The 144179-nt window shown below is 40.9% G+C and overlaps 1 protein-coding gene across 1 annotated transcript; it reads right to left on the bottom strand.

Moving 5' to 3' along the window:
* Window positions 1-62233: 62233 nt before the first annotated feature.
* On the bottom strand, window positions 62234-142319 carry LOC115461623 (H/ACA ribonucleoprotein complex non-core subunit NAF1-like). Its single transcript, XM_030191588.1, has 9 exons — window positions 142218-142319; window positions 134367-134915; window positions 122377-122518; window positions 101902-101995; window positions 96174-96256; window positions 94010-94170; window positions 88109-88160; window positions 74889-74991; window positions 62234-63888 (listed from the first exon to the last, which is right to left on the bottom strand). The coding sequence occupies exons 2-9, from the start codon at window positions 134666-134668 to the stop codon at window positions 63434-63436; spliced, it is 1392 nt and encodes a 463-aa protein (XP_030047448.1). The 5' UTR covers window positions 134669-134915; window positions 142218-142319; the 3' UTR covers window positions 62234-63433.
* Window positions 142320-144179: the final 1860 nt, after the last annotated feature.

Raw genomic sequence — 144179 nt, 5'->3', positions numbered from 1 at the left:
ATACCTCAGCCGAATGTCTCAGCGAGGTCCCACAAGCTCAGGTGATGCACTTGTCTTGATCAGCCACAGATGATACAGACTCAGTATAGATCCTGTAGACAGCTGTAACCTGGGGAAAAGCTTTGCCAGGTATTATCAGTAAGTCTCTCAGGTAAATCAGGTGCTTGCAGAAATGCAAGTGTTCTCCTCTTCTGTTCTTCTGTTCTTCTCTTCGGTTCTTCAGCAACCAACTTTCTTCTGTTCCCGCTTCTCAGACCAATCAGTTTTCTGGGAGCCAATCAGAAATAATCCCACCATGTACTCCCAGCATCTGTATGAAGCTTCCTTTGTCCGTCTTATCTCGTAAGCTCTCTCTCACTCTCTCTCCCTCAGGGACATGCATTCTCCCCCGATACAGAGTGACCTTGGAGGTGGTGCAGGCTTCAGTAAGTCTATTACAAGCTGAAATGCTGACTTCTGCACAGTTGGTAGTCAGACATATAGGTGAAAGGTTGCAGCGTCCATTTTGGCTGTAAAGGTGCTCTCATGTGCACACCGGGTGGGTGAGATCACAGCAAATACTCCTACAGATCACAACAGGGGTCAAAGGGGATCACAACAAAAACAATTCAGTAGATAAACTGGTGAATTGCTATGTATCTCTGAGGGAGGGGGGGGGGGGGATATGTTTTATCCCCCATGTCCTGCTGAGTACCTTCACACGGTGACCCTGTTGTATAACATCTATACCTAATCTCAGTAAGGCAACACTGCTCTGTATGGTAGGAAGTAAAAATAATACATAGTGGCCGCATATCACCCAGGATAAAAAGATGCCCACCTCTGACATATGCACTAGGACTCATGATGGTGGTAGTGATAATAAAAAACCATCAGGAGAAGAAAACATCCCTGATGCAGTCGTAGGTCATGTTGAACTTGTTTGTGGACCCACTGATGTTTGAATTCCTGGGAGCTTTTGGCTAATAAATAAAGACTGTGTTTCTTATAAGGTCTGCCTCTTGGTTTTATCTTCAGTGTTGGATTTGGAAAACTGCCTGCCTTATTGTTCCAGTGGAGGAGTAGCCTAGTGGTTAGTGCAGTGGATTTTGATCCTGGGGAAGTGAGTTCAATTCCCACTGCAGCTCCTTGTGACTCTGGGCAAGTCACTTAACCCTCTGTTGTCCCTAGTACTAAATAAGTACCTGAATATATGTAAACTGCTTTGAATGTAGTTGCAAAAACCTCAGAAAGGTAGTATATCAAGTCCCATTTCCCTTTCCCTTTATGAGGAAAGGGAGGTTAAATCGAAGCTGTGAGTTGTGGCAGGTAGGGAGCCTCAGACCTGTCGAATAAGAGTGGCTGAAAAAATGTGAATGGCACAGCACGGGGGAGCTGGCCTAGCCTGCCAAAGGAGTGGAGGAGTGGCCTAGTGGTTAGGGTGGTGGACTTTGGTCCTGAGGAACTGAGTTTGATTCCCACTTCAGGCACAGGCAGCTACTTGTGACTCTGGGCAAGTCACTTAACCCTCCATTGCCGCATTGAGCCTGTCATGAGTGGGAAAGCGCGGGGTACAAATGTAACATAAATAAATAAAAACAGTGAGCAGGCTGGGCCAAATAAGAGGTGCAGGAGCTGTGAGCAGGGCTATGGGAGGGGGACCCAAGGCAATCTTACCTCCCTCCTAAACTCCCACTGCCCAATATTTAAAACCATTTAACCGTCCAAGAATGGCTCCTGGCTGGTTAAATGGCACTTAACTGCATATCCTGCAATATTCAGCGGGAGATCACCGGTCATCTCCCGCTGAATACTGCTGGTTCACACTTAGTAGATAATCGGTTATATCATGGGATATAACCAACCAGCTATCTGCTAATATTCAGTTCAGGTCACTGAAATAACAGGTGTATCTTTGACCGGTTTAAACTTAACCAGCCAGCACTGAATATCGGTTTGGCTGGTTGTGGTTAAACTAGCCAAAATAAACCAGATTATTTGGGTCAGTTTAACCACATATTCCAGTGACTGGCACTGAATAACCAGATATTCAATGCCAGTCACTGGAAACAGCCCAGCCTTGAATATCTGGGCTCAGCACCAACCACAGGAGAAAGCCCGGCTAACTCCCGCGGTCTGGATAGTGGGCAGTGGCGTACCAAGGGGAGGGGGCAGTGGGGGTGGTCCGCCCTGGGTGCACACCTGTCGGCTCCGCTCATTCCGTGCTCCCTCTGCCCCGGAACAGGTTACTTCCTGTTCCGGGGCAGAGGGAGCATGGAACGAGCGAAGCCGAGAGGCGCCCGGCACCCCCCCCCCCCCAGCAGGTAAAAATGCATCCGGGAGGGGTGTCCTTTCGCCGGGGGGGAGGTGTGTCCTTTCACCGGGGAGGGGGGGGGTCACGCTGCACCCAGGGGGGGGGGGCGCATCGGCGATCCACCCCGGGTGTCAGCCACCCTAGGAACGCCACTGATAGTGGGCCCCCTGTCTGTAAATTATCTGACAAAAATATTTCCAAAGCAATCATCCTTCTCTTCCACTGCCTATTCCTGTATTCAGTAGCAAAAATATTAAACCCAATGTGAAAAGGAAAGAAAAGAGGAAGCAAAAAGTGCAAACAGTACACACAGTCCAATCTACTGTTGAGACATCTCACCAAGTAATTGATCTTAGTTATGGAAACTATTATGATCTGGAAAAGCTATTGTAAACCAAAGAGACCTCAGACGCAGAGGCAATAATCGCCATTCAGTGCAAAAAAATAATGGAAGTGCCAAATGATTTAGGCAGTTCATCCATTTCTTGTTTTTGCCATCACAGGTCTTGCAGCTTGTGTGTTAAGCATTTAAAACTCGTATAAGCGAAATCCATATGCTATCCAAAGTTAGGTGCTGAGATGATACACACTAAGATTCTATATATGGCGCCTAAAAAATCTACGCGGTAAACATTTCTGACTAAGAGTATTCTATAAGCAATGCCTTCATTTAAGCGCGGTATATAGAATACGCTTAGTTGATATTCCAGCACCTAAAAGTATGTGCATCCATTTACATCAATGAAAATGTGGTGTAAATCCCTGCATGTAAAGGTATGTGCACTGGGCCATATTCTATAACTATGCATGCCAATTTTGGAACGTCCACAAAATGCCCAATACCCCATCCTTTGAACTGCAAGCATTGGAATTTAGGCACAGTACGTTACAGAATACGTAAATTTTAATTATTGCCAATTAGTGCTCATTATCGTTTAAGTGCTGTGAACAATGCTGATAAGCGTGTTAAGCCAATTAAGTTACGCGTGTAGTTATAGAATATGCTTGGATTTTGGCACAGAACTCTAGGCACACTATAAAGAATCCGGTAGCAAGTGCAAATCCTATAAAGGTGCCATGGGCCTGGGGAATTTTGCCCCCCCCCCCCCCCCTTTTGGCAGCCCTGTTTATATCCCCCTAAATGGCTCGTGCCTAACTACTGTCAAGCACAGAAATGAAAGTATTCTATAACTCTATGCCTAAATCCTGGGAACTACCATGACCTCAGTGGCATACCAAGGGGGGGGGGGGCGGTTGGGGCGGTCCGCCCCGGGTGCACGCCACTGGGGGGGTGCCGCGCGCCTGTCGGCTCTTCGTTTTCATGCTCCCTCTGCCCCGGAACAGGTTACTTCCTGTTCCGGGGCAGAGGGAGCATGGAAACGAAGAGCTGACAGGCGCGCGGCACCCCCCACCAGCGGCGTGCACCTGGGGGGGTTCTTTCGCTGGGGGGGGTCGTGTTGCACCCTGGGGTTATTTCACCGGGGGGGGGGCGCGCTGTTCCAGGGGGGGCGCTGCACCCGGGGGGCGGGGCACATCGGCAATCCTCCCCGGGTGTCAGTGCCCCTAGGAACGCCACTGCATGACCTACCCAACCCCATCCCTTGGTCACACCTCCTGTGGAGTGAGCCTTGCCCAAAATTGTGCACTTTACCTGGCCGGCCTATACAGAGTTTGGGGGTAATGCACTCCACACAACTGTAATAGTAATTCCATGTCAGTATATGCTGCTATGGCCCAAAAGACCAAATTCCAATCTAACATGAAACAAAAAATAACTATGTTATTACACCATATATAAGGCTCCAAGACTGACAATTTAACTGTTCAACAAGGCACCTTGATTTGGAACTCTTCTTCAGGAATAGTCGTTGGTGAAGCAAAGCTTGGGTCCTCAGCTTGCTCACACACCTGAATGATATGGTGAATTTCCCTTCCTCCTTAGAGTTGTCTTTCATTTTTAACCACAGAGAATTAGAGGATAGTTGCTGAAATAATTGTTTACATTTTTGTAACACTAGGGCGATCAGGAGGGAAGTGAAGACTTCCTGGATATATAGATATATATATTCAGTTGAGATAGAGAAAGTTACCCTTCTGCGGCAGAGAACAGAGTGTGCTGGCAGGGACCAAACAAATGACCTTGGCAGATTAGAAGTGAAGGAAGGGGAGGAGAAGGAAAAATAAGAAGAAAGAAAGCAAGGACAAGAAGAAACAGAAAGGTTGTATGAGAGAGATGAAGGAGATGGTAGGAAAAGAGAGAGGAGGGGAGAAGGAAAGAAGGAGAATATGTGGCAACTGGCGAGGGCTGATTCACAGCCCCTACCCCTTTACATGCACACAAGTTCCCCTACTCACAATCAACTCTTCTCCCTACTCCTGTGCTACCTCACCAATCATCCATTAGCAGCTCATTCACTTACAACCCATCCAGTCACCTACTCATTGACACACCCACCTTCTTACTCATATTCACTATGCCTTTGTGCAACACAAAGAGAATGCACTTTTTAACTTGTTTATTGCAGCAAGGCATTACTGTAAATGGAGTTTCCTTAGGGGTAAATTCTATAAGTTGCGCCAAAAATGAAACACATTTAGCACGATTCTATAAAAAGTATGCATCCTTTATAGAATCATGCTTAGCACTAAGCTGCGCCTAATTGTACGCGGCTGCAATGAGGCCTGTTATAAGCAGGCTTAAATACTGGCGCCTAAGTTAGGTTTACTTAGGCATGATTCTGTATCAACACGCATAAAATCTTGGAATGCCCTGGGGTGGGGGGTATTGTTTTGCAAGAATGGCCCATGCACTTCTGTACTTTAATTGAATTTTGTCCGTTTAATTTTACTTTTATTATGTACATATTCATTTTCTGTTTCTGCTGTCTTATGTAATTGTGTGCTGCCATTTGCTTTTGGGAATCAGCAGCTTGTAAATAGAATTGGATTTGGATTTGCATAAGTGATTTTCTGTTTCCAGCAGCTTCTAGATAATTAATTACTGCAAGATCCTGCAGGGGTTCCTTAAAAAGGCTGGTTAGTGAAATCAAACAGCGTTTGGTTACAGTGTCTAATTATTCTGTGCTCATTTGCATCTTGTATTCCAAAGAAGAGCTACAGTTCCATTTTTGGCTGGCTGTGTATTTTATAATATTTTTGAATATATTAAACTATTTGGAATTTAGTATAGTTTATTTTACCATCCACATCACTAGCAAATATATACACACACACTCCTTATGAAGAAGGGCAAGCTTTCCTGCTGTGTTTCTCATTTATATAAAAGTGATTCTTGTATTCATTTGTGTAGTTTGAGAAGATCACAGGGTATTGCTCCCCCAAACTCTGCAGGACAGAGTGCTTCCCTCTCCTTCCCCATCCCCACATGGTCTAGCATCTCCCCCTCTCTCTCTCTTCTCTTTCCCCATGGCCACCCACTCTCCTCATCACAAGGCTCTTTCCTGTTGCCACAACTCGCAATACTAAAAAGAAACAAAAAAGCAACATGGAGCCTTCTGCTCAGTACTCTGCAATACTGCGGGTCCAAAACCTCATGGCAACAGGAACTATGTATCATGGAGGGGAGAGGGAGCAGGATCCAGAGATCCTCGCAGAATGCTTGAGCACAAAGCTCTATGCCAGTTGCTTTTTAAATTTCTTTTTAGTGCTGAGAGTTGTGGCAACAGAAGGAAGCTGTGGGCTAAGGGGAGGTGTGAGGGGAGAGGGTGTACAATGAGGGCAAGAGAGGGAGAGGCTGGACAGGAGGAAGGGGAGAGAGGGGGGTGATGCTAAGGAGAAAAGATGCTTGCTCATTTGGGGGTAGAGAGGGGAAATGCTGGGCACTGGGGAGGAGAAAATAAGGAGAAACAGGGAAGATGCTAGGTTTGGTGGGGAACAACCAAACAAATTAATTCTCCCGAACAATGAACAAAACAGTGAAAACCACTCAGACCAGAGTAATACGCCAAGTAAAACTACCCTTTATAAAGTATGTCTATTTGAGGTGATCGGTAGAGATATCTTTCATAGGGTCCTTTCATAAATACAAAAATAAACATAAAAGTGCTTCTATACCCTCATAATTTGTGCCCAAACTCGTGTATGAAAAGTTTGTAAATAATGTTGCTTTAAAAAAAGTAACAAGAATAATGCCAATTATCCCTCAAGTTGTGTGAGTGCCAGTGTCTGTCTGTAGAATTTAATTGATGTCAACACATGTATTTAAATTGCTGCAAAAAAAACCAGTCACTCCTGAAATTGAAAAATGCCTAATAGTGTGAGTTTCGTCATCAAAACTGCATCTAGGGACTCAGATGGTGATTTAAATGTTCATGACCTTCCACTTCAGAGTTTCATTTATATGAGCACGCTAGGCTCATGGCTGTCAAATGTTAAATTTCTTAGTTTTTCATATGCAGATGATATTTTTATATTGATCCCTACTGTAGAAGCTACTCACATTCTATGCCTACTAATAGGGATTTTATAGAGCTTGTAGAGAAATGGTCTGTGCCCTGAAGAGCACAGGTACAAATCAAAGTAGGGTATACACAAAAAGTAGCAGATATGAGTTGTCTTGTTGGGCAGACTGGATGGACTGTGCAGGTCTTTTTCTGCCGTCATCTACTATGTTACTATCCAGCTTATAATCGAAACTTTTCGCCGGTGATCTTCCGACACAAATCAGGAGATTGCCGGCGATTTCACAAAAGCGGCTAAAAGCGTATAATTGAAAGGTGGCTTTTTAACAGCATCGCCGCTTTCCCGTCACCTCGCCAGCAAAAGTTCAAGGGAGCATGTCGCTGGCGAAGCGAAGGCGGGGCATGGGCGTGGCTACCAGATGGCCGGCTTTTGACGATAATGGAAAAAAAAAGCGGCGGTAAGCGGTATTTGGCCGGGTTTACTTGGTCCTTTTATTTTCACGACTAAGTCTCAAAAAGGTGCCCCAACTGACCAGATGACCACCGGACGGAATGGGGGATGATCTCCCCTTACTCCCCCAGTGGTCACCAACCCCCTCCCATACTAAAAAAGTTAAAATGAGAACCTTTTTGCCAGCCTGTATGCCAGCCTCAAATGCCGTACCCACCTCCATGACAGCAGAATGTGTTGTATCGTCTGACAGCCTTTCCGTGGTTGCGATGTGGCTCTCGGGTGAGTGTGACACCTTTTCTGTTAAGTGCCCTGCAGAGTCACATCAGCAATGCATTGTGGTGGGTGTAGGGTACTGGGCTCTACTCCCATGGTGCTTTCCCCCTCTGCTAACTGGGTCAGAGTGTGCCCTGTTTTGTTTCCGGTAGTCCATGAGGTAGTGGCCATTTTTGTAAGCCAGTTTTAGAGCCCTTTCATGTGTTACCCACATTAGAAAACGTTATTACCTTGAATGTTGCTGAAAGAGGGCATTGTACAGCTCGGACCTACTGCTAATCTCAGTATCAGGGAGACTCTTTGCCAGTGGGGCACAACCTCTGATCTGCAGTTAACTGAGTAACCATGGTTATTTCAAGAAAGGACTTTTTCAAAGACATTAGTCTTCAGGTGTCAACTGCTGTGCCAAGGTTATACAGCAGCAACAAGTCCTAGAGGCCTGAGTGTGTGCAGGTCCCTGGAGCACTTTTAGTGGGTGCACATTTGTGGGTAGGGGGTTTGGGGGGAGGGCTCAGCACCCACAGAAAGGGAGCTATGCATGTGGGAGCTGTTTCTGAAGTCCACCACACTTACCCCTAGGGTGCCCAGTTGGTGTCCTGGCATGTAAGTGCACTATAAATGCTGGCTTCTCCCACAACCAAATGCCTTGGATGTCACCGGGTTGGAGATGGCCGACATTTTTTTCCATTATCGCTGAAAAACAAAACCGGCCATCTCAAACCCAGTGACATCCAAGGCATTTGGCCGGTCTAAACCGTATTATCGAAAAAAAAAAAAGATATCCGGCCATCTCTTTGATAATACGGTTCCGGCCAGCTGTTGCGCCACCGCCAAAATAGATCACCGGCGACCTATTTGGCCGGCGACGTTCGATTATGCCCCTCTATGTTACTATGTTATTGAAACTCAATAAACTTAAAATCAAAGTGTAGGAGTAGCCTAATGGTTAGTGCAACAGACTTTGAACCTAGGGACTTGGGTCTGATTCCCACTGCAGCTACTTTGACCTTGAGCAAGTCACTTAACCCTCTATTGCCCCAGGTACAAAAACAGAGATTGTGAGCCCTCTAGGGACAGAGAAAGTACCTGCATATAAAGTGTACAGTGCTGCACACATCAAGTAGTAGTATATTTTAGCAACTCAATACTGCCAGTTTCACCATCTATCACTTTGAATTCAGGAGATACTCTTAAGAAGGAAAGTTCTTCAAGAGCACTAGGTTTGGTATTAGATTCCAGCTTGATTTTGGAACCTCAAATAAATCATTTAAGCAGAAAAATGTTCTTGAAATTAAGACAACATTGCTCATTATGTTTGGTTTTTTTATTCAGATAATTTTTGTCTAGTTGTTAATATTGTCTCAATTTGACTACAGTATTGAGGAATTTCTTCTAAATTGTCTTCAAGGCTACAATTATTACAAAATACTACAAAAGTTTGATAGGGTTACAACGCTGTTGATCCTATTGCACTGGCTACCTATAAATGTTCAAATTGAATTCAAAACTGCCTGAATGGTGTTTAAAATTTTAAATAGATTTATGTTCTCTGCCCCTTACATATTTTATAACTATCCAGCTGTTAGATAATCTTTGCATTTTCATTCTTTCCTGACTCTAAATTATCCTTCTACTAAACACATTCGATTTAAGCACCTGTTGGATGGCACTTTTATCTTTAAAATCTAGTAAAATCTGGGATGATATTCCCATTCTGATCAAATCACAATCAACCTATCTACTTTTTTGTAACAATTTAATGACTCATCTATTTCACAAGTATTTTGAAATATGATATTTTAATTAATGAAGAAAATGTAAATTCTTAACAATGTTAGGGCCCTTTTTACTAAAGCCGCATTAATGTCTTTAATGCGCATTAATCATATACGTGCGTTAACCATGTATGTGCTTACAATATCCCTATAGGCGCCTACACGGTTATCACACGTGCTAATTGTAGGCAGGTTAAAAATACTAACACACCTTCATAAACAGGGCCCTTAATGTTTTTCTGTAACCCACTTTGAATCCAGTGGGATATATGTGGGATATAAATGCTGGAATACAATAGAATAGAATACTGGGGGGGGGGGGGGGGGGGATAGAAAGAATAGGAGGGCAGACAATGTGGCAGAGGTGAAACAACGGCATATATAATCACATTACATTACATTATTACATTCTATTAATTCTTGCATTCCACAACTAGTTCAGTGTTGATCACAACAAAGAGGAATAGGCATATCCTGTGAGCAAGCAATACAAAATCTGATACAGCAGATACAAGTATTAAGCTAAAATTTTCTTTACATGGAATGTTTAAAAATTTTTCCTAAAAACAGCATAATTAGCTATCTTTCTAATATTTAATGGAATAGAATTCCAGACAGCAAGCACCTGTTATAAAAGACTAGCTGAAAAACTGGTCTTGTATTTAATCCTGTTTGGAGTAGGATAGTAAAGTTGGAGAGTATCTCGTAGGCCCTTAGTTTTAGTAGCAGTTTGACTTTGAACCCAAAGAGACAAATAAGCTGGAGCTATCTGTCAGGTTCTCAGGTTCAGAGCCCGCGGGGCTGGGCTCTGGAGCAAACGTGAGCCCTTGGGCTGCTGACGAGGAGCGACAGCAGCAGGCAAAACCCACCAACCAACGCTGGGCAAGCACAACGACACCGGCAGGGACTGCAGGCACCGCCCAGCGAACCAGAACACATGGACTGGAATCCCCCCGGACTGGAGGACACAGGACTGCAACACACACCGGACCGGAACACACTGGACTGGAGCGCACCAGACTGGAACACACTGGACTGGAGCACACTGGACTGCTTCGTACAGCTTCACCTGCACTTAGCTACTAAGCCCCCCAGAAGTTGAGCTCCTGGGTTCGAGTAGCCGGCAGGACTTACTGGATACCGGATGACACAGGGACCAGGACTGGAAACAGAAGTACTCCTAAACCTAAACTGATCTACGTGCTCCCAAGTCCTAAACCAGCATGAGTGTTCCTAACAGTAAACTGACAAAAGGACTTCCTAAGCCCTATACTAAACAGGAGCTCCTAATCCCTGCTCAAGAAAGAGACTTCCTAAGCCCTAAACTAACAGAGCAGGGAACTAAACACAAAGCTAACACAGGTGCTACTAAGCACCAAGCTACAAGCAGAGCTCTACACTAATAAGCTAAACACAAAACTAACAAGCTACCTAAGCACTGCTCTAGCAAGCTAGATACAACTAACAAGGTGCTTCCCAAGCACTACTCTGGCAAGCAACCAAAAGAGCTCCTAGCACTAAAAGGGAAGACAGGGGAGGCACAAGGAAAAAGAAGGGAAGCAACACATAAGCCAAAAGTGCTTCTAAAGCACCAAACACCAACAGCAAAGACTGCAATGCTCCCAATAGCACAAACACCAGAAGTACTTCTAACAGCAAACTCTGCAGTGTTCCTAACAACACCAAACCCTGAAGTACTTCTATCAGCAACAGAGCTTCCAAAGCCCTACACATAGCAATGCTTCCAAAACCAAGAGGGAAAAGCAGGGGAACCATAAGGGAAAAGCAGGAAAGCTAAACACACAGTCACCAGTGCACACTGCACTAACACTAACCTGGCCCTTAGCAAAAGCAAGCAGGGAAACTAGACACAAAGTCAGAAGTGCACACTGCACCACCCTACCTAAAGCAAACACCACCGTTGCAAAGGCCCTGAAGGAAACAAGACCACTTCCTTATCAAGGCCCTCCCTGATGATGTAAATCAAAAAATGGAGGAGATCTATATGAAATATCAACAGCTCAGTTTACTGACCAAAAAATTACTTCATTTGGTTAATTGAGAGATGTTGCCTCAAGAAGCCCCCGGCTCTAATTTTTACGGAGCTCAAGGGGGCTGGATTGCTTCATCATCGGCAACAACACTTTGTAAAAAGCAGTCACTACCCAACGTATATTAATTAAATAGTATTCTTCTTTTTTTCTTTTTTTCTATTTTTATATATCGTGATGGGCAGTACATAAAATTAATATATCGGCTACTTAGCTTTCACATGGTCCAGTCCTTCTTATAATCAGTTGTATCCATAACACGACCCAGACCGACAATGGCCAGCGTTTCGTTGCCTGCGTCAGGGTCAAAGGGTCTGCGTACAACTGAAGAAGAAAAAACAGATTGTTACAATATGCCAGGACCAACACCTAACACTGCATTATTCGTGCCTCTCAATTTTTAATTAACCACCTCCGTCGAAGGATCTCTCATCTACAACGGACCAGCACATAGTAAAGATGGCTTCACTCATTTAAAGATTTTATTACGTCAGACGCTGATGATCAAACGGACCAATCAGCTTACATCTACTCATCGGTCTTCTATTAGTACGGAACACAGTTTATTTACAGCTGTTAACCAATTGTCCTGAGCATTCTCCCTGAAAAATTATGCTAGATCAAATCTACCATTAAAAGAAATTCTTAATAATTTAAATGTTTACAGTTATTGTGAGCAAGTAGTGTCTACAGCTATAGAGAATTTCTTGTACGTCTCAGAAAAAACTTTTTATGTCAGAAAGAAAGGGAAATCTGCATGTTTAGAAAAAATGTCCCCACTCTATTCTTGCGTTCAAACCCATCGGAGTCAATGAGTTTAGACGATGTATCCACTTTTGTTCACAACGGAAAAGAATCCTTTTTCTATCCACTCCAATGCGGACACGGGATGCCTCTATTTTTTGTAAAACAAAGCATCTCAGTTCGGCAAAGGAGTGTCGTACTGTATTACAATGGAGCACCAGAGGGGTCAGCATTCTTTGTGTATTTAGCACACTCCGGTGCTCTATTAATCTAATATACAGCGCCCTCGAGGTCTGTCCCACATATAGTAAACCACATGGACAAACCAAGCAGTAAACTACAAAGTCCGATCTACAATTAGTGTTCACTTTCAAATTAAATTTTCGAAGAGATTTTGGATGAGTAAAAGTCTCTATTTCCCACATTATCTCGCACATACAACATGAACTACACTTCTTATGTCCCTCATAAATAGGGGGCAGATCTTCATTCAATGGTAATACTGATGGACATAGTATTTCTTTCAAATTTCTTGATCTACTATAAGCAAAACGGATCTTCTTGTTTATAAATGCAGGGAGGGTCTGTAATATTCCCCAATGGCTATTGAGGATCTTCCTGACCCTATGTACATCTTTATCGAAACGTAGAATGCATGTAATAAAGTCTGTTTCCTCACTAGATGTTTTATTATTATCATTTGGGCACAGTAATGTATCACGATGATTATATTTGGCTCTTCGATATGCTTGTCTCACAGTGTTCTTAGGATAGCCCCTGCAATATAGACGCTTACTCAATGTTTTTGCTTGTGCTTTAAAGTCTGCAGTTTCTGAACATAGACGACGATATCTCAACATCTGAGAAAAGGGAAGACTGTCTTTTAGACTTTTAGGATGACAGCTTGTATATTGTAACAAGCTGTTAACATCAGTCTCCTTTCGATAAATTGTAGTAGCAAACAACGTTCCAACCTTCTGGATCTGTACATCTAGGTAGCTGATAGTATGTCTATCGTGATGTCCTGTAAACTTTATCCTGGGATGGCATTGATTCAAAAATTCAATGAACAGTTCCAAAGTATGTATATCGGCCTCCCAAATAAAAAATACATCATCAATGAATCTGCACCACATCTTAATGTGGGACCAGAAGGTGGACGTATATACAAATTTCTCTTCAAAAACTGACATAAACAGATTAGCCACTGAAGGTGCTAGAGTAGCACCCATCGCTACCCCCGAAATCTGTTGAAAAATCTTTTGATCAAATTGAAAATAGTTCCTCTTCAGAGCTAGTGTGGCTAGTTTCAGTATAAAAGACGTGAGTGCCATTCCATGTTTCTCCAAAAGTGACAATTCAATTACTTCTATAGCCTCGTCTTGAGGAATAGATGTATAGAGTGCAACCACATCTAAGGTTACTAACATTGTATTTTCAAGATCTTCATTCCACATATTCAATTTCTGCATAAAATGCGTCGAGTCTTTAATATAAGATTTTATAGCAGGAACTAGTGGACGTAAGAAAGTGTCTATGTAAATGGAAAGAGGTTCTAGCAACGAGCCCTTCCCTGAGACGATCGGGCGTCCTGGTGGATTACACAGAGTTTTATGTACTTTAGGCAATGTATAAAAGACAGGTATATGTGGAACAGTAATGTTAAGAAACTGAAATTCTTTCTGGGTGATTAAACTATTTGCATAAGCATCACCTGTCAGTTGAAAAATGACGGACTTCAACATCTCAGTGGGGTCAATGTCAAGAGGTATGTAATCATTAGTATTACTTAATTGCCTATATATTTCTTCTTCATAGGCAGAACGATCTTGTAACACCACCGCACCTCCCTTATCAGCACGTCGTATAACTAATTGCGTGTTGTTCTTTAGGTGGTTTAAAGCTTCAAATTCTTCTTTAGATAGATTAAAGTTCCGGCGGCTAATAGTTTCCTCTACGCCTTCCAGATCTTGCAAAACAACTCGACGAAAAATAGAGAGGGCAGGGTCCGGTGGAGTTGGAGGACACCAAGTCGATTTTAATTTGACTCGTGATAAATCCACTGTGTTACTATTTGGCTCGGTCAATTGTGAAAAATAAGCTCTCAAATGTAGTTTGCGTAGAAATTTTTCTACATCTACTTTGCATTGAAAAGAGTCATGACGTTGAGTAGGAACAAAGGAGAGGCCTTTTGACAGTAATGATAATTCACTAGTAGAAAGGGGATATTTCGACAAATTGATCACTATAGATCCTATTTCATCAGTTAATTCACTTGCTGATATTGGTCTCCTCTCCGTATTCCTCTCCGACCTCGCCGACTCCTGCTTCCGCGTCCTCTTCCCCTTCTCCCTCTGGAGTCTCCTAAAAAAGGCTGTCCATCGGAGCCAGAAGAGCTCCTATCCGAAAGCTCACTATCTTCGCCATCAAAGGGAGGGGGAGCCTCTTGTCTATCTTTTTGTTGTAACCAAGGGTATACCCGATTTTTACCATAGTCCTCCTCATCTCTACGTAATTTTTTAATCTTAGATTCTTGAAGAGACCTCCGAAAAGAGTCAATCTTCATTTTCAGTTCTTCATGTTGTTTAGAGAAAACATCTATTGTACATTGAGTTTTCAGTGTCTCAAGGGCCGTTCCAATCTCTTCCTTAATGGAAGCCGCTGTCGATGTAGTCTTATTGATAATCAACACCAAAAGGTCCAGCGAGCATTTATTAAGTATTCCTGCCCACTGAGTGAGAAAATCGATGTCATTATTAAACATTTTAGGAGGTTTCATCACGCGTAAACCTCGTGGTATAATCTCTTTTTTGCAGTATTCTATCAAAGTTGCCCCATATAATTCAGCTCTTGTTAATCTTTTAAATAAATCTAACATCGCTGTCCATGTTATTGACATCGACAGCGCAGGATCCAATTCCAGAAGAGAGACACCTCTAAGGGTGTCTGTGATATGCTCAGAGGAAAAAGTGTGTCCGGTCTTCCAGGATTGGTCAGTCATTGTAAAATCCTTCTCAATAATAATCGACAAATTATAAACAATTCAAAAGGATATCTCCTTCTTAGTTTGTAGCTCAATAGTAAATCAAAAAATGGAGGAGATCTATATGAAATATCAACAGCATCATCCCTGATGATGTCACACTCCCTAGACCTAGGCAAAAGCACACTGACCCAGAGAGGCCCAACCCACACCAATGCAACACTGTGAAGCACTTGAAGCCAGTACACCCAAAGAGAGGTAGAGCAACTCAGGCAACACACACACAGGTGCAGTATAGTGAAACAATTAGAGCCATGCTGCTGGAAGCTGTCAGCACAGAGAGACAGAGCCAGCTCAGAAAGGACAGAGAAAAGAAACAGAAACCAGCTAAGAAGCTGACCCCCAGGAAAGAGGTAAGTTTGAGAGGGGTTCAGACCCCAATCATAACACTAACCCATGGAAAATCTTAAATACCAACATGCACACCTTGAATTGAATACGTGCCTCCACTGGCAACCAGTAGAGCTCCATCAAGAGAGGTGTTACTGTGTTGCTTTGGTGAGCAGAAAACCTCAAACTTGCTGTAGTGTTCTGAATTGTTTGGATATTTCTCATCAGGTTTTTTTGATATCCTGTGTATAAACTATTACTGTTATCCAAGGTTGAGTAATAATGCTTCTGTAACACTAAATGTCTATTTCCTAATATATTTCCACCATTCATGATGTATTGTAAGCCACATTGAGCCTGCAAAAAGGTGGGGAAATGTGGGATACAAATGCAATAAATAAATAAATAAATAAATAAATAAACTTTGAACCACAAGTCTGAATGTATAGGTGTCAAATATATTGTAGACTTTTCTAAGTTTTTTAGCAGAAGAAAAAGCTTCTTAAAAGAACTTGTAATTCTAGTGGAAGAGAACCAGCTAAAGTTACTCCTAAAATCTCAATATTGTCCTCGAAAACAAAATCCTGACCACTTGGTTTGAGCAAACTATCATTCCATAGTTCATCATGTTGGCCTAGGAGCAGAAACATAGTTTTGTCCTTATTTAGCTTCAAAGAATGGAAATTAATCCATAATTCAAGAAGGGAGATGCAGTCTTTTATCCCAGCTGCAGCTTTTACCACACTCTGAGCTACAAGTAACAGAATTGTAATGTCCCCTTAAATTTAACATTATAAGTTCCTGATGTAAGGAAACCTTCAACACCAAAATTATCTAGGATGTTCAACAGCAATTGATGTCTCACCAAGTCAAATACACTTGATAAGTCAAATTGTAGAACTATAGCCCTATGACTGCTCCCAATGAGCATTCTGTCTTCTGTTAACAATGCACTAAGGGCCCTGTTTACTAAGACGTGCTAGTGTTTTTAGCGTGTACCTAAAATTAGCATGTGCTAAATGCTGGAGAAACCTATATATTCCTATGGGTGTCTTTAGCATTTAGCATGCGCTAAAAACGCTAGTGCACCCTTTGCACTTCTTAGTAAACAGGGTGTGACAGAACAGTGTGTTTTAAGCCTGTGATAATTGTATTGATATTTTCCTGCAATGTATTTCTCAAGTTTGGCCAGCAGGTGGTGCATGTTTATGCTTAAAGCTGTTATAGAGAACTGACCTCCCTTCTTTAGGGGGTCTTTTACTAAAGATTAACTTGAGTTTTCTGCAGCAGGGCCCATTTATTCCTATGGGCCCTGCTGTGGATAACTCGAGCTAAGCGCCATCCAACACATCAGTACACATGCATCTTTTTTTTGTTTGTTTTTTTATACCATTCATTTTCTAATTAGAGATCCTCTATGTTCATCCCACATCTTTTTGAATTCTATCACTGTTTTTGTCTACCACTTCCCTCGGGAAGCCATTCCAGGCATTAACCACCCTCCCCGTGAAAAACAATTTCCTAACATTATTCCTAAGTCTACCACCTCGCAACCTCAATTCGTGTTCTCTAGGTATGTACCATTTCCTTATCTTTCATTTCTAGGTAAGATAATTTTCCATAAATTTTGCTCCGTTTTTCAATTGGATCTCTAATGGATGTTGCAGGCTTCAGCCTTGTAAAAGATTGAATAGTGTAATTAGATTTCTTTAGGATTTTCTGCTCTGAAAGCAATGCCTTTTTCTATCTCTTTTACAAGGTTTTTCTGTACAAATGTTTTTGCTTGTTTAATTTTTGTTAAATTCATAAATTAAAAAAAGTTCTTATTTGACAAACATTTCTCCAATGTGGAAGACTATTAACAGAAACCTTGCAAATATTGTACTTATTAATAAGTCAAACATAATAGTGCTAGGTTAAGCAGATGAATTTAATTTAATTCTGGTGTTTATTAATCTGCTTAACCATCAAGTTCAAGGTGGAGGACAATCACATATTATAAACAGGTACTTTCTCTGTCCCTGGAGTTCTCACAATCTCATTTTTTGTACCTGAGGTAATGAAGGGTTAAGGGGTCCTTTTACTAAGGTGTGCTGAAAAATGGCCTGCGCTGGTGTAGATGCATGTATTGGACGCATGCAGGTCCATTTTTCAGGAAGCCTGCAAGAAAGACCTGTTTTTTTTGGAGGGGGGGGGGGGGGCAAAAATGGCCATGCGGCAAAATAAAAATAGGCTCCCATCCATTTTGGGCATGAGACCTTACCGCCACCCATTGACTTAGCAGTAAAGTCTCACACGTTAACCAGATGGTAATTGTCAGTGCGTGTACACTGCAGATTACTGCCCAGTTAGTGCCGCATGCCAGAAACTTTCCAGCACGCGTAGTGGATGCGTGTAAAAAAATGAAATTATTGCCTGGGCCACACGGTAGTTCCAAATTGGCACATGTTGGGTGCACGTAGGTGCCTACATGGCTTAGTAAAAGGGCCCCTAAGTGATTTGGCCAGGGTCACAAGGAGCTACAGTGGAAATTGAACCTAGGATACTGGTTTCAAAGCCCACTGCACTAACCATTAGACCTCTCCTCCACTCCAAGAGTACCAAATGTTCTTCAGTTACACAGATACCTAGATCAGCACTGCCAATACAATAATCCAAAAAAATGTGGAATAAAATTTCACAGAATCTACAATCACAACATTCTGAAACTACTGCACCCATGCTATAAAACTTTTTATTGGCACAGGTGCAGGGTTTTTGGGGTTTTTTTTGAACATTGTACTTGTAGATAAGCATTGCATGAAAGAAGCATCTGGTTCAGGGTCTGGAATAATTGAAGCCAGATAAAAGAAAATAGTAAGGAGGAATGTGAAAACCAAGTGATCTTCCAATTCCTTAATGGCCATAAGACAAAGAAAGTTGCACAGAGATAAGCATAACACCATTTTCTCCGAGGACAAGCAGGCTGCTTGATCTCACATGTGGGTCAGCGTTCACAGCGGCCCAGGAAACGGCAAAGCTTTTCAGAGCAAAAATAAAAAAGTTTTGCCAGTGTCACGATTGTTACTATATTCCATGCCTACACTCACCTTGCCTCCGGGTAACAGGGGTCCTGTGATTGCTGTGGACCGTTTTTTCCTGTTTCCCAGACGTCTTCCAGGTTCCATTCTGGTCCTGATGTTCCAGCTTTCCAGATTTGTGCTGGTGTTTCTGCTGCCAAGCCTCATCTGTGACATCATCTGTAATTGCCTTTATTAAGCACCTGGGAACTTTCAGGCTTTGCCTTTGCAACAGAGGTCTTCAGATGTGCTTTCATCTGGGAGTGCTTGTTGCTGTTCTAGCTCTGATGTTCTTGTTCTGTGTATCTTTAAGCTTCAGTTCCTTACTGTTTGTATCTAGCTGCTCTGTGTGTCTTTAAGCTTCAGTTCCTTACTTTTTGTATCTAGCTGCGCTGTGTGTCTTTAAGAGCACCTGGCAGCTTCCCAAACGTACAAACATTCTATACATGTTATTCCCAAAATTGTGGATTTTTCCAAGTCCATTTAGTAGCAGTCTATGAACGTGTCCTATAGGAAACCGTCCAAACACTAATGCACCTTAGTAAACAGGGCCCTTAGTATTTTATAAAGGAAAGTAAGTGCCTATTTCCCTTTAGGCTCCAATAGACACCTTCTTGGCAGCTAAATATAGGCACTCCTTTATAGAATTGTCCTCATAAAGAGTAATTTTTAAGGGGCCCCATAGTTTTAGGTACTAGGAACATGCATAAATGAAAGGTTTCTTTAGCCACTTACATGCATAAACGATCTCTTACATAATATCAGCTTGAGTCAGGCATAATACGAATATTTATTTTCAAGCAAGAAAAATAAAAGCACAGGTAAGTTTTTCTGCATATATTTTCATTGTGGGCATGCAAAAGGGAGATGTGTGGGTGGCGTCTACACTTACAGATGTAGATTATATAATTCCTCTTTTTATGCATGTAGTTGCATAACATACAAGCTAACATTTACACCAGCTGTCAAGTATGTGTACAGGCAATCTTTCTTACCTATTCTAGAATTTTATAAAGTCAAGTAGGCAGGGCTTTTTTTAAGGGGGTACTTAGGGGTACTGAGAACCGGCACCTTTTTCATTGTCTGCTAAAATTGACTCATGGTCCCCAAGTTAAAATGAAAGCGCTCAGGCTCTACACACCAATTCTGCCTTCTCATAGATTCTGTGACTGGTTGCAGAGGGCCTGGCTATTGTGGGATGGGTCCCTCAGTGATCACCCCACCCCTGAAGAGTGGCCTGACATTTGAGTACCGGCACACTTTTTGCTAGAAAACACACACTGCAAGTAGGTATGTTAGGGGTCCTCTTACTAAGGTGCGCTGAAAAATGGCTCATGGTAGTGTAGGCACGGGTTTGGGGCGCGCGCCAATCCATTTTTCAGCGCGTCTGTTAAAAAGGCCTTTTCTTTTTGACGAAAATGGACGTGCAGTAAAATCAAAATTGCCAAGCGTCCATTTTGGGTCTGAGACCTTACCGCCAGCCATTGACCTAGCGGTAAAGTCTCACATGGTAACCAGGCGGAAATGACCTACATGCACCAAATGCGACTTGGTGCACGTCCGATACACGTGGCAGAAAATAAAAATTGTTTTTTGGCCACTTGTATCGGATGCATACCAAAAATGAAATTACTGCAAGAGCCATGCGGTAACTCCATTTTGGCGCGATGGGCATGCATAGATGCTTATGCGGCTTAGTAAAAGGGCCCCTAAGTGACTTTGTACAGTAGGTATGTATATGTCTTGGTATAGTAGGCACATGAAAGCACACATTAACTAACTACTTTATAAAATTACCCAACAAGGGCTGGATTCTATAAATGGCGCTCAAATTTTGATAGTGGGAAAAAACTAGGTCTAAGCCATATTCTATAAAGGGTATGTGCCCTTTATAGAATAGTGCTTAGTGCTGATTTTCATGCCTAACTCTAGGTGCCAGCCTTACGCCTGCTGAAAATTGATGTAAATCCTGGCGCCCAAGTTGGACACACTGACCCATTATTCTATAGCACTGCTTCTATATTTTCGAAACACTCCATATCCAGCCATGGCCCTCTCATGACCATACTCCCTTTTCAGATACATGCCATGGGATTTAGGCGCCTTGCAATATAGAAAAATGCACAGCCAGATGCGTGCGCAAATCCTAATCGGTGCCAATTAACATCAATATTTGGTGTTAGCACCCAGTTATTGATGGCTAAGAGCTCGTTGGCCAATTAAGTTACATGAGCATCTTAAGAGCATGCCCACATCTGGGCACCATATATTGAATCTGGGGGTAAGTGCCCTACTTGAAAATACTGGAAGAAGTAGACCTGCCTGTCCAGATTAGTAATTACATCTTCCTCTATCATAAATTTGCATAACGTTTATCTCAGTGGTGTAGCCAAGGGTGGGCCCAGATGGGCTCAGGCCCACCCATTTTGGGCTCAGGCCCACCCAGTAGCAGCACACCTATGATGTGACTGGCAGGGATCCCCAAGCCCCAGCAGCCAAAAACTCCCAACAACTGTCCCTCCTGCATACCTTGTAAATAGCAGATCTTTGCCTGCAGCGAGTAGCAACTGATACATACTGCTCGCACCGGCCCCACAGCCTTCCCTCTGATGTATTGCTGCCTATGCAGAAACAGGAAGTTGTATCATGGGACCAACATGAACAATGTGTATTAGTTGCTGCTTGCTGCCAGTGAAAATCTGCTTTTTCAAAGGTATGCGGGGGAGGGGGACGTTTGAGAGACCATATGGCATGCAGGTGAGAGAGGGTGAGATTATATCACTTGTGGGACAAGGCGGAGTTCTGCCCACCCAAATTGGGCCCAGGCCCACCCAAAACTGGGTGTCTGGCTACACCCCTGGTTTATCTGTATTTTCAGAGCTTTCTGCATCGCGTGTGAAGTTTGTGCTTTCACGCCTTTTTGAGGGTGTTTCTTTTGATGACCTAAGAATAGGTATTTTTCCTTGAATGGTTGCTTGATTTGAGCCAGTTCAACACAGTAAGACCCCTGATTTTGCTGAAACACAGACCACATCGGGTCTCATCAATAAATTACTGAGTTGACGCCCTAATCCTGAAGGCACTTTGTACTTTTGTGTTTGTTGCTTGTTATAAATTCATTGTTGCCAATAAACTAAGAAAATGTAAGCAATCACAGATTTGTTCTTGAAGAATGCCAAATGGCCTTCCGCATATCACTAAAAAGAATCTCTGCATCAAGAGAGGAGTGAATGGAGAATACCAATGGAATGTGTTCATTGCCTTATACATATTTTCCCAAATTTTTACCACATTAAAATGGTGATTTCTATAAACCATGCATTTTCCTATGATTGATATTTTAGTCTCATCTTTATCATTCAAGTGTGAGATCAATTTTCTGCCCTGTTTTGTGATTTTATTTATGATTATTATTATTATTTATATACAGTAACAGGAATGTGAAACGTGAGAGTCCTGTGCAAGTAATGGATGGAAGTACTGAAGTGAAACCAGGATCATTTTATCTCTGTATGAACTTATGTGCTCTTTCTGAATTATTCATCATGAAATTCTAGTCTTAACATTTTGGAACCTTGATTAGGTTAGAGGAAAGTGAAAGGAATGTATCAAAGCAGACCTTCATGTGTTGGATATTGTCTGTAAACTTTTCTATATCTGTGCATCTGTTATTAGGCTTTGTTGCTGATATCACATTACCCAATAAGCATTCCACTCGTGTGTCTTTTTTTAGTGCATAGTATTTTTGACAAAATATTCCAGACTGTTATTTAACATTCTTTACGCATCTTTCTTTCTCAAGCTATCATAAACACTTAGGGCTCCTTTTAAAAAGCTGCGCTACCAATTAGCGGCGCTCTAAACACGAAGAAGCCCATTCTATTCCCATGGGCTTCTTCACATTCAGCACACCATTAATGGTAGCACAGCTTTGTAAAAGGAGCCCTGAGTTTCAGAAAATGTGTCATGTTACTGTAATTGGATGGACTCATAATCTCTAAATAGGATCTGTGGGCTCAGATTTATGGAACAGAACTAGTGGCATATCTTCCTAAATTATTCATTACAGATGAGCAATGTAAGGGAAGGCAAAGCTTTGTATTCTATCTAGCAGATTCTTTTCTGCTATATATTTGTCTTTTTTTTTTTTTTTGCTTGAAAACAAATATTCCTATTATGCCTGAAGCTTCCCTTTTTAAAGGGTTTCTTTCATGTATCTGTAATTACAACCTACTAAAATGAAATGGGTCCTCTTGTATAGATTTCAAACCCAATGTTCTTGAATCACTACACAGCTCTGTAACCTGATCTGCCTTAGTAATAAGAAGTGGTTTGCATTCATTCTGAAAAGGAAAAAGCCAATTGTTCACGCCAGTATTTCACTTTATGTCATTATAAAATATGAATATGCACATCCTAAGCTCTTGATCCAAGCAAGGGCTAAATGTTCCATATCATTAAACAATTTACTCTTGAATTCAGTAGAAATTGAGGGGCCCTTTAATAAAGGCGTGTTAGGTGCTACGTGCGTACAGCGCACACCAAAACGAGACTACTGGCAAGCTACCATGCCCCCTGGTGATAATTTCAGATTTGGCGTACATCCGTACTGCCTAGATGATTTATTTATTTATTTCCTCCCACATGCATCGTTTCCAGCAGCAATCGGCACTTGGTGCACTAACCAGTCACCGTGCGTGTAGCGCTTGAGTCATTACTGCTAGATCAATGGGTGGAATTAAGGGCTCAGGCCAGTTTTGGGCACGCGCTGGTTTCAGTTTTACCATAGGCCTTTTTCTCGTCCCATTAAAAAAAGCCCTTTTTTTGCAAATGCGGTAAAAACTGGCCCAGCATGCGTCCAATACACGCGCCTACACTACTGCAGGCCACTTTTTACCATGACTTAGTAAAAAGGCCACTTAATGAAACTAATTGCATGCACCATTAAAGATCACTTCACATGTGCAAAGTCTCTGTCTCAAATAGTTTATCATCTAAATTTGAGGATACCAAGTTTAAATGATGTGTTAAAGATTATGCAGTGGCGTTCCAAGATGGTGATTCGCAGCTGATTGAGGCTGAGCAAGCTCGAGTTAGGCAGTCAACTTCTTTTTGCTTCTATTACAGTTATGCCTCATACAAAGCGGAAAGAGATGATCAAGGCAGATATTTCTACCGCCAAGACCTCTTCCCCACACCAACTGTCTATTGAGCGGTTCGCCACGAGAACGCCTGTTCAGCAAACCGGGAGGAGCCCTGCTGTTTCTTCAGAAGGAGGAGATCTTGGAGACTTGGGGCTGGATGTTACTCTTTCTCCCCCAGTTCTCAATCCACCGCCTCTCCCCGAAGGACGCCTATTTCTGTCGGGGTCACCCGAATCAGAAAGCAATGAGGGATGGCACCCGAATTGTGGTACAGAGAAGGCAGGGCCGGATGGAGGTTCGAAGCCTTTAGGCCTCGTAACTGAGTGGGTAGCTCTGACATGGAGACAGTGACTCTGGAGAGCATATGGGAAGCTCTCCAGAGATTGGATATAACTGTGGACAAATCAACAAGAGAAATCTCAGCGTTAGTAAGTACTGTGGATACTCTTTCTAACTCTTTAACTTCGATTAAAGTAGAATTTAATGATCAAATGCATGCTGTTCAAGAAGATGTGCCAAAATTACAAGAACTTACTGCAGCAACGATAAAAGATAAAAATTATACTCGGCGTAAAATTGAACAATGGAAAATTATAATCACAGGTTAAATCTCAGATTATTAAATTTTCCTAGAACTTTGGGAGTAACTCCGATAGAAGCGTTTAAAAAGTATTTGAGAGGAATTTTGAATTACTCCCTGGAAACTATGCCTCCAATAAATCAGATTTATTATATACCAAACAAAAGAAAAATGGAAGGATCTTTGGATATGAAATATTGAATTTCACGGAGATATTGGAAGCATCTATATCAGAGGACTGTGAACGAATGACTTTATTGGTGCAGTTTGTATTTGAACAAGACTTAGAAGCAGTAAAAATAATATGATGATCATTTGGAAGTCAATCATTTGGAAGTCAATTGGATTGATTAATTCATATCCTCAAAAACAGAGGAAATTATTTGATCCTTTGCTTGTGGTTGCTCTTAAAATCATATATGGATAATGGTGCATTATTGATGGAATTTGATATGTTTATGTTGAAAATATGAGGGAGCTGTACTGGAGAAGCATCTACTGCAGTGAGAGAGGGTAAATTTCTGGGAGGCGCTTGAGTCATATGTAATGAATATGTAAATGCTATGCTTTGGTCAATTCCAACAGAAGGTAACCTCTCCACTGAAGATCAATGCCAAGTGAAAAAGGTGGAGAAAAAACAATCTCTCTCAGATGGTGTTCTGAGTAATCTCTTTATTCAAAAACAGTAAACACAAAAGCGGCCTGACATGAGTCGTGTTTCGGCCCTACCAGCCTGCGTCAGGGGTCTAAGACTCTTGTAAAGCAGTATATTTTCCTAGAGCAGTTAAATTGCAGCCAAACTACTATGTCGTGTATATATCACACACTGGGTCAAAAAGGTTTATTGGAACAATACCCTTAGGTTAAAAAGGTTAATTGGAACAATACCCGACGTGGCCACATTTCGCCCTCAGGCTGCGTCAGGGGTAAAACTAAGAAAATAAAACAAAAATAGAAAACCATATATAACCATACATATAAATATACAGCATACTACTACAATGATATAAACATGTACAAATCACATAAACCTAAGGGTATTGTTACAATAAACCTTTTTGATCCAATTCTGCTTTTTTGTTTGTTTATGCTCTTCTGCAAGCAGTTTTGTGCCTTTTGCTTTTGTTTATATCACACATTGTTCTCGCTGAAAAACAAACCTCCTCCGTAAAATGCTGTAATGGCCTATCCACTGAGCATTATCCATTACAGCATTTTACAGAGGAGGTTTCGGTAGGGCTGAAACACGACTCGTGTCAGGCCGCTTTTGTGTTTACTGTTTTTGAATAAAGAGATTACTGAGAACACCATCTGAGAGAGGTTGTTTTTTCTCCACCTTTTTTACTTGACAATGCTATGCTTTGAACTGTTTTGAGTTTGGACCATTGCTGGCTATTTTTTGGCTTTTGATTATTGTTGTTTTTTTGAAAATTAATAAAAAGTATTTGAACATGAAGTATATTGTACTAACTTGTTAACACTTCCACGCCCACTCTCTGTCCATGACATGCCCCTTCCTAAAAGCAATTTTAAAACATCAGTAATGTGCGGGTTAGTGCACGCAAACAAGCATAATACTGCAAAATGCCTTAATGCATTTCAATAGTAGCCTGTTTGCACATGCTAACTGCGCATTAAAAGCTCAACACCCTGTAGTAAAAGGGATCCCTAAATGTGTTTACTGTAACATAGATTCCTAATATTATTTATTTATTTTATTTTACTTTCCAATTTTACCCTCCTGTTTATTAAGCCGCGCTAGCTGTTAATATCACGGTTGAATTTGTTTACCTTTACTGCAATACAAGGGATTGTATATAATTATTGAATATATTACCCCTTTTGTCTATCCAAGTTGAAGTTAACTCTTCACAGTTTGAAGCAACCTGTGTTGATTAATTTATTGACTGGGAGAAGTGTAGAGAGTGAGTGAATTCTGTGCCAGCTGGCATTCTAGCTCTGTTAATACCAGCTCCTCCCTCAACCAGTTCAACAAAAAAATACATTTGTATAACCCCATCTGATGCTCGTACTTTAACAAGGGATATTTATATTTGGGTGAAATCATGTTTGTGGATTAAGTCTAGGACATTAAGGGGTCCTTTTATCAAGCTGTGGGAAAAAGGGCCCTGCACTAGCGGCAGGGGCTGTTCTTCCCGCACGCCAGGGCTGTTTTTTCACAGCCGGTAAAAGCCCCTCAGAAAATGATGACGCAGTGAAATAACTTACCGCATAGCCATGCGGCAGGGAGCTCTTAGCGCCACCCATTGAGGTCACAATAAGAGCTACCGCGCTAACCCAGGGGTAACCAGGCAGCGTGCAGTGATGCCTGATTACTGCCGGGTTATCGCCATGCAAGCCATTCCTGGGGGCTTTCTTTTTCCCCCAGAAATGGCACAAGCTCAGGGCAGGACTACCAGCGGCAGCTGCATTGGGCCAGCGGTAGTCCCGGAAGAGTGAGCGGTAAGCCAGCATTTGGCTTACCGCTGCTCTGTAAAAGGGCCCCTATTTGACTATTTAAGTATCTATAGTGACTGCAATATAGTTTTTCAGATTCTAATTCCTTTTTTTTTGGGGGGGGGGGGGGGGGGCAACTATGTTCAGATATTTGAAAAATCTCTCCTGAGAATTTATACTCAGTAAAACCAGAATAGTTCATACTCTCTGCCCTCCAGAGGTCAAAATTTGATTACATTGGACACATAAATTGTATAGCAACATATTTCAAATTCATCTGTTCTGTTATGTGCTTCAATTACTTGAATGATTCTTGTCACTATGATTCCATGAATGAATGAATACAAGAAGATACCTGTAAATTATGTTCTGAATCATCATTTAATTACATTTGTAGGACACTAAATTGCTATTTAAAATGAAATAGCTTTCCTTGTAATTACTAAATTAACAGAATTAAGATGCAGAAATATGTTTTGGCAAAATGAGCTCTGAAGACTTAATATGTACTATAAATATTCAAAGAATCATTCTTAGATTGCAGTTAAAAGAGTGAGAATCCATTATCATAATATTTCTTGATTAATATTGCCAGTTTGACATGTGACAGAGTTCTGCTAATCAGGGGCTGTGTCACATCTGGGCACTTTGTAAAACCATTAAGCAATTTAGTAGAATTGTTTTTTTCCAGAAATATAACCCCATTGATCTCTCTAGAAAACAAAATTATCAACTTGTATAGAAATATGGAACATACTGTAATTTCATATAAATTCTTCTTTCATATGGTTAGGGCAAACAACAGCAGAAAAAGTGCTGATCATTTAAAGTAGTGGGTAAATGGCTTTAATACCTCAATTACATACGAGCTCAGTGCAGGAGCTTCCAGTGCGGATCACTGAGAACACCTCTCCACATACAAAGTTTGATGAGTCCTTGATGCCCCATATTTTCTACATGTTAACCCCCCACACCCATTTGTAGTACAGCTAGGCAGATGCCTAGAGTAAGCCTGGAATGATGGGAACAGGGGTATATACTCATTTCTTTGTAGAGGGACCAGAACCAGGACTAGGATTTACCCCAGGAGGCTGGAGTAAGTGGCATCAGATTTTAAATCCATACTCTATCCACACAAGTCTCTTTTTTCTGAATCAGAGCTTTTACTGTTCCTTTAAGGAGAAACATATTTGCAAAACATGCCAACTATGTACAGTCTTATCACTTCTCATATAACAGAATAAAGATGCATATTGTTACTCCGTGTTCATCTTAGATATTCAGAGCAGCTCACTGGGTGAGTGATGGTCCTGTAAAAATACAGCTCCTTACACATGCTGTTCTCAGAAATCAGATGTTCAAAGTTATCAGTGCTTAGTACAGATGATAAACACAGGCTAGCAGGTATCCACATGACAGACACTGTGGGGCCCTTTTACCGCAGCGGGTAAAAAGACCCTAGGCACACATGGCCATGCGGTAAGAGAACTCTTACCGCATGGCCATGCGACAGGGAGTCCTTACCACCACCCACTGAAGTGGCAATAAGGGCTCCCACGTTAACCCAGCAGTAACCAGGCAGAGTGCAACGATGCCCGATTACTTCCGGGTTACCGCTGCACAAGCCATTTCCAGGAGTTTTCTTTTTCCCCCAGAAATAGCATACGCTCGAGGCGGAACTACTGCCAGTGGGCACTTTGGGTCGGCAGTAGTCCCAAAAAAGCGAGTGGTAAGCCCGTGTTGGGCTTACCACCGCTCTGTAAAAGGGCCCCTGAGGCTCTGCAGTGATGGTGTTATAAATCCTTGTAAGATGTTATACCCTTCTGACCTGGGTGGAACCTTGCCCCTTGAAGATTTGGAACAGGGCACCTGGTTGATATAGCAGGTACCTTGAATGGACCCCTTCTTCTCTCTCTGGAGGTTTTAGGGGTGTAGAGGTTCCGCACTGCACAAGCCAACAACTTCTTATAGCATGGTATTTGTCCTTGGTCCTTGAATCCTTGCTCTAAAGCAAGTGCCTCTGAAGTGCTAACCCATGAGGATATAGCTGGCTGATTCTTCATTTAAGTGGCTGCTGCAGGCATTGCAAGAAAGGATTTCCCTGTGGACTATGGGTCCCTAGGTTTACCATATGGCTCCAGAAAAAGAAGGACAGATTGAGACAGGGTCAGAGGCGAGAGATGTTACCAAAGACAATTTGGGGAGCCTTAAGTGGTCTTATATAATCGGGTGGGGGGGGGGGGGGCTAATGCTGCAACCAGATCATTCCCCCTGCTTATCATATGCCACTCCTATCCTTCCATCAGTTTTCAGTGACTTCCTATCTGTTCAATACAATTCTACTCCTTTCCGGAAACTTCTAGTGCCATACAGGTGCATGAAACATAAATGTTCAATGAGAATTCACAGATACAATGGACCTTGGGGCTGCTTATCTGCTGCTGAACAAAGCAGACAGCTTCTTACTATTGGCTAGCTCACACTAAAAAGAGCCAGCAGTGGAAACATTGACGCAGAAGTGAATTAGGGAACAGCACTGAGAATTCAGGCAGCCTTAAACTGCTGAATTTCTCATGATGTTACATACAAATAGGCAATTCTCCATATCCCATTACTACAGTATCTAGTAAAAATCTTCAAAGTACCCCTGTACATTTTTCACATTCTCCTGCCTAAAAAATACAATTCAAAATACATTGAAGTAGGAGTTTGTGAGAGACAATAGTGAGCTGTCAACCAAAATGAGTGTTTGAGATCTTCAACCGCCTCTAACTATCCCCACTAAAGAGATAGTTATTAAGGTCCTAACGCATGTTTTTTTGACCCTTAATGTGTTAAAGGGCAATAACATGCATAATTTTACTGTAATGCTCAATAAAATGAGGAAGTGTGGGTTACATAGTAATGAGATGCAAAGTATGCAAATGCATGCATTTTTATGTAAATTTTAAAAATGCCCTTATATGGTAGTTTGACTTCCTAGTGGTAGGACCTCAAGACTATTGCTAGGGGTCACTAGTGTCATTTTGAATCTGGTGCCAGAAGAGGCAGAAATGAATTGTGATTATTCTTCCCCCAGTGAACTAGATACCAGGAAGTTGGCAGGTAGGGCCGGGGGGGAGGGGGTCTATAAGAGGTTGAAGCGTGTTGTTGGGGATGGGAGGTGTCTTCAGGTTGGGAAGAATGTCATGGGGGAGTCTTCAGGGAGGGGGAATGTCATTTAGGGAGGAAGGGAAGGGAAGCAGCTCTTGATTACAAGCACCGGCCCCTTTAAGAAAGGCCCAGATATATCGGGCCACATCTTTGTGGCCTGATGCTTCTGGAACAATAAAATAATGCCACTTGCAAGGCTGATCACAAACAGGGTTATTCTTGTAACATGGAAATGACTGACCTGTGCTACTGAACTACAATAGGTTAGTCACTCCCATGGTAAATTAAGGTGCAGTAAAAGCTTCACTGAACAGGAGCAAATTCTTCAGAAAAGTCTGGTAAAGGGTTAATAGTCAGGATCCAGGGCTGTCCCAACCATTATGCAGTCGCCTAGGGCAGCAGCTTCTTGGGGACAGCCAAAAGCAGCAGCTGTCAAATCAAAACAATAGCCACACAAATTCAAAGAGCCATCTGCACACATACTTTAACCTGCATTTTTATAGGATTTGTGCGTGTTGAACATGATTGTTGAGTTTAATTATCAAAATGTTTCGGGGGGGGGGGGGGTCTGAAAATTAATTTGGAGAGGGGCTAAAACTGAAGGCTGCCTAGGGCACTCACTTCCCTTGCACTGGCTCTGTCAGTATCTCTGCTTATGGATTGATTGGGATCAGGCTTACAATTTACATTTTGGTGCAGTTACAATAGTGTTGTGCAAGGTGGAGAGGGCATCTATAGTTCACAGAGTTTTAGATTTGAGGAGAAGGTGGCAGTGGTAGCTTTGTGTTCAGTTGTAGAGTTTTGGTGATGTTTATTCATAGAACTTTTGAAGGGTAAATTTGAAAGGAAGGCGACGATATCTTTGTAATTAGCTATAGAATTTTTTGAAGAGGTAGGTTTTTATTTCTTTTCTGAACTGGAGGAGATTCATGATGTTTTTTATGGTTTTTGGTATTGAGTTCCACTCGTGGTCTGTGCTTTGTAAGATTAATCCCTTAAATTAGGCCTACAACCAAACACTATACATCAGGGAAAAAGAAAAATTCCAAAAACCTGATAGGATATATACTGACTTAGCTGATCGTAACAGTTGGCAAAGAAGTACGTTGAGCTACACCCACAGAATAAATTTGAACTTGTTCGGGGTCCCGGTAGACCCCCGGCGCCACCGAAATTTTCGGCGTGGTAGGCTGCGGAAGCCTGCTGGGGAACCTCAAAAATCGAGGCCCCGGCTTCATTTTGCGGGCTACCGGAGCTCCTGGGCCTAATCTGCGCATGTGCCAGATCCGCCGGATCTAGCACGCAAGCACAGACCAGGCCCAGAACCGGCCACTTTCCTTAATGCCCTGCTCCTAGGCAGTCGTGGTGGTGCGCCACTCGCACCTGCCGCGTTTTAGCTGCTGTAGCCTCTCTCTGGCCCCAGGACTTGCTCCGGTCACAAAACGGGACCCAAAAACAACGGAGCAAGTCCGGGCCAGCTGGAAAACACTGGCCACCAATGAAAGAGCCAGCTAAATGGGCTAAAAACTGCCCAAAAACTATGCAGACCCAAAAAGGGTCCCCAAAAACAATGGGGCACATCCAAAAAGAGCACCAGAGAGCCAATGGACCCGGAGCAGCCCCAGAATGGCCAAAAGAACACCAGGACCGCCCCGGAGCCCAGGTAAGTGCCTGAAAGGGGCCACATTTAACTTTTAATTTTTTAAACCCTTTAAACATCTCCGCCACAACACAAAATGTCGTCCTGACATTTGTCTTCACTTGTAATAACAAATTATACAATACAACTTTCTTATAAGGTCCAGGTTTTTAGTTCAGCACACGTAAACTTCTTATTATACTTTTCATTCCCGTTTCCTTTTATTCATTCATATTGACACTACCAGCACCTTAAATTTCCCTTTTAGTTTTCAATTTTCACCTGTCTCACAACTTTCCCCACGTTGCCATCCCTAGTCAACATCAAATCCAATCCAAAATCAGAGCCTTCCCAGACTGACTCTTATATTCTGGCATTTCTTCAACTTATTTTCTCTTTGCCTTGTTTCTTTCAATTCTTCAGAAATTTTTTATTCAACCAAAGCCAATTTTTAATTTTCCTATATTTTTCTGCCCATGTCCTTGCTGGCAGAAATAATTAGATTTCTTTTTCTCTCAATCAAGTCTTTTCCTCTTCTTGTAATCATAATTTATTCTTTGACTAGAATCCTGCAAAGCTTGATTTCCTCCAACTCTCTCTGATTTTCCAAAGTTTTTCATCTTCAACTTTTCTTTCTTCTTCTTCTTCCTCTCTCCACTTCCGTAGAATTCATAACAAAGGAAATGTATTGGATGTCTTCCTCGGAACATTTCTATAAGAAGAATGCACTCAAGCAAATAAACATTATCAGCCGTTGAAGGATTCTGAACACATGTGAGTGTTTGTTCTTAGTCCCAACTCTTCTACTAAACTAGATGGGCTTAAACGGCCTTCTCACTGGAACACTCCACAGTTCAATTACTGAGCTTTGGCTATTGACAAATTCCTTTTATTTTATAGCCATTTCTTTCTTTGTTTCTTTAATCACAAAATTTTCTTGTGGTTTACTCTGGTTCGTTCTTTCTTTCTTTCTTTCTTTCTTTCTTTCTTTCTTTCTTTCTTTCTTTCTTTTCTCTTTAACAGTCAGTGGAAATCTTATTTTTGTTATAGTCTCCATATTTTGTTTTTCTTCAACCTTGAATGCACTTGGTTCTTCATATACTTTATTTGTCTCTTCAGGAAAACATTTCATTATTTCCTCCTCATCTTCAGCGGCAATGTTTTCCACTTCAGGGCTGACCAGGGCCAAAGGAGTGTCTTCTTGTACTCGTGGAATCTCTTTTGGCAGTTGCACACTTCCCTCTGGTATTGTGAGTTCACCAGAAAGGTCATCAACAATTTGTTCAACTACCAGAGATACTTCTTTTTCAGAATCCATCTCAGAGAACTCTAATGCACACTGCTCTTCTGCAGTTTCCTCATCAATAAGGTCCTCTTCCACTTTTTCAGAGCTGGAGTCCTCTACAACTGAAGAGCCTTGTACCCTATCTTCTTCATTTCGCTCTTCAGTTGTTCTTGTTTCCCTTTCTTCCATCTTCTTCTCTAAACTCAATAGTTGTTCTTTCAAGTCAGCTAACTGTTGCTGCCTCTCTTCCAACACTTGCTCTTGTTCTTTGTACTGTTCTTTACTTTCTACTAGGTTTTGTACTGGATACAAAACGTAATAATACCCTCCAGAACTCGGGCTTCTTTCTCTCTCTTTTTCTGGGCTTAAGCTTCTTTGACTGAGCCTTGCAGGACTCAAGGACCTCTCAGTATTTTCAAAACTTAAGTCTTCCTGCATTTCCAGCTCGGTTTCACAATATCGGCTAATATGCCCATACTGTCCACAATGGTCACAAACAGAAATTCTCTTTCTCTGCTGAGGTCTCCAATAAGTTCTCATCTGGTTATTTTCATACTTTTCATAAAATCTTTCTCTCTTTCTGTACTGATTCCAAGACGGTTCTCTGTATTTTCCGTTCTACGACTTCCATGTTCTCTTATTTGCATCCCAGCTTCTATTCCAACTTCTATCCTCAGCATTCCAAGATTTCTTTTGTTGGATTCTCAGTGCTTCCTCCTCTTGTGTTTACATCATTCGGTTAATTCTATTTAAACAGGATTCCAAAGTTATATCTTGTTCTTCCATCTTGAATCTGGAACCACCTCGGACTTCAGAAAAAGACTGGATATCACCCAGGGATGACAGATGTAGGGAAAGCTCTATTCTGTACAGCAAACTCATTGCAGGTAGGTTTATCACTAGGGGTGGTGAACTAGGTGAGAAATCCTGTCCGTGACACCATTTCTGTGTAGTGCCCCCAGTGGCGGTAAGATGTAATTACTATGAAAATGATTTTTCAAGTCACGGTTGGTTCCCTGTTTATCTAACCACTGAGGGGTGACAGAAATGACAAGAAGAAGATATATTACCCTTTGTCCTAAAATTTGATGCAGAAACTGTCAGAATTAGTAAGACCATAAAGTGACATTTTGAGCTACTCAAGACGCATCCTGTGTTCGCACAATCTAACATTTTGTTTTCATACCAAAGAGGATGCAATTTAGGAGATCTGCTAAGCTTAAACGATGTATGATCACCTATCAAATCAATTACAGAAGCAGGCAGCCACAAAAAATGTGGCCGCTGTTCGGTATGCCATATAATGGCTGGAGTGAATTTATTCAGCCGAGGACAGGGCGCATATGCGCCTTAAAATCAAAGACTACTTGTGAATCCACTGATGTGATATAAGTTATTCAATGCCCCTGTGGATTACTATATATTGGGCAAACCACGAGAAGTTTGAAGGTGAGGTTAATGGAACATCGATCGTGTATGAAACTGATAAAGCATGAAGAACCAATGGCAAGCTTGCCTGACCAACTCATTTCAATTCTTTGAAGGAGTAACGAAATGCAACAGCATACATTTGAGGAGCTATCATGTATGGTATTAGAACAAATTAAACCATCACAAAGACGGGGAGATCTGGGAAAAATCCTCCGTCAGAAAGAACAAAAATGGATAATGATAAAAGAAATCAGAGACGCAAACAAAATGGGCAATGTGATAATAATGGGTGACTTCAATTATCCAAATATAGACTGGGTAAATGTAACATTGGGACATGCTAGAGAGGTACAATTCCTTGATGAAATCAAGGACAGCTTTATGGAGCAGCTGGTGCAGGAGCCGATGAGAGAAAGAAAAATTCTAGACTTGGTCCTTAGTAGAGCGCATGATCTGGTGAGGGACGTTATGGTACTGGGGCCGCTTGATAACAGTGATCATAATATGATCCATTTTGATATCAACCTTGAAGTAACTATTCACAGGAAGTCAAATACATTAGCATTTAACTTTAAAAAAGGAGACTGTGATAAAATGAGAAGAACGGTTAAAAAAAAACTGAGAGGGTAAAAACTGTACAACAGGCATGGACGCTGTTCAAAAATATCATCCTGGAGGCCCAGGCCAAACATATTCCGTAAATTAGAAAAGAAAGATGGAAGTCCAAAAAACAGCCGGCATGGTTGAAAAGTGAGGTGAAGGAAGCTATTAGGGCTAAAAGAAACGCCTTCAGAAAATGGAAGAAGGAACCGTCTGAAAATAACAAGAAGCAGCATAAGGAGTGTCAAAGCAAATGCAAGGCACAGATAAAGGAGGTCAAGAGGGATTACGAAAAAAAGATAGCATTAGAGGCAAAAAAAACATAGCAAAAATTTTTTCCGGTATATTAAAAGCAGGAAGCCGGCAAAAGAATCGGTTGGGCCGCTGGATGACCGAGGGGTAAAAGGGGCGATCAAGGAAGATAAAGACGTAGCGGAGAGATTGAATGAATTCTTTGCTTTCGGTCTTCAGTGAGGAAGATTTGAGTGGGATACCGGTGTCGGAAATGGTATTTCAAGTGGACGAATCGGAGAAACTTACTGACTTCATGGTAAACCTGGAGGGTAGTAATGGGGCAGTTTAGCAAACTGAAGAGTAGCAAATCTCCTGGACCGGATGGTATTCATTCTAGAGTACTGATAGAACTGAAAAATGAGCTTGTGGAGCTACTGTTAGTGATATGCAATTTATCCTTAAAATCGAGTGTGGTACCGGAAGATTGGAGGGTGGCCAATGTAATGCTGATTTTTAAAAAAGGTTCCAGGGGAGATCCGGGAAATTATAGACTGGTGAGTCTGACGTCGGTGCTGGGGAAAATGGTAGAGGCTATTATCAAAAACAAAATTACAGAGCACATCCAAGGACATGGATTACTGAGACCAAGTCAGCACGGCTTTTGTGTGTGGAAATCTTGCCTGACCAATTTACTTCAATTCTTTGAAGGAGTAAACAAACATGTGGACAAAGGGGAGCCGGTTGATATTGTGTATCTGGATTTTCAAAAGGCTTTTGACAAGGTACCTTATGAAAGGCTACAGAGGAAATTGGAGGGTCATGGGATAGGAGGAAATGTCCTATTGTGGATTAAAAACTGATTGAAGGATAGGAAACAGTGAGTGGGGTTAAATGGGCAGTATTCACAATGGATAAGGGTAGTTAGTGGGTTCCTCAGGGGTCTGTGCTAGGACCACTGCTTTTTAATATATTTATAAATGATTTAGAGATGGGAGTAACTAGTGAGGTAATTAAATTTGCTGATGACACAAAGTTAATCAAAGTCGTTAACTCGCGACAGGATTGTGAAAAATTACAGAAGGACCTTACGAGACTGGGAGACTGGGCGGCTAAATGGCAGAAGACGTTTAATGTGAGCAAGTGCAAGGTAATGCATGTGGGAAAAAAGAACCCGAATTATAGCTACGTCATGCAAGGTTCCACGTTAGGAGTTACGGACCAAGAAAGGGATCTGGGTGTGGTCGTCGATAATACACTGAAACCTTCTGCTCAGTGTGCTGCTGCGGCTAGGAAAGTGAATAGAATGTTGGGTATTATTAGGAAAGGTATGGAAAACAAGTGTGAGGATGTTATAATGCAGTTGTATCGCTCCATGGTGCAACCGCACCTTGAGCATTGTGTTCAATTCTGGTTGCCGCATCTCAAGAAAGATATAGTAGAATTGGAAAAGGTGCAGCGAAGGGCGACTAAAATGATAGCGGTGATGGGACGACTTCCCTATGAAGAAAGACTAAGGAGGCTAGGGCTTTTCAGCTTGGAGAAGAGATGGCTGAGGGGAGACATGATAGAGGTATATAAAATAATGAGTGGATTGGAACAGGTGGATGTGAAGTGTCTGTTCACGCTTTCCAAAAATACTAGGACTAGGGGGCATGCGATGAAACTACAGTGTAGTAAATTTAAAACTAATTGCAGAAACTTTTTCTTCACCAATGCATAATTAAACTCTGGAATTTGTTGCCGGAGAACGTGGTGAAGGCGGTTAGCTTAGCAGAGTTTAAAAAGGGGTTAGACGGTTTCCTAAAGGACAAGTCCATAAACCACTACTAAATGGACTTGGGGAAAAATCCACAATTCCAGGAATAATATGTATAGAATGTTTGTATGTTTGGGAAGCTTGCCAGGTGCCCTTGGCCTGGATTGGCCGCTGTCGTGGACAGGATGCTGGGCTCGATGGACCCTTGGTCTTTTCCCAGTGTGACATTACTTATCTACTTCTTTTTTAACACCGTGGAACTTGAAGGGCTAAACGTCAGAGTTGAATGGTCGGCATTTTTTTGAACATATATAGCCGTACCATGCGACATCTATTAACTATACAATCCTGGTGCGAAGAGGCTAGACGCAGCTGGAGGAAGAGACGTAATCCAGGTTAGATCAAGGATTGGGAGGGGTTTTCGCCACCCTTTAAAATGGCACTTGTAATGAACGGCTTCTCACCTACCTGCAGTAAGTTTGGGCAGAAGACGGAGTTTGAGTAATTGTGGATGCAATTTCATATGTAAAACGATTTGGACCGGGCGATCCAAGATGGCGGCGTAACAAGTTGTGTGAAGAGACGCTCTGATTCCTGGTTTGGAATACAAATCTTTCTGTGAAAAAATGCCGCATTCTAAAAGAAAGGGGGTGACGTGGATAGTTCCCCCACCTACCTCGACTCCCTCAACGATCCAAACAGGTCTCGAACGCTTCTTCGCACCAATCTCCCAATCATTTGGAGGTATGGATCCCATAGCGGGGATTTCTGGGGAAGCAGGGACCCTGCTGGGAGAGGAAATATCTCTCTCTCCACCGACAACTACGAAACCTCCGTGTCCAGCGTCAGTAGCGAAGCCCGATGAGGAGCGTAGCCCTACCGGAAGTGTTGTGGGCAGAGCTCCCAGTGAGGGTCGGGAGACGCTAGAGCAGACGCCGGGAATAAAGGCAGGAGCCCTAGGACGAACGAAGGAGGTAAATCTAGATATGATATGGACAATGTTGAATAAAATGGATGTGACGTTACAACAGACCTCAGGAGAAGTCAGCACTTTTGATAAAAAATTTCAAGATTTGAATTCAAAGATAGACCTGATTAAAGGGGAAATAGCAGAAAAAGTAACTGCTCTTCAGCAGAAAGTAGACTCTATTCAAGAATTTAAAAGTGGAGTGATAAAAGATAATCTTGAGATGCGAAGAAAAGTGGAACAAATTGAAAATTTTAATAGGAGACTTAATTTGCGATTATTGAATTTTCCCCAACTCCCTGGGATTAACCCACATGACTTGTTCAAAAAATACCTCAGTGAAGTTTTGAAAATACCTCTGGATGCAATACCCCCGGTTAACAAATTATATTATATTTCAGCTTCTAAGGGAGAATTGGGAAAAAAACAAGAAGTACCACACACTTTAGATCTTGATGATATATCAGCTATTTTGGAACAAACTGTAGATGAGACTACGCAAAGGTCAACTTTGATTGTTTCCTTAATTTTTGAACAGGATTTGAATAATATCATGAAAATGTACTTTAGGAATCTACAAACCTGTTTTGGAGGAGTAAAGGTGCAGATTTTTCCTGATGTTACAAAATCGACCCAACAGAGAAGGAAAGCCTTCTTGGCATTTAAAAAAAGAATGCTTGAGATAGGAGGGACGTTTTTTCTTGCCTATCCTTGTAAATGCCTTGTTAGGTTGGGCCAGGTTAAATACACCTTTTATTCACCAGATAGTCTAAAATCATTTCTTGATTCTAAACAACTGTAATAGTTAGAAATATTATGGGAGAATATATGCCGCCTTAATTTCTTTGATTTAAAGATTTGTAATAATTCTTCCCTAACTCTGATCGCCCCCTTTAATAATGGGGTCTAAGAAAGCTTAAAGAATCATGATTAAAAGAAAAAGTTTTATGTTTGGGGAAACATATTATTATTTTCTTTGAAGATTTAATTTAGAACATTGTTATGGTTTCTCAAATAATGTGTTATGGCTGTATTTCAAAGCAAGTGTATTCTTGTTTAAATGTAAAAATTAATAAACAAATTAAAGAGAGTAAAATGATTTGGAAACAACCCCTGACGCAGCACCAGCGAAACGGGGACTCCCTGTCACGAAGTTTGAGTAATTGTGGATGCAATTTCATGTGTAAAACGATTTGGAAATAACCCCTGACGCAGCACCAGCGAAACGGGGGCTCCCTGTCGGGTTAAGAAGTGGAAAGTACCGCCTTGAGAGGAACACTAGAGTGACATTATTAATCTAAGTGTTTTCTGGCAAATATCTTCTTGATATATTTGCATTCTACAGAAAAATGGAAGAATTAGCACTGCTAATAGTAGTATACAGAATATTGATTTAGAATATTGTGGACACACACAAAGTAGGCAGTAGTGCATATAGAGCACTTTGAGATTAGAAATTTAGAAATAAACATTAAGTAGTGGAGGTTTTTTTGAAGCTACATGATGGCATGCCGAGCTCATGCCTTATAGCCTGCGAAGTCGGTCTGGCTGGGTGGCAACTCTGAAGCTTTTTTTCTCCACTTTAAACACACATGATCAAGCTGATAATTGAGTGGGTGCTCTACATTAGAGTTACACAGCTAGTGTGAGTCTGTGTGAGGAATTTCATCTACTAAACAGAGCTTGAGTGAATTATTAGTTAAAATTTAATGCCAAGAAGTGCAGAGTGATGCACTTGGGGTGCAGAAATCCAAAAGAGAGATACCAAATAGGAGGGGAGAGATTAGTAAGCTTGACTCAGGAGAGAGACCTTGGGGTGTTGGTGTCTGAGGATCTGAAGGTTAAGAAACAATGTGACAAGGTGGCAGCCATGACCAGAAGGATGCTAGGCTGCATAGAGAGGGGTATAATCAGCAGAAGAAAAGAGGTGTTGATGCCCCTCTACAAGTTGTTGGTGAGGCACCACTTGGAGTAATGTGTTTAGTTTTTGAGGCCGTATCTTGCTAAAGATGTAAAAAGACTGGAAGTGGTGCAAAGAAAAGCTATAAAAATTGTATGGGATTTCCATTGCAAACTGTATGAGGAGAGCAGAAGGACTGTATGGTGAGGTTTGTCTTTTTGGGGATGATACCAAGCTCTGTAATAGGGTGGACACCCCTGAGGGGGTAGATGACATGAGAAAGGATCTAGCAAAGCATAAAAAATGGTCAGAAAATTGGCAACTGAGATTTAAAGCTAAGAAGTGCAAGGTCATGCACTTGAGTTACAAGAATCCAAGGGAATGGTACAGTATAAGAGGTAAAGTGCTTCTGTGTACGAATGAAGAGCGGGACTTAGGGGTGATTGTGTCTGATGACCTTAAGGTGGCCAAACAGGTAGAAAGGGTGATGGTCAAAGCCAGAGGAATGGTTGGGTACATAAGGAGAGGGATGGCAAGCAGAAAAAAAAGAGGTGATAGTGCCCTTGTATCAGTCTCTGATGAGACCACATTTGGAGTACTGCGTGCAATTCAGGAGACCTCACCTATGGAAAGATAAAAAAGAGGATGGAACCGGTCCAGTAGGCGGCTATAAAATTAGTAAGAGATCTCTGCCATAAAACGTATAAGGACAGGCTTATAAATCTCAACATGTATACACTGGAAGAGAGGTAGGAGAGAGAGGAGAAATGATACAGACATTTAAATACCTCAGTGGCGTTAATGTACAGAAGGTGAGCCTTTTTCAAATGAAGGAAAATTTTGGAATGAGAGGGCATAGGATGAAGATAAGAGGAAACAGGCTTAGGAGGATAAGGAATACTCTTTCACAGAAAGGGTGGTGAAGCATGGAATGGCCTTCCGGTGGAGGTCGTGGAAACGAGGACTGTGTCAGAATTTAAGAAAGTGTGGGACAGGCACGTGGGATCCCTTAGAAATTAGTGGTTGCTGAGGAAGGGCAGACTAGATGGGCTTTTTGGCCCTTATCTCAGATAAGGTTATCTGCCATCATGTTTCTATGATTCATCGCCATTCTGTTGTGAATTTCTATCAGACTCAGAGTCACTGATATCAGGATCAACATTGTCTTTTTCAGCTTCATCTGATTCATCGCTGTCTGAATTAGCAATGAGTGATCTACCTTGTTCCATGGTTTGCTTTTTCATTATAGCTATTTCAAAGTATGTGATCTGCTTTGACTATATTTTCAATTACAATTAACATTACTTTGTCAGGCTTGATATCTCACTCTATCACACTTTCATCTAGGCATTCTTCTATTGAATCTCCAGTCTGTGGATGAGGTTAAGGTTTGCATGTATAAGTTTAAAGGTTCCTGGGTCAAAGAAGCAAGCTGATATACAAAGAAATTAACAAGAGAGGCCTTTTTTGTCCATCCATCTAGGCATATTGTGACCTTTCTACTCCTTGCGATCATTTCTTTCAGTTTCTTTGTTAAGGATGCTCTGGTTTGTTGCATCATTTTCAAGGCTTTGGCTCTGCCTCAAGGTCTGAATTTGGGATCCAAGGTTTTAAGCATGTTTCTAAATTCCAGTGAATAAATAGTCATCATTGGACTTCTAGTAGCAATAACCATATCCAAAACTGATTTCATGCGTACACTATACTGGTTAGATTGCTGGCTATGGGGCCATTTTACAAAGGTGTGATAGGGCCCTACCGCCAGGGTAGCACGGGAGCCCGGCGGCAGTTCTGAAGTTGGTGTGCACAGTTTCCCTCGGTAGAAAATAAATTTCTATTTTCTACTGTGGGGGGGCGTTCCAGCAGTAATTAGCAGCGTGACCATATTGCCGCATGCTGCCCAATGATCATAGGGTTAGCACATGAGGCCTTACTGCCTTCTAAATATGTGGCAATAAGGACTCAGGCAGTAAATAGCCACTTTCTAATTTTAATATTAACACACAGCCATTTAATGACCCATTTTTAAAAAGGTCTTTTTCCCATCACGGTAAAATATGGCCCAGTGTGCGCCAATTTCATGCACCAAAACTAGTGCAGGCCACTTTTTATTGTGGATTAGTAAAATGACCCCTATATGAGACAGAATATGCTTTGAAACTCATGAATTCGGAAATGGTAGGATTCAGGCTTACCAGATTATTTTGGTTGGTGGTCATTGAATCATCCTGCTTAATATTTTTCCTCATTGACTCCTGTGATTGTAAGATTTCTGCTTCTGTTTAATGGAAATGATCCATGTGTTTTCTAAGATTGGTTGGGTTTTTCCCTGCAATGAGCTCATAGGAGTAGAGAATCCACAAATGTGGAGAACTCAAAGAAGTCCCACGGATAATCACAAAACAACAAAGAAGTGGGTAAAAAAACAGGAGTCCCAGACACTGGATCACAGTGAAGATGAACCAAATTTTATTAAACAGTATATTGACTCGACACAGCGTTGTGTTTCAGGAGTCTACAAATAAAAACAATATAAAAACAATATATATAAAAATGATAACATAAGAAAAATAATACATATATAATTTGAATACTGTACAAATGTAATGTGATATGAAATGAAAAAATAAATGAATATTTAAAAACACTGAATAATATGAAGAACAAATAGCAAAACCATTATAATAGTTTATGAATCTCTAAAACATGTATATGACAATTTTAATAAATCTCTAAAACATGTATATGACAGTTTTAATAAAAAGACAATAATATAATATTTTGAATAAACACTGGCATTTTCTGAAAAAATGAGCATGCACAAATCAAAATTATCCAGAGAAAAGGTTAAAAAATGGGGCAAAACTAAATACTTGAGTAGAGAACAATGACGATGATCCAGAGTTAGCAATGCTGGAAAATGCAGTCTGTATTGTAATGGTCTGTAAAAATGGTAGAATATAAATGCTATAATAACACTGTGCCTCAAAAGAAAGGAAAACAAAAGGAAGATACCACTAAAATGTGGGGCACAACCTAATTCATAACGGAGTGCTTGATATGACTATTGAAAACGAGAACTATTTTAACCAAGGAACAGAGAATAAGTCTTTGTGCGGCTCATAGCATTCACACTCGCTGTCACCTCTAAACCTAACCAGGCACCTGCTTTTCTTCATATATTCAAAAATTCCCACACACCATTTTCCCTCTTACTTTTAGCAAATATCTTGGACTGACTCATTTTATTCTCCCAACAGCACAGAAAACACTGCTCTTCAGCTGGGCATTTTAAAACCATGCACAACAACTAACCCACAGACAGACTTTAATGGCCAGAAAATGTTATTATTGCTGACAATGTGAGGCACATGAAGGATTGACAGACTGAATGATTTTTGTAAAAATAGGAACAGTACATGCACAACAACTAACCCACACACTTTAGTGACAAGAACATGTGGTTGTTATAGTAGCTGAAAATGTGAGGCTGACTGAATGCTCTTTGTGAAAATAGAACTGTGTTGACTTAGCATTCATTGTTCGACTAACACTACGAGACAGAAAACAGGTCATTCGCTTTTGCCTTGTGATCTAGCACTGAAACAATGCTGCTCTTCTACAGCTCGGCAGACAGCAGATTTGGTGGGCCCAGGTGGGCCAGCAATCACACAGTTGGAACTTGAGCTCAGGTGGGCCAACAGGAACAGGCATGCAGACAGAAAATTGGGTAGGCCTGGATGGACTACCAGGCATGCAGACGGCAGATTGGTTGAACCTGGGTGGACAAGCTGAAGGAGACATGCAGACAGCAGATTGGGTGGACCAGCAGGAGCAGGCACGCAGTCGGCACTTGGGCCCGGGTAAACCAACAGGCACACAGACAACAGATTGATAGACCCAGGTAGGCCAGCACTGTAGATACGCAGATGGCAGATTGGTCATGCGCTGGTGGACCAGCAGGCATGCAGAGAGCACACTGGGTGTCAAGCCCCGGAGTAAAATAGTGAGTCCCTGTGTCAGACAAAGTGTAACAGCCTAACAACCCTGACCTTACCTTGTGGAATGGAGATGAAGAGCCAAGGTACCACGGCACAGTCCAGGTCCGGGCAAAAGGCAAGTGGCAAACAAAAGCACAGTCCAGGTTCTGGAAAAGGTTCCAAAGCAGGAGAAGTAAAGGCACAGTCCAGGTCCAAGCAAAGGTTCCACAGCAGGTGGCAAGCAAGACACAGTCCAGGTCCGGGCAATGGTTCAAAGGCAGGCGGCAAGCAAAACACAGTCCAGGTCCAGGCAAAAGTTCCAAGGCAGGCAGCAAGCAAAACACAGTCCAGGTCCAGGCAAAGGTTCCAAAGCAGGCAGCAAGCAAAACACAGTCCAGGTCCAGGCAAAGGTTCCAAGGCAGGCGGCAAGCAAAACACAGTCCAGGTCCAGGCAAAGGGTCCAAGGTAGGCAGCAAGCAAAACACAGTCCAGGTCCAGGCAAAGGTTCCAAGGCAGGCGGCAAGCAAAACACAGTCCAGGTCCAGGCAAAGGTTCCAAAAGGACAAGCAGCAAAGACAAGAGAAACAAACGCCCAGGAGTCTACATAAGTAGAAGCCGAAGCAACGAGTGAGACGAGAGGCTGCTCTTAAATAGCTCCCCCCCCCCCCCCCCCCATCAAGAGGACAGGGAACAGCTGACAGGAGGCAGAGAACTAGTCGGCCATCAACGAACCCCGGATTGGGGCCTCTGCGCCCGGAAGAGTATCCTTGCTTCGGGAACGCCAGCGCTGCCAACATGGCCGGCGATTGCCCGCTGCAACAGAAGAGAAACGGAGAGCCGGTGCAGCCCAGATGGCGATGACCAGGGTCGGACCGACCTCTCTGGTTAGCGCCCTCCTCAGCAGAGCTGGCGAGCGACGTGGCGGAAGAGAGAACATCACAGGTGAGGGACGCAACACTGGGTGAGCAAGAACTGCACACAGATGGCAGATTGTGTGGGCATGGGGGTCCAGGCCGAGCACTGCATACAGATGGTAGATTGTTTGGGCCCAGGTGGGACAGCAGGCAAGCAGTCCACAGATTGTAGCTCTGCAGTTTGCTGCATCTCCCTGACCTCTGCTGACACCGTTAACCGAGCATGTGTGCGGTTGCCAGCATTGGAGGTCTCAGAGAGATGCAGTAGACTGCAGAGAAAAAGAGCAGCGTTTTTTCAGGATCAGCAGCAGGCACACAGCTCTGGCTCAAGTAGGACTCGTAGGAGGGGACAGCATTGTGTACAGCACTACAAACTGATAATTTTCATTCTACTGTATGGAATTTAAGTTAAGGGGAATTAATAAGTGTAGTTCTTATTCTATTCTGGTCTTTACATTTTTTATTCTTATCTACTTCTTATTCTTATACAAAATGATAATTTTCATTCTAGTTCTCTAGAACTAATGATCTAAAATGTTTGTTCGTAATCTTATTCATGTTAACAAATATATCCCTTCCTAAAAAAATGAACATTAAAATCCCATATTACAAAACTTGTTTGACAATAAGCATGATGTTGAGCTATGAACTCCAATAACCAATTCAATGCCTTCCTTGTGATCCCTGAAAGATTATACACTAAAAAAAAACACCCCACTTCCCCCCAATCCCTATCCCTAGCAATACCTAAAAATAAACATGTAATGCCATAATAAGTATAGGACCCTAATACTGTAACTGATAACCATACTTTGTAAAGAACTTCCCCCTTCCCTCTTTTTGTAATCCCTGGAGCAAAAAATGATTTTGTAGCATAATTGACATAGGGCGTTCAACCTAGGTTCCTCTAATTGGAAGAACCAGGTTTCTGTAATAAATACCAGACCATACTTGGAATGCCCCACAAGATCCCTAATCACTTCTAATTTATTACAATCCAATCTAGCATTAAAAACAACACAAGAAATTGGAGTGATGTTAGCAACTTTAGAAAAACAGCTCTACTCACTGGTACTAAGGTCATACCTATAAAACCTGTATATCGCCATCTACTGGGATGAGCATTATATTTCCCCTTAACCACAATTGCAGAAATCTCATTAGTACAACTAGCCACAAAATCTATCAAATTCTCCAGGCATCTAGAATATGTAGAACACAATTTAGGCTGCCATTGCCTTACAAAATGTGGTATTGTAATAGAAATTGGCATTGGCAAACAACTAATAATAGCCCCATAAATCAGTAAGCCCACTAAGAAGCCCCTAATAAATAACTGCAGCATACAGCTAAAATGGCATAACTACCATGAAGGAACTTCTAACTTAAGAATATCCAAACAACCCAAAAGTGCCAGAATCCTCCCTGTAATACTCTTGCCAACCAAGGTGCCCATAAAGGGGCATACTAAGGGATGCAACACACTCCTTAAGTGTGCCCATAGGCGGTCGGTGGCCCAACTGTTTGGGGAGGCTAAAGGGGGCGGGTTAGGGGGTTGAGCCGGGGCGGAGCTTATATCCACAGAAAAAATAAATAAATAAAATTAAAATAATCACAATTAATACCTTTAATTAAATTTAGATATTAGATATGTATCATATATCAAAGAATAAAGTGGTTGCTCAAAGCATATACTAACCACAATCGCTCAACTGCAACACACTATGCACAACTTTGTGCAAAAACACACTCAGAACCTTACTGTACCATAAATATTACACTGGGCAGAACCTAATACACCAATATACCACCCATATGGAAAATGCAGACCGTCAACAATATGAAACAAGGGATCATAATATCATGATACATGTAGAGCCACAAAACACCCTAATTCATGTTTAATGTGGGATAAAATGCCATAAATAAGTAAATAAATATAAACTTTTAATGTTGAGCACCTGATTCTCAAAGTGGACATATTCCAAACACTATAATGAAAATAAAATGATCTTTTCTACCTTTGTTTGGTGACTTTTTCTGATCATGCTGGCCCAGTATGATTCTGCTGCTATCTGTCCCTGTGCAGGTCAGGAAGTCATCCTCGTTAAATATCTCCCTGGCAACCCAGGACACCTCCAGCCAACCCCCCTCCCCCGCTCTCCGAGCAGTAAGGTAAACAAACCATAAACCAATTTCTACAACTGGACAAGGCTAGAGGGCTTTCACTGCAGCTCCTGCTGTGAGGATGGAGGTAAATCAACAATTTAAACCCCTCAGAGCACAGCAGGGGAGGCTTAGCCTGTCCAAGCCTCTTATACCAGGCGCCTATGAGTGTGCCCCTTCAGCGGTGCACCACAGAATTGGCTCACTTAAATAAAGGGCAGTCTCAACTTTCAATGATGACGTCACAGATGGCTGTGGCTAATGCTACACCACCGATGGTTCCAACAAGCAGTCAAAGAAACACTAATTGAAGAGCAAAATACTCATTCCCAAATGAGATCTGCAAAGGTACCAGCAGCCAGAGAAGCACTAGTTGAGGGGCTTGAGGACTGGCCCTGAGCATTTGACACCTTCAAAATTTGGCAGATGCCTATCCTAAATCGGGGCCTGATTAAATGTGCCATGACTTTGTGCTTGAAGAACCCATTTATTCTCTATGCATTGGTATGATTCCCCTATACAAAGTGAGATAGATTTTACAACATATGGGGGGGGGGGGGGGGGAGGTAGGGGGACAGATTTTGAATTTAGCTCACATTTTTATTGGTAGTAGCTCAAGGTGAATTACATTAAGTAGAATTTCACTTTTCTGACCTTCCTTATCTGACATCCTAGATTACCCAACACACCTCAGTAGCATCACAGCATTATCATGGAGATGCGCACAGGTTTTTCCTTTCTTATTCCTGGTATCAAGTTTAGTTAAAAGGCAAAAGTGCTAGGTAAGATTCCTGGGCAACTTAAATTTTAAACTCCTTTTTACTGCTTCTTCTTTTGAAACATGCATTTAATATTCTTCTAACTTATTCCTCATCCACTTATTCTATATTATCCAACTTTTCAATTATCCAAAAACTTGTTGGTCCTTTTAACATTGCCATTTGCACAGACCACTTCACCACAGAGATTTAATAAACAATAATATAACAAATTCACACAACTTCATTTAGTGGAATAAATGTTTTGGCCACAGCTTTATTTCTTAACAGAATATAATTAATTTTTACCAATCAAATTCAAATACAAATACAGGTTGTAAACCCAAATGCATTTTTTAAAATGTATATAGAGCTATTCAGTAGCAAAACTAGATCACTATAAAACTGGCATTTAATGTAACACACATTGGCATGACCCACGGTGTCATAGAGTAAAGCCTCAACTCATGACAGTACCACCCATGAGTGTTCATTATATTTCAAATCATCTTCACCAGGTTCAAATCTCATTGATATGCATTTGGGCCTAAATAGCTCAGTTCCACCAATCTCCTATAAAAGGTGTGACCTCTTAACACCCTTACCCATACCCACTATAATTCCTTAAAACCAAAGACTCACTCACAACACACCATAAACAATACACATATCTCATCACAACATGAAGGGTGGCAGGGAAGGGCAAAATTCTTCTCACAAAAACCTAAACCCACTGCACAATCCTACTCTCCTCCCTCCCAACTCCCGAATACTGATATCCCACCAAAATTAACATTCTATTCTTCAAAACTCACTTCCCCCCCTCTTGTTTTTTTTTACATTTTTTAATAACCACATTTCCTTTTTTTCTCCAGACCACCAGCTAACTGCCCAACAAACTTAGGCAATCAAAATCACTCCTTGCCCTTACAGAATTACTTCAACCCCACTTCACGTTACCTTACCCAAATTAACCCTTTATTACATATTCTCCGTGTCCTGTCTCAATGTTAACACCCTCTCAGCTACATCTGAAAGGGGTTCCCTTACGTTGAATAATCAAGACTCTACTGTATGCATTTTCTTGTTTCTCAAAAGCATACAATCTAAGCTTGTATCTGAAACAATAGAGAGTTATGTGACTTGCCTAAAATTATGAGTGGTCAGTGGCGTAGCCACAGGTGGGCCTGGTGGGCCAGGGCCCACCCATTTAGGGCTCAGGCCCACCCAACGGTAGCACATGTTTAGTGGTAGGTGGTGCGGATACCAAGCTCGGCCAGCTGAAGACTTCCCCCCTGATGGTAATGAAAACGCTACTCTCCATGATACTGGCACCTGAGCATGCTCATTTTTCAGCGCATACCTGCTGTAGACTGCCAAGGTGGAAAGAAGCGTTTTCCCGCCAGCTGAGATATTTTTTTGGTGGTGGTTGGGGGGGGGGGGGGGGGGGGGGAGAACACTTGGTGCCCATCCACCTCTGCCTAGGCCCACCCAAAATCTATTGTCTGGCTACACCCCTGTCTCAGAGTGGCAGTGACATTTGACCTCTGGCTTCTCTGGGTCTCAGCCCACTGCTTTAATCATTAGGCTACACTTCTACTCCAGCATATGGTTTCCATTAGCTCTGTAAGTGGAAGAAGAAAGTTCACAGTTAAACTTTCAAAGTAATTTAAACTGTCAGGGCAACCTAACACATGAAGAGTGGTGGGATGGATAGAGAGATACTCATCTGCATCATATTATAGAGGTAGCTAGTGTCAAAAAAATCTGTGCTAGTGCAATGAAAAATCCTGATTGCTCTTGGAAATCCAGATTTTCATTGTCTTTTCTTTACTGTTGAGTACACAAATAATGAGTGTACTCAAGAACGTAGGCACCTGTTCAATAAAATAAGAAGTTGGCACATTATGAAAAAAGAGGACCATCAACAATTATCACACCTATCATGATATCTGCAAGAAACCAACAGACTGTTAGAGGAGTCACCATTTTCACCTATACAGATCAACAATGAGTGTAGTGTAAAGAGAGAGATATAAGCAGATGCAAAGATACATATATCTATAATTTCACTAATTATATATTTTGTAGCCAAGGGAACATAGCATTTCAGTACTAAATAGCTGTCAATTAATGCATTATTTCCAAATGTTTGATAGATTATTTTGTATTTCTTACTAGAACCAAAAAAAGAAACCTAAGACAATAAGCCGTTCATCATTATCAGAACAACACCACTGATATTTTCGAAAGGGTTCTAGCTATGTTATACAATTATATTCTTTCTATTCATTTTCTTTCCTATTAGATACATTTTACTATACAAAATATTGTAATTAAAAACAATAAATAGAAGAGACAATATTAGCTTAAGAAAAAAAATATCCAGTTTATGTACCAAGCAGATGTAAGAAGCAGATGCCAGATATTGCATAGTTTGGCAAATAGCTTGTTCCAGATGAAGCATATTTAAAAAACTGTTTCTTAACATCCTCATTATATAGAATAATTTTATAACAAATGGGGGATCTTAAAACAGGCTTTCCAAAAGATATACAATAGCTAATTTTAGTCTCATTGAAGCATGGACATGCAATTCATTTCCAAACTATGTCAAACAATTGGGCAACCAGGATGAGAAAGCAAAATGAATTAATCTGTGAGAGTTGACCTCATGGTGTTTTTTTAGTGTGTATATCTTCTCTGTGTTTGGTCCTGTTCTGCCAGTTCAGAAAAACACCACACATTTTCAACTAAAGTCTTCTCAAACCGATCTTATTTTTCAGAAGTTAGCAACCCTAGTTAAGGTTAAAATAACAAACATTATACATGGGGAAGAATATTTTAGGGGTCCTTTTACTAAACCATGCCCAAAAGTGACCTGCGCTGGTGTAGGCGAGTGTTTTGGATGCACTCAGCGCCTGGAAAAGGGATTTTTTTAATGTGCCGGAAAATGGACGTGTGGCATGCCCATTTTTGGCCTGAGACCTTAACGCCACCCATTGACTTAGTGGTAACATCTCACGTGCTAACTGGGAAGCAAGCGTGCAGCACACGCCAACTGCTGATTACTGCCTGGTAAATGCCCTGTGGTAGAAAATATTTTCTACTGTGTGTTTTGAGCATGTGCCAAAAATGGAATTGCTGCCTGGGGCATGCGGTAGCCAGGCGGTAGTAACATAGTAGATGATGGCAGATAAAGACTTGTACGGTCCATCCAATCTGCCCAACAAGATAAACTCATTGTATGAGCTACTTTATATGTATACCTGACCTTGATCTGTCCTTGCCATTTTCAGGGCACCGACTGTACAAGTCTGCCCAGCACTAGTTTTGCTTCCCAATTACCAGTGTTGCACCCAATCTCCGCTAAGCTTCTGTGGATCCATTCCTTCTGAACATGATTCCTTTGTATTTATCTCACACATTTTTGGATTCTGTTACCGTTTTCATCTCTACCATCTCCTATGGGAGGGCATACCAAGTATCCACCACCCTCTCCATGAAAAAAAATACTTCCTGACATTTTTCCCGAGTCTGCTCCCCTTCAACCTCAATTCATGTCCTCTAGTTCTACCGCATTCCTATCTCCTGAAAAGATTTGTTTGCAGATTAATACCTTTCAAACATTTGAACATCTGTATCATATCACCCCTGTTTTTCCTTTCCTCCAGGGTATACATATTCAGGTCAGTAAGTCTCTCCTCGTACATCTTGTAACACAAATCCCATACCATTTTTGTAGGTTTTCTTTGCACCACTTCAAGTCTTTTTACATCCTTAGCAAGATACGGCCTCCAAAACTGAACACAATACTCCAGGTGGGGCCTCACCAGTGACCTGTAGAGGGGCATAAACACCTCCTTTCTTCTGCTGGTTACACCTCTCTCTATACAGCCTAGCATCCTTCTGGCTATGGCCACTGCCTTGTAACACTGTTTTGTTGCCATCAGATCCTCAGATACTATCACCCCAAGATCCCTCTCCCTGTCTGTACATTTTGACATTGTGATGTCCCTGTCTGTGCCAATTGGATGCATGTTGGGCATGCGTAGGCACCTACGTGCCTTTGTAAAAGGGCCCTTGAAAGCATTTCCTATGTGCAGATCAGCTGTCTGAATTCTTCCCTCCTACAATGCAACTAAAGGTTCATGCAGGGTTTCACAATGATCATACTTTTAGCCATACTGAGAGAAGGCAAGGTGTGTTTAAGTAGGGAGCACACAAATATGTTTCCTTGAAAATGTATGTGAAAAATATAAGCAGCCTTTGTTGCCATATGGACAACCTGAAAATTTCTCCATACCGAGTCCGCAAAAGGTGACAGTAGCCCCTAGATTTCCCAAAGTTCTATGGCAACAGCTATCAAATTTGGCTTTGGAGCAGAGTCACTCAGTACTTTGTAACCCCTCCTTTGGCAAAAATATAAGCTTCTAAACACTCTCTGTGGCCTGCTCAGAGTATAGTCTCATATTTTTCCCACTCTTGCAGAGTTCCTTTAGATCTGAAATATTCTTAGATCTCTTTGCATGCATTGTAGATCTGAGATTTCCCCACAAATGTTCAATAATATTCAGGTTTGGAACTGTGGAGGCTATTTCAAAACCTTCATTTTTTTTTCCATTTATGGTTGATTCTGAGATATATATATATATATATATATATATATATATATATATATATATATATATATATATATATAATATATATATATATATATATATATATACAGTGGGGGAAATAAGTATTTGATCCCTTGCTGATTTTGTAAGTTTGCCCACTGACAAAGACATGAGCAGCCCATAATTGAAGGGTAGGTTATTGGTAACAGTGAGAGATAGCACATCACAAATTAAATCCGGAAAATCACATTGTGGAAAGTATATGAATTTATTTGCATTCTGCAGAGGGAAATAAGTATTTGATCCCCCACCAACCAGTAAGAGATCTGGCCCCTACAGACCAGGTAGATGCTCCAAATCAACTCGTTACCTGCATGACAGACAGCTGTCGGCAATGGTCACCTGTATGAAAGACACCTGTCCACAGACTCAGTGAATCAGTCAGACTCTAACCTCTACAAAATGGCCAAGAGCAAGGAGCTGTCTAAGGATGTCAGGGACAAGATCATACACCTGCACAAGGCTGGAATGGGCTACAAAACCATCAGTAAGACGCTGGGCGAGAAGGAGACAACTGTTGGTGCCATAGTAAGAAAATGGAAGAAGTACAAAATGACTGTCAATCGACAAAGATCTGGGGCTCCACGCAAAATCTCACCTCGTGGGGTATCCTTGATCATGAGGAAGGTTAGAAATCAGCCTACAACTACAAGGGGGGAACTTGTCAATGATCTCAAGGCAGCTGGGACCACTGTCACCACGAAAACCATTGGTAACACATTACGACATAACGGATTGCAATCCTGCAGTGCCCGCAAGGTCCCCCTGCTCCGGAAGGCACATGTGACGGCCCGTCTGAAGTTTGCCAGTGAACACCTGGATGATGCCGAGAGTGATTGGGAGAAGGTGCTGTGGTCAGATGAGACAAAAATTGAGCTCTTTGGCATGAACTCAACTCGCCGTGTTTGGAGGAAGAGAAATGCTGCCTATGACCCAAAGAACACCGTCCCCACTGTCAAGCATGGAGGTGGAAATGTTATGTTTTGGGGGTGTTTCTCTGCTAAGGGCACAGGACTACTTCACCGCATCAATGGGAGAATGGATGGGGCCATGTACCGTACAATTCTGAGTGACAACCTCCTTCCCTCCGCCAGGACCTTAAAAATGGGTCGTGGCTGGGTCTTCCAGCACGACAATGACCCAAAACATACAGCCAAGGCAACAAAGGAGTGGCTCAGGAAGAAGCACATTAGGGTCATGGAGTGGCCTAGCCAGTCACCAGACCTTAATCCCATTGAAAACTTATGGAGGGAGCTGAAGATGCGAGTTGCCAAGCGACAGCCCAGAACTCTTAATGATTTAGAGATGATCTGCAAAGAGGAGTGGACCAAAATTCCTCCTGACATGTGTGCAAACCTCATCATCAACTACAGAAGACGTCTGACCGCTGTGCTTGCCAACAAGGGTTTTGCCACCAAGTATTAGGTCTTGTTTGCCAGAGGGATTAAATACTTATTTCCCTCTGCAGAATGCAAATAAATTCATATACTTTCCACAATGTGATTTTCCGGATTTAATTTGTGATGTGCTATCTCTCACTGTTACCAATAACCTACCCTTCAATTATGGGCTGCTCATGTCTTTGTCAGTGGGCAAACTTACAAAATCAGCAAGGGATCAAATACTTATTTCCCCCACTGTATATATCACATGATTGCCTTGTTGAAATATCCAGCCTCCTTCCAGTTTCAATTTCTGGGACATTAGCTTCTAGGATACAATGATATTTAGTTAAATCCATTCTTCCTTCCACTTATAGTAACATAGTAGATGACGGCAGAAAAAGACCTGCACGGTCCATCCAGTCTGCCCAACAAGACAACATATGTGTAAACCTTACCTTGATTTGTACCTTGATTTGTACCTGCCTTATTCAGGGCACAGACCGTACAAGTCTGCGCAGCAGTACTTCCCGCCTCCCAACCATCAGTCCCACCTCCCATCACCGGCTTTGGCACAGACCGTATAAGTCTGCTCTCCACTATCCTCGCCTCCCAACCACCAACCCCTCTTCCCCCCACCTGCTCCGCCACCCAATTTCGGCTAAGCTTCTGAGGATCCATTCAATATTCTTACGTCCCTGCCTGCCTCACAATTCCAAAGCGTAATAGATCCACTCAAATGCTTAACAGTTGACAAAGTTTTTCTCAAATGAATGCTCCACCCTTTTTTCTCCAAATGTATATTGTGTAGTTGTGAAGGAACAGTTCAATTCTTTTTCATCAGTTTGGTGCATTTTGTTCTATAAAAGTAAAATCAAACTCAAACATATCATCACCTTGGAAAGCAGACTGCGGAGTACCACAAGGATCACTGCTATCACCGATCCTCTTCAATCTAATGATGACCCCACTAGCCAAGTCCTTATCCATCCAAGGCCTTAACCCTTTCATCTATGCAGACGATGTCACAATATCCATTCCTTACAAATCTAAACTGACAGAAATCACCAACGAAATCAAGATCAGCTTGAACATCATGGACTCTTGGGCAAATGCATTTCAACTAAAACTAAAGTAGAGGAGTGTGGTAGCCGTGTTAGTCCACTCTTAAGGTTATCAATAGAAATCAAACAAAATAAAACATGGAAAAGAAAACAAGATGATACCTTTTTTATTGGACATAACTTAATACATTTCTTGATTAGCTTTCGAAGGTTGCCCTTCTTCCTCAGATCGGAAATAAGCAAATGTGCTAGCTGACAGTGTATATAAGTGAAAACATTCAAGCATTACTATGACAGTCTGACAGAGTGGGAGGAGGGGGGTGGGTAGGAAGTATGCATGGGGACATCAAAGCATATCATTGATATTCTAGCAGAATGGGTGTAGATAGGTGAGGGGTGGGGTGATCAACAGAGACATACAGCTTTATGGTTTATAATGGGCTAGGAACCCCAGATCCTTGTTAAGTCCTTTCTGTTGGGTGTTAAAATATTCAATCATTCTGACTTCAAAGGTCTTACGTTCTTGTATGGTTTTAAAGTTACCTTTGAGGATTCTCACTGTGAATCTTTTAGCAGCTGTAACATCCTAAAGGATAAAAGATGTTTCGGCTGATCGCCACCCTGAGATTCTGTCCCACTATATTTTGCAAAATAGTGATTAAGGGATCCTTTCAATTAGGCGCACTAATGGATTTAGTGCACACTATTAATTAGTGTGCGCTAAATGCCATGTAGCCTGTAGGAACATAATGGGCTGCAATACATTAACCCTCGGATTCTATATAAGGCGACTAAAGGTGTGTGCAGTGGTGTTCCTAGGGGGGGCGGTGGGTGCGGTCCACCCCGGGTGCACGCCGCTGGGGGGCGTGCCACATGCCTGTCGGCGCCGCTCGTTCCGTGCTTTCTCTGCCCCGGAACAGGTTACTTCCTGTTCTGGGGCAGAGGGAGCATGGAACAAGCGAAGCCGGCAGGCGGGCGTCACCCCCCCCCCCCAGCAGGTAAAAATGCGCCGGGGGGGGGGGGGGCGGTGCACCCGGGGGGGGGGGGCACTTCGGCGATCCGCCCCGGGTGTCAGCCGCCCTAGGAACGCCACTGGATGTGTGAGTAAATTGCCCATGTGGCGCATGTTTAACAAGTCAATCAGCACTGATAGTTGTCCACTAACAAGCAATTATCTGCACTAATTGGCATTAATTAGAATTTATGTGCTCAACTCCTAAATGTATTCTGTAAACTGGTGCACTACATTCAAATGCACAGATGTCAAAAGGGGGGCTTGGCAATGGGAGGGGCATAGGCATGTTATGGGCATTCCTAGAAATTACATGCACTGTTATAAAATGCATGATCTGTGCCTAAGTTAGGCACAAGCATTTAAACCAGGTTTTAGTTGACATAAATTTGTCATGGGGACAAGTGCTACGCATATTCTATAAACCATGCTTAACTTTAGGCGAGGTTTATAGATTAGCACCAAGTGCATATTTTTTCGGTGCCAGTTTTTTACGGCGCCATATATTGAATCTGTTCCTTAGTGCACACTAAGCATTAGCGCATGCTAAATCCATTAGTGCATCTTAGTAAAAGGACCTCTAAGTGATAAAGCTGTTTGTTATTTGCCCTTTGTTCTGTACATTGGACCCTCTCTGTGTTGGCTTGTTATTTGCCCTTAACACATGATTTTTTAGTGCAAAACAAGTACTGAGTTGATGAGATGCAAATGCATGCAAAACAGTTCATTATTATGTAAAATGAATAACGCAGCTCATGCTTGATATAGCAAATGCTCCCTTAATTGGCAGCTTGACCCCTATTGGTAGTACAAACAGACTACTACTGGGTTTTCTGGCCACCATTTTGAACCCAGGCACCAAAGGTGCAGAAGAAACCAGAGATAATTTCTGCACCCCCTATTAGCCACCAGGTAAACCCTCAGTACCAGGTGATCAGGTGCAGTGTTAGGTTTTAGATTGTGAATCAGAAGTAGAAGGGAGGTGGGTTATTTAATTCCAGAGCTGGCCCCTTAAGAATTGACAGGTCCGATTTGGTGCCTGCTATCTTTGCAATGCTGTAGCCAGGAATAAGTAATGTTCTCAGCTGCAACCATGCAAAGTTAAAGTCATTGCACGACTTAGTAACCTGAGTTACAAGTCACATAAGAAGAACCATATCAGTGGTCTTACTGGAATCCAAGTACACCATATCTAAGACTCACACAGATGGTGTACAATACAATTGGTGAGTTCACAGACCTTTTTGCCCACTTCCCAGAGCGCTATCACGGTGCATACATTCTCCAATACTCAGGCATCTATGAGAGGTTTAAAAGTGGACAGATGGCCAGCAGTTGGCTCTTGAGTGAGGACTACAGCGACCCTCAGACTCCACTCCACCTCACCCCCACCTCTGCTCACTCACTACATGACCATTATGTGGCAGACCTACATCGAGCATAATTTTGTTTTTTAACAGGCAGATCTTATAGAGTCAAAATGCAAATGGTTTCTGATGCATAGAAAGTAGCCTGTGGTTTTCTCAAGAGTCTCCTTTATCTCCAATATTATTTAATGTCTTTCTGAGTTCTTTTGGGAATGCTTTTGCCCAGAAAGTGAATCTGTGACCAAAATTGGCGCTAAAATCATTTTGACTCTGTCTCAATAAACCATGTTTATTTATGTGTTCTGTAATTTTATTCTTTATAATAGTTTCCACTATTTACCCTACATTGATGTCAGGCTTACCGGTCTGTAATTTCCCAGATCACCCTTGAAACCCTTTTTAAAAATTAGCATCACATTGGCCACTCTCCAGTCTTCAGGTACTACAGATAACTTTAACGACAGGTTACAGATTACTATTAAGATCAGTAATTTCATGTTTGAGTTCTTTCAATACCCTTGGATGCATGCAATCCAGTCCAGGTGATTTACTACTCTTTAATTTGTCGATTTGGCTCTGTACGTCTTCCAGATTCACAGAGATTTCTTTCAGTTCCTCCACATCATCCCACTTAAAAACCATTTCTGGTATAGGTAGATCTCTTACATCTTCTTCTGTAAAGACCAAAGTGAAGAATTCATTCAGTTTCTCTGCTATGGCCTTGTCCTCCCTGAGTGCCCCTTTTGCTCCTTCATGATCTAACGGTCCCACGGATTCCCTCTGGCATATTTCCAGATATTTTATGCACCTTGTATTTCTCTAGCATAAGGATATAAGGAAAATGTTACTCAAACACTGGCACATTTACAGTGGTGGAAATAAGTATTTGATCCCTTGCTGATTTTGTAAGTTTGCCCACTGACAAAGACATGAGCAGCCCATAATTGAAGGGTAGGTTATTGGTAACAGTGAGAGATAGCACATCACAAATTAAATCCGGAAAATCACATTGTGGAAAGTATATGAATTTATTTGCATTCTGCAGAGGGAAATAAGTATTTGATCCCCCACCAACCAGTAAGAGATCTGGCCCCTACAGACCAGGTAGATGCTCCAAATCAACTCGTTACCTGCATGACAGACAGCTGTCGGCAATGGTCACCTGTATGAAAGACACCTGTCCACAGACTCAGTGAATCAGTCAGACTCTAACCTCTACAAAATGGCCAAGAGCAAGGAACTGTCTAAGGATGTCAGGGACAAGATCATACACCTGCACAAGGCTGGAATGGGCTACAAAACCATCAGTAAGACGCTGGGCGAGAAGGAGACAACTGTTGGTGCCATAGTAAGAAATGGAAGAAGTACAAAATGACTGTCAATCGACAAAGATCTGGGGCTCCACGCAAAATCTCACCTCGTGGGGTATCCTTGATCATGAGGAAGGTTAGAAATCAGCCTACAACTACAAGGGGGGAACTTGTCAATGATCTCAAGGCAGCTGGGACCACTGTCACCACGAAAACCATTGGTAACACATTACAACATAACAGATTGCAATCCTGCAGTGCCCGCAAGGTCCCCCTGCTCCGGAAGGCACATGTGACGGCCCGTCTGAAGTTTGCCAGTGAACACCTGGATGATGCCGAGAGTGATTGGGAGAAGGTGCTGTGGTCAGATGAGACAAAAATTGAGCTCTTTGGCATGAACTCAACTCGCCGTGTTTGGAGGAAGAGAAATGCTGCCTATGACCCAAAGAACACCGTCCCCACTGTCAAGCATGGAGGTGGAAATGTTATGTTTTGGGGGTGTTTCTCTGCTAAGGGCACAGGACTACTTCACCGCATCAATGGGAGAATGGATGGGGCCATGTACCGTACAATTCTGAGTGACAACCTCCTTCCCTCCGCCAGGGCCTTAAAAATGGGTCGTGGCTGGGTCTTCCAGCACGACAATGACCCAAAACATACAGCCAAGGCAACAAAGGAGTGGCTCAGGAAGAAGCACATTAGGGTCATGGAGTGGCCTAGCCAGTCACCAGACCTTAATCCCATTGAAAACTTATGGAGGGAGCTGAAGATGCGAGTTGCCAAGCGACAGCCCAGAACTCTTAATGATTTAGAGATGATCTGCAAAGAGGAGTGGACCAAAATTCCTCCTGACATGTGTGCAAACCTCATCATCAACTACAGAAGACGTCTGACCGCTGTGCTTGCCAACAAGGGTTTTGCCACCAAGTATTAGGTCTTGTTTGCCAGAGGGATTAAATACTTATTTCCCTCTGCAGAATGCAAATAAATTCATATACTTTCCACAATGTGATTTTCCGGATTTAATTTGTGATGTGCTATCTCTCACTGTTACCAATAACCTACCCTTCAATTATGGGCTGCTCATGTCTTTGTCAGTGGGCAAACTTACAAAATCAGCAAGGGATCAAATACTTATTTCCACCACTGTATAAGGACATGGATGTTTCCAGAATAAAATCCTTACTGTTGTTTACACCAGAAACAAAAACATTTTAAAATTCTTTGTTTAATGTTTAAATCAATACTTGGTTTGAGTTCTGGGGGCTTGAGTGACCTGTTGGTATTTCCATTTGTGGTTAGAAACTTGGGGCCCTGTTTACTAAGCCAAGCTAGAGGCACATTAACATTTTTGACACACGCTAACCATTAGCGCGTGCTGACTGTTCCTATGGGTGCCTACACAAAGCACGCTAATTTTGTGCACACGCTAAAAATGCTAGCACACCTTAGTAAACAGGGCCTTTGATTTTCTGAGAACTTTGAATTTAAGTTTTCCTTCTGCAAAAAATATTTGTTTTACGTTTCTTTTTGAAGCTTCTTTTCCTTTTTGGGGGGCTAGAGTATGGAATTCACTTCCTCTGAAATTGAGGGTTGCATCTCCTTATCTTTCTTTTAGGAAATTGTTAGACATACCCTATTTGAGCGATGATTTTGTTTTGTTTCATTTTATGGGTTCTGATTTTTAAAGTCTTTTTATTTATTATTTGTTGTGTAATTAGTTTTGGTAATGTGTGATTTTGAACTGTAAATTCCTCCTTATTATTAGAGTTTTCTTTTATTTATTGTAAACTGCTTTAAATCCTTTTTGGAACGATAGCAGTATATAAAACTCTGATAGTACAGTATAGTATCAAAGATATTGTGGCTCCCTCTGCACTGAATCTGGTCCTGTCTACAATCAATGCAAGGAAGGGCACTATAAATGTGGCAAATGTTCAGTTTGTCCAAATTCTTTTAACACTGATATTTTCATTCATCTTGTTACAGGCAAGACATATCAAATTGATCATTTGTCAGACTGCAACTCATGCAATGTTATTTACATTATCATCTGTTCATGCAAATTGATCAATGTCAGCAAAACGTCTAGGAAGCTTCGTATTAGAATGCTGGAACATAACAGCAAATTGAAAAGACAAATAGTTACTGCACCCTTAGTGAGTCATTGTCTTGCTTTCAATCATAATTTTATAGAAAAGATTTCTGGCATTTAAGATGCTGTTTCCTGGAGAGGCGGTGATTTAGATAACAAATTGCTACAGGAAGAACATGCCATTTTCAAACTAAGGGCCCTGTTTACTAAGGTGCACTAGTATTTTTAGCATGCGCTAAATGCTAGAATCTTTTGTTATGTGACTATTATTCAAATAGTACTTAGCTGTAGTGTGTGCAAGGGCAAAATATACTAGTCCAAGCCCGACTTCTTAAGGAGCTGGACGGCATAACCCTTCTTCGCACCTTCACAAACCCTCAGCTTACAACAGTGCTGTTGTAAGCTGAGGGTTTGTGAAGGTGCGAAGAAGGGTTATGCCGTCCAGCTCCTTAAGAAGCCGGGCTTGGACTAGTATATTTTGCCCTTGCACACACTACAGCTAAGTACTATTTGAATAATAGTCACATAACAAAAGAAAGTGTTTAAGTAGAGGTTTTTATGACTGATGAGGATTCTCGCTAGCGTGTATGAAAAGTTTAACACGCAGAGCAGAGCGGTCAGCTAGTTGAATATTGAATTATATGGTAACAGCTGAAACCGAGATTCTGAAGTCTTTTCCTCTATTAGCATTAACAGTTGCCATTTCGGAGATTTATACTTGCTATCAATTATACACACAGTAAATTCAGTTTTCCTTCTATCAACTACATACTAACATACATTACTAGTGAATATACCTCATGGCTGATAATAGGAGTCACAGTATGCAATGCACAGTATGTAATTTATTTATACTGTGCACTGTAGATTAGTTAAGAGACCCCTGAAAGTCTTAACTGACTTAGCTCAGCAGAACAAAATAGAGTCTGTAATTAGGAGTCCTTCTCAACTCAATCCCAGCTGCAGTTCAGCTTAGTCTTCAGTTTCCACGGATGTTGTCTCACTAAATATCTCTCCCCAATCCTTCTGGCATTGCCTTTTACTTTATAACCTCTTGCGTGAAGTTGGAGCTTCCACCAATCCATCTCTCAGTGCCATACCTTGACAGCCCCAGTGGTCTAATCCTTCCCCCCCCCCCCAAATCCCTGGATAGTAGAAATCTCACTTTTCTTCCTGTCCTGAAGGTTCTATGCTCCCACAACCTTATACCCCAGTCTTGATACCAGATCCTTCCCCTCATCCAAGGGCCTATAGAAATGTATATTATTACAACTGGTAAAACAGACCAAGCTTTCAGAATAAGATGGACTAATATTTGCTAAACCATATACCAGATCTACTGAGAGTGATTAATATTCTCTTGCTTTTCAAGGCTCAAAGATATGGAATAGTTTGCCAATGTCAATTCGTTTAATATCATCTTATAGTCTTTTTCGAAAGGCTTTAAAAAACATATTTGTTCTCTGTGTAATTTTTGTTTTTAAGAGACTAAATTATATATTCTATCTGATTGGGGTATGTTCATCTTTTTGTGATTTGCTTTGAACTGCAAGTTAAAAGCTGAATAGAAATTACAGAAAAGGACAGTGAAGCTTACCAGAGTATTATTTTGTTCTCTTTGCTTAATATACTTTTTTTTTTACCAGATTACTATAACTTGCGTAAAGAAATTCAAGTAAACTGCAAGATCAACACAACTCGTTGGATTTAACAATTATGCATTTTATTAAAAAAACAAAACCCCCAAACAATTCGAAGTACCAATATTTGTGGCCCTTATAAAGCACAAACAAAAATCACATGCCAGCTGGTTTACAAAATATTTTAGTTTGTTTTTTTGGTGGTGGTGGGGGAATTATTACTATTCAGTAGGCATAATTGTATCCCAAATACTTCACTAGGTATTTTTTTACATTCAGAATCATTGTGTTTTACTAGAAATGGTGGTACATAACCATTGTAAGAAACTGACCATTTTGAAGCTATAAAATGTCAGCTAAGATACCTATACCATGAACTGTACAATTCCATTAAGATATTGACTATTAAGTCACATGGCAGAAGACTCCACCTGTAAATTCTGCTACGATGTATTCACTGTCTCTAAAACAATAGAATTAAATTTATATCTCATCTTTTTCACACCAGGGATTCCCAAACTATGGCTTGTGGACTTGCCCCTGGCTTGTTTGGTGCTTTAGATGTCATACAGGCCCTGTTGCTGAATCCCTCTGGCCCGCTGCAGTGGCAACAATTCTTTCTTACACACCTGTGATCTGGAATATCCTGCCTCCCACCTCAATCAGAGAGGGTGGGAAGCAGAACACAGAAAGGTTCAGAGTTGTGTGAGGTGGGATTTCATTAAAACCTGGCATGTGATGGCTGCAGTGGGAGAGTTAGGGAAAGGGCTCTGATGTTGGTAGGAAGAAGAAGAGCAAAACAGCAGTAGTGGTAGAAGGGAGAAAAGCAAGGAAGCAGAGGCAGCATGAAAGTGAGATGCTAGACCACGGGGAGGACAGCGACAACAACAATATTGTGGGAAGAGGGGAACAGCAAAATGCTGGACAACATGGAGGGAGGAAGGAGAATAATAATGTGGTAATGTTACCCTCTATGCCAAGGTCCCCCCAAAATATGGTGCTGTCTGAGCAGCACTTTGAGCGTTCTCAAGCTTAACTGAACTAATCTGAGTGTTGGCTCCTAGCCACAACCCATCATTTTTGTGAGACTACAAATTTTGCTTACACAGATACTGACTCTTGAAACAGGCATATTATTGCCGAAACACAGACCGTGCCGAGTTCATTTTATCTGGTCTCCTAATAAATAATTTTTACAACCATCTGGACTTTAGCCTGGTTTGGTGGCCCTACATCCCTTCCCTAGTTTTTTGGACATTCTAAAGCTTCAACCACATGTGCTGCATCGAGCCCAAAAAGTTTGGGACCCTGGCTTTATGGAAAATTCTAAAGAGGTGTATTCTGAAAAAAAAAAAAAAAAAAATAGAAATCAGAGAAATGCAAATACAATTACATAATGATAAGTCTTACTTATTCAGTGATTTACATATTGCTAGCAAGGAAAAATAAGTAATAACCTGAACTAGATAGTATTTTAACCTGTTGGAGGAGGAGGAGGAGGAGGAAAAGAAAGAGGAGATGCTGAAGGTTGCTGTAATAATGTGAATGAATCACCTTGTAAATATGGAGGTTGTATATTATGTGCTGGCCAACCCATATTAAGATGTGGAGGTAGATAATCCTGTATCTCATAATAACTTGGTTTGTATTCTGAAGGAGAAGCAGAATAATATTGCACCATAGGAGTTATCTTCCTCTGAGTTTGAGGAAACCCTTGGGATTTCTGAGGTAAAGCGGCACTCGGGGGATATGACGGTGAAGGCAACAGTGGTGGCTTTGAACGCCATTGAGGTCTAACAGGAACCACAGGATCTTGAAATGCATTTTTTAATGGATGAAAAAATCTCTTATTTGGGAAATTGGGATTAGATGCTGTGCTTGGATTGTTTCTTGATTGAGCTGAAGACTGCTGATCCCCTCCAGAATTTCCTATGTAAAATAAAATCATAAAATATTATATTAAGAAATATGTCTGGAATAATCACATTTCAAAAATACTTAAGAGTTCACAGTAAGTAATTTCTTTATCACTTAAGGAAAAATGTAGGAGTGTATGCATACTGTAATAGCTACAGCTAGAGGCAAAGAAAGGCAGTTAAATTAACACATGTTTGAAAATGAAAAGCAGTAATGTTGACTTCAAGATTCAACTCATGCTGTTTTCTGTCTGTGCCACTCACAAACAGTAGAGCAGGGGTTCCCAAACCTGTCCTGGGGGAGCCCCTCACCAGTCAAGTTTTCAGGACATCCACAATGAATATTCATGAAAGAGATTTGCATGCATCTTCTCCACTGCAAGCAAATCTCTCTCATGAATATTCATTGCAGATATCCTGAAAACCTGATTGGTTATCACTGTCATACAGTCTCCATACCTAGTTTAGCAGCACCAATATTACAGCAGTGAAAGCTGGACTACGTTTGAGGTAAGGTTCTTTATTGTAAGGTGGAAAATGTATTATGGATAAGAGCAACAGAAAGGAGAAGCTGAAACAGAGGACAGTTTTTGACATCTGGGCATAAATAATTAAGAGGTCTGGACTATCAGGATGGTATTTTTGAATAGCATCCAAGACTGATGTAAATTTTTGACCTTTGCTGTTGCTCCTCTAAGTGTATAGGTGTGTATGTGTATCTATATATCTATATACAGTGCACTCCATTTAAGTGCACGTCGGATAAGTGCATGCTCTGTTTAACTGCATGCCATACTTCAGTCCCGTTTTTGGCATCATCAATTTCTATGGGGACAAACTTCGGTTTAGCGCACAACTGATAAGTGCAAGATTCGCTTATATGCATGGTTTAAGACCGCTCCTCTGTAGGAACGACTCCGCATAAGCGCGTGGACGGAATATGGAAGCCGATTGGTGCTTGACAACCAACGACATTTCAAATTTACCGTCACTTTAACTGCCACAGGCAGAATAAGCAAAAAAATGTTGTTAGAGTGTACATTGGGGTCATCATTGTCGCGGCAGCAGAACTGTAAGACTTTAACACTGACTGAACGAATAGAAGTTCTTAAAAAATTAGAAAACAAAGTCAAGCATCTATTGCTAAAGAATATGGTGTCAATCCCAGTCAAATTTCACTTGTCTTGAAGCAGAAAGACCAGCTTCTGGAAGACTGGCAAAACAATACAAATCCACAACGGAAACGAAAACGGGCGGGAAAAGCTGAGGAGGTAGAAGATGCTCTTCTTCGGTGGTTTTCTCGAGTCAGGAGCAGACAGTTTCCTGTCAGTGGTCCACTGCTTATGGAGAAAGCTAACCAGCTAGCTGAAAGTCTTGGACTAACTGAATTCAAAGCCACTGCTGGATGGTTGGAAAGATGGAAGGAGAGGAACAACATAAAATTCAAGAAAAAGCATGGTGAGAAACAAGATGCTGATGACTTTGGTGCTGAAAATTGAGTTGTTTCAGTTCTTCCTACCATCTTGAATGAGTTTGTACCTCGTGACATTTTCAATGCTGTTGAAAACGGTCTCTACTGGCGAGCGATTCCTGATGGAACACTTGCATTCAAACATGCCGAAACTACTGGAGGTAAAACATCGAAGGACCGACTGATGATCCTCCTTTGCTGCAATATGGATGGGAGTGAGAAGTTGGAACCCCTAGTCATTGGAAAGAGCAAACAGCCCTTTTGCTTCAAGAAAGTTAAGCGAGGCTAACACAAATTCATGGATGACTGGGGAAATCTGGAAGGAGTGGCTAGAGAAGTTACACACTAGAATGCGGGCACAAAAGCGTCAGATTTTGTTGCTTTGTGATAATTGTGCTGCACACAGGGATGATGCCAGGCTGTCTAACATCAAGGTGGTCTTCCTGCCACCAAACACTACCTCTCTGATCCAACCTATGGATCAGGGCATAATAGCCAATTTCAAACAACATTATTGGGCTCTTGTGCTACGTCGTCTGATGAGCATTATGGATGACCAGACTGGCAAGGATAAACGTGCTGTTGAACTGGCTCGTAATCTATCACTGTTGGATTCCCTACATATGCAGAAAGAAGCCTGGAATCATGTTACACAGGCAACCATTGTGAACTGCTACAAGTAGGCAAGCTTTGTTAAGGATGTGGAGGGGGATGCAGCTGTTGCAAACGTGTCAGATGAACAGGTTATTGACATCCCAGCCGGTGTTACTGAAGAGGAGTTTTAGCTACGTGATTACGATCTACAAATAACTGGCGACAGCACTGACGTGGAGATATGCGCCTACACGCATGCAACAACGGCTGATGATGAAACAGAGGATGAAATGAGCGGCGAGGCACATGCTGACAAAATTCAACAACCTCCACCTGCCACTTTTGCAAGAGTGCTGGAGAGTCTCAACACCGTGCAGGCCTATCTGGAGGTTACTGGATGTCAGTGCTATGAAAGTTTTTACCGTCTGGAAGATGTAGTCTATTGAACTCACAGACCCATTAGTGTACAGAGGACTATAACTGATTACTTCAAGTAAGCCTAATGTCAGTTAACGGAGACTGTATACTGTACGTAGATATGTTTATCAGATGTCAAGCTTCTTTGGGTCACAACGGTTAAGTGCACGCTCCGGTTAACTGCATGCATTTCTTTGGTCCTAGTCCCTTGCACTTAAGCGGATTGCACTGTATTTATTAGGATTTATTTACCACCTTTTTGAAGAAATTCACTCAAGGCGGTGTACAGTAAGAATAGATCAAACAAGAGCAATAGGCAATTACAGCAGTAAAAATATTTAAAAAAATACAAAGTATGGCATGGTATACTACTTAAAATGTCAACACAATACTTAATAGAGCATTATAATTGATAGTGAAGGGTAAAGCAAAGAAGTAACATATAAGTAGGTAAGAAAGTAGGAACAGTTAGAAAGTAAGGTGATTGATTTAAAGAAAGTTGATCATGAGGTCAGAGAGATGGCTAAATGTTATCTCAGCTAGAGTAGGAGTGGATAAACATGTCCTGCCGTAGTATGTGCAGCCTGAGTCAGTCCTTGTGTGTGCGTGCTAATGTATTGGATTTCCTGTGTGTACTTACTTCAGAGCTTATATCAAATCTGTTATGTTATGATCACTGTTATCAAGTGGCCCCAGGATCAGATCATGTGCTCCACTAAAGACGGTCTGGAATTGCTCCTCCTCTTGTTAGTTCCTGAAGCAGCTGCTCCATAAAGCAGTCCTTGATTTCATTAAGGAATTTAACCTCCCTAGCATGCCCTAATGTTACATTTACTGTTATTATTGGAGTAACTGAAATCAGACATTATTATATTGTTACCCAGTTTGTTAGCCTCCCCAATTTCTGATTACATTTCTACATCTGTCTGTTCATGCTCGCCAGGTGGACAGCAGTACACTCCTATCACTATTCTTTTCCCCTTTACATGTATGGAATTTCTGTCCATAGGGATTCCAAGATGTGTTTTGTGTGCTGCAGAATTTCAATCTATTCGATGCAAAGCCTTCCTTAACATATAATGCTACCCCTCCACATATTCGATCTACCGTATCACTGCAATATAATTTGTACCCTGGTATGAGTGTATCCCATTGGTTATTTTCCTTCCACCAGGTCACTGGTTTAACGGCTCATTAACTAGTTTGTGTGTGGAACTGGGATCCATGCCGAAATTTGGGAAACCTTTATAGTAACCAGAGGAAAAAGCTTAGTGCTCTTCAACTTAAAACAGGCAACAGAGGGACAGATGTTTTTAAAATCGTGAGTGGTGCAAAACAAGCTAATATGGAATAGTTATTTACCCTGTGAACACACTATGATACTAACTGGCGCAGTTTTAAAACTAACAGGACAATGTATGCACACAGGCAAAAATGGGGTTCAACATAAGTCTGAAATGTTGATGACTAGCACTAGTAGTATATCAGTCAAAGCAATATTAATTTGTAACATTTATTGCTGGAAAATGCAGAAACAGAAAATGACAGCAGATAAAGATCATAAGGCCTATACAGTCTGCCCATTCATACCATTTACTACCTTTTCCTTTCCCTTAGAGATGCTTTGTACATGTTCAAGTTAATAGTAAAGCAAAGCTTAAGGAAAATTCAATTAACTATTATAAGCCAAATAAACATTGGAATCACCATATCTAATTTCTGAGAAAACGCAGGGATCTCCCCACTGTTATCTGTAAGGTATTTCCAAATGATTCTGGGACCCACACAGAAGACTTATCAGTGGTTAATGTAGGCATAACATTGTTTTACCACAAGATAGCAAAGCAGAAAGGGTTTCAGCACAGGTGTTAAATTGCTTGGAAACACTTACCGCAGAACAAATTAAAATAAATATTAATATGGTCGTTAGCTATCCTGTGGCCATGGCTACAATTCATGAGTTTTTTTTTCCATTTAACCTGATTTAGAGTTCATGATTTGTAATTTCCAAGATGACTGGACTTCTTCCTCAAATTTAATTGGGTTGATACTTATATATTGTCCTCCTGGACCATGGACCTCAATCTGGTCCAATTTATTTGAAGCCATCAGTTATTTCTCATGTCAATTTTCTAGATTTTTAGTTGTAGGTGATTTGAACCTTCATTTGCAAGATCGTACTGACTCTAAAGTATCTGACTTTCTATCTTTGTTAACAGTCTGCAACTTGAAGATGTCTTCTGCCATTCATACTCATGAGAAAGGTCAAGAATTGGACATAGCTGCTTCATGCCCTTTCAATTTTGTGCTCTTGGCAGACTGGTCCCTTTGTTCCTTGGTCTGATCATTTTTGACTCATTTTTCTATGAATATTGTTAAGTCTCATCCCATATCTACAGATGGTGTTCCAACAAAACAAGGGGAAAAACTGATCAGTCAATTTCTGGATACAAGTACTTAATTCCTTAAAGCCCAATCCAAGAAGAACCGGAGTTTAATAATTTAAATTTGGATAATATTTAGATACTATTGCTTCATTAAAAACTAAAGTTTTGAAAATGTGTACCAGCTCCTCTTGGCTTAATGATCAGCTTAAACAATTAAAATACAATTGCCATGAGCTTGAGAGAAGATGGAGGAAGTATTGCTATCCTAGTGACAATCTGCTGTGGAAAAACGCCTTAAGTCTATACAAATTTCATCTTGCTGAAGCAAGAAAATCATAATATGCTAAAGCAATTGGCACTATTACTCAAAATACTAAGGATTTATTTCAGTTAGTCCAATAATTAACTAGGCCTTCAGATCCTGTTGAACCAGATGGCCAACATTTTCCTTTTTTTTTTTTTTTTATGTTTCAATTTGTTTATTAATTTTTTCATTTAAACAAGAATACACTTGCTTTGAAATACAGCCATAACACATTATTTAAGAAACCATAACAATATTCAAAATTAAATCTTCAAAGAAAATAATAATATGTTTCCCCAAACATAAAACTCTTTCTTTTAATCATGATTCTTTAAGCTTTCTTAGACCCCATTATTAAGGGGGGCGATCAGAGTTAGGGAAGAATTATTACAAATCTTTAATCAAAGAAATTAAGGCGGCATATATTCTCCCATAATATTTCTAACTATTACAGTTGTTTAGAATCAAGAAATGATTTTTGACTATCTGGTGAATAAAAGGTGTATTTAACCTGGCCCAACCTAACAAGGCATTTACATGGATAGGCAAGAAAAAACGTCCCTCCTATCTCAAGCGTTCTTTTTTTAAATGCCAAGAAGGCTTTCCTTCTCTGTTGGGTCGATTTTGTAACATCAGGAAAAATCTGCACCTTTACTCCTCCAAAACAGGTTTGTAGATTCCTAAAGTACATTTTCATGATATTATTCAAATCCTGTTCAAAAATTAAGGAAACAATCAAAGTTGACCTTTGCGTAGTCTCATCTACAGTTTGTTCCAAAATAGCTGATATATCATCAAGATCTAAAGTGTGTGGTACTTCTTGTTTTTTTCCCAATTCTCCCTTAGAAGCTGAAATATAATATAATTTGTTAACCGGGGGTATTGCATCCAGAGGTATTTTCAAAACTTCACTGAGGTATTTTTTGAACAAGTCATGTGGGTTAATCCCAGGGAGTTGGGGAAAATTCAATAATCGCAAATTAAGTCTCCTATTAAATTTTCAATTTGTTCCACTTTTCTTCGCATCTCAAGATTATCTTTTATCACTCCACTTTTAAATTCTTGAATGGAGTCTACTTTCTGCTGAAGAGCAGTTACTTTTTCTGCTATTTCCCCTTTAATCAGGTCTATCTTTGAATTCAAATCTTGAAATTTTTTATCAAAAGTGCTGACTTCTCCTGAGGTCTGTTGTAACGTCACATCCATTTTATTCAACATTGTCCATATCATATCTAGATTTACCTCCTTCGTTCGTCCTAGGGCTCCTGCCTTTATTCCCAGCGTCTGCTCTAGCGTCTCCCGACCCTCACTGGGAGCTCTGCTCACAACACTTCCGGTAGGGCTACGCTCCTCATCGGGCTTCGCTACTGACGCTGGGCACGGAGGTTTCATAGTTGTCGGTGGAGAGAGAGATATTTCCTCTCCCAGCAGGGTCCCTGCTTCCCCAGAGATCCCCGCTATGGGATCCATACCTCCAAATGATTGGGAGACTGGCGCGAAGAAGCGTTCGAGGCCTGTTTGGATCGTCGAGGGAGTCGAGGTAGGTGGGGGAACTATCCGCGTCACCCCCTTTCTTTTAGAATGCGGCATTTTTTCACAGAAAGATTTGTATTCCAAACCAGGATTCAGAGCGTCTCTTCACACAACTTGTTACGCCGCCATCTTGGATCGCCCCCTCGATGGCCAACATTTTCCAACGTAAGATTGGTAAAGTCCATTTGGAATTCTGTTCTGTTTTCATGGATGAAAGGCCGGGGGTAGGACTGCAGAAAACAAATGCTAATGGGAATGGATGTTCGGTAGAACAGGACCAATTCTCAGAAGACTGTGTTTATGAGGAGCTAGCTAAACTAAAAATAGACAAAGGAATGGGAATCCTGATGGGATAAATTTGAGGGTGCTTGGGAAAGTTTTGGTGGCTCCGTTACCTGACCTCTTCAATGCTTCCTAGAGTCTGGAGTGGTCCCAGAGGACTGGAGAAGGGCGGATGTGGTCCCTCTGTAGAAAAGTGAAAGTAAGGAGGAGGTTGGGAATTACAGACCTGTTAGTCTGACCTTGGCAGTGAGTAAACTAATGGAAACACTTCTAAAGTGGAGGATTGTGAAGTTTCTAGACTCAAATGGACTGCAGGACCAGAGACTAAATGGTTTCACTAGAGGCAGATGTTGTCAGACAAATCTGATCGATTTCTTTAATTTCTTTGACTAGGTGACCAAACAATTGGATATGGGAGGGGCGCTAGATGTTGTTTGCAAGGGAGAGAAATAATGTACAAGATTTTTTGAGTTTTCAGGTTTTTTACAGTGAGATGTGACCATCGAGTGAGCAACAGTAACTGTTGTTTTTTGCTTGCCCTAGTTCCTATGTTGTTGAGACCTCTGGGCGGTTTGGTTCCCTGACGAAGATACTCGAAACAGGACCGTAGGAATCAGCGCATTACTCAGAGGACAACGGGGCAAGATAAGTGCAATCGATGTGTTTTTGAAGTTATTTTTGTGCTATTGTGGCATTATTTGAAAAAAGAAAAAAAGAGAAAAGTATTCCCATACAATTCACTATTTACAAAATTGAGAAAATATACTGAGGGTTTTTTTTAGTCTGTGATGACTTTTTCTACGTGCAATTAAACAAACATTGATGTTGGAATATTGCCGTAGTAGTTGAGACTTTTCCCTCGTTCACACATAACCACTGCTAGCTGGTGTTGTTACTTGTATTTTAGCAAAGCCTTTGAAGCGGTTCCACACAGGCGACTGATAAACTGAGTGCTCTTGGTATGAGTGCTAAAGTGACTGACTGGGTTAAAAACTGGTTAAGTGGTAGGAGATAGAGGGTAGTGGTAAACAGAGGTTGCTCAGAGGAAGAGGATGTTATCAGCAGTGTACCACAAGGATCAGTCCTTGGGCCGGCTTTTTTTTAAACATCCTTGTGAGCGATATTGCGGACAGACTGTCTGGTAAGGTTTATCTCTTTTGCGGACAATACCAAACTTTGTAATAGGGTAGACCAGGGGTAGGCAACTCCGGTCCTCGAGAGCCGCAGGCAGGTCAGGTTTTCAGGATATCCACAATGAATATGCAGGAGATAGATTTGCAAGCACTACCTCCATGGTATGCAAATCTATCTCCTGCATATTCATTGTGGATATCCTGAAAACCTGACCTGTCTGCGGCTCTCGAGGACCAGAGTTGCCTACCCCTGGGGTAGACATCCCGGAGGGCATGAATAGCATGAGGAGGTATCTAGCAAAGCTTTAAGAATGGCCCAGCAAATGGCAACTTAGATTTAATGCTAAAAAATGTAGTCATACACTTAGTTTGCAAAAATCTAAGGGAAAGGTATAGTATAGGGGGTGAAGTACTTCTGTGTACAAAAAGAGCAAGACTTGGAGGTGATTGTGTCTGATGATCTCAAGGTGGCCAAACAGGTAAAAAAATTGCGATGGTCAAAGTCAGAAGGCTGATGGGGTACACAGGGAGAGGAATGGCCAGCAGAAAAACTCTTGTGTAAGTCTCTGATGAGGTCCCATTTAGATTATCCTTCACAACATGCTATTCAATTAGGCGTGGGCAACGATTAAAAAATTTAGGGCCCTGTTAACTAAGCAGTGCTAAGAGCGATAGGATTATATGGGTGTCTCTAGCATTTAGTGCACGCTAATTTTAGGCATGCAGATAATATTTTTATGCTTATTCCTGTCTTTACCAGCTTTACTGATACACTCGGCAGGATATCATCTTGTATTTCTCAGCAACAGAATTGGGTGCTTGTTAATAAGGTAAAGATTAATACAACCAAAACTAAGGTTTTGTTGTTCAGAAATCCTAATGCATGACTTAAATTTTGCTTTGTTTCATGAGAGGAAGATTTATTTCTCTAACTTAGCGAATATCCCTTTCAAGGACATGGCACCACAGGGACATATTCTACGTGCAAATTAAGGGTCACCATAACCACCAGATAGAGACCCGTCATTGGCAAAGGCTATTATGGATTTGTCTTCGTCGTATTTGCCTTGCATTTATATGGAGTCTCTATAGATACATGACCATAGGATGAATATTTCAATTTATCCAACAGAGTCAGAAAATTTAAGAGATTATCTCAAATGTCAACAATTTATCTAACCCTTTCTCACCTTAACAAAACTCTAATGGCTTATAAAAAATAGAGCAAATAATTTTTCCTTGCTAACAGGTATTTGTCAATACACTTACAAGACTCATAAAATCTACTTATGTATTTAATAGGATAAAGAAGAACACACAAAACACTTGTCACAATATTCAAACACATGTTAAATTAAAATCACGAACTCAGAGAGCTAAATGCAATTTATAAAGATTAGCCAGATAAATGTAAGTTAATCATTCAGTATGAACAAGGAACTGCAATTTATTTAATCTTTCCTAAAACACAAATACATATTTTTAGCACAAAGTTATTCAAACATTTAATTAATAAACAGAAAGCTAACAGACATTGTGGGTAAAGTGAGAGAAGCAATGATAGATTAGCTGAACCTAGGCATCATCAGTGCTATGGCTCCCTGCAAATTGCTCCCCCTCCCTCCATCTAACTCCCTCACCCAACTATAGAGCTCTAATTTCCTCCTGAATGGACACAGACCTCTGATTCTGCCTCTCTCACAGACCTCAGAGCTCCCACAGTATATCAGCAGACAGTGAGGCCAGGGACTGTCAATCTTTAATCACAGACCCCTGCCACTTGAACAGAAGATAAGAGGGATGGGAGCCAATGTGATGCTTTATAGGTATGGACTGACTCATCTCATTTCGCTAATAGTGCTACTGGAACAGAAGTCCTGAGATCTGAAGAGTGTAGAGAGTTGAACTTGATTAGAAGCTTAAGAGGACAATGCAGAAAGCTACTGGGACCTGAAGTGCACAATTAATGAGCGGTCTATGCATTTGTTACTGGTTGCACAATACAGAAAGGGTTTCAGTGCTGAAGTTGACTCGCATAGTAGACATCAGCACACAACATATTAAAATGTATGGTAAGGAGGCTATTAATTCATCCTCAGCAATACAGACACATTTTTAAATTGTGTGTTGACGTCTACTGGGCAAGCACAATGTGAGAAATGCCTTGACCTCAACCTCCTGGCCCAACATAGTTTTCTGCATCAGCTCTAACATGCCTACTAGTCTAGCGGTCCCCTCTCCTCTCCCCCCCCCCCCCCCCCCCCAGACTTAAAATTTCCCTAATGTCTAGTAACACCTCTCCACCCCCTTGACATATCTCTCCATCCCTAGTTACCACCTTTTAAAACACTCCCTGTCTCATGACACCACGCCCAAGGGTATACCTTCAGTAAACAATGCACACTTGCTCCTGCCTCTATACAGCCATCCTGAAAAGTGGTGGTGGCTGACTCTACACAGTGCATCCTGGAGCCCACCAAGCAGGGTCTGTCTGCCACATAAGGGAATTTACTTTTGAATTGCTGCGGTATATTTTAGAGCTAATTTCGATGTAGAAGTTGTGTGCTGAGCCACTGGATTTCTACACTGGCCCCTAAAGCAGGACTGAAAGTCAGGAGAGTTTGAAGGCTGCCACCCCTATAATTCTGATACACTAGTCATAGGTCTAATAATATGGTGTGTGTACAAATGCAGACAGGAAAAGGTAAAAATCAATATATTTCCTAGTCTTTAATAGGTAACCAAAAAGTAAGAACATGCATTGTTACATAGACTACATTATTTGAAGTTTAAGAAATAACATCCAGTGAACCAAGAAATTATACGTTATAGCTGTAGAACTGTTTGTTACAGAGTTTATCCTAAATTATTAACTTTATAGCAGCTACTTACTTGAGTCCCTTGGTTCAAATTTGTTCTTCTTTCTCCCTTGATTTTGTGGCTTTCTCATCTGTTTAGACTTTTTCTCTTGATCGTCATCACTAAAATCTAAAGCCTAGAGGAAACCAAAATTGTAACACTTATTTAACTGATAGTTTGCTTCGTGGCCACTCTGGGCTAATAATAACCATTTAATATTCCATATAATTGTAATCCGGAGGCAATATAACATCTTAATGTTTTTTAAATAGTATTTTAGTATTCTATAACATAGCTGGAACATTTTACTAGGGGGCTTGAAAAGTGTGTGTATCACTGAACAACCTTTAATTGGAAAGAAAAAGGCTTTTAATTCATTTTCTACTGAAACTCCTTGCCCACAGAGCTTTTGAGGATCCAATGTGCTGCTGCAATGTCATCCCTGATGGGCATAAGGACATCTAGGCAAATGACAACCCACAAACAAGCCCTGAAACCACTGAGGAAATTGTATACAAAATATCAAAATAATTTTACGATTTATCTTTGCTTTCAACAAATGAAAGCAAGTCACTTAACCCTTCATTGCCTGTCGCATTGAGCCTGCCATGAGTGGGAAAGCGCGGGGTACAAATGTAACAAAAATAAAATAAAATAAAAAAATAAAGAGGACTAAAGAAAACAAGAGGAATGGAACATTTTCCCCTTATTCATGCTTTTTCCTTTTCTCATCAAAAATATTAACGTAACAGATGAATTTGGATTTTTTTCTCTCCCATTCTTATTCGGTACTGGATATAACAATGATGAAAAAACAAAAACAAAAAAACAACAAAAACAAACCCATGAAAGAAAGAAAAAAAGAAAGACTGACAGGGTTGTCCAACTTATGGCTTACAGACCTATGTGGCCTGCCAGCTACACAGACAAAAAGCACAAAAATCCACTTTTTCACTAAAAAGGAGTGTGACGCATTTAAATACCAGAACAATGATATATGAGCACATACTTCCCTACATGGAAATCATCCAACAGTATATTTGTACCAATGGTATCTGGCTGGAGTAAAGGTACTATACTTAAATGACAGTTCAGTGAATACTGAATTTGATATGAGCATCTCACTTTTTATGTGAATTAAAAAAAAATTAAAACATATATAAAATAAATTCATGGAGAGAACTATAATTTCAAAATATGACAAACTGGTATTGAGTAGCTATGTTAGTCCATTTTTAAAAGTAATAAATGGAAATAAAACAAAATAAAAAACAGATTTTTTTTTTTTTTTTTAACTGGAGTAGCTTACTATATACTACGTTTGAAGAAGAGCATGAGTAGGATCTCCTTATGCCAAATGTTTTTCTGATGTAACTGTGGGGTCCGGTGATATGTGCTGGCATATTTTGCAGCTTGGCATACTGCAAGGAGGGTAAAATTAGGTCTTACCTGATAATTTTCTTTCCTTTAGTAGCAGCAGATGAATCCAGGAACTGGTGGGTTGTATCCGCCTACCAGCAGGTGGAGATAGAGAACACTGAAAACAGTGACATTGGACGCCCAGCTCCTAAGCTCCTCAGTATAGATCGTATCCCAAAGCAAAGGAGAAAACAAATAACACTCTCCTCACAACAATATGGCAACAGCCAAATATAAAATTTGTAACTGGAAAAAACCCGACTCAAAAATATAAATGAGTCGAACTGCAAACTGGAATATACCATCTTCTGTCAAAATTAATCTTCTCAGTTTACCAAACTGTCTACAACTATCAGCAATCAAAGCGAGGTTTCTGGAAACAGGGAGGGATCCTGGATTCATCTGCTACTACTAAAGGAAAGAAAATTATCAGGTAAGACCTAATTTTACCTTCCTTAGCATCAGCAGCAGATGAATCCGGGAACGTACCAAAGCAATCCTTAAAAAGGGTGGGAAACCACTGCTCCCCGAGAGAGCACAGCCGTGCCAAAACAAGCATCCTTCCTCGCCTCCACATCAAACCGATAATGCTTAACAAACAAATGGCGAGAAGCCCAAGTAGCCGCCCGACAAATGCCATTCAAGGAAAGTGCTGCAGATTCCACCCAAGAAGCCGCCTGTGCCCGAGTCGAATGGGCTTGCACACCTTCTGGAGGAAAGGCTCCCTTCAGCAGATACACAGAAGAAATAGCTTCTTTAAGACAACGAGATATTGTCGCCTTGGAAGATGCAAAACCACGTCTGGGATAAGAATAAAGAACAAACAGATGATCCGAATACCTGAAATCATTAGTCATCTGCAGATACTGAAGCAGAGCCCGCCAAACATCTAAGAGATGCAATCGAGCAAAGTTATCTGGAAAGTCAGTCCTATGAAAGGAGGGAAGAAAAAGAGGCTGATTTAACTGGAAGGCCGACATCACCTTAGGCAAAACGGACGGAACCGTCCTCAACGTAACACCAGACTCCGAGAACTGCAGAAAGTGTTCCCGACAAGACAGGGCCTGCAATTCCAAAACCCTATGCGCTGCGGAAATGGCCACCAAAAACACCATCTTCAAGGTGAGATCCTTATGAGAAGTGGAATGCAAAGGCTCAAAAGGAAGCCCCTGCAGCACACTAAGGACCAAATTCAACTTCCAAGATGGACACGGACGCTGAAGAGGAGAAAGGAGGTGAAGAGTACCTTTAAAAAAACGGACGACGTTTGAATGAGCTGCGAGAGAAACACCAGCTAGATGCCCTCAGAAACAAGCCAAAGCCGCGACTTGCACCCCTTGAACTTTGGCCGTCCCTGCGACAGAAAGCAGTTGGGGACGTCCAAAATCAGCTTTCGATTATACCGATTTGGACGACCCTGTGAGGACGCCCATCTTTCGATTTATGTCGAAAGATGGGCGTCCTTCTCTTTTGAAAATGAGGCCAAAGGTATTCAAACCAATTAATTAAAAACATTCAAAGTAATGAAAAAAATGAAAAAAAATTTTCATTACTTTGAATGTTTTTAATTAATCCTTTTTTCTAGTTCTAATTACTGTGAATGTCTTATTAACTCATATTTGTTCTTTTAAAGACACATGTGTGCTGGTATCTTTTATACACAGTTTTTTACAACCCTTCATTTTTTTTACTACTCTGTATTATATACATATGTGCTTTGTATTGTATATATAGGATAATTTTTTTATTATTCAATTTACGTTTATCATTATGTATACGTTTTGCATTTTAAACCTCATAATTCATTTTTATACATATAGTTACACATGTTTGTTTCTATTTCTTGATTATTTTATGATTTTTCACCCATAGAATATATTACTTGACCCCTGAAGTAGGCGCTTGCATGCGTCGAAACAAGGCCTGTGCCAGGTCCTTCTTTTATTTATATCAATAAAGACTGTTGGATTCATATCTCCAGCGATGATTCGTCTTTGGTCAGCCTCTACTTTTGCCTGCTGTTATCCTGAAAACCTGACTGGCAAGCGGGTACTCCAGGACTGACTTGGGAAATAACGGATTACGATAAACACTGCTCTAGTATACCTGACTTTGTTTATATTAATGTTATATAGTATGATCATAAGGAAAACACCACTATTTTTCCCCTCCCTTTGCTCATTCTGCTCACTTTTTCCTCTTCAGACATCTGTTCTCCCATTCTTGTTGTACCCAGTAGAGACTTTGCTTCTTGAGTGGAAGAGTGGAAGTACAGGCACCAAGCGAATGAAAGTTAATGATAGCTGTATATCAATATGGTAGGAGGAATGCAAGCATAAACAGAGGTACAAGGGAAAAAAAATCAGTACAAAGGGTGTGGGGGTAGGAGGTCAAAAGAAAATTGGCAAACAGGTTGGTGGGAGTAGAGAATCTGAAAAAGTAGTGAGAAGGTCCAGAAATGTTGCACACCTCCTCCCAAAGAGTAATTAAATGTATTTACATGAAACTCTGAAATAGCTGAACATATCTGACAAATATATTATCTTGGAAACACTGATAAAACAGAAATTATATTTACACATAAACTAGCAGTATGCAAGACACACCATGTGATAACATCACATGCAGCATACACTTGGGAAGCCTTTGAAAACAGAACTTGTTGAACCAATGTTGCTTGCCTAAGAAAAGTAAAAAAAAAAAAAAAAAAAAATCAAACAAGAGAGGTTACTTAAATGACAGGACAATTCTTTTTGCTTCACTAGACTTTTTAACCCACTCTGTACACAAGTATTAAAAAAAAAAAAAAAGATAATCGATTTAAAGCACCAGTGTTTGTTCAAACCCCTCCATATTTATTTATTAAATTTATAACCCACATCATCTAGTATTCTGGGAAGCTTACAGAAGTCACATACATTTCAACATTAAAACTCATAACGTTCACAGTAAAACCACCGTATTAACTAAACAATCATTTAAATCACTACCCATACACATTACATAACAGCAAAGGCTTGCTGAAACAAGGAAGTCTTTAACTGCTTCCTGAAAGGAAGAATCAGTTGCGTGTCATGCAAGTGCTGCATTAGACTATTCTGTAATTTAGGTGCTGCAATCATAAAGATCTTCTCTCTATATATATCTAGTCTCACTTGGTAAAAAGATGGTATCTCAAGCAAGTTTTGATTCTTGGATCTCATAACATGAGTGGGAGTACAAACCTTCAAAGTACTTGCAAGACAGGCTGGTGACTGATCATACAACAGCTTAAACACCAACAAAACAGCTTTAAAATTGATCCACCAAATAACAGGCAGCCAATGTAGCTGTTTCAAATATGGTGAAATATGTGTAAAATGTGAACCTACAATCAGCCATGCTGTAGCATTCTGTGCCACTTACAGTGCTTGAAGAGATCTGCTAGGAAGCCCTAAAAATAACACATTACAGTAGTCAGAGGGACTATACATAGTAACATAGTAACATAGTAGATGACGGCAGAAAAAGACCTGCACGGTCCATCTAGTCTGCCCACGATAAACTCATGTGTATACCTTACCTTGATTTGTACCTGTCTTTTTCAGGGCACAGACCGTATAAGTCTGTGCAGCAGTATTTCCCGCCTCCCAACCACCAGTCCCGCCTCCCATCACCGGCTCCGGCACAGACCCCGTATAAGTCTGCCCTCCCCCATCCTAGCCTCTCAACCACCAACCCCCTCTTCCCCCCGCCACCCAATTTCAGCTAAGCTTCTGTGGATCCATTCCTTCTGCACAGGATTCCTTTATGCCTGTCCCACGCATGCTTGAATTCCGTTACCGTTTTCATCTCCACCACCTCCCGCGGGAGGGCATTCCAAGCGTTCACCACCCTCTCCGTGAAGAAATACTTCCTGACATTTTTCCTGAGTCTGCCCCCCTTCAATCTCATTTCATGTCCTCTCGTTCTACCACCTTCCCCTCTCCGGAAAAGATTCGTTTGCGGATTAATACCTTTCAAATATTTGAACGTCTGTATCATATCACCCCTGTTCCTCCTTTCCTCCAGAGTATACATGTTCAGGTCAGCAAGTCTCTCTTCATACGTCTTGGAACGCAACTCCCATACCATCCTCGTAAGCTTTTCTTTGTACCGCTTCCATTTTTTTAACATCCTTCGCAAGGTACGGCCTCCAAAACTGAACACAATACTCCAGGTGGGGCCTCACCAACGTCTTATACAGGGGCATTAAAACCTCCTTTTTTCTGCTGGTCACACCTCTCTCTATACAGCCTAGCAACCTTCTCGCTACGGCCATCGCCTTGTCGCACTGTTTCATCGCCTTTAGGTCCTCAGATACTATCACCCCAAGATCCCTCTCCCCGTCCGTGTCTATCAGGCTCTCCCCACCTAACACATACGCCTCCCTTGGATTTCTACTCCCTACGTGCATCACTTTGAATTTCTTCGCATTGAATTTTAATTGCCAAACGTTAGACCATTTTTCCAGCTTCTTCAGTATATGCCTCGACTATATATGCCTCGACAACTGTACAAAAATTTTCAACATTCAAAAAATTATGCAGACTTCTCAAGCATTTCAATTTGAAAAATATCTTTATGGCATACATTCTTTAGAGAAAAGTTCTAATGCTTTTGACCAGATGGACCATTGGGAGGAGGCCATTAAACTCAACAAACGTTTAGTCCGTACTGAATTACATTCTCTCACATTGTTGGAATATTGTCGTAATAAAATGATCCCAAGAGGACTAAGAATTAATAAGGAACCGAAGATGTATAATGAAGATTCGGACTTTTTACTTAAATGGGAAGCAATCCTTAATAAGTGTTCTCTGGACTTAATGATTTTGATCATACAAACAGCGAACAAGAAAACAGAAAAATTAAAAGAAGATCTTGATAAAGAATTGGTCTCCTTAAGAGATAATGACTTATGCTTTAAAGATATGTTTGAAGATTTTAATTTGCAATTAGAGCAATTCAAGAAAGATGTGAAAAGCATGAAATATGATAAGTATAAGAGAGATGAAACAGATTATAAGTATAATAATGTGTACCCATGGCATCGGAGAGATAATAGGAATAGACAATTTAGGAATAGAAACATAAATTATGCTGATAAATTTGATAAACAGAATAATACTTTGCAGAAGAGTCCTGTCATTGAACGTAAATCCAAAAGAATAAGAAGCGATAATGAGGAAGTATTTGATCCATCAGCACCCTTATACACCTCACCTCCTAGATCTAACCTTTCAGAGCAGGTTTTTCAGCTAGGGAAAATTTGGAAAAAGGGTTCAACAACAGATTCATCAGTACCACCGAAAGAACAAAGAGGAAGGTTACCTTATTATACGGGAAGGGGACGAGGGAGAGGTGGAAGGAGAGGTCGAAGCAATTCAGTGAACAGACAATTTGCAAACAGACAAACTATGAATCAACAAATGAGACAAATAGAAGATTATTGGAAATAAAAAATGTTAGGCACACAGCTTCATTACATGACAATATTATCAATTTAACTAAAAGGAAATTAAATCAACATGAGCGTTCAATTCTCAATAAAGGGCTGTCTTTTGTTCCAACAGCACAATATAATGCATTCAACACACGCATCGATTTATTTAAATTAACTAGGAAATTAAGAATTATGGATTTTTTTTCAGATAAACATGTATACGAAAAGAATGAATCTGTAATTATGAAAAATAGTGTTTGGATGCCCCCCGCCCAAATCAATCCCATGATACAAGCTTTTGAACAAATGGTTATTAGGGACATTGAGATTTTGGAAAATAAGAATAAACATCCATTCTTTAATATCTCTAAAAATGAGAAGAAAGCAATTGAGACATTGAAGAAAGATAACAGTATTGTGATTAAACAGGCAGATAAAGGGGGTGCAGTTGTGCTATTAGATAAAGATCAATACATTGAAGAAATTAAGAGACAATTAAAAGACAAAAATTTTTATTTACCTTTATCTAAAGATCCAACCAGTAATTTAAAACATAAGATTGATTCTCTCATTGATATTGGGCTTGAAGCTGGTTTTCTGACAACCAAAGAAGGTATTTTTCTTAGAGTAGAACACCCACGCATCTCAACCATGTATATACTCCCAAAAATCAACAAATCCTTGATTAACCCTCCAGGGAGACCTATTGTGTCAGGCATAGGTTCTCTTTTGGAACCACTTTCCAAATTTACTGATGTATTTTTAAGACCTCTCGTTCCATCCATCCCCTCATATATTAGAGACTCAGCACACATCATTAACATATTAGAACATCTACAAATTAAAAATAAAGATATCATTCTTGTTACATTTGATGTGGAGTCTCTCTACACTAATATCCCCCAGGATGAAGCTCTAGATGTGATTAGGAAAGCATTAACAAATAGGTGTGTGTTTAGAAGGATACCCACTGAGTTTATCATGGAACTTATCACTATAGCATTGAAAGAAAACTATTTCTTTTTTGAAGGTACTTTTTACAAACAAATAAAAGGTACCGCCATGGGTGCAATGGTAGCACCTTCATTAGCTAATCTGTTTATGGCATGTTTTGAAGAGAAATTCTTGCAGAATAATAATTTCACAGAGAATATTATGCTTTGGCGAAGATACATTGATGATATTTTTGTGGTCTGGGCTGGTAGTGAATCACGGTTGATGGATTTTTTCAAATGGCTTAATACAAGAGATAGCAATTTGAAATTTCAGATTAATTTCAGCAGAAAGGAAATTTCATTTTTAGATATTAAAATTCAGTTGGAATCCAGTAGATTTATTACTTCACTATATAGAAAACCTACTGATAAGAACAAATTCCTACATTTTGATAGCTGTCATAGTCATGCCTTAAAGTGTAATCTTCCTTACAGCCAATTTTTAAGAGTAAAAAAATTATGTTCAGAGGCTCGTGATTGTAAAGGGCAAATAGGAGAAATGGCTTATAGATTCACGCAAAGAGGCTATCCTGTAAAATATATTGAAAAGGGTATAGCAAGAGCAAAACAGGTCCATAGAAAAGACCTTTTGCAGAATAAGGAAAAGAAACATAATGACCAAAAGGTTATTTGCACTTTATATTATGATTATCTATCTTCTGATATCATTAAACTATTAAGATCTCATTGGCCATTGATCCAGAACATTCCATCTTTTGCAAATAAAGAATTGATGATTGCATACAAAAGAAATAAGAATTTGAAGGATTTTTTGTCACCATCAGCATTACCAGTCCCACTTCATAAGGATAGAGTAAGGGGTCATTACCCATGCTTAAATTGTTCCGTTTGTCCAGTCAATTTGAAAACAAAATGTTTTGAACACCCTGTTACAGGAGAAATATATCAGTTAAAACATTGTAAGACTTGTAAGACTTCACAAGTAATATATGCAGCAATTTGCCCATGCGGGCTTATTTACATTGGTAAAACTATAAGAGCATTTAATAAGCGCATCTTAGAACATAAAAGCGCAATAAAGAGAGAGGTATTAGATAAACCTTTAGTGGCACACATGTGTGAATTTAAACATGATTTTAACCAGTTAAGATTTTTAGTTCTCTTAAGAATATATTCAAATTGGAGAGGTGGAGATGTGAACAAATTGCTATTGCAAGCTGAACAACGTTTGATTTATAGATTTAAGACTGTTAAACCTTTTGGGTTGAATCAAGAAACTGATCTCTCAGTGTTTTTATAGTACTACCAGCAGATTGCCATTATGTACTGCTCAATCCAATGTTTGACTAAATCAGCCACCTGGTGGTCAGTATATGTTACTACATGTCTCCAATGCTTGTTCCATATCCTTTGCCTGGAAATGTCACATGACAGATTTTTTTTTAAATTATCATCTCTGTTTCTTAAAGTTTTTTTGTTTTACCATTTTTACTTTTACTTATCTGTTTTTGAGATGTCCATAGTATTTTATATATACTTTTATTTGGATTAGTGGGTTCTTGTTCTAGAATTTTCTTTGACCTTTGAACTCTCAAAGGGGATATTTAAAGGACTAATCAGAGTGTTTGTTATAATGCTGCCAGTCAACATAGCATTGTGAAGTTTGCTGAGTAAGCTTGGGAAGCACTTATGTAAGGTAAGATATAAGATACTCCATATGGACTTTAGATGGTGGTGTGTATTGTTTAAACAGTTTGGCTTGCTTTAAATATGTTTTGTCAGTGCAAATTCTAAGTCAGTTATTTTTTTCTAAGCCAGTTGCTTGTTGCTTCATGTCTGTTTTATTGAAGTTTGTGTAATCTGATCAGCTTAGTGCTGTTAGCTTCAATACTTAGAGGGGGTTTAGGATGTTGCCACAGTTATGATTGAAACAGATGATTGTATATCTACCTATTCAAGTATCAGTAAAGAGCACTGCTTTACATGCCAGTTGTGCTGAGTGGGATTGCTAAATTCTTTCTAATGATAAAATCATTAGGGTTTATGTATGGATATCCACCCATTTAAATAGCAACATAAAGCACTGGATTGCCTGTGAGTTTGGCTGAGCGCCTCTGAATCAGTATTGCTACATCCATTACAAAGTTTTTTCTAATGACACAAGTATCAGGGTAAGTACGTTTGGTGCGTTGCAACAGCACAATTTCAATTGATGTTTGTACATTCAAACAACAGCAATGAGTGCTGGATTGCCTGTGAGTTGTAATCAGTTTTTTTCATGGCCACTGTGGAGTTCTTTTGAATGATATTATCATCAGGATACATGTGATTGTCATAGAACAGTATGATGTTTTTAGGTACTTTGTATCAATTTCTATTGATTTGAGTTGCTATCTATGGAAACCCACTGATTCTCACTTTTTAACAAAGTGAATATTAATTTCAATATTTTGGATCATTGAATGTGCATAAAAGATGGCAATTGAGGCCAAGCATTGTGAGATTTTATTTATTTATTTTATTTTGTATTTTTTAGGTGGTTGTATGACTACTTTTAGGGGTTCACTTTGCTTTTTACCCCTATTAGGTAGGTGATATTTAGTATATATGGTCATTCAGTTATTTTAGTGTTGTAGATCTCCACCTATCTGTCCGATGCAGTTCTATTGATATACATTTAGTGTTGACATTATTATATTTTGTGTTGATATTATGTCTTGTATTAAAATTATTATTTTATTGCATGCATATTTAATTTGAATGTTTTTAACTGATATTGATTTGATATTATATTTTATTGTATTATGTTTTTAGATTTGATCTGTTTTTATTTTATATGATGTGATAGTGTTTTTAGATATGTTTTATTATCAAATATACAATGGTGAAGTTTATGTTTTACTCATTATGTATTTTTATTTTGTAGTTTTTTTACCCCTGACGCAGCCTGAGGGCGAAACGTGGCCACGTCGGGTAACTTGTAATAAACCACTTCTTCTGTTACCCTCCTGTTCTATTTTTTTGTCTTTTTTGATCTGCTTTTTTTCTTTTGATTTGTAAAATCTAATATAACTCCAAGATATTTCATCTCGTCAACAATGGGATGATCATGACCATTGAAGTTAAACAACTTTGGGAAATTGACTCTGGGCAAGTCACTTAACCCTCCATTGCCCCATGTAAGCCGCATTGAGCCTGCCATGAGTGGGAAAGCGCGGGGTACAAATGTAACAAAAAAAAAAAATCAGTTTTCAACTTTCCAGAGAAGTACAAACATTTCAGTTTTATCCATATTATTTTTATTTATTTATTATTTCATTTGTACCCCGCGCTTTCCCACTGAAAGCAGGTTCAATGCGGCTTACATAGTAATAGGTATTACAGGTTATTGATAGTGAAACTTGATAGGGAAAATATAAGTTAAGTGAAGCAGAGTAATAGAAGATATAGGTGGGTACAGATGTGCAAGTGTTTGGGTAAATGGGTTCATAGGATTAGTTTTTTTTTTTTTTTAATTCTTTATTTATAATTTTCTAATTTTACAATCACATAACATGACTGCAAAAGCAGTAACTGAATTCTACAAAAAACTGAAAAAGAGATATAAATCTAGGAGGTGTAACCTCCTCTAGGTAAATACTTTCATTTATTTAGTCCACTATTTAAGTGAGGCAAAACACAATGCAAAAATTCAAAATAAGAAATACTATAAACATACGAGCAGGAGAACTACTAAGCCCACAATTGAATTTAACAGCATTAGCCTACAGGATTGTTCTGATTAGAACGATTCTCTTCCTCCTTAAAGGCAATAAAACTTTGCATTTTCTTTGGATCGGTAAACATATAGTTAACAGAGTTAAGAGAAAGAAAGCATCTGCAGGGAAATTTCAATAAGAATGTTCCTTTCAAAGTAAGAGTCCTCTGCTTTAAACCCAAAAACTCACGCCTTCGTTTCAAAGTCTCTCTGTTTAAGTCTGGAAACATTTGTATTCTGGAACCAAGGAACAATGCCTTCATATGTTTAAAGTATAAATGGAAGATGCTGTATCTATCAGATTCAAACACAAATGATACCAAAAGAGTGGTGCGCTCAGTAATTACTTCAAGGGAACTTTCAAGAAATTCAGTTAGATTCAATCCCTGTTGCTGTTGTGTTGAAGTTCCTTTTCCTGTAATATATTGAGCCCGGGTAATTGGAGGATATGCTTCTTTCGGAATAGCCAGAATTTCATTAAAGTATTTCTTTAACATATCGAGAGCCGATATAATCGGAGATTTCGGGAAATTAAGCAGTCTTAGGTTTAATTTTCTGGCATTATTATCCAGGTACTCTAATTTCCTGTTAACAATCTCCCTTTCTTTCGTGGCTGCCTCTGCAAAAGTTTGTAAGGATTTTATTTCGCCTTCTAGCTTTAGAATTTTTTCCTCCTGTTTTTGAACAGTCTCAGACAAAGATATATAGGTCTTTTTCAAACCACTCATTTCTTCTGTAAAAGTTTGAGTTACCTGGAGGAGAGAGCCGGTCAGCTCTTGAATCGCATCCCATAGGGTGTCCAATGTCACCACGTTCGGTTTTTCTCTTCTCTTCCAGATCACGGTAGCAGGCCCCAGGGAAGGAAACGGTATCTCCCGTCCTTCACAAGATAGTAGCTCTGGGGGTAGAAGTAGCAGAGGGGCCTCCTCCAGATAACAAAGAAGCAATCACCACTCCGGGTTGTTCTTTGATCTGCTCCTCTGCTTGTAAAAAGCTGCTACCCGGTCTGGGAGGTGTCGTGCTCGAGGGAGAGCTCAAAGAGATCTCCTCTATGCTGCGGGCTTCCCTCTCTGAAAGAGAGAGGGAATGCCCGTTCACAGTGGGCGTTGGAGTTCCCAGTGCCTGAGTAGCAAACATCGTCAGTGTAGTCTGGCGAAGTACGGGGTTCCCTCCAGGGGTTAAGGAGGCCTGCCCCCTGGATTTCCCTTTTCTTTTCCCCATGTAAACGGGGAAGAAAAGGCCGCTTCCGCCGACAATCCACGACAGTTCAGGAGCTCAGGTACTTGCTTCTGCTCAGGACACCATCTTGCCTCTCTGTCATTAGTTTGGGTTTTTAATGATTTCCAGAAGGGTAGGTAGTCCTTTTACTAAGGCGCGCTAACAGATTTAGCGTGTTAAATGATAAGATGCCCATAGGAATATAATGGACGCCTTATTATTTAGCATACGCTAATCACTAGCCTGCGTTAAATCTGTTAGTGCACCTTAGTAAAAGAACCTCTAAGTTTGTTAGCTTTCAACCAAGAACTTACTGATCTTAAACACAATCCCAAGAAGGATTCTGCCGATTATAATCTGGCTGTTAGAAGTTTACATTAAAGCCTTGCAGTGCACATGCTGAAGTCTGTAGAGCAGCTACAGCTGCTGTCTTACTTACTTCAACTGGTGGCTCTTGGTCATTCATCCAGGACGCATCAGAACCTTTCTGTCTAAGAGAAAAACAAAATAAACCAACTCAACAAGAATGAATGAAAATAAAAGCCAACTTCTTCTCCAAAACTATGTTAGGATGAGCGAGATGGGGAAAATATTTATACTATGAGAAAAGAGAGCGCTTTCATTCTAAACCATTTTGTGACAGCAAATGTTTGGAACAGCTTATATAGCTCAAGATTAATGTACTTTCACAGAAAAAGTAAAACTTGTTCCTATGAATGAAGACAAATGCACTTTGCATAGAAAGCAAAAAGAAAAACCAATATACCAGGTCTAAATACAATTAATCTTTGATGCAACCTTAAAGAACACAAAGTATTAATCTAAACATAAAAGGATGACAATTTTTGTTCTTATTATTACCCTTCATCGTGTTGAGTCTAGTGACATTTGAGCACAAAGGAATTCCAAGTATATATAGAGAAGGGGTTAAAAATGGTTTGCTAACCTAACAACATAAGTGTTGCCATACTGGGACAGACCGAAGGACCATCAAGCTCAGTATCCTGTTTCCAACAGTGGCCAATCCAGGTCAAAAATACCTGACAAGATTCCAAAACAGTACAATCCAATTTATGCTGCTTATCCTACAAATGAGCAGTGGATTTTCCCAAGTCCATTTTAATAATGGGCTTATGGACTTTTCTTTTGGGAAGATATCCAAACCATTCTTAAACCCCATTAAGATAACTGCTTTTACCACATTGTCTGACAATGAATTCCAGAGTTTAATTACACAGAGATATTCATAACAATTAACAGAAATGTACAATTAGCAAAAATAAAAGCTGCTTTGAATACACACATTTACATTGTGACACGTCAGGCATTTTTCTTCCGTGTGTGTGTGCGCGTGCTAAGGTGCTTATATTTGTATTTATTGGGGGAAATGTCTCCAAATGGCAATGCAGTAATGAACCTCATTCCTAAACCTCATTGATGCACGGAATAATCACTTATCATTGATTTGTCTATCACCATAAATATCATTCTTGTGTTTTCTCTTTACCAGTTAATCTGTGTTTTCTTGCCATCAAGCTTTGTATCAGTTAGAATGGTAACCTCCCGGGTGATCACAAGCTCTTCTGGTCATGATTCCAGTGCTGTTCTAGTATATTAATGTTGAAATGTTTACAAAGTTTCTAGTGGATGGGACATGTCACCTTGTGTCTTTCTGTGCAGTCAGATGTGAGAGAAATAACCACTGGGGATATGGATATAAATATACATATGAACACACACAGACATACTCCCACCCCACTGAATGCTTACTTATCTGACTTCGGTTTTCCACCTCTCCTTCCACGCTCATAGCCCATCCACCCTCTCTTGCTCTCCTCTCCCTCCCCTTTGCATTCACCCTCTTATCCTTCTCTCCCTTTCCCCTTACAATCTCCCTTGAAACTCTCCCTCCTTACACTCACCCCCCTGCATCACCCTTTCTTCTTGCATTACACATCCCTCCATTTCCAATATCTTATTATGTAGCTGGACTCAAACTTTTTTTCTGCCAATGGCGTTTGGGTTCCTGGGTGGCACCATCCTGCAGATAGTTTCATCAGTACTACAGCTCCATTGCTTCTTCTGCTGCTGGGTTTGGGTCCCTGGGGATACTGAAATAATGGCACCACCGAGTTTTTTTCCAGTCTTTTTTTTAATTATTATTATTATTGTGTGTGTGTGTGCTGGGATCCTTGCAGTACTACCTTTCTTACTTTTCTCCTTATCTGTGGGTAGCAGGGCCCGACTTCCAGGCTACCCTGCTGACTTCTACTTCTAGCTCCTCTTTTTCCCTTAATCCATGTGCATTGGGGGGGGGGGGGGGGGGATGTATATATACAGACAAAGGCTGAAGGACCCTCCCCACAGATTCTACTGCATGAGTGAAACACACCTGATATGCAAAATCTTTTCTTTCACATTAAATATACTTCCCTAAAACCTCATGCTCCTCTCCATTTTCTTCTTCAGTACAATTTAACATCTTTAAAGTACAGTAGAATCATGGTTATCTGATGGCCGCTAATTCATGCTCCACCCCTCCCTCCCTCCCAAACAGGTTAGACCCCCCCCACCTCCCAGTCTCAAGCACCTCCTCCTCCCACCTGTAGGCTGGGTGTACCTTGCACTCCGGCAGCCATTTTGAAAGCACAGCTGGCATTGGCAGGAGCAACTGGGGATCACTCCTGCTCCAAAAACAACATTAGTCCACCCAGGGACTATAAGATTGACGCAGTGACCTGTGGTATGTGTGGGGGTGGGGTGGGGGGGGTGGGGGGGGAGGGATGTGCAGAGTGTGGTGGTGGTGGTGCTGACCACCTGTTGGTCTCGTTTATGTCAAATAATCAGGACTCTACTGTACTAATAAAAAGGTTAAGCAATCCAATCTACCAGGGGACACCCAGATTTCCTGCTGTGCTTCCAGGATCCTGTGCTAGGTCTCTTGGATCATATGCTGAGATTCAGTGCCATGTGTCCAACTTCTCTCTCCCTAGTGGCGGCAGCTGTAGTATGTACTATGTGGACACTAAAGGAATGCATGCATCACAATCAAAGCAACTCTTTCCCCACAGTGCCAACGTCCACATTAGAAAAGCATTATACACGGTTAGTGGAGTGAACAGGAACCATGGCTGTGTCTCCATTCCACACACAACAGCTGCAATCCAGGAGTAAAGAGGTAGAGCACATACAGAGGTTTTGTGTATTGGTAAAGCGAAAGCAAGTTTAACTGAAGACATGATTACATTGATGGCGTATACTTTACCCTTTAAATCATGTGTCAAGAGCTTGGAATACTTCTAGATGAGTGTCTCAGATTAAAACAGCATGTTGCCATGGTAGCTGGGAGAGGATAGTAGTATGCTATGCTTAATGCATTCGCTTAAGCCCTTCCTGATCTCTACTCAGCTGAAGACAGTGGTGCACTCATTTGCTGAATATACAATAGAACATGCTTAGACATTAAAAAAAATGTGTACGACGAATCATAATTACTCCCTGCTATTGACTTGGAAGAATTTATGTAACTCACAACTTATTCAGAATGTGGCTGTGACTGTTTTCAGGTTCTATCTTTGATATTCTGGTAGAAATGCAAGCTTGTTTTGCAATGAATAGGTCCAGAATACATAAATGAAAAAAAGTAAAAAGCATATCTGTAGGCATCACTTTGTCTTTCAGAAAATAAGAGGATAATTTTATAACAGGGCGTCCATGCTAAGAAGGCGGCCAAGTAGGCGCTATTAGCACAAGTGCAGGTGTAAATCTTCCTGTGTAAAGTATGCAAGTACACATTGAGGGCCAGATGTACAAAGCCACCCATTAAAACATGGGTGCAGCGGGAGAATTTACCAAGTTGCAAACAGCGACCAATGCAAAAGGAGGATAGCATGCAAATGAGATGCACAGATCCTCCCTTTGTGCATTGGTCGCTGTTTACGACTGGAAGACACCCGACATTAGACCACCACAGTGTTTGAGTTGCATGGGAGGAGCGGGGGCTCGAGAGAGCCTCCCCACATGCAACTCAAAAAAACTCTGTGGTGGTCTAGTGACCCCTACTCCCCTTCCAGAAAATCCGTGGAGGTCCCGTGGACCTCTTTAATGCCCCCCAAAACTTGAAAAGTTACTGAGAAGGTCCACTGGACCCACCCCTTAACCTCCCCCCTCCAAAAAAATACCCTTGCATGGCTGGTGGTGTCAACCCTCCCCCCACCAACAGACTCTGGTCCAGAGCCCCTGGCGGTCTAGTGGAATTCTACCCCCCCCCCCCCCCCCCCCGACCCTTCCTTCTTCCTTGATATGATGTGCTGCAACCAGTATACCCTGGGCCAGAATGGTGAGTCAGAACTTGTTCCTGGAGATTTGGGGAATGTTCCTTTTACATTTTTCTCCCTCTTCGGGCTTACTTATGGTTTCACTTGCTTTTTCCTTGTGATGGCTGCAAAGCCTTGTCAGCACTGCTCTCGGTATGCAAAGCAGAGAGCAGCATCGGAGAAATGACAGCGTGGTGTTCCGAGGATATTTTGGCAGAGCAGCCATTTTGGCGGGTGAACCATTGTCTTCCTATGCTGTGCAATCGCGGCCTCTCAGCTGACATCCTCCGACGCAGTTTTTTTTAGGGTCCTGCAGCCATTTTAAATCACCATGATTTGGCTCCTATGGCTGCAGGATCCATGCTGCCTCTTCAAGCTGGACATATTTCTGGACCTTATACACATATGCTAGTAAGGTTTCTGACTATATTACAGCTCCATCTCTGGTGCCTTTCCCCCCCCCCCAGCATTTGTTTTTTTTCAATGCAAAAATAAAAAGAAATCAAACCTATATTCTACAAAGGTCTCCTCAGCATACATAGAGGCATATTTTCAAAGCACTTAGCCTTCCAAAGTTCCATAGGTTTCTATGGAACTTTGGAAGGCTAAGTGCTTTGAAAATATGCCTCATAGTATTCTGCCTGTCTCTCTCACTGGCATTTAAAGGTTTCTGGGTCCTTGCAAGCTTCGTACCATCTGTAGTTGCATTCTGTGAGTGAAGGGAGGTGTTTGGAACCTGTCTCAAAGGTGAGGAAAGATGAGTGGAGAATAAGGCTGACTGACATGACAAGGCTGACAAGGGATCTCCGAAAGTTAGAAGAACGGTTAAGGGTCTGGCAGTTAAAATGTAATGCTAAGAAGTGCAGAGTGATGCCTTTGGGGTGTAGAAACCCAAAAGAGAGATGCCAAATAGGAGGGAAGAGATTAGTAAGCTCAACTCAGGAGAGAGACCTTGGGGTGTTGGTGTCGGAGGATATGAAGGTGAAGAAACAATGTGACAAGGCAACGGCCGTGGCCAGAAGGATGCTAGGCTGCATAGAGAGGGGTATAACTAGAAGAAAGGAGGTGTTGATGCCCCTCTACAAGTTGTTGGTGAGGCCCCCAGTATTGTGTTCAGTTTTGGAGGCCGTATCTAGCTATAGATGTAAAAAGACTGGAAGCGGTGCAAAGAAAAGCTACAAAAATAGTATGGGGATTTGTGTCGCAAACCGTTCGAGGAGAGACTTGCTGACCTGAACATGTATACCTTGGAGGAAAGGAGAAACAGGGGTGACATAATACAGACGTTCAAATATTTGAAAGGTATTAATCTGCATACGAACCTTTTCCGGAGAAGGGAAGGTGGGGCAGACTCAGGAGTAATGTCAGGAAATATTTTTTCATGGAGAGGGTGGTGGATACGTGGAACGCACTCCCGCAGGAGGTGGTGGAGATGAAAATGGTAATTGAATTCAAATATGCATGGGAAAAACACAAAGGAATCCTGTTTAGAAGGAATGGATCTATGGAATCTTAGCGGACATTGGGTGGCGATGCCGGTATTTGGAGAATAAAACCGGTGTAGGGCAGACTTCTATGGTCTGTGCCCTAAGAAAGGCAGGGACAAATCAAACTCGGATATACATATACATACCATGTAAAATGAGTTTATCTTGTTGGGCAGACTGGATGGACCGTTCAGGTCTTTATCTGCCGTCATTTACTATGTTACTAAGAATATACAGGTTTCGTGTATGGTGAAGTGGGGATCTGGGGACATCCACAAACTTGGGATCAAAAGGACTCTTTACCGTACTACCTAGTTTAACACTTCACTGAATACAGTTTTTCAAAGAAAGTGCAAGTTGTTACATGTAAAACTTTAGGTTTATATTTCGGTGAGTGTGTTAAACAAAAGTTTAAAAGGAAACAAAATTATCCCACAAGTTTTAACAGCAGTAAACATGAAACAGCATACTTTATTCATAGCTAAAATAACATCCTGACAAAGATAGTGTTAAAAAAAAGAAATAAATAAAACTTACTGCTTTAGTAGATCAACGAATATGTACTTGGTAAAGTCTTCCACTAATGGGGCAACACACACAATGTCATGCACGTTAATTCCTTTGTACTGAATGCTTTCTGCAGATTTAAAGCGCAACATGTAAAATGGACGGGAGACAGGTCCAAATATATCAAATATCTAAGGAAGAAAACAGGAAAAAAAAGAATTTACTATACTTGAAGTAATAACAGCAAAGTAATACACAAGTGTTCACATGAAATGATTTATTACTAATATACATAATTGAAATCATTTATTAAACAAAAGATTAGCATTAGCCAGCAATAGTTGACGTGCCTTCAGCCAACATATAGATTTCAGGCTAAGGTGTACTTTTTGTTGCTAGCTAAACAGGAACCTCTTTTCTATTCTTGTTTAAAGCAGGTATAACATACAAGATTTTTATTTGGACCAGTACATAACTATTAAAGCTTATATGACAGCATGAAAATATATATCAATGCTTTAAAAAAATTTTTTACCCTGGTGCCTGGCAGTAAAGCTGCGGTGAAATACCTCCCATAGTTTTGACTGTGAACCACATTCCAGACCATAAAATTACATTTATAAATTTAAAACCTCAAAATCTGAGTTAATTTATAATACAGTCTGAATTAATTTATAATACATGTGTTCATACACATAATTTTTAGAAGCTGGAATGTAAAATGAACAAGAGAATTTTCTGATTCAAGGCTTTTTTCTAATATGTACAGATCAAATAGAACTTTGATATAAACATTCAGTGCTACTATGGATAGATTTTGTATGTGTGTGTGTGTGTGTGTGTGTGTGTGTGTGTGTATATATATATATATATATATATATATACATACATATATATACACACACACAGACAGACACAATCTATGCAGCTCAGATGTTGCCAAATTGCTTCTCTCTGGAAAGTCACCCAGGTACACAAGGGAGATTTAAGGCCAGTCATAGAATTCTAACAACCCTTTCTTTATACATCATGGATTTAATTCTACAGGGCACCTTCACATTCAGGAGCCCTGAAGATATACGGTACAAGTCTGATCTATAAGAGAAGCTGGGCACCCAGGTTCCATTATAGAATGCCCAGTACTAGCATGCTTAACATTTCGGTGTCAACAGAATGTTAGGTATTATTAGGAAAGGAATGGAAAACAAAAATGAGGATGTTATAATGCCCTTGTATCGCTCCATGATGCGACCACACCTCGAATATTGTGTTCAATTCTGGTTGCTGCATCTCAAAAAAGATATAGTGGAATTACAAAAGGTGCAGAGAAGGGCGACAAAAATGATAAAGGGGATGGGACGACTTCCCTATGAGGAAAGGCTAAAGTGGCTAGGGTTCTTCAGCTTGGAGAAAAGGCGGCTGAGAGAAGATATGATAGAGGTCTATAAAATAATGAGTGGAGTTGAACGGGTAGACGTGAAGCGTCTTTTTACGCTTTCCAAAAATACTAGGACTAGGGGGCATGTGATGAGGCTACAATGTAGTAAATTTAAAATGAATCGGAGAAAATATTTCTTCACTCAACATGTAATTAAACTCTGGAATTCGTTGCCAGAGAATGTGGTAAAGGCGGTTAGCTCAGCGGAGTTTAAAAAAAAGGTTTGGATGGCTTCCTAAAAGAAAAGTCCATAGACCATTATTAAATGGACTTGGGGAAAATCCACTATTTCTGGGATAAGCAGTATAAAATGTTTTGTACTTTTTTGGGATCTTGCCAGGTATTTGTGACCTGGAATGGCCACTGTTGGAAACAGGATGCTGGGCTTGATGGATACATTGGAGCAGTATGGGAAGTGAGTTTTATAGGAAACTGCTGTCTCTCTGACGTAATAAGAGGTAGGAATGGTTGTTTAATGTCATTTTTGTATGTATGTTTGTTTGTGTTTTATGGTATTTTACATTTACACTTCATGGGATTGTACTGTTGATGTGGATAATTTGGTTGATCATACTTTTTATTATACTATGAACCACACTGAACAATCTTTTGATGGGGCAGTAAATAAGTAATAGCAAATCCTAAGACTTTTCCTGAATTATTGTTCTGTTTTTTTACTAGATCAATACTCTTATTTTTTTTCATTTATATGTTAAAATTGACACAACTAACAGGAAATTATACCAATTTACTCACTTTTCCAATAGCATGTCCATCTTCTTTGAAAACTATAGTGCCTTCTCTTAATGGAGGTATATCCTTCAATGACTCAACTATAACTGAAAAACAGAAACATGTAACAGTGAGCACTCTCTTTTCACTAAGCTCCTGAAATTATATACTGAGGGGGACGTTATCAAAGTGAGCTACCTTTAAAAATGGTTATTTTACTACAAGTTGTGTTATTTTAGCACAGGCTCTCATTTTATGCAATGAGACCCTGTGCTAAAATAGCACGACTTGTAATAAAATAACTGTCTTACTGGTAGACCATGTTGAAAGCCCCCACCCCCAAAATCATGACATTCAAATGCTAAATCCTGGCATGGAATGATGCCGCCAATCAATATTTCTTAGAAGAAAAAAAAAAAAGAAGCATTGTTACCAGAAAGCCCTACCAGTGCACAAACTGTAAAAAAAAAAAAAAAAGGCTCTCGGCTGTAATTATTTTATTTGTTGCATTTGTATCCCACATTTTCCCACCTCTTTGCAGGCTCAATGTGGCTTACAATACATCATGAATAGTAAGAATGCATGATAAAGTATACATTTAGTAATAAACAGAAAGATTTTGAGTAACATGATAATGATAAAACATGGTAGTGTATTAGCAAGCAATCATATTAAGAAATATTTAAGAAATTTATAAGAATTATATAGAAAATGTACAATTAGTATTAGCAAGGAAAAAAAACATGATAGTGGTTTGGCAAGCAAATATTGTGGGGCAGTTCTGGATCTATGTGCAGGAGTTCATATTTATTGATCATTGTTGTATGCCTTGTTGAAGAGATGGGTCTTCAGTAGACTTCGGAAGTTGGCTTGTTCATAGGTCGTTTTTAGGTTTTGCGGCAGCGCATTCCAGAATTGTGTGCTCAGGTAGGAAAAAGTTGATGCATGCGTTAATTTGTACTTAAGGCCTTTACAGTTTGGGAAGTGAAGATTAAGGAATGTACGGGATGATTTTTTAGCATTCCTGGGTGGTAAGTCTATCAGATCTGACATGTAGGCTGGTGCGTCTCCGTGAATGATTTTGTGAACTAGGGTGCATATTTTGAACGTGATTCGTTCTTTGAGTGGGAGCCAGTGTAGTTTTTCTTGTAGGGGTTTAGCGCTTTCATATTTTGTTTTACCGAATACGAGTCTAGCTGCAGTACTCTGAGCTGTCTGGAGTTTCTTGATTATTTCCTCTTTACAACCGGCGTACAGTGCATTGCAGTAATCTAGACGACTGAGTACCATTGACTGTAACAGGTTCCGGAAGACGGTTCTTGGGAAGAAAGGTCTTACTCTTTTTAATTTCCACATTGAGTGGAACATCTTCTTGGTTGTATTTTTCATGTGACTCTCAAGTGTTAGGTGTCGGTCAACGGTAACTCCAAGAATTTTTAGGGTGTCCGAAATTGGAAGGTTCAGTTTTGGTGTGTCAATGGTAGTGAATTTGTTCGTGTTGTATTGCGAGGTGAGTACTAGGCATTGGGTTTTCTCTGCATTGAGTTTCAACTTGAATGTGTCCGCCCATGTGTGCATGATGTGTAGGCTTTGGTTGATGTCATTGGAGATTTCCTTTAGTTCTTGTTTAAATGGAATATAGATTGTTACATCATCCGCGTATATGTATGGGTTAAGGTTTTGGTTTGATAGTAGTTTCGCCAAGGGTATCATCATTAAGTTGAATAAAGTCGGTGAGAGGGGGGATCCCTGTGGAACTCCACATTCAGGTATCCATGTAGTTGATGTGGTCGAATTAGATGTCACTTGGTATGATGGTGTGGTTAGGAACCCCTTGAACCAATTGAGAACATTTACTCCGATTCCAAAATATTCGAGGATATATAATAATATTCCATGATCAACCATATCGAAGGCGCTAGACATGTCGAATTGTAGCAGTAGTATGTTCTTGCCAGTTGCAGTCATTTGTTTAAATTTATTCATGAGGGTAACTAGTACTGTTTCTGTGCTGTGGTTAGATCGAAATCCTGACTGGGAGTCGTATAGTATTGAGAATTTGTCTAAATAATTTGTGAGTTGTTTGGTTACCATCCCTTCTGTTAGCTTAGTTATTAAGGGTATGGATGCTACTGGTCTGTAATTGGTTAGTTCGCTGGCACTTTTCTTTGCATCTTTGGGTATGGGAGTGAATAGAATGTTTCCTTTTTCCTTCAGAAAGAGTCCAATTTGTAACATATAGTTTACGTGATTCGTGAGGTCTATTATGAATTGATGGGGGGCAGATGTCGTAAGATTGTTTGGGTATATATCCAATTTGCAATGAGATTTGGCATATCTTTTGAGCGTTTGGGAGATGAGATCCTCTGATAGTATCTCGAAATTGGTCCAGGTTCTGTCTGCTGGGTATACACCAGGGTCTGGATCTAGGCAGTCAAGGAGTGCAGTGTAATCGGTGGTGCTGACCGGTATTTTTAGTCGCAGTTGTACGATTTTCTCACTGAAGTATTTCGCGAGATTGTCTGCTCCTGGTATGTCTTTGTTGTTGGTTGTGACTGGTGCTACATCTAGTAATTTATTCACGAGTCCAATTTCATTTTTATAAAATAATCTTTTAGTTTGCCTTATAGTATATTTATATTTTCTTTGAAGTTGTTTCCAGGCGTTAAGTGTTGGGGTCTTCTTTCTTTTTATTCCACGCACGGTCTAATCTTCTTACTTGTGTTTTGAGTTTTTTCAATTCTTCAGTGAACCATGGTGTTGAGTTCTTCCTATGTGAGGTTATGTTTCTTGTATACATCAATTATAGAGACATGTAGTATGATCTGGGTTCAAACTTGCCAAGTTCATAACATCTTGTCTAGTATTAGCAAGTTCATATTTGTAGTCTGTCTGCTTTATAAGTTAAAGAATCTGCATCCATATAACTTTCATGTGAGGAACATGCTTTCTATTCTATTCAGCGACTTATATTATACAATGCCAGTTTCTCATATCAAGATACTAAAATTTGGAATTCTCTACAAAAACAATTAAATGCACAGATGGTTACCTGTCCTTCAGAAACCTACTGAAAACTTGTTTTTTTTCAATTTAGCCTTTCAGAAAATAAAAAATTCTATTTGAACATTATCCATTCATACAATTAATTTCACCAATTCTTTCCTCCCTAATCCTATCCAGCCCCAATTGTACCCATATTTATCCATCTTCACTTCTTTATTTACAAACTTAATTATGATTTAATCTTCTTCTCCATTCATCTATCCTTAAGAACAGCTGCATCCGGGATAATTCGCCACATATGTTATATTTGTTTTACAAAGCCAATGTTATAACATTATTTATTGTACTTTATAATCTGTTCATGTAATTTTTAATATGTATCATTCATTTGTTTCTTATGTAAACCACATTGAACGAGTCACTAATGTGGGGTAAAAATGTCATAAATAAATATTCTGTCTTTTTCCAAATAAATTCAAGGCAGATTACAATATAAGCAGTCTCCTGCATAAATGGAGACAAATTACAACAAATCACATAATAAAATTTTACATATAAATCAAGTATTAGCCTATTTTAGAAAACAGGTATGTTTTTAGAGTCTTACAGAATAAAATGTAAGAAGGAATACATCTTACTTGTAATGGGATATCATTTTGTATTTTAACATTCTGAAAATGAAAAGAATGATCTAACATTGACTTATACTGATTTTTTTTTTTTTTTTACTGTAGGGAATCCTATTTTAAGAAAAGTAGTTGAGTAAACTTTTAAGTGATTATTCAATAGAAACAATATCTGAGAAAAACAAAGAGTACATATGCCATGCAGCGCTTTATAAACTTAACAAGCCACTTTAAATGCTACTCTAAATTTTATGGGAAGCCAGTGCACATCTTTCGTCAAAGAAGAAGCATTTTCAAATATTTTTCCAAGCATCATAACACTTCACTAGTTGTAAAATTGTTCTCTAGCTTTGTAATCTTCAAATTTCACTCATTGTAATTCAACTTTTGTAATGTATTTAAACCACACTGAACAGAAATTGTTTTTGAATAATGTGGGATATAAGAATCGATCAATCAATCGGTCTGGCTGCAGTGTTTTGCAACAAGAGAAGTTTAGATTCTGTAACTTAACAGAAATACTGCTGAATGAGTTACAATAATCAAATTGGGGTAGCAGAATACCTTGAACAATAACTCTGAAGTATTTCTGAGCTTAAAGATCACTATGTATCATGGGATAGGAGGTAGAGTTCTATTGTGGATTAAAAACTGGTTAAAAGATAGAAATCAGAGAGTAGGGTTAAATGGTCAGCATTCTCAATGGAGAAGAGTAGTTAGTGGGGTTCCCCAGGGGGTCTGTTCTGGGACCGCTGCTTTTTAACATATTTATAAATGACCTAGAGATGGGAGTAATTAGTGAGGTAATTAAATTTGCTGATGACACAAAGTTATTCAAAGTCGTTAAATCGCGGAAGGATTGTGAAAAATTACAAGAGGACCTTACGAGACTGGGCGTCTAAATGGCAGATGATGTTTAATGTGAGCAAGTGCAAAGTGATGCATTTGGGAAAGAGGAACCCAAGTTATAGCTACGTCAAGCAAGGTTCCACGTTAGGAGTCACAGACCAAGAAAGGGATCTGGGTGTCGTCGTTGAATATACGTTGAAACCTTCTGCTCAATGTGCTGCTGCGGCAAATAAAGCAAATAGAATGTTAGGTATTATTAGGAAGGGAATGGAAAACAAAAATGAGTTTGTTATAATGCCTCTGTATCGCTCCATGGTGCGACTGCACCTCAAATATTGTGTTCAATTCTGGTTGCCGCATCTCAAAAAAGATATAGTAAAATTAGAAAATGAACAGAGAAGGGCAACAAAAATGATAATGTACTTATGTAGCTCATAAATGTTTATTCCTAAAAAATGTTTTCTTCACAAGATCATTAATTTGAACTTCAAAAGTAGTTTTGAGTCCACAATTATTCCTAAGACTCTCGACTTAGCTTCAATATCTAATATTCCTCCAGCTTAGTAAATGAATACTTCCAAAATCACACTATTTTTTTTTCATTTTTTGTTTGCTTCTTTAATTTAAGGTAGTTAGCCCAAGTCCAGCAATATATCTTTAAAATATTATTTATGATGAAGCCTAATGTCTCAAAATGTTTCTAATACTGGGCACAAAATGAAATCATCTGCCTATGACAGGACATAAACCCCTACATTAGATAGCATGTTTCCTAGGTGAGCTGGTGGATCTTGTGTATCTAGATTTTCAGAAAGCGTTTGACAAAGTCCCTCATGAAAGGCTCCAGAGGAAATTAGAGAGTCATGGGATCGGAGGTAGTGTATTGTTATGGATTAAAAACTGGTTGAAACATAGGAAACAGAGATTAGGGTTAAATGGTCACTTCGCAATGGAGAAGGGTAGTTAGTGGGGTCCCTCAGGGATCTGTGCTGGGACCGTTGCTTTTTAACATTTGCATAAATGACCTGTATCGGTCCTAGAGTAGTGTGTTCAATTCTGGTCGCCGCACCTCAAAAAAAGATATAGTGGAATTAGAAAAGGTGCAGAGAAGGGCAACAAAGATGATTAAGGGGATGGGACGACTTTCCTATGAGGAAAGGCTAAAGCGGCTGGGGCGCTTCAGCTTGGAGAAAAGGTGGCTGACAGCGCTACATGTAAAAATGTCCCCCCCCTCCCCCCCCCCCCCCCCCCCCCCCCCCCCACATACATACCTAATTGTTCAATTATGCTTGAAACGTTTCCAATTGCTTTCACTTCAACATTTTTAGGCAGAACTATTGTCAAATCTTCAACCAAAGGTAGTTCCTGAAAACAAGGAAAAGAAATTATAGATTTTAAAACAATCTCAAAATCCAAAATGCAGCCTATTACTGTATATACCTGAGTATAAACTGAGATAACAGTTCCCACCCACCCCACCCCCAAAAAGGGGTAAAAATGTTAACTTGAATATAAGCCTATGCGTTAACTAAGGGGATCTTTTACTAAAGCTTAGCTTGAGTTATCTGCAGCAAGACCCATAGAAATAAAATGGGCCCTGTTGCAGATAACTCGAGCTAAGCTTTAGTAAAAGACCCCCTAAGCCTATTAGGCGTAGGGGGAACATACTACAAATCCCAAGGCAAGCAGTTGCTTCCCATGTCTGTCTCAATACCAGACTATGGACTTTTTCTCCAGGAATTTGTCCAAACCTTTTTAAAACCCAGATACGATAACCACTGTTACCACCTCCTCCGGCAAAGAGTTCCAGAGTTTTAACTATTCGTTGAGTGAAAAAAGATTGCCTCCTATTTCTTTTTAAAGTATTTCCATGTAACTTCCTCATTAATCAAGGAAAACCAATTCGTCCAGATACGGTGGAGTTTGCTGAAAGTTTGGTGAAGAAGTTGAATCTTCACTTAACTGTATTTCCTCAATTTTAAATTAATAACTCAAAAATATTTTCAATAAATTCACGTTAAATCACAGTTATTCAAAGTTGTTAAATCGCAAGAGGATTGTGAAAAATTACAAGAGGACCTTACGAGACTAGGAGACTGGGCATCCAAATGGCAAATAAGGTTTAATGTAAGCAAGTGCAAAGTGATGCATGTGGGAAAGAGGAAACCGAACTATAGTTATGTAATGCAAGATTCCGCATTAGGAGTCACCGACCAGGAAGGGGATCTAGGTGTCATCGTCAATGATACATTGAAACCCTCTGCTCAGCGTGCAGCAGCAGCAGCTAAGAAAGAAAACAGAATGTTAGGTAGTATTAGGAAAGGAATGGAAAACAAAAATGAGGATGCTATAATGCCTTTGTATCACTCCATGGTGTGACCACACCTCTAATACTATGTGCAATTCTGGTCACCACATCTCAAAAAAAAGATATAGTGGAATTAGAAAAGGTACAGAGAAGGGAGACAAAAATGACAAAGGGGATGCGACAACTTCCCTATGAGGAAAGGCTAAAGCGGCTACAGCTCTTCAGCCTGGAGAAAAGATGGCTGAGGGGAGATATGATAGAGATCTATAAAATAATGAGTGGAATGGAACAGGTAAATGTGAATTGCTTGTTTACTCTTTCCAAAAATAATAGGACTAGGGGCAGACAATGAAACTACAGAGCAGTAAATTTAAAACAAATCGGAAAAAACATTTCTTCACTCAAGTAAAGTAAAACTCTGGAATTCGCTGCCAGAGAATGTAGTAAAAGCAGTTAGCTTAGCAGGGTTTAAAATAGGTTTGGATAGCTTCCTAAAAGAAACGCCCATAAGACATTATTAAAATGGACTTGGGGAAAATCCACTGCTTATTTCTAGTTGCCGTTTCAGGATGGCTTTCTCTCGAGCGCGCAATCTCAGTGAAATTTTAAGTCCGGCTGACTTGTCAGATTCTACAGCCACTGGGTCTAACATGCATGGTAGCCATAAAAAATGCAATAAAAATGGGTGTAAAACATGCCCTTTGACTATAGAGACAGCCAGCTTCTACCATAACGGTCAGACAGTTCAACTCAAACATCAAACGACCTGCCGCACAACTCACATCATTTATTATATTAGGTGTCCATGCGATAAGGTATACATCGGTAAATCGAACAGATCTTTAAATGCAAGAATGGTTGAACATAGATCAAGAATGTCTGCCCGAATTGTTGGAGCTCCTCTTGTCCAACATTGCATTTTGAATCAGCATTCTAGTGAGTCTTTAAGATGCATGGTGATCGATTGTATTGTGCCAAATGCTCGCGGAGGTAACATTAATAGACTATTGCTACAAAAAGAAACTCAATGGATCTTTCGTCTGAATACAGTAGAGCCCCAGGGCTTGAACGCTCATCTCCATTGGAACTGTTTCTTTTAATTCAATTCATTTGCACGATCAGCTGTTCATGACGTGGCCTTAAGAGGTGGCGCTTACAATTGCTATAACTAAAACGCCAACGCCATTTTGGATTGGCGATTTACCGACATCAGTCGTTGCTGCTGTGAGTCCAGACGCCAGTTGTATATAGCAAGTAAGCGATAATCAAGTTGTTTTTAATACCAATAATTTTCTCTCCGTTTTTCAGAGATTTATGCCCTTGACAAAGCAAGAGACCGCGAAACAGGGTCCTGTCGGGCTTACAACGTTATCGGAGTTGCCAGTAAGGTTTCACAACGCTACGGTGAAACCTGATGAGCTCCAGCCTTAGAAGATAGCATATAGAGTTTGGAGCTCTCAAGTTAAGTGGATTTTGTGCATTATTTGCTTATTTATTGCAATAATGTTTAATTTTTGAACTTTTTGAACAGTAGTACACATAGATATTCTTGTGCCAATGTATTTATGCTTCCATTTAATCATTGAAAGACAATGAGGCACCTAAGCTTGTATATATGAGCACCATTTGGTACTACTGGCTGGCTGGAGGTGATCAATGATTACAAATTTACATAGACCTGTGAGCCACAACAGTAGTTGGCACACACGGACTTTTTGGATGTTATGAGATAACCTCTTCAGTCAACAGATTTTTTATTGCAATATATTTACTTTGTCCGGTCACTGTTGTGTATTTTTACAAATTATTGTTGGACAAAGCTGAGCCATTGATTTTGTCTTTTTGTATTTCTAGGATAAGCAGTATAAAATGTATTGTATAATTTTGGGATCTTGTCAGGTACTTCTAAACCTGAATTGGCCACTGTTGGAAACAGGATGCTAGGCTTGATGGACTTTCAGTCTATCCCAGTATGGCAATAGAACATAAGAGTAGCCATACTGGGTCAGACCATGGTCTATCTAGCCCAGTATCCTGTTTTCCAAACAGTGGCCAAGCCAGGTCACAAGTACCTGGCAGAAACATAAATCGTGGCAACAATCCATACTACAAATCCCAGGGCAAGCAGTTGCTTCACATGTCTGTCTCAGTAGCCGACTATGGACTTTTTAAAACCCAGATACACTAATTGCTGTTATCACATCCTCTGCCAAAGAGTACCAGAGCTTAACTATTCGTTGAGTGAAAAAATATCTCCTCCTATTTGTTTTAAAAGTATTTCCACGTAATTTCCTCGAGTATCCTGTAGTCTTTGTACTTTTGGAACAAATAAAAAAATACATTTACTTCTACTCGTTCTACACTATTCGGGATTTGTAGACCTCAATCATATCTCCCTCATCTGTCTCTTTTCTAAGCTGAAGAGCCCTAACCTGTTTAGCCTTTCCTCATACAAGAGGAGTTCCATCCCCTTTATCATTTTGGCTGCTCTTCTTTGAACCTTTGCTAATTTTTTGAGATACGGCAACCAGACCTGAATACAGTAGTCAAGGTGTGGTCACACCATGGAGCGATACAGAAGCATTACAGTATTTTCGGTCTTATTCACTATCCCTTTCCTAATAATTCCTAACATCCTGTTTGCTTTTTTGTCCACCACTGCACACTGAGCAGAAGATTTCAGCATACGACACCCAGATCTTTTTCTTGAGTGCTGACCTCCAAGATGGACCCTAGCATCAAGTAACTATGATTTGGATTATTCTTTCCAATGTGCATCACCATGCATTTGTCCACATTAAAATTTCATCTACCACTTGGAAGCCCAGTCTTCCAATTTCCTAAGGTCTTCCTGCAATATTTCACAGTCCGCACGTGTTTTAACAACCTTGCATAGTTTTGTATCATCTGCAAATTTAATCACCTCGCTTGTCATTCTGATTTCCAAATCACTGATAAATATGTTAAATAGAACCAGGCCCAGTACAGATCCCTGCAGCACTCCACTGTTCACCCTCCTCCATTGAGAGAAATGACCATTTTACCCTACCCTCTGTTTTCTGTCCAATAACCAATTCCTAATCCACACCAGAACCTTGCCTCCTATCCCATAACTCTAATCTTCTCAGGAGTCTCTCATGAGGAACTTTATCAAAAGCTTTCTGAAAATCAAGATAAACTACATCGACCGGCTCACCTTTAGCCACATGTTTATGCACGCTTTCAAAGAAATGACGTATCTGAATATTCTGTCCCGTTGGCTTCACAAATGTATTATGGTAATTTCCACCATAAGAAATGAACAGAAGTGGCCTTAACATGAATACTTTTAATTCTAATCATGAAAACAAACTACTGTAAATTACTAGTAGGGAAAACACAAAAATAAGGTTTTGCTTGGCACAAGCTCGATAAAATTTGCACAAGCAGATTCAGAATTAAGATTTATGTGATGTTTCTAAATGTATGGATACCTTGGGACTTTGAGTCAGAAATAATTATAGGCACCTTAATTAACTGTCAATTACACTGACAGCTACCAAAAGCTGGAGGCCAGACACACATACTAATTTAAGTAAGTTATAGCTTAGAGACTCAGTAGCTATTTTTCTAATAGTTATTTCATTTTTCAGCTATAATGTCCAAATTATCCTATCCTATCAATCCTACATTACAGATATTGGTTGGGACCGAAATATTTTTCAGTCTCTATTTCAAGTAAAAAAACATGAACTCCCACATTTTTCAAAAATGCAGTTGACAACACATTTCTATGCCTAGTCAGTGATCTGGGCAGATTTTATGCAAAATAAGATATGACCAAGAGGACTTAGATTTAAATTTTAAATTAAAGTACACTTCTCTTTTACATACATCAGTATGCAGAAATGCTATGTAGCAGGAGATTAGAATTTTGGCAGAACTCCTGGGGGGGGGGGGGGGGGGGGGGGCAGACACTTGTGACTGCTGAAATCCACTAGGCACACAGTTGAGGCACAATTCCATTTACTATTAGAAACAATCTTGAAGTTCATTAGTTCAGCAATAACCAAAAGGTTGTTGGCACATCAAATAAGCTACAATTCTTGCTGTCTTGCACATAATGTGGAAATGTGATCTGTATTAGCACAGCAGAACAGAATTTGGCCTTGTGTGGATATTATTAGCAGAGAACTTATTCACAGCCTCCTGGTGCCAAACATTATAAATACATATGAACCCAAGAGTTAAAGGTGTACAATCACCCTGTCTTCATGGAGAATAAGAGAAACAGTAAACCAAAATAAGAAGAAAAGTGCAAGAAAAGAGTGAGGAAATAAGCATTTTTTTCCAGAGCCTGTCTCCTCACTCTTTTCTTGTACTTTTCTTCTTATTTTGGTTTACTGTTCCTTCTTCATAAAGACAGGGGGATTGTATACCTTTTAATCGTCAGCTTCGAATACCATTTCCGACACCGGTATCACTCCCAAATCTTCCTCGGTGAAGACCGAAGCAAAGAATTCATTTAATCTCTCCGTTATCACTGCATAAAAATGTAACAAAGTATCTACCTCTATGCAAAATATATATAATTTTGGGGGGTGGGGATAATCACTTTTGTGTTGTCTTTTTTTTTATTTTGTTCTTTGATTTCTTTCATGTGTGGGAGGGGGAGGGGGTTAGGGAGTTAATTTGCCTCGTTGCTCCCTGCTTTTCCACTCCTTCCCAAAAGCCTCTCTACCCTCTTCCATCTCCCCAGTATCTTCTTTACTATTTGACCTGTTGCTGGGGGCAGCCTTGGGCTACTATACCTCTATCTGGGATCAACCCCAGTCACAATGTTAGTTAACTCCTCCCATGCCAGGGACAACAAATTTCTGGTGAGAGAACACTAAATTTTAGGCACCCAAATGACATAACACATAAATGTTTCCATATCTAGTCTTATAATCACCAGCTGTTAAAGGAATGGCACATGCTACAACCATATCATATTGATCACATTCTCTAAAGAATGTGTATTGTGTTACACATATGGTTTCTTCCATGACTGGGTAAATTTATCTTACTCACTGAGCTGTAATTGGTTAATACTAGGGATGTGCATTCTTTTGAAAGAACATAGAAAATGTCAACAACATATCCCATGTCAGTTTGTGTTATTGGCAAATGAAAATGAGCAAAAGAACTATTACTTTTTTTTTTTTTTGGAGGGAGAGGGTGCTGTCAAAAGTGTGCAACTTTCAGTGTGAACACTTTCAAGATGATCCATGTACTATTCAAGAAACTCATGTACAAACCATTGCACAGGCAAGAATAGTTATACACACTCTTCGTGAATACTGCACAGCACTATTTGCAGTGTCCGGAAAGTATGTGCACGCTTTGTGAATAATGTGCACTACTGACAGCTCGTTTTCATTTGATAACGACAGAAAATGTCAACACATCCCATATCATTTCAAACGAATGTACATCCCTAGTATTAACCAGTTTCAGCTCACTTAGAAAGAGAGGTGAAAGTTTCAGGGACCCAGAAGACTGAGTCGGCACCACCAGCCAGACACCCCTAAACTCAACTGGCCCACAGGACCAAGGAGTAATCCCCAACAGACAAATCCAGGAGCTGCTGAAGCGCCATCCACCACTTGCTGGAGATAGAGATATACTGAGGTGAAGGAGGAGCTGGCCGTCTGGTATCACTGCCTTCAGCTTTGTAATCTCTATCTCCATCTGCTGGTAGATGGACACAACCCACCAGTTCTTGGATTCATCTGCTGCATAAGCTAAGGAACGGCTGCTCCACCGGATGTGACCCAGCAGACATTGGAAAGCTTTGTGCATCCTCTTGTAGAACAGAGATCTCAGGAGCCACAGCTTGCTGGAGGGGCCGCTCCAAGTATTTTGAATAGCTCACTAAGCCCCGAGAAACTCACGACTCCACCTCAACCGGGAAGTGTCTCACCAGTATTGGCATTGGCAAAAGATCTGGATGCCTATGATTCTTTCCATTCCTGGAGCTGGGATGCCGTCGGGTGAACCTTCTGATGTTGGGAGGTTACTAGACCGAGGATAGCCAAGTGTGCCTGCAGTGAACGCAGAAGGTGACCCCGAAGTGGAATCAGGGGATACTGTGAGCCTTGGACTGTCTGGTGTGGGTCCTAAATCTCCCTCGGTTGAAGAACAAACCTGAGAACATAACTTTGGAAGAAGTGTGGGAAGCAGTGGGTGACTTGGAAAGTTCCTTGATGACACATTTGGACTCTGTTTTTTGTCTGTTCCTGAGCAAGTACAATCATAATAAGAGGTCTGGGGATTCTGTCGCTGGCTTAGACAAAAGGGTTAAAGAAACTGAGAAGTTGGTTGGGGAACTACATTCCACACAGGTGGCTCTTGTGAAGGATAATATGAATATTCAACAAAAATTGGAGGCTTTGGAAAATTATAATTAAAGGTCGAATTTAAGATTTTTTAAATCTCCTTTGGAGATGATTAAAGAAATATTTGAAAGAGATTTTGCAGATCCCCACTGAAAATTTCCCATCAATTGACTCAGGATCTCCAGGTTTCAAAGGTTTAAAGGGTCAAAAAAACAAAAGGCAGCTTTGACCTTACAGGTTTCTTGGAGATACAGTGGGGGAAATAAGTATTTGATCCCTTGCTGATTTTGTAAGTTTGCCCACTGACAAAGACATGAGCAGCCCATAATTGAAGGGTAGGTTATTGGTAACAGTGAGAGATAGCACATCACAAATTAAATCCGGAAAATCACATTGTGGAAAGTATATGAATTTATTTGCATTCTGCAGAGGGAAATAAGTATTTGATCCCCCACCAACCAGTAAGAGATCTGGCCCCTACAGACCAGGTAGATGCTCCAAATCAACTCGTTACCTGCATGACAGACAGCTGTCGGCAATGGTCACCTGTATGAAAGACACCTGTCCACAGACTCAGTGAATCAGTCAGACTCTAACCTCTACAAAATGGCCAAGAGCAAGGAGCTGTCTAAGGATGTCAGGGACAAGATCATACACCTGCACAAGGCTGGAATGGGCTACAAAACCATCAGTAAGACGCTGGGCGAGAAGGAGACAACTGTTGGTGCCATAGTAAGAAAATGGAAGAAGTACAAAATGACTGTCAATCGACAAAGATCTGGGGCTCCACGCAAAATCTCACCTCGTGGGGTATCCTTGATCATGAGGAAGGTTAGAAATCAGCCTACAACTACAAGGGGGGAACTTGTCAATGATCTCAAGGCAGCTGGGACCACTGTCACCACGAAAACCATTGGTAACACATTACGACATAACGGATTGCAATCCTGCAGTGCCCGCAAGGTCCCCCTGCTCCGGAAGGCACATGTGACGGCCCGTCTGAAGTTTGCCAGTGAACACCTGGATGATGCCGAGAGTGATTGGGAGAAGGTGCTGTGGTCAGATGAGACAAAAATTGAGCTCTTTGGCATGAACTCAACTCGCCGTGTTTGGAGGAAGAGAAATGCTGCCTATGACCCAAAGAACACCGTCCCCACTGTCAAGCATGGAGGTGGAAATGTTATGTTTTGGGGGTGTTTCTCTGCTAAGGGCACAGGACTACTTCACCGCATCAATGGGAGAATGGATGGGGCCATGTACCGTACAATTCTGAGTGACAACCTCCTTCCCTCCGCCAGGGCCTTAAAAATGGGTCGTGGCTGGGTCTTCCAGCACGACAATGACCCAAAACATACAGCCAAGGCAACAAAGGAGTGGCTCAGGAAGAAGCACATTAGGGTCATGGAGTGGCCTAGCCAGTCACCAGACCTTAATCCCATTGAAAACTTATGGAGGGAGCTGAAGCTGCGAGTTGCCAAGCGACAGCCCAGAACTCTTAATGATTTAGAGATGATCTGCAAAGAGGAGTGGACCAAAATTCCTCCTGACATGTGTGCAAACCTCATCATCAACTACAGAAGACGTCTGACCGCTGTGCTTGCCAACAAGGGTTTTGCCACCAAGTATTAGGTCTTGTTTGCCAGAGGGATTAAATACTTATTTCCCTCTGCAGAATGCAAATAAATTCATATACTTTCCACAATGTGATTTTCCGGATTTAATTTGTGATGTGCTATCTCTCACTGTTACCAATAACCTACCCTTCAATTATGGGCTGCTCATGTCTTTGTCAGTGGGCAAACTTACAAAATCAACAAGGGATCAAATACTTATTTCCCCCACTGTATCTGATCCAGTTGTATCAAAAGCAACCTTCATAGTCACCTTTGCCTTGGAATATGACCGGAAATGGATTCTGCAATTGTATTTTCACTTTAAAGGTGTTGAGTTTCCGGGATAAACAATATTGACACTTCCTGACCTCTGCCGAGCTACTCAGATGCAAGAGAGCTTTTTTAGCACTTGGATCTCAACTGGTGACTTTGGGAGGGACATTTTTCCTTCAATTCCAGTGTAAATGTAGCAGACAATTTTCTGGTAAGAATTATGTTTTCCTGGACCTTCCTGACCTCTGCCGAGCTATTCAAATGTGAGAGAGCTTTTTTAGCACTCAGATCTCAACTGGTGACTTTTGGGAGGGACTTTTTCCTTCAATTCCAGCGTAAATGTATCAGACAATTTTATGGTAAGAATTATGTTTTCCTGGACCCAGAACATTTGAAGAATTTTATATAACAACATCTAGGCAACCTCCAGTCCCATTGGCTATATCTACTCCTTTCAACATTTCTGTTCATTGAGTCATGTGAATGCAGTATATAAAAGTAAATTCCGTTAATATCCTGTTCAGAATATGTTTCCTTTTATATATTTGGATATATTGTTTCCTGCATTTCAGTGCCCTACCTCATGAGTAACTATCCTGTGTTCTTGTCTCCTCTGCTTATTTATTTCTTTAGTTTGGGGGTTTATTTGCAATAGTTTTGACATGTGTTATTACTTCAATTTCTTTTTCTTTTCTTTTATTTCAAATGTCAATGCTATTTTTTTTGTCAAATGTTTATGCTTGTGTAATAAATAAAACATTTAAGAGCAAAAATGAAAACATTACTTTTAGGGAAAAAGTGCTTATACAAATTTTGTCTGCTATTTTATTTACATTTAAACCAGGAGGACCATCAAGGTTTCAAACTAATGATTCTTTTGGCTAAATAACTAACATCCCTGCATTAAAGGCTGTGGAAGGTTATGCTAAAACCTAATGGGTCCTTATACTAAGCTGCGGTAAAAAGTGGGCTTAGTGCACGCTTACACAGGTTTTTCCTGCATTAAGGAGAAAAATGGATGATTTTTTTGTTTTTTTTTCTATTAATATTTTTTCTACTAATGGCCATCCGCAAATAGTTCCATTAGCACACAGCCATTAAAAAGAATTAGCATGTGATTACTTACCAACACCTATTTTGTAGGCAGTAAAGCTCATGTGATAATCCTGCGCTAACCAGTTAGTGCATAGTGATGTAGCTGTGATCAGCAGCGGAGGAATGCCCCCTCCATTAAAAGTTTTAAAAACATTTTTATTTATTTATTTAGTTATTGCATTTGTATCCCACATTTTCCCACCTTTTTGCGGGCTCAGTGTGGCTTACAATACATTATGAATCATGGAAATACAATTTGTTACAACTTGGTTATGGATTACATTGTGATGAGTTGTTTGAGTCAAAGTTAAAGTATCGTTAAGGAGTATAATCATGGAAAAAGCACTGAAACATTGGAAGGAAACAAGGGAGACAAAAAGGGGCAATATATAATAACAGGAAAACACTTGGTATACATTTTCTGTGAGTAAAGGTATGAGTGTGGTGAGATTCCGGGGGATGAGAATTCAGGAGTGGTTGTATTGATGCATAATTGAATAGTGAGTGTGGGCTTTCTGTGTTTTGGTTCTTTCCGTAAATTTTCTCAAAAAGATGGGTCTTCAATAGTTTGCGGAAGGTGGTTTGTTCGTAGATCGTTTTCAGGTTGCGTGGTAGTGTGTTCCAGAACTGCGTGCTCATGTAAGAAAAGGTTGACGCGTGCAGCGCCTTGTATTTCAAGCCCTTGCAATTAGGGAAGTGGAGGTTGAGGAAATGACAATTTTAAACTTGCAGTTTGACACCTCAGAAGCATCCCATGGTATGCCATTTTAAGTTGCAGCAAGCACACATTAGAATTTACCAGAGCTTAGTAAAAGAGTCCCCTTAGATAGCAATACAAGAATAAAATGCTACAGAGCCAAGGTCTTGACTAGAATGATTAATGGTACATATAGTAACATACTATTATATGTGTTTGACTACCACCTCCAATGAAAGTAATCAAAATTGTTCACATTTAACAACATAATAATTTGCAGGTTTACCTTTGTTATTGCAGAAATGCAACGCCTATAAATGGCTTTAAATTTTAACACGGTGTTCAGCATGACTGACTACCAAAAAAATCTCAAAAAGGAATGTGTTCTGATATAAATGGCACCAAATATTAAGATAATAGCCTTTAGAAGCACACACTGCAGGCACTTATAGAACACTATTATTAGGAGGCATGCTGCTGTTATAAAAATTCTGAGCAATTACATTTTTAAAACATTTACTACTATAATTTAGCAAAAGTATACGGTTGCCCTATGAAATAACCCATTGCTCTTTGTATGATTATTTTTAACTAATGGAGTCCACTTTAAAATGAAAAGTATGCCAATAGACTAACTTTACTACTTTAGCCCTAATTTATAAAATCAACCAGCACAAAAAGAAACGGCAGGTATGAGAGGTATTTGTAAAGGTATTTTTAAATATATGCAGGTTGTCTTCTTTCAGCCCTATGAAAAGTTCTATTTCAACTGAAGCACTGGCAGTAAGATTGAATTTATCAAGCTTGAATTAAAACACAAGATTCTGAAACCTGATCTTTGATGGCCCCACCAAGTTAGGTTTTCTGGATGTTTACAATGAACATCCATAACATCCATCTTCACGTAGTGTTTCTATCGTATGCCGGTAGATCTCATGCATATTCATTGTGGCACTCCTGAAAACCTGTTTGGGTCTAGCACTCAAAAGCAAAGTTTAGGGAGCCCTATATTTAAGTTCCCTTTGTAAACCAGCATTCCTGGAAATTTTCTTGTTGCCAGTTGTCACCTTTTTCAAGCCCAAGTTCACAGCAAGTTTATTTTTATTTAATTTCAGGAATTTATATTCCACCTGTTTGACCACAAGACATAAAACAAACAACCACAGGATGTACACAAAGATACAGTAGATATTTCCCTGCTTTGGAGGTCTTACAACTTAGAGCTTTACTAATAAAGAGTGACAAAATTAATTAGTAAATAGGCTCCACTGTATAAGACGGCCCCTACAGTAAAAATAAATAAATAAAGGCTCATTTTTAAAGCACAAGTCCATGTGCTTTGAAAATTAGCCTCAATGTGTGCTAATATGCACCAACACACTTTTGGACAACTAGCCCTAAATCTGTAATTGAAACAGTGGTGGGTGAAATGACTTGTTCAAGGTAAAAAATCAGTGAGAGAAACAGGATCTGTGACCTGGCCTTTCCAGTGCTTGGCCCACTGCTTTAACTAATCTAATCAAAGTACTTCTACACTGCTGAATCCCAAATGTGGTCCAAAATGGTTTACAAAAGAGAGAATGGAGTAACAAACAGTAAAACAATGAGAAAAATTTAAGACAGATATTTCTGAAACAAATAGAGTCTTACAGGAGAGCATATGAATAAACACTAATTTAATATGGGGAAGCAAGGCATTCCACAGATTAGAGGCCTGATAGGAAAATGACAAACATTTTCTAGCTGCGTACTTCCTTAAATGATGGAAATTAAGGACTCGGTGACTTCTTAAATTGGTTGTTCCCTTAACACTGGATAAGGCGTGGAGGAGTGCCCTAATGGTTAGAGCACTGGTTTTGCAATCCAGAGGTGGCCTGTTCAAATCCCGCTGCTGCTCCATGTGATCTTGGGCAAACCACTTAACCCTCCATTGCCTCAGGTACAAGCTTAGATTGTGAGGCCTCCTGGGACAGAGAAATATCCAGTGTACCTGAATGTAACTCACCTTGAGCTACTACTGAAAAAGGTGTGAGCAAAATCTAAATAAATAAATAAGGTAATCAAATGATATGAAGAGTGGCATTTTTGAAAGAACATCCAAGTCAGACTTAAGGCGTTGTGCTCATAACGTCCAAAAAAAAAATTCCATCGCACAGCCATTTTCGAACAGAAAAGATGTCCTGATTTCCTGTTCGAAAATATGCAAGGACGTCCTTATGCTGGAGATGCCCATCGTGAACAACCATTTTACAAACTGAAGGGATCTTTCACTAAAGCTTAGCTCGAGTTATCTGCAGCAGGGTTCACAGGAATAAAACGGGCACTGCAGCAGATAAATCGAGCTAAGCTTTAATAAAAGACCCCCTGAAACTTTTACATTATAAACAGGGGAAATTAAGCCACGGCAACGTCTGTCTGGCAGCATTTTTATTAAAATGGCCACAAAGATATCCTTGTAGAACAGAGGAGTAGCCTGGTGGTTAGTGAGGTAGACTGTAAATCAGGGAACACAGGTTGAAAACCCGCTGTAACTTTTTTTTTTCTAAATGTGATCCCTCCAGGAACAGAAAAATACCTACTGTACCTGAATTTATACCACTTCAATAGCCTTTAGGCATGCAAATGTCCTGTATCTTTCAGTAAGTTTAGAAAAATTAGTTTTTCTTTCCGAGAAAAAAACCCAGCCTCTAGATAAAGAACTATAAAATAAAGGGCAAAACTTGTGCCATAGAAATAATGGAACTAGAATACAGGCGCCCAAAATTACATAGAAACATAGTAAAATGACGGCAGAAAAAGACCTGCATGGTCCATCCAGTCTGCCCTACAAGATAAACTCATATGTGCTACTTTTTGTGTATACCTTACCTTGATTTGTACCTGTCCTTTTCAGGGCACAGACCATGTAAGTCTGCACAGCACTATCCCCGCCTCCCACCACCGGCTCTGGCACAGACCGTATAAGTCTGCTCAGCACTATCCCCGCCTCCCGCCACCGGCTCTGCCATCCAATCTCGGCTAAGCTCCTTAGGATCCATTCCTTCTGAACAAGATTCCTTTATGTTTATCCCACGCATGTTTGAATTCTGTTACCGTTTTCATTTCCACCACCTCCCGCGGGAGGGCATTCCAAGCATCCACTACTCTCTCCGTGAAAAAATACTTCCTGACATTTTTCTTGAGTCTGCCCCCCTTCAATCTCATTTCATGTCCTCTCGTTCTACCGCCTTTGCACCTCCGGAAAAGGTTCGTTTGCGGATTAATACTTTTCAAATATTTGAACGTCTGTATCATATCACCCGTTTCTCCTTTCTTCCAGAGTATACATGTTCAGGTCATCAAGTCTCTGCTCATACGTGTTGTAATGCAAATCCCTTACCATTCTCGTAGCTTTTCTTTGCATCGCTTCAATTCTTTTTACATCCTTCGCAAGGTACAGCCTCCAAAACTGAACACAATACTCTAGATGGGGCCTCACCAACGACTTATACAGGGGCATCAACACCTCCTTTCTTCTGCAGGTCACACCTCTCTCTATACAGCCTAACAACCTTCTAGCTACGGCCACCGCCTTGTCACACTGTTTCGTCGCCTTCAGATCCTCAGATACTACCACCCCAAGATCCCTCTCCCCGTCTGTACCTATCAGATTCTCCCCGCCAGCTTTTTTTTAGAACCCAGAAAAAACAAAACCATCATAGAAGGGCGGACTCTGGACTGATCCTCTGGGACTAAATGAAAGAAAATTATCAGGTAATTAACTAATTTACAACTGTTGTGGTGATTCAATGCTTCTTTTTTAAAGAAACCTGCATAAAAAAAACTCAAGTCCCCAATACAGGTATGAATGTGTCAAACATTTTGGTCAGATGCTGAAATTTAATTTAAACCCCGGGGTGAAATGATTAATCCACTGATGCAGCCACCATCTTTAATCTAAATTTAATTTATTTCATGGCTTCAAGACAGGCCATGAGTATTATTTATATATTGCACTACACATTAAACATTAGTTTTAAAAAGTTCACAGGAGATCTAAGCAAAGTAAAAAGCAGCCCATCAACAAAAGCTGGGGGGGGGGGGGGGGTTATCTTAAATAAAATACAGATAAGCAGTCATACTGAGATCCCCTCCCTGAGTATTTTATTTAATTTCTCTACAGATATTTATTATATTAGTTTTTCAAACCACTGTCTTGAAAGAAAAAATTGCTAGATCATGCACAACTAAATAAAAAATGAAGAGACCTGCTTTATAGTAAACATTCTGAAGTGGACTCATATCTAAAATGTACTTACTGTAATAGAGCTCTTTAATTACAATTTACAAGGCTCTCAAAAATTTTACAAAATTAGCACAGGGAATGCTGACTTCAACTTTCATCTAGCTAAACCAGGTGTGTCTAACTTCGGTCCTTGCCAGAGCGGGTTTTCAGAATTTCCCCAATGAATACGCATGGAGACAGTGCATGCAAACAGATCTCATACATATTCTACTACTACTACTACTACTTATTTCTATAGCGCTACTAGACGTACATTAGGGAAATCCTGAAAACCCAACTGGACTGTGGCCCATTCTCATATGTACTTTTGCAAGTCAATCACAGCCCTTCTCCAGGATTTTCTTCTGTGAAAACAGAACAAAAGTATCTATTTAGCAAATTTGCTTTTTCTTCATCATTATCTACATAGCAGTTCGCAGAATCTTTCAGGCTCACAATTCCCTTTTAAGTCTTCCTCCTTTCACTAATATACCAGAAGAAATTTTTGTCACCCCTCCTTACATTTCTAGCCATTTGTTCTTCCGCTTTCGCCAAATGTATCTCTCTCTTGGCTTCTTTCAGTTTCATCCGGTATTCCTCTTCGTGTTCCTCTTCTTGAATTTTTCTGTATTTCAGGAACGCCAACTCTTTAGCCTTTATTTTCTCAGCCACTTGCTTGGAGAACCATATCAGTTTCCTTTTTCTCTTGCTTTTATTTAGTCTCCTTACATAAAGGTTTGTGGCCATATTTATAGCTTCTTTCAGCCTGGACCACTGTCCGTCCACTTCTCATACGTCCTCCCAGCCCATCAGCTCCTTCCTCAGGTATTCCCCCATTTTACTAAAGTCAGCATGCTTGAAATCCAGGACTTTGAGTTTTGAGTGGCCGCCCTCCACTTCAGCTGTCAAATCAAACCAGACTGTTTGATGGTCACTGCTGCCCAGGTGGGCACCCACTCGGACATTTGACACACTATCCCCATTTGTGAGCACCAGATCCAGCGTCGCTCCCTCCCTCGTAGGTTCCGTCACCATTTATCTGAGCAGAGCACTTTGAAAAGCATCCACGATCTCTTTACTTCTTTCCGATTCCGCAGATGGAACCTTCCAATCTCCCAGCAACAGGACCTCTCTCTTCTTTCCCAACTTTTGAATATCCGCGATTAGATCTTTATCTAGTTCCTCCAATTGTCGGAGGTCTGTAGACAACACCCACGTGGACAGAGGTTCTATCATCTCTTTTTAAGGTGATCCATATCGCTTCTTCCTTTCCCCAGGTCCCTGTCATTTCAGTCAATGCGATATCATTTCTCACATGCAGAGCTACTCCTCCACCTTTACAACCATCTCTATCCTTCCTAAATAGATTATAACCTGGTATGTTTGCAACGTCTAAGTCTGCCTCCAACATAAGGGCTTGAAGGTCATGAACTTTATTGCTTAGACTGCGAGCATTTGTGGTCATCGCTTTCCATCTACATTTCAGTGGAATTTGTATCTTCTGTTTAAGTTTCTTGTTTAGTCTCACTTTTTGCTGTGCTGGTAAGAAGTGATTTGCTAAGATTGTTGTTTTCATTGCTTTCTTTTCTACTGACGCATCTTGTCTGTTAGCTTTAGCTGGGGGTGACCACTTGAAGTGAACTGCCTCCATATGCCACCCCCACCTTCTAGTTTAAATGCCTAGAAATATATTGTCTGAATTTCTCCCCAAGGATTATTTTTCCTGCCACAGTGAGATGCAGCCCATCATTACGGTATAGTCTTTTGTTTTTCCATGTATTGCCCCATCCTCCTATGTACCTAAATCCTTCTTGGTGACACCAGGCTTTGAGCCATGTAGAGTTCATGTAGGTAGAGTTCATGTTATAAAAATGCTAATTTTACCTTGATTACTATTTTTTCCCAATGTCATATCTTTATTCTATTTTTTTCTTTAAAACATTTTATAACATTTACCTGGAAGGTAAAAATAACATATGCAAAATTATTTTAAAACTTTAATCATTCCCAAGAATTCCAGAGAGGTGACAGTTTTCCCTAGCATTCAGCTTTATTCTGTGTTCTTGTCTGAAAGCTTCCTTTTTCTGGTGTAAGCCTCTGGCCTCTGCCCACCTGGATTAGGGTGAAGGAGTATATTTTCTTGTCTTTGCCTCTGCTTACATGTATTTTTGTACAGAACCTAGATAAATCAGTATGCTCATCCTTTTATTCTCAACATGATTACAATAAAGAAGAAAATGTGTAAATCACTGAATGTAGCTCATTATTGCTCCCTATGTATCACATTTTCTACATAGAGGTTTTCTAGAACAGGGAGAAAATCCTTTAACAGACCTTAAAAATGAAAATGGGCTTATTTCCTATTCCTAGTTTTTTTCTCAATGGTTATTTCATGGAGAAGAAAAATATAATTATGACTCTGGGTAAACCAGTCTCTATCAACATTTGCAGATTTGACACTCTGCAGCCACTTCAGTGCATCTACTCCATTTTACCTACTCTTAGCTGAAACATGAAAAGGTATTCATTAAACTTAAAATTTGCTTTCCCCACTTTATTCTGCTAAAGGTATAGAGCTCAACATTAAATAGCTTAATTCTTGTCACAAAGAAGAATTTCAAAACAAGAAATTGACAAGTCTAAATCACTATTATGCTGTAAACCATGTATTTCAATGGTGAAAAAGACTTCAGAAGCCCTTAGGCTTTCCGATTTCACAAAGTTATCAATTTTCAATCCTAGTGTAAGGTTGTTTCCTCATTAGTCTCAAAAACCTCATTTCTTTTATTAAACTTAATTTTTAACTTTTCATTAATTTTCAACATGTACTTTCACATGAATATTAAAATGCAATCAGTAAGGCAGCTTCACTTTTCAATGCAGACAGCCCTTATGATACGATTGGTAAGGCAACTCAGCTTTTCAATGCTGCTCCACAGAGCACTGCTGTTTTGCAATCCGCTTCCTTGGGAGCTGAACAGCTTCTTTAATGCTGCTGTTATTATCTTGCTAAACCACCCGACTTCCTGCTCAGGATTCAGGTACAGAGCTGCCAGTCCTCAACCATGGTTACACTAATAAATGGGAAGATAACTATGTCTGGAACCCTGGAAAGCCTTTTGGGCCGATATATGGCAATACACCCTTGTATAGCTCTAGTGGGCACACAAATACAGATCTGAGTAAGTGGAGATCCCAATTCTTTGGAACTATGCTGGCACCAATGTAACTTAACGGGATCATTCATTCACACTGGTAGAAATGCCCTTTGTGAAGAGGCAGGGAACTACAAGGTCCAGAATGCACTGCAGCAGCAAGGGAATCAGAGGCAGGGGGAGGACTCTAGGCAGGAGAGTGAGGAGCCAGCAGTTGATTGGAAAATTGAACCAGGTGTGAGAGGGTTGCAGGCAGGTTTATTAAGAGAGTGGTGGAAAGCTGTATGGAGTAGATGGAAACACTGGGGAAGCTCTCTTTGGAAAAGGTGACAGCTGGAGAAGGAAAGTAGATGCTTGTGTTTGACTGAGTTTGAGGAACTGTCTTAAGTTTGAGAAGGGTTTAAGTAGCAGGCTCTGAGTAAAGTGCCTTTTTGCTATGTTTGACTTGAAGAAATGTTTATGTTAAAGAAGAAGAAATGTTGATGTTAAAGAAGAAATAAGCCATGAGGAGTATGTTAAATGGCCAGTAATAAAACCCTTAATTATAAGAAGCCTGGTGTTGATGAGCATTTTGTGAAGGGAGAAGAGGAGGCAGAAAGCTCCCCAGTGTTTCAGACAGAGTCCTGTGAGTAACCGAGAAGGCTAGAGCCCAGCAGTGACCGTGTGTGTGTGGAGGAAGCTAAGCCGGGTCAGCCCTGGCTGGAGTCTGGAAGGGTCACCAGCTCACACCTTGTATTCAAGACTGTGGAAAGAGATGAATGTTTTGTTTGCAGGAGTTACTAAGCTCAGAAATCACACCTAACCTACTGCTTCTGAATTTCTGTTCTGGGAGTGAATGTCAAAGCTTACTGCCTCACTTACTACATGGATTGTGCAGTGCTAGCTGCCAGGAGTATGTAACCAGAACACTGAAAAAGCCCTTCCCCCACCTATTTAACTGTAGTAATATAGTTGCAGATGTGAGATTAAGTCAACATGGAGAACGTTATCTGGGAATTGAGGCTCAACCAAATTGAGTTCTGCATGTTTTGTCTCCCTCTTTCAACTTTGTTAGAGGCTTCTTATTTGGAAAAGGCATGGCTCCACATATTTGCTTAAACAAATACATTTTTTGTGTGTTTTATTTCTCTTAGCATCTGCTGCAAACTGTACAGGTAAAACCTATTCATAAACATCATGCCCTCTTGATCATACACACCTTTTCTATTATTATTATTATTATTATTGATCATATTAGCAACTGGGAACAAGGGAACGAAAGGAACAAACAACACTTTTTGTTCTGACTCTGGTTTTTTATTTTTCCGTATAATGTTGGATTTGGGTCCATTAAATAAGTGAAGCAAAAGGTTAAGGATGCTGCTTCTCAAACTAATTTTTTTTAATTGTTTGATCCTGTTTGCATCCAAATGGATGCTTAATTTTCTAATAGGATTCTGGTGTTAAAACCTAGTAGCTCTTTCTTTTGAAATAGGAAATAAAAACAGACACTTGCTGAAAGTTTTGGAAGTCAGGAGAAAAACACATTTGGCTTTCAAACTTTTTGTCTACTTGATTATTGTCTCTTTTTTAAAATTTCCTATTTCCTCCTTTCTTAGTTCTCTCCCTTTCTCCTCTAAGCTCTTTTCAACTCATTCCTTCTACAGATTTTTCACCTTTATCATGTCTTTTTCCTTCCACTTATGCTTCTCTCCCCCTTCTTCCAGTATTTTTAACTCCTTCACCCTTTCTCCAGCATCTTTCCATTTCATCCTCCAGCCTCTCCCATGCAATCTAGCACCAGGCTATAACCCAGCTGAGGTATCTCAAATAAGGTACAGCCACAGTACAGGTGACTCGTATGTCAAATTTGAACCCAGGGCTATGCCAAATTTTAGGTGATTGGTTACATGGGAGAGGGGGTTCACCCCAAACTAGCCTTAAAAAGAAAAAAATATTCTAAATTTGTTTAAAAGTAATATGAGCGTCACAGAGCTACCCACCTCAAGACGCAATTCATCTTGTACCACAGCATGATATTGTTTTCCCTCCTTTTTAGCCTGTTGATCATCATCATCTTCAGACAAGACATTAGACAAAGGCGAAGAAGAGGAAGAGGAGGAAGAAGAATCTGAGTCTGTGTCACTGTGAAGAAACAAAGATGATTTAACTCCACTACTAACACAATACTTTAAATAGTAAGCTATAACAATAAAATGAGCCATAGGCAGCGGAATGGGGTGAGCCACTGGGGCCATGGTCCAATCAATATTTAACAACAAAAGGGACTAGGGGTTGATCAACTGATTTAAAAAAAAAAAAAAAAAAAAAGGAACTGAACACAAAGGTAAAATTAGTTATTACCTGATAATTTTCTTTCCATTAGTCCCGAAAGATCAATCCAGAGACTGGTGGGTTATGTCCCTCTTCCAGCAGGTGTAGATAAAGAGAACTTCTGAGGCTCTATATGTGGTCATGTGTAGCCACCCAAACCTCAGTATTATCGATATCAAAGCCATGTAAACTTCCAACTCCCAACTAGAGAGCTATTCTCCTGTCCTCAGAAAATTCAAGTATATCCTGCAACCGCGGGAAGAACTCGTGCAGCTCACAGCAAGTAAGGTATTCGTTCCAATCCATGTTGAACAATAAACAATCTGAAACTGGAACTCCAAACATGAAACCAGAAATCAAACCAACAACATATGCAGAAACTTCCGGGGATGGCCTCTGGATTGATCTGTCAGGACTAATGTAAAGAAAATTATCAGGTAATAACTAATTTTGCCTTCCATAGCGTCCCACAGATCAATCCAGAGACTGGTGAGATGTACCCAAGCAGTTCTTAAGTAGGGCAGGACCCAGAGATCCCAGTTTGCAGCACCGAAGCCCCGAATGCAGTGTAAGCCCTCGCTGCTACGTCCAACCTATAGTGCTTCGACAAAGTATGAACCGACGACCAGGTAGCCGATCTACAAATCTCCTCCAAAGAGACCGACTTTGACTCTGCCACAGAACCCGCCTGTGCCCTAGTGGAATGAGCTCAAAGGTGAGCCGGTGGATCCCTACCGGACGCAATGTTCGCTGAGGCAATATCTTCCTTCAACCAGCGAGCCACCGTCGCCTTAGAAGCTTGCTGCCCCTTTCTTTGACCCGCAAAAAGCACAAACAGATGATCCGAACACTGGAAGTCATTCGGCACCTCAAATACCTAATAAGAGCCCGCTTAACATCCAGACACCTGAGAGTGCGAAACTCCATCGGATGATCTGCTCTACGAAAAGAGGGAAGACAGAATTGTTGATTCATATGGAAACATGACACAATCTTGGGCAAAAAGGAAGGAACTGTCTGTACAGTAATACCTGCCTCCATAAAACGAAGAAACGGTTCTCTACAGGACAAAGCCTGTAGCTCGAAAACTCTCCTCGCCGACGAAATAGCGACCAAAAACACTGTCTTCAAGGTCAAATCCTTTACTGACAAGAGAGACAGCGCATCAAAAGGGAGGCCGCTGCAATGCCTTCAGCATCAAATTCAGATTCCAGGTAGGAAACATCGAGGTCTGCAGTGGGCGCAAATGATTGACACCCCCCCCCCCCCCCCCCGCTAAAACCGAACAATATCTGGGTGAGAAGCTAAAGAAGAGCCCTGTAAACGGCCCTTAAAACATGCCAAGGCTGCCACTTGAACCTTCAAAGAGCTAAACAACAGGCATTTCTCAAGGCCATCCTGCAAAAATGCCAAGATCAACGACACCAGAGCCGAAAAAGCCGAGATTCCTGCCGCCACACACCACGACTCAAAGGTCCACCACACTCCCACGTACGCTGTCGAGGTGGAACGCTTCCTAGCTCGCAGCATAGTGGCAATCACCTTGTCTGGATACCCTTTCCTTCTCAAACTTGCCCTCTCAATAGCCAGTGTAAGACCAAACGGGGAGGGATCTCCATAAGGATGGGACCTTGACGTAACAGCCCCCGACAAGCGGGCAGACATAATTGTTTGTCGACCACAAGGCGCACCAGATCTGCGTACCACGGACGCCTGGACCAATCCGGACCCACGAAGATCACGCGACCTGGGTGGCAAGCCACCTGTCCCAATATCCTGCCTATCATGGACCACGGCAGAAATACATACAGGAGATCTGTCAGAGGCCAAGGCTGGAGAAGTGCATTGATCCCCTGAGACTGGGGATCCCTGCCTCTGCTGAAAAATTGTGTCACTTTGGCATTGGCTGCTCGCACCATCAGGTCCATAGCAGGAACTCCCCACCGGCTTGTGATCAACGAGAACGCCTGTTTGGAGAGCTCTCACTACCCCGGATCCAAGACATGACGACTCAGAAAATCTGCTTCGGTGTTTAGTGCACCAGCTATGTGAGCCGCCGAGAGCTGAGTCAAGTGCTCCTCCGCCCATCGGCACAGACACGTCACCTCCTTGGCCAGCGGAACACTCTTAGTGCCCCCCTGGCGACTGACATAGGCTACCGCAGTCGCGTTGTCATAGAGAACACGAACCGGCCTCCCCGCCAGTTCCGCGTGAAAGGCCTGTAATGCCAGCCGCATCGCTCTCAGTTCCAACTGATTGATGGACTAAGAAGCCTCCACCAGAGGCAAGCAGTTGCTTTCCATGCCTGTCTCAATAGCAGACTATGGACTTTTCCTTCAGAAAAGTTTTTTAAACCCAGATACACTAACCGCTGTTTATTTATTTATTTATTTATTATTACATTTGTATCCCGCATTTTCCCACCTATTGGTAGGTTCAATGTGGCTTACATGGAATAGAGAGAACAGTTACAATGGGGACGGTTTCGGTAACAAGTGGGATAACAATTATAGTCAGTGGTTACAATTCGAAAATATAGGGAGAGTTTCAAAGAGGACTCTCGCATAGGTAGTAGGTCTGATACTTGTGGTGTTGACTTGATGGTCTGACTGTAGTAGTGAATTGGGGTGTAAAGATGATGAGTTATGTCAAATGATTGGGTCCAAGGAGGTTGTTCTGAGTTTGTGCATTTTTTTGTTCCGTTTATCAAGTTTATGGGTGGTTTTCATAATTCATTTGATCAGTTAGGTTGGTTCTGTCAGGATGTGTTTTTTGGATAGGCCTTTAGGTGTTTTCGGAAGGCTAGGTAGTTGTCTTTCAGTTTTAAGTCCTTTGGCAGCGTGTTCCAGAATTTGGTACTTAGAAAAGAGAAACTATCTGCTAGAGTCGATTTGTAATTGATTTCTTTAAATGAAGGGAAGTGGAGGGTGAGATATGATCTTACTGATTTGCTTCTGTTCCTTATTAGAACAGTGGATTAACTGTTTTTTTTACCTATAAGTTTTGAACAGTAAGTGGATTTTGCCTTGATAATCACGCTCTTGTATGATTTTAGGAGGTTTTTTTTTCAATTAGTCCATTGTTTATTGAATTTGTTTTTGATCCAAATTCTTTCGTCTTCTACATTTCATTTGTAGGAAGGTCTTCATTAAACCACGGAGATAACTTCTTTTTTGGTTGGGATTTATTTGTAATTGATGCAGTTTTGCAAGTGTCATTCCATTGTTGGATGAAATTAATAGACGGATTAGAGGAAAGTAAATTACCAAGTTCGTTTGACCAAAATATGCATTTGCACTAGTTTTTTTTTTTTTTGTACAAAGACAGAAAACTGTATAAAATCCGCAATATTAAGGAAGCACAGGAAAGCTTCTCAGTGACAAACTTTGAGGGCCATCAACAATTTTCATCAAAAAATATCTCTGCAATACCAACGCAACCTAAGTGGCAACGAGTTACCAAAGAGAAATGCTTGAAATGCCAACAGTAAGACACCAGGGTTAATCGGACATATGTAGTGTGAATTGATCCTTGCATCCACTAGTCTTTCTTGGATTTGATAAGCCATATCTCTTCATGACTAAGCATCTGGGATATTGGAATTAACACTCAAATTTGGTTCTCCTTTGAAAAGCTCCTGATCTTGCTAAGAGGAGTAATTGTCCAGCATTTTAGTGAGTTGATATGGTTGGCATTTTGTTGGCTGGTGATATGATTATTCTTAGAAGATATTGCTCTTACAGCACTGGGACTAGGGGTGGGAAACACTTCCTCGAGACTGCGCCCTGCTGATGGAGAAATCTGAGTGCATATACAGGGCTGAATGGGTTAGGGATGAGAGTTTGGGGGAGGGACACCTCCAAGAGTGCCTAATTAAAGGATAGGTCAGATATTATTTTGCTAAATATGTTGTTTCTATGTTAATGGCAGGCCAGCGAGTGTTTAGAGATCTAGATTATTTAAGTCACATTTTGAAGAGCTACTATTTGGTTTAAATGCTGGATAATTTTACATTATTGTCATTTAATGTACGAGGTCTGAACATGCCCACCAAATGACAGCTCCTAATACCAAAGCATACCTGTTACCACATCCTCTGGCAAATGAGTTCCAGAGCTTAACTATTCATTGAGTGAAAAAATATTTCCTCCTATTTGTTTTAAAAGTATGTCCATGTGACTTCCTTGAGTGTCCCCTAGTCTTTGCACTTTTGCAACGAGTAAAAAAAAAAAAAAAAAAAATCAATTTACTTCTACTCATTTCTGCACCACTCAGGATTTTCTCGACCTCAATCATATCTCCCATCATCCATTTCTTTTCCAAGCTGAAGAGCCCTAACCTCTTTAGCCTTTCCTCATACTAGAGGAGTTCCATTCCCTTTATCATTTTGGTTGCTCTTCTTTGAATTTTTTCTAATTCCGCAATATCTTGAGATTCGGTGACCATAACTGAACGCATTACTCAAGGTGCGGACACACTACGGATCAATATAAAGGCATTATAATATTTTCGGTCTTATTCACCATCCTTTTCCTAATAATTCCTAGCATCCTGTTTGCTTTTTTGGCCACTGCCGAATACTGAACAGAAGATTTCAGCGTATTATCTACGACGACACTCAGATCTTTTTCTTGATTGCTGACCCCCCCCAAGGTGGAACCTAGCATCAGGTAACTAAGATTTGGATTATTCATTCCAATGTGCATCACCTTGCGTTTCTCCACATTAAATTTCATCTGCCATTTGCATGCCCAGTCTTCCAGTTTCCTAAGGTCTTCCTGCAATATTTCACAGTCTGCACGTGTTTTAACAACCTTGAATAGTTTTGTATATTAAGTTTTGAATGAATAAATAAAGTCTTTTTATGTCCTTAGTAAGATGTAGCCACCAAATGGGGCCTTAAGAACTTGTACAAAGACATCAACACCTCCTTTCTTCTGCTGGTTATATCCCGCTCTGTGCAGCCTAGCGACCACTGCCTTGTCAGATTGTTTCGTCATCTTGAGATCCTCGGACACCATCACAGCAAGGTCACTCTCCTGAGCTGTGCTCATCAATCTCTCTCCTCCTATCTGGTACATCTCCTTTGGATTTCTGCACCCCAAGTGCATCACTCTGCACTTCTTGGAATTACATTTTAACTGAAAAAAAAATAAAAACATCTATTGTAAAAAAAAAACTTTTTATAATTGTATTATAAAGTGTTGTTTTTTTTGTATTTTTTTAATAATTCAGGTTTCTTAGTATTTTTTGAGATACTGGGCATTTATTGATTCCACAGGTATATTATACTGATTAAGTTTTAACTGCTAGACCTTTGAAGATTCTTTTAATTTATGGAGATCTCTTCTCGTGGTTTCTAGTCCCTCTGTGGTATCTACTCTATTGGCTATCTTAGTGTCATATGCAAAAAGCCAAACTTTTCACTCTAATCCTTCAGCAATGTCTCTCACAAATATATTAAACAGAACTGGCCCCTGCACCGACCCTAGGCACTCCACTACTCACCTTCCTTTCCTCCGAGCAGATTCAATTTACCACCACCCTCTGCCTCCTGTCAGTCAACTGGTTTCCAATCCAGTTCACCACTTTGGGTCCTAAGTTCAGCCCTCTTAGCTTATTCATGATTCTTCTGTGAGGAACCGTACCAAAGGCTTTGCTGAAATCCACATAAATATTTACATCTAGTGCATGTTCTTTGATCAGCTAATCAAAATCAATCAGATTCATTTGACAGGATTTTCCTTTGGAAAGCCATGTAGTCTCGGATCCTGAAACCTATTGGATTCTAGAAAGCTACCTACCTTTTCCTTCAGTGGCAACTCCATTATATTTCCTACCACCGACATGAGTCTTACCGGCCTGTAGTTTCTTCTTCCCTGTCCCCATTTTGTAAAGAGGGACCACATCCGCTTGTCGTCAATCCTGTGGAACCTCTCCCATCTCTAAAGATCTATTAAATAAATCCTTAACAGGTCTCGCCAGGATTTCTCCAAGTTTTCTCAGTATCCTGGGATGTATCCCATCTGGCCCATACCTTGGTCCACTTTCAGATTCTCCAGTTGTTTATAAACTCTTCCGTGAATGGCACAATATCAACTCCATTCCCAGATATACCCTAGGCAGCTGACCACAGTCCTCCAGGACTTTCTTCCATGAACACCATATTCACTTTATCTTCATCACTTTCACATAGCTTTTCTCAATGTCTTTCACTCTACCAATTCCATCCCTATCTTTTTTCCTTTCCTCAATATATCTAAAAAAGTTCTCATCACCTTTCGAGATTTTTTTCTTCTGCCTGAGCTTTTGCTAGCTGTATTTCCCTCTTCTTTTCTTCGAGTTTATTCCAGTAATCTTTTCCGTGATCCTCTCATTGCGTCTTCTGTATTTCTTGAAGACTGCCTCTTTTGTCCTTATTTTTTCAGCTACTTGTTTGGAGAACCAAATAGGCTTCCTGTTTCTCTTGGTTTTGTTTACTTTCCTTGTATAAAGACCCACTGCCATATTTATAGCAGCTTTCAGCTTCTACTTCTCCAATGTCTATCCCTGTCAGACCCTTCTTCAAGTAGTCCCCCATTTTACCAAAATCAGCACATCTGAAATCCAGTACTTTAAGTTTTGTGCTTCTGCGCTCAGCTTTCGCTCTTATATCAAACCATATCATGTGATCACTACTGCCTAGGTGGGCACCCACCCAGACCCTGGAAACAATACCTGCATTTGTGAGCACTAGATCCAGCATTGACCCTTCCCTCTTGCGTTTGGTCACCATTTGTCTAAGAAAAAAAAAACCTTGACAAGCATCCACAATCTCTCTGCTTCTTTCTGATTCTGCCAATGGGATGTTCCAATCCACATCAGACATATGAGCTTAAGCAGTCAGAAAGCCAAATCAATATTCCTTTATTATAATTAGAGAATATCTAACCTACATTAGACATGTATTTATTTATTCTAGTGCTTGATTACACTCCTCACCAGTTTGCCTAAAGCATGGTACAATTATTCTTTCCTGTTAATTTCCTTTCCTTGAGTACTGTTAGACTAGTCCTGACCAATGTGTTGGGTCTCCTTACCAGCAGATGGGAGGCACAGAAACTTGAATATGCCAGTTAGAAAGCGTGGTACAACCTGGCACACTTCAGTATACTCATGCCTAAGCTTTAAATAAGTAGAGGAACCAGTACAAGAAATAAGTAAATGTGGAACTGGGAAGACAGAGTTAAACTTATGCCTTTAAAAAGAAATGCAAGAGTGTCTTAAGTAAGCTATTGATAAATCCTAGCTTAGCTGACCTTGAGGAAGGCCAGTGAGTACAAACAGAGATGACTATTACAGACCTCTTTTCTGTACTGACAAAGAAAAACCATTTGATGAGAGGTTACAGAGAGTCTGAAACTGACCAGTATTTGTGATCTTCTTCTGGAAAGCTAAACCATACTCTGTGTTTAACTAAAGAAAACAGGTGAGAAATGTTAGTCTATTATTAAAAGTAGATGAGAAATGCTATGTAATAGATTTTCCCATTGTACTATGCCCTTTATGCTTAGATTAAGTTCAGCCTTCTAAAAAAAAAAAAAAAAAAAAGTATGTCTTACTGATGCTATGGAATTCTGTACAGATTAATCAATTACCTCATATGAGTTTAAGGGTATAAATGTAAGCATTGGATTGTCATACTTCAGGGAGACTTGGAAGGAGAGAGCCTTCTCTCCCAGTCTTCCCTCCTTATTGCCATAAGATATTATGCAGCTCTAATAAAAAGACCAATTTTACTAATTCTGTGTGGGACAATATATCGTATTTTGTCACAATGCATGTGCTTTATCTAGAACACCAGGGCCTACCTAGGGAACTCTCAGATAGACACTAAATCTTTCAATTAACAAGTCCCACTGCAGATCCTTGTGATCTTGGGCAAGTTGCTTAACCTTCCATTGTCTCCGGTGCAAACTTAGATTACGAGTCTTCCAGGGACACAAAAATAGCTCCAGGGACCTGAATGTACACCACTCCAATAGCTTTTAGGCTTGCAAGTGGTATGTAAGAAAGTTTTTAAAAGTACACAGAGAAGTGCGAGCAGGGAATGCCCTCACCAATATCCCCAGAGCTTCATGGGTGGGACACTGGACTGGTCTAGTAGGACTCAAGAAAAAGAAATTAACAGGTAAGAATAATTTCACCTTCCTTATCATTCTATTGGACCAGTCCTGGACCACTTATGTTGAAAAGCTTTATCCCTCAGGAAAAGCACAAGTCAAGATTCCCTCTATTACTACCCTACCAAAAGAATTATCCTCACGTGCTAAATATTAATTCTGCAAAGTTTTACAAAGAAGTGTAGTGACAACCATATCACCACCTTGTAAATATCCTCCAGGGTTGACCACACCAGCCATCACCCAGGAAACTGTTTGCAACCTTACTGAATGAGCTTGGAGGCTTTCTGGGACCTTCCTATGGTTGGGGATATAGGCTGACTCAATCATACCTTTGATTAAGTCTGCCTAAATCCCCAACCAACTTAAAGGACATTTGCACCTTCTGTGGGCCCCAGTTACCACTGTACCGGCTGCAATAACTGATTAACCTTCCTCCCTCAGAAAATGTGAAGTGTAAGATTAACCATTTTGAGTTTTTCTTATTTTCTTTAAGATTGTTTTCCTGATCTTGGATCTTCCAATTGCGGACAATTATGTAAATATATATTGTTGAGAGAAAATGTTTTCCTTTTTATATTAAATTTCTGTATTTCCTTACATTTATGTGATAAATGTGAATGTAATTAAGTAAAATGATAAATAAATAAAAAAAAAAGAAAAGTAACTGAAGCTCCCAAACAATGTACATAAACATGGGTGGGCTCCTGGAATAGAGTGAAGAACTAATGGAAAGAAAATTAGGTAAGCCACAATTTCTCCTTCCATTACGTTGCTTCCCATTATTCCAGGTCCCATGGTTTGTCCAAAAGCAATCACTACACAGGGTGGGACCCTGACCCTGCCTCCAGCAGAACTGAGAGACTGAATGTGGCCTCCAAGTGCATCGCTACATACACCCAATAGTGCTTAGCAAAGGTATGCAGCATAGATCACATTGCCGCCCTACAGACTTCTGCTGGAGACATCAGTGTGGTCTCCACCTATGACGCCACCATATGCCTGGTCGAAAGCGCCTTAAACGTCTGTGGAGGCTGCTTGCCCTTGAGCAGATAAGCAGACAAAAAGATCTCACAGGTTTCAGACTGTATTTCTCTAATCTACAACTCTATAATCACTACAATCCACCCAATCTAAGAGCTAGTAACGGGTTGAGGCTGAAACTGCAGTAGTGCTGGACACTGTGGAATACCTTTCTTCTCCTAGACATTGTTTTCAGATTTTTTGCTTGCAATATTTTGAACCACCTTTACTAATGAAGTGCTAGTCCTGTACATCGATGTAACATAATGTATTCTAATTAAATGTCCCAAGGAACGATGACAATAGCAGGAAGTGTCAATTAGCTTCCAGCGAGTCATGAAAACAAAGGTCTCTCACAGCAAATGTAATTCCCATAGACTTGTCTTGATGATGTTATCTGTATCAATGTTGTCAAAAATAAAGAAAGATGTTCTGTAAATAATTAAGGGGCACTTTTACTAACGTGGTGTAAGTTTTTGAACTTACCGCATTTTAACAGGAAAAATTAACATGTGGCAAGTGCAAAGGTTGTAAGGTAATTGCTGGGGGTGTGTTTCACATGTCCTCTGCTGTTACCGCACTGAAATGTTCTTTACTGCATGTTAAAGACAGTTTGCAATTAGTGTGGATGCACTTAACATCTCTACTTGGAGAAGTAGGCAAGTGCATCTGTGTTAACTGCACAGCAAACAGGCACACCCATTCTCTGCTCATAATTACTTAGGCCCAGATGCATCAACCAAACGTAAAAAAATGTAAAACGTAAAAGTCCTTAACGAATTTTTAAAAACAAAGAATGCACCAAAAAAAACAAGTCTTAAATGTTCGGTACGATATTGTAAAGTACAATGCATTAAAGAGTCATTAAATTGGTCGGCCCCTAAAGCATGCGCAGAGCAGCCAAGCGTTATGCTGGCTGCTCTGCGCATGCTACAAACGTCACAAACAAACAAAAAAAACCAACACAAACACGTGGCTCCCCGCTTTCCCCTGCATAAAATATAAAATCTAAACAAACATCAAAAACGGATCGGGAGGGGGCAAAGGCGCTCATCAGTAGCGTCCTGTCCTGTATGGACGGCCTTGCCCCCCCCCCCCCCCCGAGGTCGCCGCTGCTCCCCGCTTCTCCCTGTATTAAATAAAAACCAAAACTTTTGCAGCGCCGGGCCCCCCTCCCCTCCTGTCTCTCTTTCTCCTTCTCCCACCACTGCTCCACCTCCCACCATCCTCCGCCCCCATGCCCCGCCCCGAGGTCGTCACCGCCACTCCCCCCTCCGCCTTACCGGGCCCGCGCAGTGCCTCTCACTTCTGTGTGAGGGCGCTGCACGCGCAAGAACAACAACAGCTGATCGACGCTAGTCTTCAGGACGTCTCTCCTTCCCTGACCTGGGCACGCCCCCGTCTGACGTAATAACTACGTAGGTTGCTTACGTCAGACGGGGGCGTGCCCAGGTCAGGGAAGGAGAGACGTCCTGAAGACTTGCGTCGATCAGCTGTTGTTCTTCTTGCCCGTGCAGCGCCTTCACACAGAGGTGAGAGGCGCTGCACGGGCCCGGTTAAGGCGGGAGGGGGGGCAGAGGATGGCGGGAGGCGGAGCAGTAGTGGGAGGAGAAAGAGAGAGGAAGGGAGGGGGGCCCAGCGCTGCAAAAGTTTTGATTTTTATTTTAATACAGGGAGAAGCGGGGAGCAGTGGCGACCTCGAGCGGGGGGGGGGGGGGGGGGGGCAAGGATGTCCATACAGGACGCTCCTGATGAGCGCCTTTGCCCCCTCCCGATCCTTTTTTTGATGTTTGTTTTGATTTTCAATTTTATGCAGGGGAAAGCGTGTTTGTGTTGTTTATCTCACTTTTGTTTTTAAACATGCCAGCTTGGATTTTATGCTGCAGGGGGAAGCGGGGAGATGACAGCTCAGGCCTTAACGACAGGTCTGACCTCACGTTAAATTTATCACGGTAAATGATTCGTTGTAATCGTCGGTATGGTTAGTGCATCCCGAATTGTCCACATTTCAATGGTAGTTACTTGTTTGCATTCTGTTTTCGTTAGCTGCTAGCGTCGTGGGAAAATGGCCTTTAATGCATGCTACGGTTGAAAATTTCGTCGTTAAAGGGTCGTTAAGGTTTAGTGCATCTGGGCCTTAGTTCCCACCCCCTAACACAGAATGCAACACATGAATTAGCACATGGTGTCATGACATCATGGGAACAGTGACTGCGCTTACACAGGAACAGTGCATGCTAATTTGCATTAACTGCTTAACACACTTTATTAACAGGGCCCCTAATTTCCTGTACTGTCAACCTGGCAGCCTTCCTAAGCACCCAATAATCTCAACAGAAGACATTTTCCCTTGGTTACAAAACACAGTTCACCAACATGAAGGAAGCAGAACCTATAAGGAAGAACTGGTAAGCTGTGAGGAAGCACAACAGAAAAAGTTAATACAGAATCGAAGCGTATGCTAATTCACAAACCTGTCAGATGAACTTTCTTCAATAGTTTTGGTCTCTATTTCAACCTGGGCAGGACTAGAACTTCCACTCTGATCAGGCAGGTCTGCTTGTGTATTTTCATCACTACAACCATGCAACAAATTCCTGAATTTCAGACATTCCAACTGGGCAGCCACAACCACTTCCATGTACTTGTCAGATAACAATGCAGATTCTGAGGTCTGTGACTGCGGTACATTTTCTTCTCCTGTGAGACCACTGTTTCTAGCATGGTCATCTGAAGAAAAGAGTACTGAACTGTCACAGGTGTTTGCAGAGAACATATTCTCATTAGTTTTTCCAGTGCTTGTGTTCAAACCATCAACAGCTGATCTGTTTTCTGATTGGGATTCAGTGCCTTCTGCTGACTTACGGCAGGAAAGCAGGGCAAATATATTCTTTACAGTATTTTAATCTACCATGGAAGAAGCCTTCTGTTCCAGCTCCAAGGAATGCTTGTTTCCAACAGTATCAACAGCATCAAGCTACTGATGGAGGATGTGCTTCTGCCCTTGTCCCCTTGACAAATTCCTGAAAAACATTCAAGAAAACATTCTTTGAAAAAGAAATGCAGATTATCTACCATCTACATATCCTTATCAGGAGTAAGGCTATATTCAGAGCACAAAGCAACCATGAATAGCAATAAAACAGAGCACTGAAATAGCAATAAATCTTTCTGTCAAGTAGGTTAACAAGAAGAAAAGAATAAAGGCCAGTGTCATTTAACAAAACTGCAATACAATGAGCAAAAAACATCTACAATTAAGAAACTACAATGAGAATAGATGACCAACAAAAATGACTATAAAAAAAGTGAGCCACAAAAACAAAGTATCTGACAAAGGATCAAATGGAAGACTACATTGAAACCAAAATTGTCTTTAGTTATGTAAACTAAATCAGAAAAATGAAAGACAAACAGGAATCAAAGAGGAGGGGGCAAGGTTTATAAAGGAAGTATGTTTAGAAGGAAGAATATCTTGAACATATACTTGGGTTTGCAAGTTTATCATAATTTAAACAATATTGCAGCCCCCCCTGTACACAGATACCATTCATATTTCCCCCTCCCCCACTGTACCCACACGCCATCCACCTTTTTGCCAGCACACTCTCTGCACCCACACATAGCATCCATCTTTTTTCCAACCTACCTTCACCCACACATAGCATCCACTTTCTTCGAGCCCCCCCCCCCCCACACACTGCATTCAAACTACATTTTTTCCAGACCCCTCCCTGCACACAGTCACAATCCATTTTGTTCAAGATTCCCACACCTACACCCACCAGTGAGGTAGGAGGAGGAACTGCATTGGTAGTACCTCTTCTAGGCAGGAAAGAACCCCGCTCTTTCCTGCTTGTTGCCTTTGCTCTGGGCTGGTGCCTGCCGCTTCTACCAAATGGCTGCCAAGACTTCCTGCGGCAGCCTCACGATTACCGTGCGAAGTCTTGGTGGCCATTTTGAAGAAATGGCAACACCAGCACAGAGCAATGGCAGCAGGCAGAAAGAGTGGGGTATTTTCCTGCCCCCAAAGAGCCCACTAGACCACCAGGACATGCTCATGACCAACCAGATGGCCTGCACAGAAAGTTTCCATGCCCCAGATCCAGTTCAGATAGACCACCTGAACATTCAACACCCCGCAACATATGCCACTGACAGAAGTAGGTGAGACTCAATCCATCGTAGAAGCAACACTGCCTCCATCACCATTGGAGAGCACACAAACAGGTGTGCAGTCCATCAGGACACAAAAAGCTAAAAGAGCCCAGCAAACCGCACGGAACGCCAATCTGTTGATGGGCCAATGTGACTTGGCCCCTGACCACAACCCCTGATTGTACTAAGAGCAACAGTGCATTCCCCAATCTAGGACACTGGCATCGGTCATGACCATCATCCATGCAGGTAATGCTAGAAGAGTCCCTCGCATCACACTGGTACCCAGCAACCACCAGCCCAGACTGTGGCGCACCTCCAGCTGCCAGGGCAGATGTCACTCATAATCCTCGGAGACTGGCGACCAATGGCTCAAGAGGGAACTCTACAGTGGTCGCATGTGAGCCCAAGCCCAAGGTACCACCTCCAGTGCTGCCATGGACCCCAACACATGAACATAAGCTCAAACTCATAAGTACATAAGTACAATACCCTGTTTCCCCGAAAGTAAGACATTCCCCGAAAATAAGACCTAGTAGAGGTTTTCCTGAATTGGTAGATATAAGGCCTCCCCCGAAAGTAAGGCCTAGCAAATTTTTGTTTGAAAGCAGGGCCGCCGAGAGCCGGACAAGGCCGCCCCCCCACCCGAGGTCGCCGGGCCCCCCTCCACCCACCCTCCGTCGCTCCCGGAACTAACCTTAAACGCCTCCTTTCACCTTCGCAGCAAGCAGCAGCAGGGCAGACCTCTCCTTCCTTCCGTGCCCCGCCCTCGCGGACGTTACGTCAGGCGAGGGCGGGACACGGAAGGAAGGAGTGGCCTGCCCTGCTGCTGCGAAGGTGAAAGGAGGCGTTTAAGGTTAGTTCCAGGAGCGACGGAGGGAGGGCGGGCAGGCCAACCCCGATGTTTCCTCGAAAAATAAGACAGCCCCTGAAAATAAGACCTAGCACATTTTGGGGGGCAAAAATTAATATAAGACAATGTCTTAATTTCGGGGAAACACGGTAAGTATTGCCATATTGGGAAAGACCAAAGGTCCATCAAGCCCAGCATCCTCTTTCCCACAGTGGCCAATCCAGGTCACAAATACCTGGCAAGATCCCAAAAAAGTACAAAACATTTTATACTGCTTATCCCAGAAAAAGTGGGTTTTCCGCAAGTCCATTTAACAATGGTCTATGGACTTTTCCTTTAGGAAGCCGGCCAAACATTTTTTAAACTCCGCTAAGCTAACCGCCTTTACCATATTTTCTGGCAATGAATTCCAGAGTTTAATTACACATTGAGTGAAGAAACATTTTCTCTGATTCGTTTTAAATTTATTACATTGTAGCTTCATCGCATGCCCCCTAGTCCTAGTATTTTTGGAAAGCGTGAACAGTCGCTTCACTTCTACCCGTTGAACTCCACTCATTATTTTATAGATATCTATCATATCTCCCCTCAGCCGCCTTTTCCTCAAGCTGAAGAGCCCTAGCCACTTTAGCCTTTCCTCATAGGGAAGTCGTCCCATCCTCATTATCATTTTCGTCGCCCTTCTCTGCACCTTTTCTAATTCCACTATATCTTTTTTGAGATGCGGCGACCAGAACTGAACACAATATTCGAGGCGCGGGCGCACCATGGACCGATACAAAGGCATTATAATATCCTCATTTTTGTTTTCCATTCCTTTCCTAATAATACCTAACATTCTATTTGCTTTCTTAGCCACAGCAGCACTGAGCAGAAGGTTTCAACGTATCATCAACGACGACACCTAGATCCCTTTCTTCGTCCACACTCCTAACATGGAACCTTGCATGACACAGCTATAATTCGGGTTCCTCTTTCCCACATGCATCACTTTGCACTTGCTCACATTAAACGTCATCTGCCATTTAGACGCCCAGTCTCCCAGTCTCGTAAGGTCCTCTTGTAATTTTTCACAATCCTCCCACAATTTAACGACTTTGAATAACTTTGTGTAATCAGCAAATTTAATTACCTCACTAATTACTCCCATCTCTAGGTCATTTATAAATCTGTTAAAAAGCAACGGTCCCAGCACAGACCCCTGGGGAACCCCACTAACCACCCTTCTCCATTGAGAATACTGACCATTTAACCCTACTCTCTGTTTCTTTTAACCAGTTTTTAATCCACAATAGAACACTACCTCATTGGCTTAGCAAGGGGGGGGCGGGAGGGGCGGTCCGTCCCGGGTGTGAGCTCAAGGGGGGTGCTTCTTGCCAGCTCCCCTCCCCCGGGTGCACCACGATGACACCCCCCAGACCCAGTGCCTACCCTGAACTCCGTCTAAGCTCCCGCACCCTACCTTTAAAAATGCTCAGAAATCGAGGCGAGGCGCAGCGCCTCGCGCCTGCAAGTAAAAGAAGTATGGATGGATCGTCTCATTGTCGATCGGGCCTTCCCTCGCTCTGTCTGTCCCGCCCTTGCGGAAATAGGAAGTTGCGTCAGCGGAGGGCGGGACAGACAGAGCGAGGGAAGGCCCGATTGACGATGAGATGATCCATCCATACTTCTTTTACTTGCTGGCGCGAGGCGCTGCGCCTCGCCTTGGTTTCTGAGCTTTTTTAAAGGTAGGGTGCGGGAGCTTAGACAGAGTTCAGGGTAGGCACTGGGTCAGGGGGGATGTCATCGTCCTGCACCCGGGGGGGGGGGGTGCAATGGCGAACCGCCCCGGGTGGCAGCCCCCCTTGCTACGCCACTGCACTACCTCCTATCCCATGACTCTCCAATTTCCTCTGGAGTCTTTTATGAGGTACTTTGTCAAATGCCTTAAAATCCAGATACAGAATATCAACCGGCTCACCTTTATCTACATGTTTGTTTACCCCTTCAAAGAAATGTAGTAGATTGGTGAGGCAAGATTTCCCTTCACTAAATCCATGTTGACTTTGTCTCATTAATCCATGCTTTTGAATATTCTCTGTAATTTTGTTCTTAATAATAGTCTCTACCATTTTGCCCAGCACCGACATAAGACTGACCGGTCTATAATTTCCCAGATCTCCTCTGGAACCTTTTTTTAAAAAAAATCAACATTACATCGGCCACCCTCCAATCTTCCGGTACCACTTATCACCAACTCTCTTGAACCTAATGATGATACCGCTAGCCAAACTTCTAGCCAACCAAAACCTCAATCCTTATATATATGCAGACGATGTCACGATCTACATCCCATTCAAAGATGATCTAAACAAAATCACCAATAAGATCAACCAAAGCCTCCAAACTATGCACTCCTGGGCAGATGCATTCAAACTGAAACTCAACGCAGAGAAAACACAATGTCTTGTACTAACCTCACAACACAACAAAAACAACTACTCCAAAATAACCACACCATACTGTTCTATTCCCGTCGCACAAAACCTAAAAATTCTTGGAGTGACAATCGATCGAAACCTCACACTCGATACCCATGTGAAGAATACAATGAAGATGTTCCAGTAGTGCACACAACTTGCTTATTATAAATCTCCTATTGTTGTGTTTTATATATATAAGTATCTATAAACATCACTGTGCTCACCTCAATTCATTTTTTAATAGTTTTTTATGTGCACTACTATCAAAGTGCTAAAAGTCCAAAAAACTGTAGCACTGTTGCAGTAAACTTAGTTATCATGCAAATAATAATATTTATAAGCGAGTTGTGTGCACTATTGGAGGTTGGGGGCAGTCTAAGATTATAAAAAGTCACAATTGCAGAGGCTTGATACAAGCATTACACAGAGTGCCTGCGTGACAGTATGAGACGTCCCCTTATAAGCAATGTACTGCTGATGGAGTAAATTGCTCCCCCTACTTTTAGTTGTGTATTTTACAAGACCAATAAGGTGGAGCATTGCCATTTTTTTCTATTTTATTGAATATATTTCTAGAATAAGCAGCATAAAATGTATTGTATTGCTTTGGGATTTGCCAGGTACTTCTGACCTGGATTGGCCACTGTTGGTGTGTTTAAAGCGGTGAATTCTTTCGTGTTGTATTGGGACGTGAGTATCAGGCATTGAGTTTTTTCTGCATTTAGTTTCAAGCGAAAAGCATCTGACCAGGTGTTCATGATGTGTAGACTTAGGTTGATTTCATTGGAGATTTCTTTAATGTCTTTTTTGAAAGGGATGTATATAGTTACATCATCGGCGTAAATATATGGGTTGAGGTTGTGGTTCGATAGGAGTTTCGCCAGGGGGATCATCATTAGGTTGAAAATGGTTGGTGAGAGGGGTGATCCTTGTGGTACTCCACATTCGGGTGTCCAAGCAGCAGACGTGGTTGAATTTGATGTGACTTGGTATGAAGTTGGACAATGTAATAGTGCAAACTGGTAATCACCTGGACCAAATAGTATACACCCAGAGTACCACAAAAAAATGTTGCAGACCTACTATTAATAATAACCTATCTTTAAAATCATCTATGTTACCTGAAAATTGGAGGGTAGCCAATCTAATGACAATTTTTATAAATAAGTTCAGGGGTGATCCAGTGACAAGAAGACTAATAGAAAGTAATATACATACAGAACATACTTTCTGAACATACAGATCACAGGCATCAGGTCACCATGGTAACTAGAAAAATCAAACCTAGCCCCTGGGTCTCAAGCACAGAGCACATTTCAGTGCAGCAGTAGCGCCAATAACGGCAGTAATGTCAGCAAGCATGTCAGAAGACAGTGATGCCATCAACCTGTGCATTAGAAAAGACACTGGGGTTATCGATTAACACAGGCTGAGGGTTAAGGGGGTTATATTTCCTCAGTGGTTTTGATAAGCAACAGCATCAACCCAGTTGACATTCCAGTGTTGAGGTTACTCGGTAGCTACCTGGAGGATAGGCATAGGACCTATCCTCAGAAATCCCTAACAAGAGAGCTCCCATCCCATCTAGAGCCACAATTCGCAATAAGTCTTGCTTGTGTCCAGTAAACGGCATCACGAGTCTGCAAAACGTCTCCTCGATTCATGCAATTACATCCAAGTTTATGCATGATGCATATACAGACTTGTACATTTTCACACTTACTGCCTTTGAATCTGTAAAATCAAGACCTTTCTTTGCCCTGTATTTTACTGTTGTGATTTTGAAAAAAAATTTCCTTTCAACTACTTTGAAAATAATTTATAAAGTATTGCCTGTATGAGGCATATCCTACATGTGAAAATGGCTTTTATACAGTTGTGTGGATGTATACGCATGTGCTGATTTTAACTGTTAACACCCTATTCACCTGTTCAGGATCCCTGTTTGTTTTAATCATTCCCACAATAAATAATTCCTTAATCCCTTATTTGTCCTGTTGTCTTCACTAGATTGTAAGCTCTGTCATGCAGGGACCGTCTCTTATATGTTTAGTGTACAGTGCTGCATACATATAATAGCGTATATAAATTATAAGTAATAGTAACAGCATTTGAAAACAGCTACCCACACAGAGCATTAACTGGGACAAACAAGACCATTTGGTTCCAGAATCTCCAGCCCTTTGGGTAAGAATAATGACATGAATTTAAAAGACACAGATCATTGGTTTTTTTGTTAGTTTGTTTTTGTATTTTATGGAAAGGGAGCAGAGGGAATAGAACACATAGGTGAGAGCGTAAATGGGTGCAAGACTTGTTTCGGGGCTCATTTTCAAAGCACTTAGCCTTCCAAAGTTCCATAGAAACTTTGAAAATACGCTAAGGCTACCAGTGGGCATTAACAATGAGACAGTGACTGTTGATCTAAGTGGGCAGGCAAATAATAGGAAGAGGCTGGATTACTTGGGTAATGGCTAGAGAGGCTAAAAAGGATGCTGCTCAAGTGTGTGGGTGATGGAAAGAAACCGAGATTACAGCCGTTACGATGAATGGCACCTGTGTATCTGAGCCAAGGACAAATCCAAATCCAGCAGAACCCAAATCTAATACAAAAAAAATCACAAGTGCCGCACTATTGATACCATATATTTCAATTTCACAACATATTCAAAGAACAAGTCACACGCATTCAGATGCATTCACACTCTAACACGCCGAGCATCCATCCGCACATGCATTCGGGGATCGGCCTCCCCTCCGAATGATCTGCCATCTCTCTCCTCTATCTTCCACTCTCCGCATTGTCCGCGATACGGTGCCTGTCCCTCAAACACCCTCCATCAAACTCCTACCTGACTCTGAGGTCGACCACTACCAATTCCACAGCTTTCCGTCTCAGGTACCCCTTAATCGGCCCCTATACACTACATACACATGCTCCCTGCCTTGACGGAAACAGGAAGTTGCGTCAGAAGAGAGGACAGCAGGGCATCTGAAACCAAGGAGGTTTAGTAGACAGAAGGAAGCCTATTTGGTTCATCTTTGTTTCTTCTCCCCCCCGCGCAGCCGTCATTTCCATACACTCAAAACAAGCAAACCTATGAGCTGCTGCATCCACATTGTCGTTCTTTTTTGTTGATCCATTTGTAGCAAGTTTAAAACTCTTTCAGTTAGGTAGGTGGAGGAGTAAAGAAATAACAATTGAATATCACTAAAACAGCTTCAAAAAATTATTGTATCTGGTAGAAACAGCAATTATAAACGCAGTAGTTTGTGCTCATTTTTCTTCACTGTTCTATACAGTACAGATGGACAGAGTTCTGTCCCTTCCATTGTGCAGCTGCTAGCTCTCAGTGTCCTAGTTGGGTTCTGTGTGTCCACACTACATCTCAATAAGGGCCAGATATGAGAAGGCTGGAAAGAAGGAGGGAACTGTGCTGTGCAGTGGCGTAGCTACGTGGGGCCAGGAGGGCCTGGGCCCCCATAGATTTGGCCCTGGACCCCCTGCCGATGACCCTCTTGACCTCCTCCCGCCACCAACCCTCCCCTGCCGTCGCCATGGGCTACCTTTGCTGGCGGGGGACCCCAATCCCCGCCAGCCGAGGTCCTCTTCTTCCCGTGCAAAGCTTTGTTCTGTTTTTGACGTCGTGCAGGATGTCAGACTCACAGAAACAGAACGAAGCCTTGCAGATCAGCTGATCTGCAAGGCTTCATTCTGTTCTGTGAGTCTGATGTCCTGCACGTACAACGTACAACGTGCAGGACATTAGAAACAGAACGAAACCTTGCACGGGAAGAAGAGGACCTCGGCTGGCGGGGATTCGGGTCCCCCGCCAGCAAAGGTAGGCGACGATGGCGGGGGAAGGTTGGCGGCGGGAGGGGGAGTCAAGAGGGTCATCGGCGGGAGGGGGGTCATCAAAGTTGGTGGTAGTGGTGGTGGTGGTGGTGGTGGTGGCGGCGGGGGGGGTCGGCAATGGCGGGGGGGGGGGGGGGGTCGGCGGCGCCGGGGGGGCTAAAATGTGCCCCCTCACCTCGGGCTCTGGACCCTCCTCCCACCGAAGTCTGGCTACACCCCTGGGACTGTGTAGTGCATTTATTTGTGAAGCTGCGTAACAAGCAGCTGCACAAGGAAAGAGACAGCTTGTTCCTTTTACTGAGCTGCATTGTGGGCCTACAAGTCACAAGAGCCAGGTTTGAGAAGGCTGGAAAGGGGGAAAACTTGGTAGCATAGTTATTTGTTAAGTTGTGCAGAGGTTTGAAGAAATGTTTCAGATTTTATCAAAGCCTTTAAGAAAGTTATGTTGTGGGAGGTATTTTTGTGTGTGTGTGTGTGGCACAGCAGCATAAGGAACTGTAAGTCTAATTAATTGGGAATTCAGCAGCTGAGTGAGGAGGAATGCTGATCCCTGGCTGACACTGAGTGCAGGGGAGGAAAAAGAAACTGTCAGGAGTATTTATGATTCTAGGAACCCAGTGTACAAATACCCTGTTGATATAAATCCTGTATAAAAACGATAGTGCTTAAGTATTAGGTGACAATAGGGATAGCATCCTTTAAAAAAATCCTATTTATAGGGAGAGACAGGAAAAGCTGGGGACCCAGTGTGGAATAAAAGGGGATTGGTATCCTTTATTTACATGGATCATAGATGTGCCCATGCATGTACAAGACAAAACAAGCTATCCTGTTTGTGTTTGGTTCATGACCAGTGATGAATAAAGATTTTTTTTAGTATTATGAAAGAAGTGCACTCCCAGTTCTGTGTAGGAGACTGGTTTATGGGGATGTTCCTGGGCCCAGTCCTACCGTGGAC

Source organism: Microcaecilia unicolor, chromosome 2 (genome assembly GCF_901765095.1).
Source record: "Microcaecilia unicolor chromosome 2, aMicUni1.1, whole genome shotgun sequence".
In the NCBI taxonomy this organism is placed as follows: domain Eukaryota; kingdom Metazoa; phylum Chordata; class Amphibia; order Gymnophiona; family Siphonopidae; genus Microcaecilia; species Microcaecilia unicolor.
This window is presented reverse-complemented; position numbering and strand designations above follow the sequence as displayed.

Excerpts from the sequence above, each read along its gene's own strand:
- LOC115461623 (XM_030191588.1), bottom strand. The coding sequence starts at position 134,668 with ATGTTCTCTGCAAACACCTGTGACAGTTCAGTACTCTTTTCTTCAGAT. Across the intron at positions 101,996-122,376 it reads AAGATGAATTGCGTCTTGAG|GAACTACCTTTGGTTGAAGA; the intron begins GTGGGTAGCTCT and ends CCTTGTTTTCAG. Across the intron at positions 96,257-101,901 it reads AAGCATAATTGAACAATTAG|TTATAGTTGAGTCATTGAAG; the intron begins GTATGTATGTGG and ends TCTGTTTTTCAG.